The sequence below is a fragment of the Galleria mellonella genome, unplaced genomic scaffold (genome assembly GCF_026898425.1).
Source record: "Galleria mellonella isolate WM207_F2 unplaced genomic scaffold, CSIRO_AGI_GalMel_v1 utg223, whole genome shotgun sequence".
Taxonomy (NCBI): domain Eukaryota; kingdom Metazoa; phylum Arthropoda; class Insecta; order Lepidoptera; family Pyralidae; genus Galleria; species Galleria mellonella.
Window position 1 is genome coordinate 1,920,537 of NW_026442042.1, and position 144,179 is coordinate 2,064,715.

A 144,179-nucleotide genomic window follows, 5' to 3' on the forward strand; every position below is an offset into this window, starting at 1 on the left:
GATAAACATACATAGTACATAATTTGGTGTTAGATATTTATGTATAGTCAACACAACTATTATGATTTATATTAATTATTATATGGAAAGTTTTTTGAGTACATTATTACAATATATAAGATTGACAAATCACACTGGCACACTTTGGTAATGCCGCTCAGCGCAAGATGGCGCTAGGTGTACTTAGCCAGACTTGCATTGCGTCCCGGTTTGCGGCGGTAGTGGCGCGCGGCCGTGGCGTAATTGCACGCGGCTATTATCTGGGCGGCGCTCGCCGCGCATGGCGGCCGGTGCGAGCGGGATGCACTCGATAATACGTAAAACAAAACGAGGGAGTAATAATGGTAAAAAACGAGCAACACGCAAATTATAGTGAGAAATGAGGCAGCCGGTAGCGGTGGGGGCTTGCGTGGTGCGGTGGGGGCCGGCGCGCGGCAGTCGCGGTCGCTCGGCGCACGCAGACCGCCCGCGCCGCCTGCGCCGCGCCTCGCGAGTGTTGTGAGTGTGTGACATGCGCCACCACCGCCGGCGCCATGAGCGGCAACCGCACATCCTCACCGGACCTGCTCATGAATGTGAGTCCAGCCGAAAGCCAGCCCACATTACGCTTTGCTCCTATAACGATAACATTCCATTGTTTACATACTTTACATGGTTACTACTCGTAGGTGACACTTACCGAAATATTGGTATCTATATACTACTATAGATATCTCTAACCAGGTATGTCGACAAAATCGACAAAGTATTGGTTTTTAAAAAGTAACTAAAGTAGGTACTTAGGCATCAAAGCATTCCAATATCAACTTAGGTGCGGTACATTTCACATCAGTAAAGTTCTTTCACGGACTACCGTCTTCATTCAATATTAGTTCTAACTAATATTATATCTACAGCCAAACGTGTTGCAATTTGACACGGATAGATAATAATAAAAATCTTCCAAGAGTATATAAAATGAAAGGAAAAGGTCATGATTTTTCACGCTATAATAGACCTTAATTTTTAGAACAAACCGACCTAAATAAGGCCATAAAATGGTTCCGTGTCGAGAGCACCCCTGGGTATTGTCGATTTAGCACGCACCATAAGCGGCATATTAACCGCGATTGAGACTCTGGAGCCCTCCCTGGAGTCCTAACCTCTATTACTATTCATGGAGTCCGGGGTCGAGTGGACCCAAACTACCGTACCGTATACCCATCTAAGTATTATGTGAAAATTTTCTTCATATTTCCCTTTGAATACCAATTGAAGTCCTACACGCAGGGTAGTGAATATTTGATCAATTGGCTTCTCGTAAATGATTTGGTAATCAATATTTCAGTAACAAATTGCCTTTAGAATCTACTTAATCTAAGTAAGGAATAAGTAAGTAGTTACTTTAAATAAAAGATATTGTCTAACATAAAAGCCAACTTCAACCGTAAAAAAATTAGTATGGGACCACCCAATATGATCAAGTCAAGATGAGTTGATTCGTTTTGATTTATTTAATCAAAAGTAAATTCTGAATTATCAAAATCGTTTCAGAATCGTTGACTAATATACCATGTAACATATTTATGCAAAATGTATACCTATGTATAAAAATGTATGTAACCTAGTTGAATCTAAAATGTCTAACATACAAAAAGGATTTAGTAGGTACCGGTTAAAAAATTATGAAAATAATTAGAGCTGTACCTGCTCGTCTCATAATACTAATATATCATTATTATATTAACAAAGTTCATAAATATATTTAAAAAGCAATATCCGTCACATAAAGGTTATTGTTATTATCTAAAAATTGCCCATTAAACTTTGTTCCGAAAATTACTGACACATCATAAAAACGACCGAAATGCTAATTCAATTAAACGAAGTCAAATAAATAAAGGTAGGCCGGCGCTTTCGAGCGGCGTAACCAATCCTTAATGACACATAGGCCTCCGTCCATTTTCTAGTCAATTTCCTTTTCATATTAGTTTAATCTGAAGGTAGGACTACTGGCGCCAAAAATTATGCCGCGACGAGCGTGTCGGCGCGGGGAGGCTAATCTGTTCAGTGTTATATTGTGTAGAGCACGGCTCCTTTGTGCGGTGAAAAAGGTAGAAATTTATGCTTTTCGGCGTCGTGTGTGAGTTTTTTGTGAGAATGTAATTAATAATTCGGCGGCAAAACTAACAGTGTTTTCGTTGTTACGTCTGCTTGTGATTGATGTCCGCTGTGACTGCTTCAATTAGTTGCTAGTGAACATAGCGCTAGGTGCTCTATATTTACACTACGATTACTCTAACGCCTCATGTTCAGTCCACCTACCTATTTTTCTTTTATTTTACTATAGCTTTATTCTAATACGTGCAAAAGAAATGTATGATGATATATTGGACACTATTAATGTAATTTAATTTCTTATGTACTTTTAACTTTCATCTCAATTTTATCATGTTATGTATATTATAAAAATGTTACTTCTTACTTTCACTTTAAGATTTATATATATTATTTTTATTTTTCAATTTATGTATACAATTACTGTATGCAATTATTAATATTAAATTATTATCAATTTATTATCAATTAAAAACCTTATTTTCAATAGTTAATTACTTATGTGAATGAAAGTTACATGTTTGCTGTAAGAAATTTTCTCACCTGCAAATCCTATTTATATAATAATCCTATTAATATTAATAAAATAAATACGAAAGTTTATAAGGATATATGGATGGATGTTTATTACTCTTTCACAAAAATATTACTATTGAACGGATTTAAATTTAATTTGGTATTTTATATTCGTCATGTAGGCGAAACCGCGGGACGTAGCTGGCATGATAATATAAGGAAATTAAGTAAACTTTTAGGAAAGTTAGTTATTTTAAAAATTTAAAAATAATAAATTATATATTTAATGCAAATAGTATAATAATATAATATATAAATCATCAGTGGATGCGGGTGGATCCTTATGGCAGCATATGGGAGAGGCCTATGTTTAGCAGTGGATAGTTAATGGCTGATATGATAATGATATAAAATATGTTAATTTATTCTATTTTCTTTGTGATAAATACCTTTAAAATGATAGTTTTTTTCTTTTAACATATTTGTTATATGTTTGTGCTGCCTCCTGTTTTTCACATGGAATGCGTTGATATATAAAAAATACACTAATAGCGAATAAAAAGCAGCTCAAAAACAAAATGCGTGTGATGAAATAATATAGTAATTTTTAATCATGTAAGTTAAATTTGTAGTCAAGCATACCAAAACGTCCTTAATTGTTTTTCTAAAACTACCTTTACCGTCTGCTTATCATCAGGTGGACCGTATGCTTGTTTGCCACTTCAGTAGTATACAAAAAACAGACATTATGATAACTATAGCAAAAATTGCTACAATAATTAAATAATAAAATGTATATAAAAATACAAAACTGAAAAGGTTGATCAAGTTGCCAGCAACAGACGTACACGTTTCATATTTACCTTTAATATTCGACACTAGGTACTTTGCCGTGTAGTTCCGGCATAGAATGGGCCACCTCTACCTTTTCCGTGGGTGTCGTAATAGCCGACTCAGAAAACTTAATGCTCAAGAGATGGGCAGCAGCTTTTAAATATCACCAAATCATAACTGCTGTTGCCAACCCGCCTGCCAAGCGTGGTAACTACTGGTAAACCCCCCTAATACCAACCAACCTACTACCACTGCAACAACAAAGGTGTCGGGTATATGATCAACAGTGTTGCCAGATGCGATTTTTTATTTTTATCTAAATATTAAATAATTTTACTCCAAATCGATATGATTTATTTTACTTTTACTCAATATCATAAAGTTGAATTAATTTGCACTACGTTTGGCTATGTATCACAAGATGAACGACGAAATAAAAACACTCCGTATGTTTCTATTTCCACCTTCTTTGTCTACCTTCTTACCTTATTCCGTCTTGTTTTGTCAACTTTATTAATTAATTTTATTATATTTATGTACCGTTATGCGGTTTACAAGTACCAAAATTGTTAAAAAATCTGTTATCTCACACTTTTCTCCAAGAATTTCATGTTTTCAAAATTTTGCGATCAGAAAATTTTTTACTCAAAGTTGCGAAGATAACGCCTAATCTGGCAACATTACTGATATAAGATTTATACAGGGAAGGTCTAGAAGATTGCTATTGGGATAGATCATATGTAGTAAGAAATTTAACAGTGTCTTTATTTTTTTTAATTAACAATTTATAATAAATAATTTTATTTAACTTGTAACTATGCATTATATATATATAATTTTCCATACAGTGCCAAACTCGATTATAACTACATCATACTCTACCTCGAGGTGACATTTCTAAATAATAGACTAATAGTCTGCTATTACAGAGCGCATAAAGTACAATGCCCAACACAAACTCGCCTGCACCATTCATACTAGTACAATCGAGTATATTATATTTGAAACTAGTTCCACCGGAACCTACCGTGGGGTCTGCGTAGGCGCATGGGCTCCTTTTGACCGTGCAACCTACAAGTCACGGTGTTCAGGTGTAATGGAGCACAGAACGAATATTTGTTTTGTAATGGCGACGGCTACCAGGATGACTCGCTTAAACAATAGACAAGCAAATGAGTGCTGCTCCAGCTGTGTTCTTTTATATTTTATTTATAATTATGAAACTAATGTGCTTTAAGAACATTAGGTAGATATTAATTTATTTTTAGAACCTTTTATAATATTCTCGCAGCTCTTCTCATATTATAATGGATTTGACAATTATAATAGGCATTATTGGGCGTTATTTTAGGTTAAAAGTAAAAGAAAATACTTTTTTGATAATTCCATACACAGTAGACATATTTAATTAAAGAAATTATTATTAGAAATAGTGCGTATCAAAATTTGACTATTAGAAAAATAATTTATTTTTAACCTTTAATTACAAAAGCACTGGTCGTCAGCGTATGTTTTTGAAATTAACGTCTTGCGTGTTCTGTAAACGCTCTCAGCGGAAGCGTCATGTCCAGCCGAGGACCGCGCTGCCATCACAACCCTCGTCATTTTCTATTAGTGTATATTTAGATAAAAGGATGCAAGCAATTCAAAAACAAGTGATCCGTGTTATTTTACTAGTATACGCAAAAATACCGTTGGATGCGAGTTGTCCGTACCACGTAGTAGTTGCTTGACGCTCGGCAGCTTTTTAATTGACCACGCGATGTTGTGCCGCGTCTCGTCCGAGTTTTTCTCTTCTCAAATTGCTCTAAAGTGCTTAATGAGCGATGCGTGCAATCGCCGTTTCCCCGTACGAGAGCTTGCTCTTATTTTACATAAATAGTTCAGCTCGACGAACTAATGCCGATTCTCGGTACTGTAATTGCGCCTGTGACAGGCTTCCGTCGCCTTTCCAGAGGCTGACGGTTGAACGCCAAACACTGGCATCGCCCAAATTATAGTTATTTCGCATTAATAGCGTACACACTGGTGCGTGCGCATGCGGCTGCAGGCACCACTGTCGTTTGCAGTTCGCTTGTAATGTCTAGCATAATTTGTGTACACTAGTATATTGAATAATGGAAAATTGATCAAGATCCGAACTTGTCATCATGACAATGAATACTAGAATTTTTAATACTTACTTTATTTAGTAGAATGAGTATATTTAGGTCTTTAAATCGTGTAAAGAAATCTGCAACTAGGTATTATTCAATTTACTCATTTAAATTTCACAATTATATCAAGTAGCTAAGACTTATTGTGATCGAAATTCGTTTAAGTAATTTGAACTTTGTAATTTGGGGATAATATTGTTTACATGTAAATACCTAAAAAAGTATTAAATATAAATAATATATAGTGAGAATACGTGTAATTCGTGTTTCAACCGTGAAGCAGTTGTGTTTGTATGGCTGTGTTTCGGTTTGAAGGATGGGATATGGCGTGAATTTACTGGGTACAGAGGAATAACACCTGAGTCCTCAGGAATGGCAACGCATGGGGGGTATCATGGGTGAAACAGTATACTCTGTTATGTCCATGGTACTGCTCATGTCTATAGGCGACGGTTACCACTTTCCATCAGGTGGGCCGTCAGCTTGTTTACCATTCCAAGTTGTATAAAAAAAAATACGTGTAATAATAGATAAATATATTGTGTGCCGCGGTGGTCCCGGCATAGAATAGGCCACCCCTTCCTTTCCCGTAGGTGTCGTAAGAGTCGACTAAGAGAGGGCGATGGACGGGCAACAGCGTCCCTCCTAAAACACCTTCCAAGCCTAACTACGGTTGCCAATTCGCCTTCCTAGCGTGGCAACTACTGGCAAAACCGCCCCATGGGGCACCCCTTATGTTCAGCAGTGAACAGTTAAAGGCTAATATGATATGATGATATTGTGTATGACATCACTGACAAAGGGATATTACAATTGTCTCAATATGTCTAGGAAATGAGCGCATTATATATTCAATACTATTTTATTAATGTATTGGTGACTCCCCAGGTGTTATTGGTATCCACGGGATGCGGTAATCATTTATCATCAGGTAAACTGCATACGTGATTGTGACCCTTTTAGGTACATAAAAAAAAACTGTAATATTACGTCACTTATAAAATAGTGAATCTGTCCATCGCTGTGGTCAAGAACAAAAAAGATTGTTCGTCTTTTACTTTATATAACTATATATCACGTACTATTGAACTGGATTTTGAAGGGGTGATTGAAACAAATTATTTAGAGTTTATAAAAGTTCTTAATCTTGATTCAAAATATTCCGAATCGTTCCCCCGTCACTATCTCCCAAGATCGGAATAAAATGAGCAGTTCACAAAACCAGTTTCAGAAATTACATTCCAATAGCCGCTGTTCGCAAACCAATTAATTTGCTCATTAAATCCGTGATTCTAATACTAGATAATAGCTTTAAGTAATATTTTAACCTATAGTACTTAGTATAGAATACTTGCCTGTCTAAATTTACTGCATTTGGTATCGAACAACCCTGTATGGATTGTTATAAATATGTGTAAGGCCTACCGATATTTTAGTCTAAAGTGAGAATTATAAATTGATAAAAAAAATTTTTCTTATTTTTAAACAATGTTTTGTACTCAATCACATATGTATATAGGCAAATAACTTATGGAATTTATATAATATTGTCCTATAAATTGACCATGTTTTAGATTAGATAATTTAAAGATATTTCACTTTATTCTGGTAAATATGATTCCTGACAAAACACAAACTAAAAACCGATTATCATGGGGGTGTAGTAGTTTAACATATTACTTCCTCATACATTTAAGTTTGATCCTCGTACTAAATAAACATTAGTATTGTAAATATATATACATCTTTTTGTACTGACCTAGGTTTTTCCTATGTATTTAAAGTAAGTAGGTATATTTATCTAGACTTCATTGTATAAGTTCTAATTAGTTTACGATTAGATGTCACCGTGTACCTATAGTTACTAATCTTTATTGTTTCTTGTAATTTGAGCATATTATTATTTAATTTATTACATATTATTTAATCTAATTAATATATTAATTAACCTACAAACTAAATAAGTAGTAAATTATATTATAATATATATATATATATATATATATATATATATATATATATTCTTGTAGGCACATACTAATAATTCATTGTTTCAATGTAAAGCTTGTCTGTAAAAAAACGTTTCAATGTCATATCTGGCATCTACATTCCAACAGACAATGTCGGTTCCACAGCAAACAAAAAGATAAAAAAGTTATATCAGAGGCGGCCAATCGTATCCATTCGGCCCTCCATTGGTGAAGACGATGTCAACCCGTTGGACTGGTCCTGTGACGTCATTCGACTGGTGCATCCAGATACAGAGTGGGTACCATACTAAATAAAATTTTGTACCTTATCCGCCAATTAATTACATATTTTGTTATATTTTTCCCACGTCTAATAGATTATTTGTATATGGATAAAGATGGAATGGTGTACCCATCTATGTTAACAATATACGAGTACTTCGGAATGGTACAAGTGCAGGATGAAATAATATGAATGAAATCAGGTCAGTTAGCTCATTGTGTTGATTCAGTAGAACGTAATCACTATAGTTACCAGGAAGGATCGTGTGGAGATCGATCTGGCTAGGTATATTGCTAGCAATAGGGACTATGGTGTCCATTAGTAATAATTCTTTCCTTACCTCCAGTAGATTACTTGTATTACTTATATTATGACAGTTTATTATTTTTTTTTAATATATAACCTAGATTAACATCATAAAAGTATTGAATACATGTTAATCTAGAACACAGTTATTCCGTATATCAAGACTTCATTCAAGTCCATTCAGGCATTTGGATATTGAGTAAGAAACGTCTAAAGGTATTTAGTATTATTATAACATCTAATGGGATGATTGACAAATAACCTAGTAGTGTATTCAAGGGAAAATATTTATGCTTCAGACAAGAATTTAGGATTGTTTTTAGACTTCAGAGCAAAATAAGATAACATGTTCTGTCCAGTTAATTGGAAAAAATTTGACAACTACAAATAACGTGTTGCCATTTCAAAAACGAAGGAGAAAGTTACAACTATGCATTAGTCTTTCCGCTAAAAACGCGTGACTACTACTTTTTTCCTACGTAGCATTTTGACATGAAGAGAGATAAATCTACATACCCCTGCAAAGTTTCATTTCCGGGACAAGTCGCTTTGTCGAGCATATTTTCCCGGGTAAATGGCGTTATTTCCATAAAATAGCAGTTTGTTTTTTTTTTTCTTATAGCGCGAGTGGCAGGCACGTGCTAACTTAGCTGTGACATTTCCTTTTACGCAGATTTATACATTTTAAATAAATCTCGACGGAAGAAGAAAAATCATCATTAAATTACTTTTTAACAAAAATATTACCTTTTATACTTTCCCGTTGTATGTTTAATGGTTTATAAGTGTCATCTGTGTAACCGTGGAATGTTCACTCACTATAATAAAAAATACTCTATGCTCTTCTCCATCTCATATCGTACCTGTTTACAAAACTTCAGTGATTAAATAAGGCGTTAAGGCACTAAGAGGTAACAAATAAACTCATTTTTAAGACATCAAAGAGAAGGTGATTCTCAATTCGGTTGTGTTTTTTCTTTCTTTATGTTTGTTACCTCATAACTCCGTCATTTGTAAACCGATTTGAAAAATTATTTACCTGAAAGGATATATAGAATACATACAGATAGGTCCCATAAAAATTTTAACATAATCAGATCAGTAGTTTAGTTTTTGAATTAAAATAACTAGTTTTGTCACGATAGAAGTATTTTTTTTGTCGAAGACAATCTTAAATTATTAGGATTAATAAAGGAATTGTGCAGTAATCGTTTGCAAAGTTTTGACATCTTGTCTGTAAATGATTAACTCCATTAGTTTATAAGTTTGCACGTTGATTGTAAAGCCAACAAAGATTACTTCAAACTGTATTTTATAGTATTTTTGTAGCCAGATTATTAAGACTAAACTATATGCCCAATATCATGATTTTTTGGAATAACTTTTAGGAAACAATAAATAATATCGACATAGCAATCTCTTTAATACTGCTACTTTCTAGAAATTCTCTACTGGAAAATATTAATAATAATGTAAATCATATTTTAATATTAAAGAAAGAATAAAAAATATCAATAAATATCTTTGTTTACCCTATACGGGATTGTGATTATAAAGTAGTCGTGAACATATTTATTCATAATATTTATCGACTTTAGTTGTATAGTTATACTTAATAACACATGACAAAAGAGTAGTATTATAGAAATTAATTCGTAAGTGAAAATTTTAATTTATATAATATTCGCTGTACAGTACAGTTTGAAACCCAAACCAAAACCTTTTTAATGAAGTTAGTACCTTGTTTGTCACGAACGTATAGAGGTGTTCTGAAATTATCGACCACTTTACATTCTCGATGAACATTCTCTTGTTTACCATTCTCGAATTTCTTAAAAAAAATGTTAAATTGAAAAACCATTAACAGTAAATAAAAAGCTTTAAAGTATAATGTAAAAGCAAAACTTGATGGAAGTTCTATTAAAATCGTTTCTATAATATTTAAATACATAATATATTAAACTAACTGTAGCCGGTATGCGTTGCAATACTACAAAAATTGAAAACTTTTTGTTGTATGTATACAACACATGTATGTGTAGATTTTTTTAGCCATAAACCTTCGCTTCGCTTCTTATTTAGAACACCTTAACAAAATTTCTTCACAATCTGATAAATGGTTTAGGTACGCATAGAGGACAAACATATAAATATTAATTTATTGTATAGATATTAGGTAATTAATTGCTTTATAACGTGTCCAATAATTTAATTGATAAAGCGCATTTAATTTATTTAATTCGTCTAATTTTATGAAAATATTATTTGGTACAGAATGAGCTTTAAGACTGAGCGTGGTTACTGTCACCAAAACACGGGTATCCATATTCACCCCCATAGCCGGTTTCCAGATCATTAAACACCGCACATCGTCTCACTTGTACCTTCACTTTGACATTTATATTTGCGCTTTTTTGTGATAATTCCTGTTTATTATGCCTATTACTCAACACGATGTGATCGCGTGAGAATAGAAATGTTAATAGCTTTTTCCATATCATGTTGGAATAAGTACTTGAATCTATTTTACTCGGAAACTGTTTAGAAGGGCACGATTCGTTAGATTTGTTGAGCGATGTGTTTTTTTAGTTGTTCTATTTAAATTGTATATTTTCATACATTGTACAAAATACAGGTACATATTAATACATAGCAAAGAATATATATATTTGCCGTGTGGTCCCGGCTTAGAATAGGCCACCCCTTCCATTCCCGTGGGTGTCGTAATAGGCGACTAAGAGAGGGCGAGGGATGGGCAACAGCGTCCTTCTTAAAACATCTCCAAAGCCTATGTACAGCTGTCAATCCGCTTGCCAAGTGTGGCAATTACTGGAAAAACCTCCCAAGGGGCATTTTTTTAATGGATGATAATGAAATAGGTAATCCTGCCTGCACTAACGGTCTACGCTGGTGGAGCACCAGTAAGAGATGATAGGTGAGAAGGGAAAGGCCGGTCAGTTCACTCATCGTAATGAATACACCCGAATTTCAGCAGAATGGTTTCCAAGGACGACTACGTGGAGGTCCAACTAACAAAGTATATTGCTAGTAATAGTCCGCATTACTAACAATAACCCCCCCCCCCCCCAGGGGGAGGTTTATATTTAGCAATAGACACTTAAAGGTTGATATGCTGATGATGATAATAAAATAATATATATCTGATCTGCATTTGATATGTGTAATTGATTTGTAAAATAGTTGTAAAAAATTCATTTGACTTACCCACCTTATCTGTTATAAAGCAAAATAATTTTTACATCAATATATTGTGAATTTATATTAAGAACAATTACGAGTACTTATTTCATCGTACTGGGAATAAATATAGAATTAAAATGTCTTCTGTGCCTCCTGCAAAATTTTGTCATTATAAACTAATACGGACCATATCTTAATTAAGATATACTTGTGGTTAACCCAGTGGTATATATATATCAGTATATATAGTAGTAATAATATAGTATTAGCAGTTTTAAAGACGATGGATTATCTTAAAAGTACTGTTATACTGTAGGATATACTACGACAACGCGGTTCAGCTTACGCGGGTAGCCGCGTCACAGCACTCACGCGCCGTCGCGCCCCGAGCGCGACGATTATAATTTCGAGCTCCGATCAACATGAAAATGAAGGTCCATAAATTTATTAGACATAGTGTCGGCCGGTTCGCCTCGGGCTCGCATTATATAAAATATGTCAAGAATTAAGCATTATCATACTAAGAATATTTTACTCGGATAAAAATAATGTTACCATAATCGCAGTTCGTGAACTATGTCAAGATTGTGCCAACAAGTGAATTTCAATAAGTCGTGACTTATAAAGTCGATAAACATCAAAGTTTTTCATATAAAAAGAATAAGAGGAAAATCCAAACATATGATTTGATCAATTACGTAAATATTCAGTGCGTTCTGTTGCTGTTTGTGTGAAGTAAAATGTAATGGTCTAAAAAAATAAATAAGAACGCAAAAAAGAATTATACTTATATTTTGATAAAGTGCATCTTTTACTTTATATAGACTTTAAAATTTTATTATTGTAATTTTTATTTAAATGCAAGGTGCATTAAAATATTTAACATGTTAATAAAATTGTCGCTATAATGACAAATGTCTTTCACCGCATTGAGTCGAATCGAAGTTCTTATTGTCGTCAAGTGATTCCCCATTTGTTTTGCAATTTTACTAGAATTAAAAGATTTTGTATACACATATTGTTAATATAGTGAGCAGATACAAGCTTAGCAATATCCTATATCGACGAAATTGATTGGACAAGTCACCCCTAAGATCGATACTATAATTTGCAGATACGAGCTTCTGATCCTAAACAGAGATATTGCGCCCACGTCGGCCACGAGGGCAAAGTTATAAAATGTAAATTTATTAATTTATTGCGCGATATTTTACATAAATTCAAATTGGCCACTATATATCCTGGCCTTACATTACCTACATCACGTAATTATAGCGTGCACAATTATTATAATTTTCTTATAATCGCGCCCATAAGGACGTGCGAAAAAACAATTTTAAAACGCAATCCATACTGATTTATAGCCGTTGTTTATAATATCTGAATCGTACCATTGAAGGATATATAATAGATTTATGACTCATTTATTTAGATGGTTATTTAATCTGTTTGAGGGGTAATCATTAAGTATTTCAACCCCAATCATATATAGTAACCTGTTGATTAATTAATAAAGTTTATTTAATGCTTTTATGTAATAATAGATAATGTTGAAGCCACGTAGAAAGAAGTGTCAAAAACTAAGCACATCAGTAATAATTGATTCTTATATATAGGGAGGTATATAAAAAAAGTACTTAAAGCATTTATACAGTTTAAAATAGAAAGACGACTATTTAAAATAAATTAATTAGGCATTTGATATTTTTAATAACATATACAATCTAAGTGCCAAGTAAACACACAGCCTGCCTTCAAATAATCGAATACTTACCTGATATAAATGAATACTTCCATAGTACTTTACTTAGTGAAAAGATCATTAACAACAATAGTAATTATAACATAAACATCTGCATCCACAAGTGGTTGTGTCGATCCTCCACTGGCTCATCTAATCATCAGCGATTCATCTAACGAAACAAAAATTAATTATATACTTTGTGCTCTAAAATCTTACCTGAATTCGTGCTTTTAATTACAAGGTACTCTGTGATTTATTACCTACACGTGTGTTGATGATTTATGCCATCAGAAAATTTAGAAAAATAAAAATCTTAATAGGTATATAATTTTCTTTAATTGTTGTGGGAAAAGTTTGTGTTCATACATATTTTATATTTATAGTAAAGGCCCAGAGGATGTATCTACTTATATCGTACTCATGAGTAAAGATGATAAAATCCAAGTACGATGATTAATAATAATCTACGTTATTCTATTTTATTCCATATAAAAAATGACTTCAATATTTGCGAAATTATAGTACCTATTGTATAAACTAAGTTCATGAATCATGGATACTAGACAACACATAGATATGTATATTATACTTAAATAATTTTTAAATTAATTACATATCCTATTAATAAAATAAATGGGAAAGTTTGTGAGGATGGGATAGGTGGATGGATTTCAATAAAAATTGGTACATGGATAGGTAATTTAGCATATAGGAAATTTTATATACTGGTTTACGTGAACAAAAAAAAATTATTTTACGGAAATCGAATCCATTACTATCGGAAGATGAAGCGACGTATTAAACTATTGCACCACTAAAGTCATTAATTGTTGTTGATGTTAATCTACACTCAAAAATATCATGAAAATATTATATTTTCTTTTATATGCTTTAGGCTATAGATATATTAAACAATACTTCAAACGTCGCAAACTATAGTCATAACTCACAGTTTGTGTAACATTTACGTGTTATTTTCCAATCATTTTCTAGGGATGGTAAAATCAGACCGAAAGACTCTTTTGTAATTTTTGGATTTTGATACGTTTAGTAAAATAAAAAAAGAAGCACTATATTTACTACAACGACAATAGTCAACAGCCAACAGTTATTTATCGAAGCGGAAGTCGCCTTCTGTTCTACGTGAATATGCAAAGTAGGTACTATCTCATTCTATTAATAATGCAGAAGTATCCTGGCGAAACATGTTTGTAAGAAACAAATTCATGTAATTAAAACTTCTACAATTTGACGATTAAAATAATTATAAACTATCAGATGGCAAAGGGAGTTCTGTGTGCGTTTCTCGCGTTGTACGCGTGAAACAGAACACCTTTCTCATAAGTGATTTTAATTAAATTCACTGGCTTATAATTATGTCCTTTGCCGCGATTGTTCAGCTGAAATTATTCTACGTGATTATAGGCTAGAATGTCTTTAAAATCGACTTCACAGAATACTTGAACAACCAAATTATCCGTTCACTTGGGGAAAGTGGAAATTTAATTGTGGCAAGTTTGAATTTTTAATAAAATAACACCTGAAATAAGCTTCAGCAATACGTAGATTGAATATAATGGCCCAGTAATTAAAGGAGGTTATTATAAAATGGTATTAATGATAGTGTACTGAGAATCTTTGTAGTTACCTTACTTAATATGGCTTATTAATGTGGGAGCGAAATATTGTTAACTATCCAAGCACTGCGTGGTTTTATATACGTTATTACATATTTACCATTGTAGAAATTGTTTTCATTATTGACCTAATAAAATACACATTATATTGTACTACTTTTATATTTAATTATTCTGGGTTGGAGCTATCATTTTACCTATTTTTGCCACAAAGCACAAAGCATTTTTATTCAAATGGTATCGGATTGGGAATTAAGTCATGTTGTGCCAGTGATTGTACCAAGTTGAGTACAAAAATTGCTTAATAATATGTATTGCTATACTGGCCAAGGGATGTCTGCTGTGTTGGATTTCATTCTACAGGACCATAACAAATCATAAGAAACAATCTCAAGTCTCAGTTGCCCAATACACATAACACGAATAAATCGTATATATAGGAGAAAATATTTGAAATACTCTCTCTCATATTAGATATATTATTTCAGATTTATGATAATAACATCCATTTACAAGTTGACAATTTGAACAAATATAAGTACCACTTATTACAAAATTTGGGTATTTCATTAAATGTAAGTAGCTATAATTAAATGGAGAATGATTATAGTATCCATATTCGAATCAAATTATCAGGCGTAGTTGAAATATTTTTTAGGTAGGTATACCAATTATTGTAAACCTTATTGATGGCAAGTTGGTACTATTTAGATCATTGATGTAAATATTCAAATATTCTTTCTTATAATAAAGATAGAAAATGAGACGAGTACTATCCTAAAGAAAGTTCTTTGTTATTTATTTGAATATTTTTTTAGCACCATCTACTCTTAAGTTTAACAGAGCTTGTACTATATAAATTAGACAATTGAAAGGAATATTTAAATACATTATTTTTTGTCAATATATACATTGAAAATACCTAGACGAATACAACAGACATGAATACAAATTATTGTATCGTGCAGGGATCAAATCTACGACTATCGGTATGTAAGGAGGTATTTTAAACGAATACTACTTCCAAGTTCGTCATAATTTAATAAGCAATAAATAGATTATTGTTTTACAAAGAATTGTTATTAAAAATTCTAATCTTCAACATCCATCACTTTAGAATATACGTAAAATAAAAACCATCTCTATAGTTTTACTGAAGTAACGAAGGAACGGTATATCTTCGTCAGAATGTGTCGGTTAGATGCCTGTTCAAATTCTCGGCAGCTTCAATGCAGCTATTTAAGTAACAGTGTCGCTAAGGTCCCTGCTCTTGACTTAATGTGACTTTTATTGCATCCAACTTCCAGTTTCATTGTGTGCGCCCCTCTTTACAGCCTTCGATTTCAGTTAAGTTGTTTCTGAAATGGTACTGTTGAATACTCTGTAGTATTGTGAATGTGTTTAAATATATAATATCTAGTAAACTAGATGCAACTTTGTTTATAAGTGTACTATTAAATCATTACGTCACAGGTAATTTATTGTTCTATTACTCATACTTTAATTAAAAATATTATTGTATTTTTTTTATAAATTCTGAAATTATATTCATTCTTTCAAACTATTTATACTTTCTTTACGTACTAACTGCATATCATGATTTTATTTACGTAAAAGTTAAAATAATTACTCATACGTGTAGCCTTTCTATTAGTAATTCAATTATATTATTTGTTGGACTTCTAAACTGTAATACCCACAAATTAAGATAGAGATAAAGTCATCATAATCATCATTACTTGTATACCATCAAGCTATAGTAATCCAATAATAGCACAAGCCTTTCTCAAGAATGGTATCATTTATCAACTATGAAAGTTTTAATAAGATATTGCTGCTTACATGAAAGCTAGGTAGGTAGATATATCATAACAATAAATTGATTAAATATTATAAATAATTTAAATTGCTTTTCTTTTAAATTTCATCGGAGAGTCTTTAAAAGAAAGAAATTTATTTTGAAATTTTAATTGATTTAAAATCTTTGATGAAAATTGATATTAACGTGTTCTGATGTACTACTTTTGGCCAAACATAGGATGGAACGATCGATGCGATGATTTGCCCAAAACCGCTTGGGTGCGTAAAGTTCTATATACCTAGTAAATGTTTTTCTACGGTAAAGCTTGGAAAACCATATACCGTCTCATTTTAAAATGGACCTGTGTCTAATAGTGGTCTAAAAGTAAATTGTAATAGACTCGATAAATGGATTTAGAAATAATTTAATTTATTCAATATTTCCGACTCCAGATGTTCACTTTCTTCACAGTTTGTATATCTTTATCCCTTAATTAAGAAAGATCGAAATAAAGCTTCGGTTTATAAAATAATAACAGAAAAGAAAACCTTCACGTGGTTATAAAACAAACAATGCCTCTTCCCCTCGTATAGTAAGTAGTACAGGCAAATCAGCCATATGGTGTGACAAGTATAATGGAGGCCAACGGGCGGGAAATGACCACATCCATTCATCATATTGCCGCAAATAGCTCGAGCTGTTTTTCACTTGCCATTGCCTTTAACGTTTAAAAAATACGACCCTTATAACCTTGGAAATAAAGCTGTTAACGCTTTGACAGCGCTCATCTTGACTAGGGTTGTAATACAATTTCACAATCTGACTTCAATGTTTATTTAGAAAATATTAATAAAATATATATCCTGTAAATATATAATTATAAGAAATAATTACTTCCTTAAATTTCTTAAAAAAAAAAAAAATGATAATGTTAAAGTTAATTTCGGCATGGTGTTCAATACGAGTAACAACCCTATTTGAACATGTGAAATGCAATATTTTACAAAGGGGAACTTGTGGTGGCGGTAATGATGAGCGAGTAATATTCTTCTTCCGGCCAGCATTAGGTAATGAACCGTAATTGGTTTATTAAGACGACTCTCAAATTGTCTCAGGTGTGAAATGAAACACGCTAATGTATTTACTTCCATATTATATTTTAAATAAATGGTAAATAATTAGATTTGATATAGGGCCAAGACGGATGGCTTTGTTGAAATTTAAGTATAATAATAAACATTGAAGATGTGTGCATATTTGCGTTGATACTTGTAAGACCTAACTTCGTATAAGGGTCCATTACATTAGGTATAATGCACGTATTTTGTATAAAAATAGGTAGGTCTATTTTCCGTATGTATGACTTCCATTTTCCATTGCATTTGAAGAACAAATGAAAAAACCCATTCTACGAACGAATCAAATACAAATGTGACTAATTATACAATCTCTTAATGTATTTCCTATTTGTGACTTTAGCCGAATTTAACAGATTTGGACAAAATTATTTCAACTGTCCACTGCTGAACATAAGCCTCCCCCTTGAGGGATTTTGCCAGTAGTTGCCACGCTTGGGAGGCGGATTAAGGCTTTAGAGATGTTTTAAAAGCGACAACCGCACTAAGGCTTTAGAGATATTTTAAGAGGGACGCTGCTGCCCGTCCCTTGCCCTCCGTTAGTCGACTCTTATGACACCCACGGGATACAAAGGGGTGGCCTATTCTATGCCGGGACCACATGACTAAATTTGTTTGATATATATTTATTTTAATGATATAGTATGAATAGGTATTTATGCCATGTTTAGTAGGTAAAAATTACGTACTGTAATTATTAAATAGGTACTGTAGGTATTGTTCTTTGTTTATAATATTTATTATATTATATGCATTTTACAAATTAAGATCAAATAGTCGATGGGATCGCAATGCGTCTCGTCTGACGGAGAACGGGCGCGAATTAATTTTCGCCACAATTACGCGCTCGCGTTACTAATTGAGACATCAAAGAGTCGGCGACGCTCGGGCGCAGTTCCCTACGGTCTGTTTATTATGTCTCTTTGTATAGGAATATTTTGTACTAAGTAACAGAATGAAGCAGTCCGCGAGGTCATTAATTACCCCCCCCCCCCCCCCCCACCTCCTAATACTGCATAAGTAACAAACGAAACTGTCAGTGGATATATTTACGTTAGTGCACATGGGAAATGAGATGACAATATCAGTGTATCTGTCGTATACATTCGTTTACCACTTGTGTGTGGAGAGTTTTGCCAGTAGTTGCCACGCACGGCAATCAGGTTGGCGGCCGCAGTTAGGCTTTTAGAGATGTTTTAAGACGGACGCTTCTTCCAATCCCTCGCCCTCCTTTAGCCGCCTCTTACGACACATACGGGAAAGGATATTTTTGCCGAGACACACATGGTGTGCCATGACACCCATCATTTATTTATTTATTTATTACACACATTTTTTTTTCCTGTGGTGAATTTGACTGGAAAACGAGTCTACGTATTTTAATGTTTTGAAATTTCTGTATCAATAAATTGTGGCCTTTAATTTAAATATCACTATGCTTCTAAGTTATATTCGATAACCCCCGGCGCCGTTTGTCCTAATAGTCGCCTAACCACAATACGAGCCTGGCCGATAATGTTTGAATAATTATACCAATATTACAACAAATGCCGTACCTCTTGTTACAAGATGTAATGTCTTAGACGTGACTGAATAACAAGAGTTTTCTGGATTGATAGCAAATTAAGCTTATTGCACATGTAGGTTATTGTATATATTTACATCAATATTGTCACCTAATTAATTCTAAAGATGATGGTGAATTTGTTTCTTGCTACGGAATTACAATTGTCAATGTGTAAAAGTAATAAAATTGTTTTTTATTAATAATATTATTTTAGTCGTTAACTTTCCACTGTTGGACATAAACCTTTCCCTAAGGGGAGTATTGCCAGTAGCGGCCACGCTTGGCAGGCGGGTTGGCAACCGCAGTTAGAATTTTAGAGATGTTTTAAAAAGGACGCTGCAGTCCATCTCTGACCTCCCTTAGTGGAAAGGAAGGGGTGGCTCTTTCTATGCTGAGGCATACACGGTGAAAAAATAAATAACTTTATATTTAATTAAAAAATATTTTGCAAAACACAATAGATTTTGAAGAAGTTTAAAGGTATTTTCCATATTAAACGTACACCCATTCTATTAAAAAATAGCATTTCACAATTACCGATGATATTACATCAACATCATACTAATATATTATAATAAAATTAGAACTAGACAATGATATCCCCAATGTACATAACATGGGAGATATATAAGAAATAATTATATATATATATATATAATAAGATCAATATTTGTCTGTCTGTTTATTAGTTCCGGTATCACACAAAAACTATTGCACGAAATTAAGTCTAAGATCTGAAGGTCTAACTTAAAAACATATATGTTTATCTTGATATGCCATCTATAGCTGGTCTATTTCATTCTACTTCTGAAATCTACGTGTACGAAGTAACGGATGAGAAGTTAGTATGATTTAAAAAAGTTAGATTCCAGACTCTTTTTGAATTTTGTTAAAAATATTACAGCAGTGACAGTATTACCTAAATATTTGAATGTTTGCCAGTATTTGTTAAAATTGCTATATTCAGATTAACGCCTTACATTATCACGCATTATTTTCTTTTTTAATAACTTTTTTCGTGGAATAAATGATTATTTATAATGAATGTATCGATATAATAATATATTATATTAACATGTCATGCTAGGTGTATAACGATCTTTATTTAGACACGACTACTAGGCGCCTACACCGATTCAAGGCTGGAATGTTGGTTTAAAATATCACATATCGTAAGTACTCGTACTAAATAGGTAGTTATATGTATGTTGTACTTGAAAGCAGTTAATCGAAGAAAAATTATCGATTTCACCACATTATTTTAATGGATAGAAATGGAATGATAACGTAGTTCATTGTGGTGGGGTGCCGGTGAAAGATAATAGTTATGGCATCCCCATTAGTCAATTCTGCTTACCTATTGTGATGAATTAATTGATTATGGATCATGGTTTCAAGAAATTATCATGTGGAGATTTACCTAGCAGGTTATGGCTCTTTTTTATGGATGATATGGGAACGGTAACCTTGCCTGTGCTATCGGTATATGCCGGCAAAGTACCAGCGAGTAGGTATATTAATATTAATTAGGAATATAAATTATATAAAAATTTATTATTATATACTATAATTTTATAGAGGAGACCGATCGAAAGTTGAATTAATAGCGTATATTTAAGTAGTATTTTAGGACAAACCCTACTATACTATACCATCTCCCCCCATAGCGATTTATGCGTTTGTAATTCAACGCTGTAGGCAGGAAGGGATTGTTAGTAATGTTGATTATTGCTAACAATATACTCTATCAGGTCGATCTCCCCGTGGTCCCCCTGGAAACCATCGTACTGAATTCCAGGTGTATTCATCACGATGGGCTAACTGAGCTACCCTTTTTATTCTCACTTATCATCCCTCACTGGTGCTTCGTCACAGTATATCGTTGGAGTAGGAGGGTTTCATGTTCCATTATCATCCATTGACAAAAAACTTAACGCGGTCATCTTTTGATCATGATATCCTTAAAATATGCATGTTTCTACGTTGATAAAATCTACACTAGCAAACCACAATTTACGATACTAGCCATGCACAGATTACAGTACCTACCTGTACAGCAGCAAAACAAGTAGGTAAGTACTTAATAAAGCCAGTTAGTCTATCCGGCTTTAACGTTGTTGGGCCATCTCGAGATACGTCCAGAAACAATTGATCGCGGACTACTACAATTTGTAATGGAGCAGCATTGCAGCTCCGGCAGTAATTTACGTCGGTCGCCTTCGCCTGCCGTTACTCTGTAAATGCTACTGGAATATACTTCACCCTGTGGTTGTTTCCCCAGTTTTAAATGTACACTCGTACAATCCTCTTGGCCAGCGATACATGCTAATTATGGGTAATTTTCAAAATCGATCGTCGAGCTTTCGCACTGGTTGTGGCTTCCTGCGTTAGCTTGTTCTCGAGAAACTGTATGTAAACATCCTAAAATATTCTGTATCTCCTTGTGGTCGATGTTAATTGTAACTTTATTTATATTTTTATTATTTCGATGCTCGGATATTTTCAAACTTTAGAAGATAAAGTAGAAAATTTGTAGAGTAGAAGCATTGAGGTTTCTGTTGGCTACCATTTAATAAAGGTATCATCGTCCTATCCAAGCTTTGATCTGATGAATGGTTGTGCAATAGCGCGAGCGGTTAGATCGAATTATCAAGCGATTGATGGCTTCTAGACTGCATCTCAATAATCTTTGCTCAAGATATCGACCGAGATTGCGCGCCAGGCATGCGTCCAGCTACTATTCGCGCCTTCCGGTATATACTATATAAAATATTTTTATTAGAAACTACCTTCGATGAGTTACCTATCTGTTAGGCACACTATATAATTTTGATATTACATACCAATATAATAATTTTAACGAGAGAACTGGCTAATAGGAGGAATAGGAGTTAGCCAGTTACATGATTAGTTTATTGTAAAAAAAAAAAATTAATTAAATATATTTCAAATCATCAGTATATGTAAGCAATACCGATGGAGCTAGATTCGGTAATAGCAATCTAAAAATAGATGAGCATCAAGTTTAGAAAGGATATCAAGTATGCACTCGGCAGTCGATACAGGCAAGAGTGCACGCCGGTGACCGTCGGGACGCTATAATTGATGACGTCGCGGGCAAACGGTGTCCGCCCATTTTCCGTCAATTTTCGTCACTTGAGTGATGGTAAAGCGTCACGCCCACACCTCCTCACCCCCCTACACACCTCACATCCCCGAGACACCCGCGAACGGCACGCGCCGCGCTAAATTTAAATAGGATGAACTTGTAACGGGCTGCCGCCACCAAGGAATGCGAGCGGTGCGATGCGTTAATCATACATTTGTGACAGTTACACTGTGAGATGTCGGCGAATGGCTTGAAAAAATGGCCATGACTGTTTGTCTTGTCAAGTCTCAACTTTAAATTTTATTTGTCTGCCGTAAATAGTAGAAGGTGCATACCTACCGATCTTGCTTTCAGCTTTAACAACTTTTACATCCCTCTTGAGAAAATAAAATGACCTGTTTCCCCCTCACTGAGTGCGGAGTCAGCTATAGACAAAGCGCCAGTTAATATCCCCCGCAGTAACAATAGCCTGTGGGGATATAAATAAGGTGGGAGCACTTAATGAACACATAAACTGTGGAGAGGTAGCGACCCGAGACGACCTTGTTGCCATGACAACTTGTCACAACTGGTAATAAGTGAGCTGTCTTCAGGCAATATATATAATGTAGAGCAATTTAATTAAATTTAGTCTAAGCTTTAACTAATAAACCTATAGTCTAAAATGAAGGATATTTTTTTAATGTCTACCGCCATAGGTGAATGACGTTGGCGCAGTAGCGCAGGATAGTACCTACGTTATGACGCTGTAAAAAGCAGGTCTGTATTATAAGAATAAGATTATTTATTCTTATGCCCTTTCCTTAAATTTTATAGATAGAGTGTTAAATATTTAACTTATTTTGCGTGATAAATAGTTAACTTATTTTATTTATTAAATAATTAAATATAGATTTGTCGCGTACAATAAGAAGTGAATGATAGTAACATCGGATGGGCCTCAGGATTGATACGTCTACGTTACGAAAAGGGAACAAAAACTTGATGTATATGTCAACGGACAACTTTCAAAATTTCAAGTGGATCAACGCAACGGCTCTTTCGTCTAAATTTGTATTTTTATAACTATTCGCAATAAAATTAAATAATTCAAGCTTGTTTATATGAAATCGACCTTCTAACGATCTGTTGAAGACATCAGCACGTATCAAGATTCGTCATTATACATTGTGTGCGTAAGTACATAAAAAAATTATTAAAGAAAAACGATATTGTCAGCTAATTTGACAATTAGCTGACAAAAAGTGGCCCCTTTTTTGACGCTCGATACTCTATCTATATAATCTAAGGCCCACATTCAACTGTGGGTAGATGTGGATTGATATATTGATGATGATGAACTACTAAAAGTCGATGACTATATTCAGATTTAATTTTAAATAAGGCGAATTACAAGCAGGTTTTCAATTTTTCCTTTTGAAGTCTATTCATGGTTAGAGTGTTTAGTTTAATTAGACTATAACCATAGTTGTAGATAAATAGTTTCAAGTACCTATATGTAACTGTTTATATCCGGACTATCACTAAGTCCTGTGTTATCAGGACAAATATTTCAGAACAATTATTATTTCTGAAATATATTTTTGTATTACTAAACTACTGTACAAAATTAAATTCATTTTCCAGAAATGTGTTCTTGAAGATGGAACTTAAAATGTGGTTGGTGTATGTTTTATCTTAATACGTCATTTCAAAAGTAAATTAAAAAAAAAATTGGTTTTCTTCCTTCTAATATCCACGCACACAAATCGCAGGCGAATGCTTACTAATAACTTTGAAGTAATTCCAAATTCAAAACTTATTTGTGTATTTTATTTCTATCAAGTACCAACAGTTATCATCAATATCAAAATCTGTATCTTCATCGATACATACGTAATGTTACTTACATTAGGTACATACAATACCTATGTCTACTTTTGGTTTATCCATTATAATAATAAACAAACTGTTACAATTCGTGAAATGTATTATGATTTTAATTGCATAATTACACACACGTTAATCACAATGGCGAAGAGTGGCGGAGTCATGCGAGATGATGTTTTTTCCTGTCGTGAAACAATCAATGAGATAGTGAAGCGGGTCGAGGGCCTCTGATGAGCGCCATCATGCGATGCTGCGCGCACGTGTTGCTTTTTATTATACCTATTATGCTGTCATTTTGAAGAAAACATAAGTGCTTACGTTTAAGTGTAGCTATTGCTATTGTCCACTTAATTGCAACATAACTGTTTATTATTAAAGTTATTTACCTCGCTTAATATTTCGTGTAGATTACCTATGTGCCGTGACTATATAAATGTTCTCTTCCGAATTGATTTTTTATGTTTTTTAATGTGTTGTTTTGTAAAAGTATCTCGTTTTTAAAAACCAATTAAGTATGAGTGAGGCTGATTTAATATTACTTGCATAACGTTTAGAAAATGTAGTTTTTCTATTATTGATTTCAATTATGAAACCGTTATTATCTTTGAATTATTCAAAATAGATATGCTAGTAGGTATCGATAACTGACATTTAATAAAGAAAGTGTTTGTTCATATACATAGATATAAGTAATATGCAGTATCTATATAATTATGCAGTTACCATTTTATGTAACAACCGGCATTGATAGAATGATAACAGCTGAAACCAATTTATGTACATGTCATTGTGAATTCTATTTAGAAGTCCAATTTGAGGTTATAAATATTTTTACGATTTTAAAAAATAAACTCATGTTTATTGTGTGGAAAGTGTTATTATTACTATACCTAATATGTAATAATGTTATATACCCACATTTAGTCTCCATACACATATTTATAATAAAATGTGATAATTAGTTATGCCAAATGTATTGAGAAGAAAGGATAATGATAAGTTCCTTACCACTGACTTGTTATCTGATATAAAATTGTGAAGTTAAGTTTTACAAATTACAACTAACAACCAGAGGGAGACTTTGTACAAAAGTCGATTGCTTGGGCACCTCTGTCCCATTCGTGTTTCAACCGTGAAGCAGTTGTGTTTGCATGGCTGTGTTTCGGTTTGAAGGGTGGGATATGGCGTGAATTTACTGGGTACAGAGGAAAAACACCTGAGTCCTCAGGAATGGCAAAGCATGGGGGTATCATGGGCGAAACAGTATACTCTGTTATGTCCATGGTACTGCTCATATCTATAGGCGACGGTTACCACTTTCCATCAGGTGGGCCGTCAGCTTGTTTGCCATTCTAAGTTGTATAAAAAAAAAAAACAAATTTAATTGTAATTGATTTTATTGTTTTGAACAGATAAAGTTTTAGAAGGCTTTAGTAATCACAATAACATTATGTAACTATCTGCGAATCGAAATAGGTACCTAAGGCATAATAATTCAAGTAGTAAAATATGCGAATATATGATATAATTAATACTTGTACTGCACATTGTACCATGTAAAAACTTATTAACTCCAAAATGCAGTCGTTTATGATATAAAAAATGATGATGATAAATGCAAATTGATAAATTTATAGATGTTATCCGATAAAATGTAACAAGACGCGTTATGAGGTAACGTTTGACACGTTAAATACGTTAAAACATAGCCGATAGCTAAAATAAGTTGACGTTGATATCGGACGATCAATCGAGCGGTGGAACTGTCCGATTGCGTTGCTAATAGCCGCTGATAGGAGATTTCGTAAACTGTTGCGGAGCTGTGCTTCTACTTGGTAAAGTGGCAATTATAAATCAACAATTGCACGTTGTCACAGAATAATTCTAGGTATCATGATGTCTTTACATAAGTTCATTAATTCAGTATATGCGGCGCCTTGCTGTAGTCTTTATAAAGTGATTAATGTCGCGTGCATAGGTAGGTACCATGACTATCATGTGATTTATATGATTTTATGCATGTTGCTTTGCCTCAACAGATATTTTGAAAGTGTTCTTATAACTGAGTTCTTGATTGTATTGCTATTTATTACTAGGTCTTATTAACTCTATTATAGTAACATCATAAATTTTTATTCTTGAAGAAATATTCTCCAATTTTGTCCTTTTAAATTTTTTTTTTTTTGTATATTTATACATTTGAAAATGTTAGGTATATAGGATTTGTGTTCTATCTGTGGTTACATTATTAACTATGTCAATTCTTAGACACTTCTACCTTTATTGAATTAGTTTTATTTTCATTAGCTACAAATTTCCGATTTAATGGAAGGCAATTGCCACATATATTAAACATGGAGGTTGTAACTAAATACTTAGGACTGAAAAATAACACGATGGTAAATCTAGACGAGACACACAAGACTACCACTAGTAGGCGTTAAGTCTTTTATATCATCACTTAGTTTTATTTAAAGCAAATATATTCCTAAAAGTCCCTTATTAATACGCTGAAAAATGATAATATTCCAGTTAACGATTACCTATTCATATTTTACAACTTTAATAAACTGTAAAATATAATATGAATTTTGCAGCTGTCCCGTGACAAGTAGGTAGTGTTATTAATTTCGCTGAACAAGATAACTTATGATACAACATAGTTGTGTAAAAATTAATCAGAAATATAGACAGTGGTCAATCAATTTGTTTTTAAAAATTTACTAAAATTTGATATTACAACACTTTTAAGCTTCGATATGAACGCTATAGAATTTTATCTTTGTTAGTACTTTTTACGCATTGTTTACAGGTTAGTGAATATTATTTTTTTATGAGTGATAATGGAATGGTAACCTCGCCTACGCTATCGGTATACATTAGCGGGGCACCAGTGAGAAATGACAGAAGAGGATGAAAGCAGGTCACTTAGATCATCCTGACGAATGCAACTAGAATTAAACACGATGGTTTCCACGTGGAGTTCGACCTGTAAGGGTTTATTGCTAGTAATGGAGCTATTTGACCCTATTACTAACAATTCCTTTCCTCCTAAAGGTTTGTGAATATTTATAGGATACCTATTTGGTAAAGTACCGCGCCGCGCGGTCGCTGTCCGCGGTGCGGTGCGCTGCGGTGCGGTGCGGTGACGCAACCGCGGATCGCGTCGCGTGGGCGGGGCGAATCGATACGGCCGCGATAGCCGACGTGATTTACCCACTGAATAAAGAACGCACCGATACACGAATCGAATGCTGTTATCGATAATTAATTTTGTGATTTCCCATCGGTTGTTAATTAACTCCGTGAGAATATAAAAATAATGTATGCAAATTATATCTACTCAGGTACCTACTTAAATATATTATAATATATTTACGACTATATTATATCCGAACGTGTTTTATTATGTAGGATGTGTTCACTGAGTTATAATTGAACATATGTATCCATGTGATTGACCTAATATGTATTCATATAATATCCGGACAACCATGGATTTTAAAGTTTGAAGACGTTTGAAATCCGTGGCGCAATGGTATTGTGACACGTTGTTTCGTGTAGATAAGGGCATGGCTTCAATTTTTGATTGGGCCAATTTAGGAATGATATAAAATTCTAAATTAGTACAGTTCTCAGTATTCTGAGCTTAATTCGCAAATGTCCGGCTTCTTATAATATATGATATCCTAGTTTGAGACCCAGGCAGTTGGTGTAACCGTGAAAACACTGCAATGTCATACTGAGCCTTATTGTCATATGGGCATCTTTAAATATTGCATATTCAAATATCTTTATTGATCTAGTTCCAAAAAAATGCTGATGCTGTGCAACATATAACAGTTGTTACTTTTTAGAAAACTGTCGAACAATCGACGAGGGTCGCGCGGGAGCGACAGCGGCGGCGTCACGCTGCCTACACACCACGGAAACGCTCCGCTCATGCATTATTCAAAAGCGAACTCAAATACAAATAAATAGGCACGAAATAAATACAAACAGGCTGAATGGAGCCACGACGGTGGGCGGGGCCGCGCGACATAAATATCGTCCGCGCTGTCATAAGAGCGGGCTGAGCGCACTGAGCGGAGCGGCCGCGGCTATTTCTGAATTCGGACCGACTGCGGTACAATATTGGATTGTTTTGTATCCATCGAATATAGCTATATAGGTAATCGAAAAGATTAATTATAATTAGTATAGGTGAAATTAATTAAAAAATATGTAAGCAGAAACAAATTAAAAAAATGTTCTATGTGGTCATGTAGATTACTCATAATTGTTTTTTAATGGGTGATTTAATAATGGAATGGTATTCCTGTCCGTTCTAACGCTGGCGAAGAATCAGCGAAGGATGATAGATGAAGATGAAAAAGCAGGTTAGTTAGTCCATCGGAATGGAATTAACCACGATGGTTTCCAGGGGTAACCGACTGGAGGTCAATCTATTAGGATAGATTGCTAGCATGTTAGGCGAATAAGTTGATCTTGAAGAACTATACTATATACCTAGTAAGGACTATACTAATTAGTAATGAATTTAAATAGTTTTGATTAGGTATAAGTATCTACATATCTAATTATACTTTCTATGTGGTAGGTTATGAAACGATATCCTGAGGAACTAATGATGTTAAAAGATATTTTTACTAACTGTGAATGTTTAAATATATCCTTTGTAGATAAACATGAATTTTGGGACCCAAATAGGTTCCTTGGGGTACACCAATGGCAACCGAAGAAATTATTAATAGTTTATCCTTATTTAAATCTTAATAGGTTACATGTATTTCTTCTATTATAATAAATCTTATATTTATGATTATATTATATTCACCATTACACTACAACTACTTACGATGTTGTTAAATATGTTAGGTATGCATGAATTATGAGAACTGAAAACTTTTATTTCCAAATAAAATAATAATATCCACTTGTATTTAATTATGAAGATATATAACATATAATATATACAATATATACGAATAAGTATTTATGAGCTTGGATCATTTAACGAATAATGATTTTTAATTTTCCACTGTCCATCACTAATGATGCCATTTACTTAATTCTGTACTGGGACTTTACGTGTAATCACATTATTTTCACTGCGATGTACAAATTGTTTATTAGGTACTTATAACAGGTGCATATTGTCTTTAACATATAATAAACCTTGTGAAGGTGTATAATTAATTTATTTTTATATGTATTTTTTTGTTTTATTCATAAAAAAAATTAAATTAATGATCAGTCGTATTCATGATCCGTACTCGACCCAAAGGTCCCCATGACACTTGCGGCATTTCCGCGTTGGCTTACCAGAGATATCCTTTGAGTCAGATACGAACTGGAACAGCGATCATGGCCTCTATCCGCAATGCGCAGACTCAACTCTCTTATGGTTTTGCTTCCGCAGTACATTAAAAAAAAATCCCAATTTTTTTGTAATGTATGTATTCACTGAACTTATTTTTATAACGTTACAAAAAACTCAAATTTTGTACAATTAAAAATAAAAATATTGAAAACTAAAATTAGAAAAATTTTGAATATATTGAAATATAATCAATTAGGGCAAATTGGTAGGCACCAATTATCTAGTTTTTTATATAGTGCTATTATTAAGACTAAAATTAATCGGTTATACAAATACATTATCATTTCATAAATAATAGTTTTAGTGGCATTATTATATTAATCTATCAAACAAAATTTGATTGTAAATAAAAAATGTTTATTTACTTACTTTATTTTTAAAACATAAGTGAGATCGAAAAAATTTCTAAGGGAACAAAACATAACGTAATGCAATAAGCCAAGTCAATCTTAGCAATGTAACATTTGTAATAAATGCAACAAAATATTTTATAAAAGTGGTATAACTTTGAAGGCTATATTTATCTCTATGATAAACAATTTAGCGGTTAATTTATAATTTAATATCTACATACATACAAACTAAAAGACATGCGTACATTTAGTTATTATGAGTATGTAGAAGGTACGCAATATTTATCTTGGGTGTATGCGTGATCCGAGTCGATATCTCGATTGCGTCCTCTCCCGGTTAAATTACGTGCAATTTATGGCCGAGGGGCCACATTAAATTAACATATAATAATTTGCAAACAATTATTTCATCAAAACTATAAGTGGTGTCACAACTCCCAGCTGGCTTGAATCGATCACGTTTTTATGTTTTCATTAATTCAGTGCACTTGATATTTTGCGATGATAATAACCTTATTAATTTTATAAGTAACATCTAGAATACATAATAGTATTTTTTACTACTAAATTATAAACAAGCTGACGGCTTAACCGAAGTTAAGTTGTAACTTTTACATAAATAATGCAATAAAAATGTTTTTTTTTCTCTAATGAGTGTATATGCTCTTTATCACACTGGAACACTATAAGATTGAATTCATTGTTCGTAATACATAGTTTGGGTTATTAAGGACTGAATTTACTAAATTTTGTTATATTATGAAAAGATTTATTATAATTTAAACTGCGTAAAAACACATCATCATTTGCTGCTATAGGCAAATAGCTATGGTTGATTGATAGAGAACACTGTCCGGTGTTAAGCCCGCCAAATGTACATAGAATGTTACTGTACATTAAGGTTTAAATAGATAAATAAATATAAGTAACTTACGTAGGTATAATGAATGGAGTGGAGAGTTTGAGATCAATGTAAAAAAATTTGTTGAAAACTAAATATTCCATGCTTTACGTATATGTAATTATATGCAAAAACACTAATACAGGCAGGTATCTATTAAACAAATTTGTGTTATTATTACTGAAGTAGGTACTTGATTAAATAAAAATTAATTTTTAAGTTAGCTAATATTTTTTTACGAAGCTTAATGGAATATAATTGGCAGGTAATTTGTGGAGTATAAATTTTTAATTAAATCCCAGTATCCATTCTGGTCTCCGCTTGTGCCAGGAAAATCGGATCGTCGCCCACTTGTCCGCTGCTCGTAAATTGCGCATATCGCCATAAATTGCACAAAATCGCCAATTACAAGGATAATGTCGGGAGTGAAGACTGCGCTGGCGCACGTATCAGCCTCGAACACTGGTTTGCCAACTTATAACGTGCCAAAATCAACTCAATCTACCCCCTGTTTAAGCTCAAATAGTGACTCCCTGTTTACTATCACATAATTAGAGCATACTTGTTACGTTAGCAGAATTGATCTGCTTCTTTTTTAAATGCTTGGTGCAAGCAACGTAATCAAATCTTACGTAAAAATCTGAAAAACCTATTTTATAATCTGGACTTAAGTATTACATAGTTTAGAAAAATTTTAACACATTATTTTCGTCACATCATTTCCGTAAGACAATATTAAAATGCTCGAACCTTATGTTGTATATGTAGATAGACAAGTCTTTACAGAGGATATGCGTAGGTTCTTGGTATTTATATTATTTCTAAGACAGTACAATGTAATTTTTTTTTCTAGTTGATTATTTTTCACTGGAAAAAAGTAAATATAATGCGGTCACTGTTAAGAGTTTTACTATGGATAGTGAATCCTTATTAAAAGTGGTAAATAGCTGCAGAGATTTATGGAAGCGGAATATAAACATAGTCACTTATTCAAGATAATTTAAATTTTAATATCAATTTGAAGTAATATGATATGTCCATTTTGATATAAGATTCATTGAAATGAAAAGTTTAATGAAAACATTTATTTTAACAAAATGTATTAGGCACAGAAAAACATCTCATATTATCATGCCATTGTTGAAAATAGGTAAGTTTTCTTTTGCAGAACTCTCAATAGTTAATTATGGCTCAAATCAAATGTATACTCGAGGTAATTTAGAAGCTTCGTAGTTTGTCTAGGTACAACTTTAAGGCTCATTACACCCACTAAACAACTGTGGTTAAGACGAGATTAATTAATTATATGTCCTAAAATATCTAAAAATAATAATGGCATTAAAAGAATCTGTATATCAAATAAGTGATTCTTTTCAGAAGTGTAAAAAATTACAATGGTTGGTTGGTTAAGATTTTTGTGAGAATATTATATACGTACGAGTTCATTAAATCTTCTCATGATATATGTTCAATTTTGTACCAATTTTATGAATACTTATGACCTGTTTGACCGCGAGTCTTAATCCTCTGCGTTAAAGACATAATGACACCAATTTAGTCTTAAAATTTTAGCACGAAAATCTCATCAAGCTCGGAATAATATTGTCCTTTAAAACCCGGAGTCCTTGCAGACGGGATCGCTTGAATAAAAGGCGGTGTTATTATGTTGGTAAAACAAAATTCCCCATAATGGCCTCATTATGTGGCGAAAATTGCTCGAGAGCTTTTTTGTGTGGTTATATAAATGTATTTGTAATAGCTTTTAGAAATATTGCGAAGAAGCGGGTCAGGGATCGGGCGGCGTCTGATTACCGAAACTTAATTTATTTTCATGTTTAAAAAAAAATTAAAATTGTCCGCAGCGGCGTGGGAAACGACCCTGTCGCCGGCGGCCTCTATTACGTCATTATTTTCTATATTAGATAGTGTATTAAATTGAAGATTAATAGTAAATCGATACGGTTAATGATGCAGACGTATTTCGAGTTTATCGACCGCCGTCGATTACGGCGTGGTATGAGCTCGAAACGATAACAATTTACTCGGTAAACAACAACGCACGTCGTCCCCAATTACTCATTTATGTACATTTTTTCTTCTATCGTACTTTTTCTTCACTAAGCTTATAAAAATTAAGCACTATTTGCGTTGTCCAAAACATTGTCGTTCAGGTAATTTAATCGTCAGCTGTGTCTTATATGAAAGACTCAATGCTTTAAACTGTTATTTTTATGTACAATGAATGAATAATTTTGTCGTATCCATTACATGCAGATGCATAGAAGAAATGTTGCCCAATAATAATTATAATTAAATTTGCATGTAACATACTTGTGTCAATGTTAACAACTTGCCAATAATTTCATCTAAATGACGTTCCTCATTTGAAAACGGTCCCGAAATCAATGAATGATTGTGTGTGTCGTAAAACGGTTGCCATCAATTGCTGCTAATAAAGTCTGTGAATGTTAATGAATCGCTTTTCGGTTAGGAGATGTGTCATAAAACGAGCCACTGGTTCGGGTGTCGCGGGCGCTGCGCCGCGGGAGGCCGAGGGGAGCCCTAATTGATTTGTGCCCCAGGCCACAATCAAAACAGATCGTATTTTATAAGACGTATCTGAGGACAGGGAGAGGGTGCACATGAGTGCGTGTGTGCCTTCTGGATCAGTGGTAAAGTTGAGCTCAAATTGTGTATTGGGATTCGATTCTGTGGTGGTCAAATTTAATCTGATTTTGTTTTGTTTGTAATATTTTATTATAAGCACAAAAGATTACTAAACTGCTCTTTAGTTACAAGGAATGTCAAAACATGAGTGCAATCAATGCTGTTACAGTTTAATCAGTGATGTTCATATAGCCCTTTATGTTTATTAACATTGGTTAATATTTCTCATTAAGCGGATTCAAAAGCTGGTTTGGCATTTGTACTTTTACGTAGATACTATGTTATTTTATCAGTACTCTCTCTTTTTGTATAAATTGAAACCAACATAGATTGTTCGACATAAAAAATGTTCCAAATGCAATTTGTAGCTATTGTGAGTAAAAAACACTAAACAAAACTAAGTATAAAATTTATTCAAATATACTTTATTTTTTAAATAAGTAATACTTACAGTAATATATTTTATTTCTAAACCGATATGTAAAAAAAAAACATAATTTAGTTTTTTAAAAAATAAACACGTATGCGAATAAACAACCATAAAAAAGTAAAGCTACCAAATCTGCATCGTTGTTGCAAATTCTAATGTGTTCAATGATCAAACACAAGAAAATCAAATGATCATTTGATAAATAGTCCCCGGGGGTGCTTACGCTTTGTCCCTCGTAATGCGGTCAAATCGCGTACCCTAACCTACTCCTAATAGAGTACCTACCCCTCGTGGCTGACGCTATGAGAACCACTCGACGTCATGGGAAATTATTGCCACTTAATTCTGTTATGCTTAATTTTAATCTCGAAGTTGTTTTGTTGATTCTTTACACAGATGCATTATGTTAGATAAACTGTTTTATCTATTTGACTTTATATTCTTAGATTTTTTTGTTTAACCGATGGGTATGATTTTATTTTAAAGCAAATAGATTTTTTTTTATTTTAGCATATGTTTTTCCGACTTTTGATCATAGGTCAAAGTTTCGAAAAGTTTCGAAAATTTATAGTGGAAATAATAAGACAAGTACGCCAATTCTAAGCGATCATGGTCAAGAAAACTGAAAAGAATATGGTTTGACCCCCTAAATTGTCGATAGATATTGTTTCTACAACTCTGTTTAGGCTGTTTTAGTAAGTGTGACTGCAGTAATTTGTTACTCCATAGATTATGGTATGTGGGCAGTAAATAGATCAGGCAGACATTAATCACATCGTCTGATTCGCCGCGACGCGACGTGGCGAGGGAGAGCATTGTGACGCAATAAATCTTACTGGCAACAGCATTGCAGTGCGGCACTGAAAAATTGCCGATTGAAATAAACATGCCGATGTGAGAACGCCCACTGCGGCTTAACATACTTTACGGATTGTTCACGTGGATGTACGGTACATTTATATAAATAAATTTTTATCCGTAACTTCATCTGTATGATCGATAAGTAGTAGTCCATATATATATATATATATATATATATATATATATATATATATATATATATATATATATATATATATATATATATTTTTTTTTTTATACAACTATGGTGGCAAATAAGCATACGGCCCGTCTGATGGTAAACGAGATTACTGTAGCCTTTGGATGATTGTAACACAAGAGACGTCACGCGTGCATTGCCGATCTTTAAGAAACCTTAATACGCTCTTTTTGAAGGACCCCATGATGTATTCTCTAGGGAAAGTCTCGGAAGGAAGATCATTCCACAACTTGGGCGTTGGTTCTAAGATGTAAGAGTGGATTATCTGCCGATAGCGAGCGGTACTGTGGTGAAAGGTGGCTGTAGGCATCATATTGAAGAGTTCTTCAAAACACAATCCGTTATATAGGGCGGAAGAAGATGTAAAGCGAAGCAGTCTCGCCTTAAATTTAGGGGCTCGATAACTTGACAGTTGTTAACTTGAGATCAGGATATAGATATTTTATATTCTTCATTACAAATGCTAAGTGCATACTAAATTTCATAAGGATTGGTTGAGCCATTAAGAAGATAATGAATAAGGGTGAAATCAGGTTAGTTGGCTCATCGTGACAAATTCACTGAGTGTTAACCGCAATAGTTTCCAAAGGGAGCTCATCGTGTTTCGTATTAGTTAAGTTTCTTAACCGCATGATAATCAGCGGAGTATTAGTATAAAATTTCAATTATCAAAAACTTACATAAATTTTAGTATTTGGAAGTATTGGTATAACGAAAGTATTACAACAGTTAAATATTAAGTCAATTGTAAATAGAAAGAAAAAAGTGAAATAAAAATTTTCAAAATTAAACCTACCACGTGACCACGCGATTAACAACTGGAATAAATGAGGAATAGTAAATATACTTATTTTGAAACTTACACGACGCTTGAGCCGCTCGACATGAGCGCAAACGAAGAATGCGCGCGCGTCGCCCACGCGCCCACATTGTATGCAAATGGCGGGTCGCAGGTCGCTAGGCCCCCACGGCCGGTCCGTCTTTCGTTTTTATCCTATTTGGACCGATGTTTGTCACGTTTATATACATTGAAAATTAATACATACAAGTATAAATAATTCTATTGTAACTTAAATTTCTTTTTAGACCCCGACATTAACAGTGTAACAGTCTGTGACTGTGATTCAAGAAAATCTATTCAACTATTTGATAATCACTATCTTCTAGTTGATGAAGGATATTCTGCGGATATGTATGTATCTAGTATGTGCGAAGAGATAAGTTGCTTTATGAGCACCTAGGTATAGAATTCACAGTAATCTAATAAAAACTAGACGTAAGGAGTCCATGATTTCTATGTGATAGTTCATTACAAAGAATAGAAGTATATTCTCTTTCTAAAATTATCATAATAAAAATATTATTTAACAAAATTGCAATATTAGGTATTTTGACATATATAAGGTGCAATGGGAGGGGTACCTATAGTCCAAAACTTACCAGCAATAATACACGCGAAATTTTAATCAGTTTTCTTATTCTCAATATTGGTTCAAAAATATGAAAACAATTTTATTATAAAAATCATGCAATATGTAAAGACATAGTGTTATATTAACAAAGTTAGCAATTTACACCGCACTAATAGATACTTCCTCAACATACGAGTATTAATGCTTGTTAAAGATACCTACGAGCACACATATGGCGCAAAGAACATGAATGGCTCTGTATTCTGCTATGTCATGACGGGAATTCCATTGTGTCTCGAAATCACGACTAAACACGACACGAACTATGTCACGACACGACACGAGCCTAATTGTGAATGAATAGGGGTCAGAGATCGTCATATCTCAATATTAATACCTATTTCCTGTTATGAATATCATTTTCACGTTACATGACAAAATTGACAAGTTACACCTGCACGAAACGCAGTAAATTATAACGGAACGTAAATATCTCTTTATATCAATCTAAATACATAAAGTAGGAGACGTAGTTTCGTGTGTAATTATGATATTATTTATTATGAATATGAGATTTGAGTGTCCGGTCTAAAATATTTAAATAGGAAACTCAATTATGACGGTCGCAGCGCGATTTCAAACGCAGATAGCGTCCACATATATAATTAACTTGAGTTTTTTCTTCTACGCTTCCTTTATTTTAAGAGTCGCAAGTTTTCGACATTTTAACGGACACATTAGGCTAGTGGGGAGTCGCCTTTATTATTATTTTATCATTGATAACCGGAAAATTGACGTTAATATTACCAACTATTAGGTCTGTTATATTATAGGTAATAATGGTCACGTGCAATAATATTTTTCTAACTTTTTACAATGAATTCATTTAAAGATGTTTATTAATAATTAGTATTTTTTAATAGTTTTAATATTTTTACTTTTAATATTTTTGCAATTTTTGGCACTTAGGAGTCTTCTTTAGTTAATTTTTTTTTTGTAATAAATCAGAGAGAGCCTGATAAAGGTCTTATTACTTTATTTTAAAATATAATAAGTGCATGCATTTTGTGGCTGTATACTTTTTGGTTAATAGGACAAAGGTAGTATTCACATTGTTTATATGGCTTTGGTTTCCATTCAATGGGCATTTTCATGGTTGCGGTAGTGAAAACGCTCGTAACTAAACACCTACTCGTATACACTTATTTTATCTTTTCTTTACAACATTATTACAATTAATTACTGTGTTACGGTATAGTAATATTTAAGTTTGTGTACTGCAGTAAATGAGGGTCGATGGCCTATAGGTGGACTTTAATGATACATATAGTTTTTTGGCAAACCGCAAGTGCTTATAATAAGTTACATCATAAGTATAATCATATGCGAAAAGTACAGAATGAAAATAAAAAAAAAAAAAACTTTGAATCGTTGTAACAGTGAATTAATGTTTTAATATTTAATTATACTCGTAGTATGTTTTATTAAATAACCACTTTTAATGGGAAATGTTTAAACAGCCAATTGGAAAAACTTTTTTAAAACTTTTTTCACTGTTGATTGATACTATATACTATTGATTCATGTGTTCATGAAATTAGCAAATATTAAAAGCAACAGATAGTTACATACAAGTATCTATCTATATAGTGGTATCACATCCTTAAATAAGACAAAGAGGCCGAGGATCAAAAGATCGTCATCAGTGAGCTAATCCAAAATAAGCACAGATAGAACAATATATGGCCGGTCGTGGCCAGGGACGCGTCCAGAAATTTACTGTCCATAATTACAGGGTTGCTCAAGTTAATTGCAGGCGGCCGCTCGTCCCGCCGTCGCTCGCCGCTTTTTTTGGACTAAATAAAAATTGACTAATATTCATAATAAATAATGAACTCTCCATTCTCAGAGCTTTGGAGGGATTACTTCAGGCCGATTAATAATTTTACGAATCGAATGATCACGACCATGTATACTGATATGTATCTACCAACTTAGTTTCTAATTTAGTATATTATACTAGATTAGAAACTAAGCACTATTCATCATGTACACATATTGTTTTATTAGTAAGTATACATGACTTGTATGATTAATTTGGATGAATTCACTTAAAATTATGAGTAGACACGTAACAATACTAAGAAAATAACTTACAAGGCAATACTCGAAAGATACCGATAATCCTTAATTATTTTATCATTGATAACCGAACCATTGACGATCCTTAAATTAACGTACCATAAATAGTAATCATAATATTCTATATTAGTTAAGAATAAAAAAAAATTGTGTGCATGCATGAGACGAGTTAAAATGGGAAACTGACTTTCGACTAGTTTTTTCCTTTGCTTGTCCCGTAAGGCACTTTGCATGAATATGATAGAATGTAAGTTTAATGGTTGAGATGTATCACGGGACCAACGCAAGAACACAATCCCTTAAATCTTTCATAAATTAGGGAACGGAGCAAAAACCCGAGCACCTCGTTGCATGTTGCTTATAGTTGCTCGAGGCTCTCTTAATAATTGCAGGGTTTCACCCAAAAGCCTTCAATTATAAAATAATAGCAGATGTGGATCATAGTAATAACAATTATTATCACGCTCGCTTGCTATCATTATCGTTGAAATATGGCCGATGAACCGTGGCGCGTTGTATGCAAACTTTGGAATCTGCATCAATTTGTGCAGTTCTTTTCGCTCCTAGCTTTTCTATCTACATCAGATTCTCTATATATAATTCTAAGTAATGCTCGTTCTGATAATATTATAAATGTGAGAGTTTAAATATTTGGAGGTTTGTTCATCATATCAACATTTAACTGTCCACTACAAGACATAAACCTCTCTCTTGGGGAGTTTTGCCAGTAGTTGCCATGCTTGGCAGGCGGATTGGCAACCGTAGTTAGGCTTTACAGATGTTTTAAAAGGGACGCTGCTACCTATCTCTCGCTCTCCTTTAGTCGGCTCTTACGACACCCACGAGATAGAAAGAGGTTGCTTATTCTATGCCGGGACCACACGGCCACGGAGGTTTGTTAGTCAGCTTAAATAGCAATGAATTTGTATAAAAAAAATTATAATCATACATTTAATAGATGATACCTACTGGATTTAATAAATTATTGAAATAATTAATACCTAGGTGTCTACTAATTTTATATCTTACTTCTTTTTAATCCTTAATTCTTACAGTTTAATTTTATAGTGATATTTTTATAATACGCATAGGTGGAGCAAACTCTATACCTTTATAAGTAGATAGTTAAAGGTAATAGTGTATAGACGTTTGTTAATTTATAGGAACATAATAATGTTAACATGTAATGTGGTGATTATTCAAATCCCCGAACAAGTAGACTGTCCCGCCTCTTTGCAATCGCAATCTTAATAAAGACTTCCTAGATGAACTACAAACATTTTATTTTTATGAAATATCGTTCAGACCATGTAACTTTAATTAAAGGTAACGTTTAATTAAACTTAATCGCTGAAGCCTGGGAAGTTGCGTCGACTGCGTTGAATGTAAAACCACATAGCTTCTATAGATATGTGCTTCCATTTTAATTGTGGATTAATTTTTGTAATTTATAATATTTAACAATTTTTGTATACTTTTCTTTCTACCACTGAGGTGGCAAAAAATATATAGCCCACTTGATGGTAACTTGACTTTTTCCTTTGCCTAAATCTATAATTTACATTTAATAAATAGAGTACCAACTATTAAAGTCAATGCAGTTCTATATTAAAAATTAATTTTATATATTTCAAAAATGTATAGAGATAATTTAAAAGAATATTACAGTAGGTATCTAAATGTGCTATAATATTCTTTTAAATATTTTTATGCCTAAAAATTTCTTTTAAAATAAAAACAAGATTAAACGTATACATTTTTACCTCTTGATTGTTTTTCATTGTTCTTTATTGTGTAAGGTATAGTTCCTACGCCGACTATAGAACTGGTCGCGGTACATTGCCCATAATATCTAGATATTGCACAGATCAGTGGGTCCTCGAAGCATCTCGCTATCCCGCCGTCATTACATCGGCAGCTTTGCCGATTAATCATTGCTGTTCTACCGGATAATTCGGCGGTTGATTTAGTGAAAAGCAACATGTTATTACAGGATAAATCTCTATCTAGAAAAGCTAAGAAGGCCTAAGCGCGCCTCTGATTTATGGGCCCCGCGGCCATCGGCGAGTTGCGTTTGATTTGTGATTCCCGGAGAACTTTGTTTTCATCTTTAGTTGAATTTTAATGAATGGCTTTAAAATTATACACCTCAGTGTGTAATTATACATTGTAGCATCATTGATTATTACTTTTAAAATAGCACGTATTTAATTTATGTCGATGATTCCATGTGTACGACATAAAAACAGATAACATCAAAATATTATCTTTGATATCGACTGTAAATCTAGGTGTTTTATCTTTAGAGAATTCTAACATTCTTTTAATAAATTGAGATTTATATTTTCATATGTATAGAGAAGTGTTTACGTTTAATTTGGTCCCGTATAAACTAAACACGCGAGGTGGGTTCGTGTGGAGCAGACTTACCCTTTGATATGCGGCGTGGCCGTAATGCTCGCGCGCAGATAATATCTTGATTTATTGCGGCTATCGACCATCACCTCCCCACCATCTCTCACTCCCCGTTCCGACATATATTCTCCTTGAATACCTTCCAAACTTACCTTGATTCGAGAAACAAAGTTACGATGTCCACTTTTATTTATAACATTGTATAAAATCGTAAGAGATTGTAATAAAGACAAAATTTATATGATAACCTTCTTAATGTTTAATAACATGTACACGAATAAAGTATCTATAGTAATTTTAATAATTAATAAATCTATCGTTGGACCGTCGCGGCAATTTGGGGGCGTAGTCTATTGCGGCAAATTAATGAAGTCTTCCGCAGAGTGTTTCGCGGTTTAATAGCTGCCATTAATTTTATCTCAACAACGGGGCATCTTCACGCCACTACTCGCCTGCACCTCCGTATATTTTCACATAAAATATAAATATGCTAAGAATTAATAAAATGATACGGCCATTAACTTTACACACTTATAGTTTGGAACTATCTTTAACCATTCAAAATCAATCTATGTAATAACGTTTTGGTATAACGAATAGATACGTTATATTATGCATAATTTAGGTTTTCTTTTATAATTGAATTTAATAGAACTCGATTTACTTAATTGATTTTGAAGAAAAAATAAATTCATACGATATTATGCACCTACGCCGCGATTCAATGTGTACAGAATACAAATGTTCAATTTATATTTACCGCGGACAACTGCTATTATTTCTTTAATGGTTGCGGTTATCGCTTTATGTAATTGGAAAATTTATTCTCAGCATCAGATACCTACGCTCCATTGATCGGCATCGCGGGCCCTCTTATATGGAAATAGATGATTTGTCAATGTCTTACTGTACAGTCAGGTTATTTGTCAACTTTAAAGTTTATGTTCCAAATTTGATTCATACAGGAACGAAAAAATGGCATTAATTAGATCCATATCATAATAATCTGCACAAATACTGTAAAATTGAAAGCTGTTGTATAGATAGTATTACCTATCAATAAACCAGATTATATTTTTTTTACAATTTTGTAAACAGTCCCACGGTAATAGGTTCCTATTATTACGTATCTTTTGAGAATGTTGATCAGTCAATAACATAAATATTTTACAATGGATTTTGTGTTTCTGGTTGCGTATGTTCGTATATGTACATAATATTCTTATCTTCATTTTTTGTACACATATATTTTACATTTTTATAATAAATAGATTTAAAAATTTCTAATATTACTTTATTAGTTAAAGTATAGGAAAAAGTATCCTGTATAAATTCTGTTAAAGGATGATGCAATAATTACATTGTGTATGCACATGTTGCTTTATGTTGAAACATCTTTAAGAGAAAACAGATATCTCATTTGTCCAACAACTTATGATGAAGGCACAAAGTATTGTAAACGAATTTAAAGGTTCCTACATACAGAAACTTCGATCTTTAAACGCGGAGTAAGTATTCAATAAAATATTCCCAGTCGTAAAGCGAAGTGCGGTGCAACAAGCGGCATTCATCACAAAAAACGGCAAGTAGAAGCTTCGACGAGCTTACAAAAGCTCGTAAAAGCTCTCGACTATTATGTAGTTATTGTTACAGGGTGGAAACACCATTATTACACGGGTTCGTTGGTTTATTTTGTTGTTTGGCACGTCGGCGTCACGTCTGGTATGCTGTCATGAGGAGTGAGGTTGGTTGTGTAGCTCGCACCTCAGGCCTCATTCTTCGTACTTCACTGACATATCACGCTATTTTCACTTATATTTTTCGCACATTCATTTATGGTAAGTGTAGGATAGAGATAGGGTATAGATTAATATATAGAATAAGAGCGTTTTCTTTAAACATGGATTCCTTTTTTATATTACAACACTTATGATAAGACGCTCTATAAGAGAAGTTTATTTTCTCTCAGTGTACAAGAAGTATTGTTTGTTTACCAAATATTCAATTTTTCACGTGAAATAAGGCTATTTGGCATTTCATATATGTTGTTTCCTACAAGATTGATTCGTAGTGTAATTAGTAGTGTGATTCAAGTAATTGTTTATTTTTTCTATAGCTTGTTGTTATTTTATTATTTATATCATATTTTTAAATTATATTTTAATACAATTTATTTATATTATTTATTTGGATCGGTATTACAGTTTTAATATTTTTGTTGTAGTAAACATTTTATTATACTACATTTTATGTTTACAACATTTAAAATTCTCAAATTATAATGTAAACAATTTAAATTCCACTTTATTCACACTAGTTCAATTGAGTATTTCATAAAATCCATATCATAAACAAAATCTGCCGAGCATGTACGACAAAACGCTTCAAAATACAATTCGCACTTCATATTTAATCCTATTATGCTTGTAAACAGAGTCGAGGACTGACATCTAAATGATCCCGTCAAGTGAACATCTCATTGTAATCCGTGTTCCCAGCGGAAACATTCAAATGAAAGCCTTTATTCCGGGATTAAACGATTTTGCATAGGAAACGGGGAACGTTCATTGAAACCTCGACATGAATGGAGCTGTGTGTGACAACAATACGTCTTAAAGATCACACGTGTAACAGTTTGGACAATGTTTTGGGTATCTATATTAAAGATTATCTATGGTATTGTGTGAAATAGTAAAGAATCTTTCATAATATTTCATTATAGTAATATGGAATTACATTGTCTTATTTTACTAACATAATAAAATTGTAACTAGATTATATCTGTACATGGGAAGTATTTAAGGAAAAATAATATATAGGATCTTAATAAGAGCAACAGAAGCCTAAACAATATGTTATAGAAATTTTGTCTATCTGTCAGTCGGTATGTCTTTTCAGTATTACACAAAAACTACTGCACCAAATTGGATGTAGTTTTCACAGATATGTTCCTGGACGTCTAACTAAAAACCTGGTGTATATTTTATCTTGATACATCATATTTTTATTTAGGTTTATTTTATTAGTTTTATTACTTCTGATATCCTCACTTACGAAGTAGCCAACAAAAAGTTATATATATATATATATATATATATATATATATATATATATATATATATATATATATATATATATATATATATATATATATATATATATAATACAGTGTTTGCCAATTATATGTACATAAGCACCCTATTCATATTAGTCGACGTCAACTTAATCATCAACTGCTAGTCATATTATGAACAGAAGTGATAAATTTTATTTAACATATTGTATATAAATAAGCTATTTAAATTTTATAAATAGGTTCTACAACCAGATTGTATTTATGTACTTATAACAAGGACAGTATTCAAGGAAGAATGTACAGTACTACAATAACAATATGAGCAAAGTATAGAACTGGAGATGTTGTAAACGCAAACCGTTATATGCAGCGGAAGTCGGTGTAAGATTGCAACCGGATTCGACGCACCCTTCCTTACCAAGAGCAAGGGTTGTCACTTGTTAGTTATTGCCTTGTGTGTAATGGTGCGTGCAGTCTCCTTCTGGACACTGTCAAAATCAATTTTATTTATTGTATATACTGCCTTTGTTTTTATTATTTTTTTTTTAAGTTTCACGCATTTCTTTAATAGTAGCACAACTATGAGTGTACAAATTAAAAAAGGCACACATTCACGGTTTCGAAATTCGTTTAAAGATTTTATATTAAAATGAATAAGTGTTTTTAATCAAAAAATAACTTTTATGGTATTTCAGATTATACTTTTGATATAATGTGACAAGTATTTGTAAGCCAAACTCATATTTCTTTTTACTGTGCAACGACAATCCGTAAATTATTTAGTTTTGATCGCAAAGAATGCGAATTCTCATCAGTGCTGTCTGCCACAAAGGGAAGGCACCGTAATTATTTAGAATTATTAACGAATGAACCTTAAACAGAAGGATAGTATATTAATTATCAAATCTTTGTAGATTTGCAATTGGTAAGCAAAATTATAGGATTGTATTTGGGTTTTTTTCAAAAATGCAAAATTATTATAAGTATCCCCACAATAATGGTGTCAACCCTAACAATTTATTTAAATCAAGGGACGATGTATGCATGCATGTGGAACTGAAATCACTTTTTGCATGTGTAAATAAATATTTAAATATCAATTTTTATCCAGTTATGAAAAACTCGGGTAGTCTTTTGTTGCATATCTACGAGTAGGTATATACCGGTAAAGCTGTCTACCACAATACGATTACGTTTGGTAAAATCTACTGACAATCTGTATTCCTGCATAATGTTATAGATAAGTTGATTAATTGATATAATTAGGGTCTGCAAGATAAGTATATTGTATAGACTATTATATGTAGGTATAGACTATACTGATCGGCTCTACCTGACTACCGGTCGACAAGATTCAGTACTGAATCGTGTCGTTCACAGGCAGTTTTATTTGTGAAACTCGAAAAAAGACATTTGATTTATTTATTATAGTATAACATTTGGGTTCAATGTAATTACAGAAGTTCAATGTAGAAGTGTCGTTAGACTGTTTACCAACAAAATACTTAATAAAATAACGATGCAAATACTTTACAACAATACCTATACCACATGTTTAAATAATTATTTGCTTTGCTTTGTTTGACATTTGGATAATGATAAGTGTAGCATCAACATGTATTACATATATTTTAAAGATATAGTCCACTCTGTGTAACTGTTTATTAATTAATACGTTTGAGATTAAACTACCACTAAATATTTATTTTCACAATTCCTGTCTCTGTACTAAAATACTAAATTAAACTTAACTAATACATATATAAATAAATATGATATTTTTTTATAAAATATTTTTACTTTAGGTACCTACACTCCCTAAAAATCATCAACAACAATGAATCATTGCAATGGTTATAAGTATAAAGAAATCTCATTTGTTGTTTTTCATTTGCAATTTGGTGCTATGAATAGGGCAGAGGCAATGGGCGGCACCACCATATGCGCACGCGACGTAGACGTTAGTTCTACTACATTTTATATGTAACTAATGTATCCAATTAATTGGAAATAAACGTAATAATTACTTAGATATTATTACAGGACTTTAATGTGCAACCTTGATTTTTTTACTGGATAAACCTTATAATAACTCTATTTCTGTTAAGAATACTAATTAAGTACTTACTTACTTAAGAATAGATATAAGAAATAAAGGATGCCAAAGCTAGACTATTGATAAAATGTACGAGTATCTTACCTTTCATCAATCGAAACAGATTTGTATCTTATTAAGTTAAAAATAAAATATTACTATTGGTGTCTTTAAACATTAATTAGTTGCGACATATTTTCTCTCATCTGCACTTTTTTAAAGAGTGCATAGTGGATTTATTCGTAAGATAAAACCTTAAATCCTTTTAGCTTGGCTATACCGCTTCCGTTACTCATAGTACAGTGAGCCCAAACAGAGTCAGGTGTTGACCAGACTAACAATAGGAAATGTTAAGAAAGCCTAAACACAATCTCGTGAATGTGTTAATAGAAACAATAGAACAACAGTAAGTAAGGAGGCGCAGCGCTGCGGGTTAGTCGCCGGCGCAGCATGCGCATACGCAGATTACAATAATTACGCGCACACGCGCCGCGCCCAGTTCGCGTACTCGCCTTTAATCACTATCATTTCGCTCATGTTATTCTATGTTCTATACAAAACACGCCCTATCGCTGGCGACATCGACACGCTTTGTCGCGACACACGGCAACAAATTGTTAATAACGGCGTACAAATGCTACTGTGGCGCATAGTGTAGGGAAAACTCTGAATAGACTTATTGATTTGACTCCATTTCGTTCTTCAATAAATAAATGTTTAATGATAAAAATAAAGCATAGTATATTTCAAAGTTATAATTTAAATTTTTTACTCAATAATCCCACGTCTTGAATCAGGTAAGTATAATACTTATATATCTAAATTTAACAGGTCTTATCCTAATCTACTCGGATAAGTCCATGAAAAACAGATAGCTGCAAATATAAAAGTAACCAATACATATAATGGAACTACTTAAATAATTAGCTTGTTCAAGTTAATTTATTTCTTTATATCCATTAGGGCATAGCATTGCAACTAGACATAGATAAATTGACTGTAAAACTGTCGGAGAGCCGAGCAATAAATTGAATTAATTACTTGCCAATTAGGTAAACGAATATGTTGTTAAAGTATGGTTTGTTTATAAATTGATATATATAAGGCAATATGTATTCTATTACGAACTATTTACAACCTGCTTCTTTCGTTATCATATCCATTTTCTTTTTTACTAGTTACAGATATCAATGGAGCATTGTTCGAAATTTCAATTTTATCTTAAGTTTTTTGTTGGTATAGTATAAATTTTATTCTATCCATACTTAATATATTGGCATAAAAATAAGGATTTTTGTAGTACTGGATAAGATCTGCACATTACTAGAATAATGTTATTGTCTAGTTCCAAAGATTTGAGACGACATAAATAGTCATCAAGATATTTTGGCAACTTTGGATGTGAGATTTGATTCATGTGATAGATATTGCTCAAAATAAGGCTCCATTTAAAATTCTTCCATCAGTGCGATGGAATACTTTGTTAAACAGGTCATAGTTCATTAAGAGGGATGTACATATTTTTGCTAATACTTAACCTTGAAACACTTACTACCTTTATTTAAGGTAAATTCTCATTCATACGGAAACTTTTGGTAGTTAACATCTCCACTGTAAACCTATAATCAAAAACTTATGAGTAGCGTGAAGTCTATATTATATATGCCTAAAAAAAGTTGTCTTTACACATCCCTAATCAAGGATTAATGTATTTTCTAGAAGCATTTATATAAAAAAATTCAATCAAAAAACTGAGCAATGGCGCCGATACTGAGGGGGTACTTTTTTAAACCTACCTAATATTTAAATTTAGTAATATCGCAAAGTTAATGTTTTATGGATCATCATGAATTATAATAAATATATAATAAATTTGTTATTACATATTGGTCCTTATAACAAAGACCTCGGTGTGATTTCGAATAGAAATTTTAATCTTAAAGATAGGTTTGAAGAAATGGTAAAATAGAAGCGGCCCCAATATTTATATATATCTATAAAATATATAATAAAACTTTATTGGAACATCTGCTAAGGTATCACGTGACGAGATTTTGCGTGATATCAATAGTGAACGAAAGTGTATCCTGTCATACGAGCCGTATCCGCCCCCGCACAGATTGGAACTGTAAAAAATGGAGCAATTTTTATAATAGTCGCTGGGGTAACGATCTCAATGCTCTTTATTATGAACCGGAAACATTTATTACTGACGGCGGTGAAAAAATACCTATTTGTAACGAAATTCGTACTTAGTAACAGATTAGGGTGGGTGCCAGCTGGCGTTCTACGCTGGTCACTAGGTTAGCACTTTCACTGTGTTTTAAACAAAAAAATATATAAAATATGAAGGGTTTCCAAAGATTGACGTATGGTAAATGCTAGAATAGTGATTTTTATGTTTTTAAATAACTTAGAATGGCGAATGAGCTGATGGTCTAATTTTCATTAGATGGAAAGTGGCGATATAATACACTCTGTCATATCCATAACAGAGTATACTGTATCGCCCATGATACCTTTCATACATTGCCAATCCTGAGGATTAAGGTGTCTTAATTAAGATGCCTCTGTGTCCTATAATTTCATTGCCATATTCCACTGTTCAAACCGAATTGGATTAAATCTACATCCAAACTACTTTTCAAACTACGTGAACCATCTTACCTTTTTAATTAAATATTTAAGTGTAAAATACTTTTTTATATCTTATTGTGCATTTATTATTTAAATGAAATTACTCAAATAAATGCGTATCACTGATAACATTAAAGATCTTCAACAAATCTTTTTAGTCAGAGAGCCGATTACACGACAGTCATAGGATCATTTTATCCGTCTCTTAGATTATGCTGGAATTGTACTTGAAGAATATAGGTCACTCGAATTTTTATTTTATTTTGCTCTTTTATTTAATATTTAATACAAATCTTGTATTCTACGATTTCGTTAATCTTTTGTTTAGTTATATTTATAGTGAAAATAATAAAATATATGTACTTATATATACTATATGTACTTCATACATATATAAAAATCTATACAGTTTTTGATAATTTATTATCACTTAATTATAGATTATTAACTTATTATTATTTTTATTTATTATAAAATATTATTGTATGTAAATGATTTTATTCATAAATACGAAAAAGTCAAATTCATAAACCATTAAAGTGCTAAAAAATAAACATAGATAGACCCGACCACATAAACAGGTATCATTATATGTAGCAAGAACAAACAAAATAAAATCACAATTTACGTTTTATTAACCGCCCTAGGTATATTAGCATACCATCAATCAGTTGCTATCCTTATTTTTATGTAAATTTAACTGCCCCCAGACTTTGGACAAAGTTCATAGCTTAGATTACAGTAAAAAGTGCGTTATCGGACTATATTAGTTTTGCGTGTGCCATAAAAGTGCCCGCCTTTCGTGTCCGCCCAGCGCCCTCGCGCCGCCCCGCGCGTAAACAACGCACATAGGCGCCACCTAGCGGTGCGCGGCCGCGACACGCGCGCGCCGCTCGTGTGCGCGAGGAGAGAGGGACGCACTCGCACTCGCGTCGTCGCCGGCCGCCGCATCTCGTCTCGAACCCTGCAATTAGTAGGCGAGATTCGTTCGCCGCATCGATTCGTTACGATATAATTGCTCCGAGGAATTTTCACTCGGAAAATTTTGGACCGCGTGTGCTGAGGCTAAGTGAGTGGGTTTCCGTGGATGTATGGGCTGACATGAACTGCGCGTACTATCAACAGCACGGGGGCTCGCACCCCGTACCGCACAATGTCAACAATAATTATTTCAACGAGGTAAATTACTTTTTAAAATTGATTTTTTTTTATCAACTCCTGATTAATTATTTAACAAAGACAGGTTGTATCTATCTACTTAGATATATTTTTATTTCAATTAATTAAGTCAATTTTTTATAAAAACTGAATAATACGTACTGAAAAGTTTACCATTCCTGTTTATTATTCTATTTATAAATTCTTTATAAGTGCTGTGTTGTTATAATAGGTTCAATAGGTCAGGCAATATTTTATTTTATTCGTCTCTTTATTGCAATATTTAAATATTATTATGTACTAATTTGAACAAAACGATACTAGATAAAGGTATTATTGCGGTAAAGAAATTAATCTTTTAATTTGATAATTTTTATAACAATGTAAATAAATTTATAGTAATAACAATTTACTGTATTGGAAAACTGTGGACAGCAGTAAGACTTTAGTGAATTTATGAGAATAATGAAAAGATTCATATTTAATTTACTTAGGCTGAATTACATAATTTTATCTATGTATTATTTAAAAACATATAAATCGAAAAAAAATTATTAAAATAAGTAATAAAATTTTAATCCTATTAATATTATAAATACGAATATTTGTAATGATGGATGCTTAAATTATATAGATAAAGCATCGAGCCTTAAAAACGGTTCAACTTTTTGTCAGTTACTTGTCAAGTTAGCTAATTCGTTTTTTTTACCAGTGTTCTACGCATGCAATGCATCTTGACGTATTATTTAATAAATAAAATGAATGTTTACGCATTAAAAAAACACAGAAATTATAACACAAAATAAATACAGAAGTTATAAAGGAATCACTCATATCTATTTATCACGCAAAATTGTATGAAATTAAATATAAAATTTGGTATACAATATGGTTCTCTTGTAACTTAGCATATAGGATATTTTATGTACCTACTAATTCACGCGGGTGAAGCAGCGGGATACATTTAGTAATTCATAACTTTGTGAACTCTGATGTCTAAAGTTGATGCTAGTTATGTATTGTATTTACGTCTGCCTGTATGGGCTATAGGATGGTATATAGTTAGACGTAACATTAGGAAATAATATTTTTTATATCTTTCAAAAGAAATAAATTCCAAGACTGTAGAGTTATATGTGAAATATTTAAAAATTAAACTTAATACGAAAGGTTTTAAATATGTAAAAATAACATTTTATTTTTAAATACTATATATTGATCTATGTAAGCAAATTCGTAAACAATTTATAGTCTTCAACAATATTTCCGGAGCATTAAAAAACACAAGTTCACACCGACTTATAGTAGATCTCACGTATTCCAAATGAGATCAAATATCCGCAAAAAACGTTGCATGACAAACAAAAGACGCTCACGAAAATGAGCCAACAAAGGCACACCTCGGCACAACAAAGCAGAATGGGAATAAAAATATTTAATTGGTGCGATTACGTGGTGTGATTACGGTTCGAACACCTCCCGCTGCCTCGCTCGCCGACAATGACGCGACCTGCCTTTCTTCCTTTGTCGTCGGCTACTTCACAGTAAGACAAGTTTTTATGCAATAGAAAGCTAATTTGATTGTTGTTTGATTTTATGAGGCTCCAATGTTCACTTGATCGTATATAATTTAACATATTGTTATTTTACGTGTACATTTTCTATAGAGAATTAATGTAAATTAATGAAATTTATTATTAGGTAGATAGAGCTATTTATATAAGATTTTGTTGGATTTTCAAATAATTTTTTGTACTTGGAATAGTAAACGAGCTGACTACCCACCTGATGGAAAGAAGTAGTCGCCTATAAATATGAACATTACCATAGTTATCACAGAATGCATTGTCCATGGCATTGGTACCCGTCACGTGTTGCCATTTTTAATTTCATGTTTTACCTTCAAACTGTATATAATTTTCCAACATGCAGAACGCACCTCTTTAGAATATATTACTAAATTTTGTATTTTTCTTTGCTATGTCTGAAAATGACATTATTCTTGTTATTACAGTTTTCTCTACTACAAGCGACCGTCTTATTATTTTGTAAAAGAATTACTGTCCTTTCTTAAGTGTATATCTTTCATTAAAATACAATATTTAAAAAGCAAGATGATTTGCTTTTTAAAAAAAAATATTTCGTAGGCTTACTATCTACACTAACATATGTATTACATATGTACTTACATGTTTACACAAGAACGATATATTAATGCAAAGGTAGAATAATAAAAAATAAAAACTAGCTGTCGTAATTTTATGTGGGGTTCAGGTCATGTTTTTATTTATCTTTAGTACCATCTGAACATTGTACGTTTCCGTTTACATTTCAAATGTTCACAATGTTGCAACATCATCATATTAAATGTTATCAAATGGAAATGGTTTAATATCACTCGGGTCATTCTGACAACTAAGTATGTACTGCTTTTGGAATATATAAAAAAAAAATTGTCAGGACAAAATAAAGTGTTGCATTTAGGTATATTAAATACATTTTCAATTATTTTATAGAAGGTATTCAAGATATAATATTGTCTGCCTAAAATTACACTATAAACATATAATAAATCTTGGTAAATTTCAATGTAGTTTTTTAGGATTTAATTATATCAACATATATTATTACAACTTTATTTATTTTTTTAATAGTTTACAGTCATTAAAATATGCATTGTTTATACTTAAACGAAAAATAACTACTTGAATATTTACGACTATAATTGACTGACTGACTCATCAACGCTCAGCTGAAACTACTTAAGTAAGAATTGCTAAATTTTTACTATGAGTGCCTTTTATAACCTACATAAGTAATAAGAGAGGCTTTTCCAAAATTGAACCCTATAGAGTATAAATATAAGGTAAATATAAATTTATATGAAATTATTTAATCGATTTACTTGAAATTTACTGTAAATTCTCTTAAATAAAAGTAATATCATAACTTAATATCAGCATTTTTTAAAATTCAACCTCTAAGAGTATAAAAAAGATAAATACTTGACTAAGAAAGTATATTTTTTAAAAAAGAATAAATAAATAACATGCTTTGCCGCTGTATTAGGTTGAGTAGAAGAGATCTTTTTCAGAGATAAGCCCACCCTTGCTCACAATATTTATGAATGTATCATCTATGTAATTTACAAATGCAATAAAGAATACTTATCTATAAAAAATATACTCTCTCATACAAATTTCCATCCCTATTTGTTTATCCTTAGGTGCAGAATTTTGAAAATACTTTCTTATTACTTATATAGGTTATAAAAGGAACTTACTGTCTAAATTCCGTATTTTCAACTTTAATAGTTTTAAATTGTAAGTTGTTCTTTTTACAACGTGGTCATCTAGTATGAAATAATTTCTCTGTATTCCTACAAGAATAGTAGATACAGGGTATGTGCGAATAAAACATGCTACCTTTATAAATAATAATATTTAAGATTTAGTCTCTGCGTCTAGCTATATTATGTTCTTTGGAACGTAGTCAGGAGTCTAGCACTCCTAAGGTTTGCTGTGTTCTGATTAACCATAGATTATAAGATAATTGATTAAGAGGGGCAATACATTTTATTATATCCTTGGCTTATGTTTCTATACACGATGGTTACGGTTCTACGTACGTGAAGATCTAATAGAAACTTTGACGTGTCATCCCAGCATAGAATTGGCCATCCCGTCCGTTTTCCTGGGTATAGTAACAGATGATTAAAGGAACTTAATGGTCGAGGAATGGGAATGGGAAGCAACGTCTCTCTTAAAACATTACCAAAGCCTAAGTGTGGTTGTCAATCCGCTTGCCAAGCATGGCAACTACTGAAAAAAGCCGCCTTATGGGTGAGTCTATGTTCAGCAGTGAACAGTTAACAGCTGATAAATACATACATAAATTGTTGCCTCCGCTGTTTACCATTGTCAATAGTAGAAATTGAACAAAAATTTATAGTGCATTTGTCTTATGATAAACTTTTTGAATCACTTTTGAATCCTTTTGTTTGTTGGGCTTCTCCCAAAATTTAAACCATGGATATACCTTGGTAGTCTCCATTAAAAGTCAGATCTTCAAATTTAAGGTAGTTATGCCAACATGTCTTCTATTTGTAATTTAATCAATTTAGGAGCTTTATTGTTAATCAGCTAATTGAGTTATCTGATATATTTAATTAAATTTTCGCATAAATATTATTATATATTTAATAAATACTGCCATGTAAAGTGACAACAAATAGTAGCCTAATTAGAGAGTGCATTTACAGTCTTAGATCGAACGTATAATTATTTTAATGTACTCTTAAAATACATTTCGATTCACAGTCAAGCCATAAGCCAGTCATCATAATTAAATACAATCCTTTTGAACTGATAGAAAGCTGAGGTTCGACGAATGCGCTACCTACTATTTGAAAGTATAATTACGATGTATTAGAAGTGCTAATTATGTGATCATACCTAATAATGTGTTTATTTTACCTGTGATAATAGAATAAGAGTACAATTTGATATCACTTTGTACATTAGGTATAAGAAGTCGTGATATGTAAGAGAATAAAATCAATAAACGAATGTATAAAAGCAAAACTCGTTCCTACTCTGGACTAAACTATAGAAGCAAAATCAATATTAGCCTATATACTTCTCTAACGGGAAAGATTTATGTCCATTAGTGGGGTTTTATAAAATGTTAATGAGTAAAACTTTTCCAATAAGGGTTTAGACCGTAATAAAAATGTCATGTCTCCACTGGGGTTGATCATTGTTATTACTATTAGACAGTTATGGTTTAAATATTTTTTACCTACTTTCAGGCCAGCTGTCATTAGCACATATTATCTCTTGTTTCATCCATTCTCTTAACTCGATTACATTACATGTTTACATCGATTCCAAAGACACTTCACTTCATCCTCAGATAATATACAGTTTATCTTCTAATTATAACTGGTTAGTCTAAATCTCCCATATTGCTTCTATTCTTTCACTTTCGCTTTGTAGTTTGTTCAAATTATTACTTCATTAACTTACTTAATTATAAATTAATTAATGATATTTTTATACTAAATAATGCATTAATGTTGAGACTGGAAATAAAGCATTTAAAAAAGACTTGGCTATCGCTTCGTCCTTTTAATTAACACAAGAGATTTTTTAATTAAAAGAGGCTATAATTACAATCCAGCAAACATTGTATACCGTACTTTTCTTCAATTTACTAAAAAAAAAATATTAACTCGAAATAATAAAGTTCAATTAACATTAAAAAAGTTACATTGTTATTTGTACAACAGGTATAATTAAGCAATTCAATTGAACAGTTCTTTATACAATGATCTACAAATTTTTATTAAACGAAATTAAATTGTGCAACAATAAATTCACACACAATACAGAAAGTTCATGCTCGACCATCATACACAAGGTAGAAGTATAGATGTAAGCCTTGTCTTTAAATTTTTGAAAAATAATGCGCATTCCGCGTTTATATTAATTAGTAGGTACTTAAAACATAATATATTTTATTTTCGTGACGTAAGGATACGCGCAGGCGAAACTGTTGGAAATAGGTACTAGGTAATAAAATAAATTAGGGGTTCCAATTCATGAAACTAGACTGGGTGAATCCTACAAAAGCGAGTTTTCTAATTTCAATACTATTTACTACACTTTGCTAGCGTGCGGGTGAGGGGGTATGGTGCGGGGTGCACTCTGTTGGGTCTCGCAATTACGGGCCCCATAATTACAGGGCTAGCGGCCGCGCGGCGCCCAAACCGACCGCTCCGAACGAATCTCCTGCCGTAATTAAAAACGTTCCAAATTAAATTCGCTCGTGTGTACATCGTCCGACTTATGATATTAACTTTTTAGGGACTTTCTAATTAGTTTTCGTTTTTTAGTATCAACCTATGGGAAATAGGAGCAGGGATCACACCGGTCTAAATTATTCTTCCCAGAAGATTCTTGTGTACTGGTTTTATTTTAATATTCGGAGCTTGATGACTGTTTAATGGATTTTTCTTTTGTGTTAGTATATTTTCTTAGAAATTAACATATTTTTGGGGAGAATATAATTATTAATAGAGTTTGTGTAAAGATTGTCGCTACTCAACACTTTATGGGACCTGGCATGAAAATAGAGATAAATTTTTAATAATGCCTGCATTCATTCACCTAAGTAGTTATTTTTAAAGAAGGAAAATGGGAGAATTGTTATCCCACCTGCCTAATATTAATTTACGTTGATGGAGTACAAGGAAGGGATAGTTGAGGCTTGACCCATCATGACAAATTTATCTCGATTTAATCATGATGATAAAGGTTTTTTTTAATGGATAATAATGGTATGGTAATCTCGCTTGTGTTATCGGTATACACTGGCAGGGCACTAGTGTGAAATGATAGATGAGGATGAAAGCAAGTTAGTCCATCCTGACGAATTGAACTAGAATTAACCACGATGGTTGGATGGAGGGGGGACCACGTGAAGGCCAACCTGACTTATATACCCTATATTGCTAGCAATTGAACTGGTAGTTCGCATTACTGACAATCTTCCCCCCAACTGAGGTATAACTTTTTTAGTTTTGGATGTGAAGAATAATTCAGAATTATTTTTTTCAGGTTAGTATCGACCCCGTGTCCGCGGATCACAAGGACATGAAGATATTAGTAAGTAGTGCTTTTGTTATTAAATATATTTATATATTTGTAACTTTAGTACTAATAACGTAGTCTAAGGTTACAGTCATATACTCGTATTTATATGGTAACTTAATGTTTTCTTTATAAAGAGATAATTCACAAATGTACTTATAGAACCTGAGACTAGTTAGTGTACTATATATTATATAATCTATCATTTATATTAAATGAATATTAAAATTTAACGTATTTTTCCTTTGCATTTTGCAATAGGTATTTAAACAAAAAAAGAAATTCCTGATTCAAAATTTACAACACAAAGTCAAACATGGTATTTAATCAATGTAAATTTAATTAATATTGTTTGCGAATATAAAGTATAAAAAATGCTAAATAACTGTTAAATACATAAGATTAACAGATTGTATTGCTTTTCTTTAGAAAGTTATATTCGTAGGTTATTAAATTTATTAAAATTAGACGATAATATTTTGGATGGTTACATTTTATTTTATAATTTATGCCAATCATTTACATATTTTTCCACAGAGTTTCTTTCTTTATTTTTTTTTTTTTACATTTACGTCATTCAAAGCGTGAAGTAACAAAAGAAAAAAAACACTGAAATTTTTTTTGTATGTAGTGCTGTTAATCTTTGTATTTATCTACATTTATTTAAAATACTTATTAAAACATTTTAAAATAAAATATTTCCTTTTTGTAAATGTTAATTTACATTGTTTTTGTACAAATAAAATCTTGAGAGATGTGGTAATACTTAATGTACCTACTTATATTAAGTATAAAGTTATAAGACATTACAAATTTTAATTATAAACTATTATTTATTATCTAATTTATGCTTAGTACTTATTATTTAGATAGTCATAATATATTCTACTAAATTCATTGAATCGAATTTATTTACAAGTTTTTATTCTGTAGCTTATAACAATATATTCCTTATTCATAGAAAAGTCTACTGCATTTATTTTAGCTTTTTTGTGTTTAGTCTTTTGACTAATTTCTCAATTTGAAAGAAAACACTGTAATAGTTAAAACAGTAATTTATAAAAAGTTTTGTTTTTATGAATAAAAAAGTTGGTCCATGTAAATCATTAGATATACAACTTATTTCCTATAATTCGATCGATGAAACAAGTGAGTTAATATTACATTCTCAGCGCGAAAGGCATATTAAACTCGAGTGAGTAAACGAAATGAATCGTAATATGATTTACGTAAATTTGCTATTTTAACCAACCAGAGTAGTAATTCCAACAATCGCCATACTCTTCATTGTGCACGAACTTAGAAAATTATATCGGAACGAATATCGAATAACGAAATCGGCAATTTATTTTGATTTGTCGTCATCGATTCGATGGACACTACACTGTGAAATGGGCAAATGGGCATTGTGCGAGCGATGAGAGGCGAATAATGCATTCGATACGCGGTTCGCTTGCGCGTGCGCACCGTGATGCCATGTGATGACAGTTAACCGTGCCTAGATACTCATACCGTAATGGACCGAGGAATCTTCAGGCGATTTCGTACAAAGTTTTGGAATTAAGGATTTATTATTATAATATATTCTTCGACTTTGCCTGCGTGAATCATTAGGTATATATATTTTAAGTTAGGATATAGCCTACCCAGTGGATAATCTGTTTCAATAGAATTTATATTAATTAAAATGTTGATCCAATTGACCCAACGATAATGATATGAAAATTCCTTGAATGAGAAAGATTCAAAAATAATATAAACAAATATAGATTAATTGATTTAATGTTTTGATTTCTTACTAATTTTATTATAATTTTATTTAGTAATTCTATGATAATTAAAAAAATAAATTTATTTTAATTTATAACCTATGGTATACCACCGCCAGGCAAAGGTCGTTTATGAATTAAATTAGGTACCTTTACCAAAAACTAATAATGAGTAAGGTTAGGCATTGAGAAAGAGAGAGAACATAAAAGCTAAGATTAGGTTCTTTGGGAGGTATGTATTTATAGAAAAATTATATTTATTAAATCATTTAGACATTTGTTTATATTTATAACAATCGTCGATTGAAGTACAGAGAAAGCGCAATTGAAAGGCACATTGAATAATGGCGGTACACAATATGCATTGAGCGGTGCACTGTGCCGTAGGCTGCTTCCAGCCTGACCGCGTGTGGCCGAATTGTATGAAAATATACGGATATTGCAAGATATATTCTTGCAAAATAGATAATTCATATTGAAAATAATTGCAAGAATATAAACGGTGATCAGATAATTCGTGTTGGAAATAATTATAAAACATCTGATATTTTCGCGTTTCTCTTTAGTCTTAATGTGGACAATTGACAGGTTTTTATTACGGTGATTTATTTATTTGGGCACCTCAATATTTTAACCTTACCATTTTATTTTCAATCCGAATTCTAATCACGACGTAACAGATAAAACGATATGAATTAAAAAGAATAACATAACATTTATGAAATAAATTTTACTATTATACAATAAAAAAAAATACATAGGAATATAATTCATATACTTAATTTATTTTTGGTACCATCATTTTAATTAATTTTATCAACTGCCAAACGTATTAAAAAAGTTCCAAAAGTTTTTAAAAATAGTCAGCTTGGTGCAAGTAGATACTTACTTTTCAATCCTGACACATATAAAATGCAGTTGGGTTACTTCACAATTGCAACCCGAATCGGTAGATAGTAGGGTTGGCAACTCGAAAATTACTTGATTTTTATAAGATTGGATACTTTTTTGTTTATTCATAGATAGGTATTATAATAAATATCGAAGTGCCACTATGAAGTCCATGGTAAATATGTCATTAATATCTACCATTAATATCTATATATATATATTGATAGAGGAACGGTATTACAATTTATTGATAATCTCACAGGCAACGCAATATCAAATCATTTTAAACTATTTTTATTTTATTTAAAAATTTCAAGATGATTATGATGGGCTAGTTTATTTATATCTATAGTAACTTATTATATTGATTTTTTTAATTGCATTGTAGTATAAAACAAATATGACAAAAGATTACTACGTACCAAAGTAAATAGGCCCCATAAAAATGTATCAAATACTATAATTAACAATTCAATAATTAATATAGAAATCAAATATTATCTAACTTCAAGAACTAGTATCAATTATTTACAAATAATTCAGATAATTTAAGAAATGTACAACCCTAATAAAAAGCTGTGAGTAGATATATTCATATAGGTAAGTATGTGAGGAAAACAGTGAATGTAAGCGGAGTCGAAGGGGTGGAAACAGGGGGATAGATGAAAGTACTATCGAACGACTAAAGGTGTGCGGATAATGTAACTGGAAAATGTACAGGACAATAAGATAAGATTCTGGGAAACTTAACTATAATTTCTGATCCACAACACTACAAAATCTAAACATAAGTGATGCGTAATTTTATGGCGTTATTTATTAATTATCAGAAAAAAAAATTTACGACCCACTACTGGGCATAGATCTCCGCCCATAGAAATAGTATATTCTTAGAAAAAAAAAATAGCCTATTATTATTATTATTGCCTATATTGATCAAGAAAGAGTATTGGTATACATACTAATATTGTTTGATTTCTAGCAAGTATATCTTTTTTTAAAATGAGAACGAATGGATTCATAATACAATAATAGGGATTGTGCCTTTGAAGCCCATTTATTAATAGAAATGGGTTCACCTGAACACCCTCCTGAAAATTATCATAAATTTTTGGCGAATACATTTCTATGGGCTAAATAGTTTGACTTTATCCTTATTTGCTATCCCTCACTCGCATATAAGTTAATAGCGGAGGGGAGAGAGGGGTTTTTAGCATCCGAGACTAGTGTCCCCATTGTTATTATACTTTATCAGTCTTAGAACTCATCGACATCTAACCCTCTCCCCCCTACCCTTTGATCATTATGCTTAATTCTCGATGTATTCATCAGTATGGATCAATTGACCTGTTTTTATTCTCATCTATCATTACTTACTGGTGCTCCACCAGCACTTATATCAGTTGCGTGGACAGGGTTTTCATTGTCATCCATTAAAAAACTGAAAGAGTAGGAAAGAGCTACCTCTAAATAGCTACCTCATTTTCATCCATTTAGAAAAGTTTATCATGCAGTAGTATGTGTTTTAATTCTTTACAGTAGACATCTAGAAGGTGAAAAATGATCTATTTTCGATCTAAATTATACATAAGTTAAGTACAGTAGTTATTATATTAAGGTGTAAAACAGTTGCATCGAATGTAACTATTTAATTATTTAATAAATACTCAACCTAAACTTACCAATTATTCTGTAGGTTCTTTGCACAACCAAAACAACTTTATGAAGGCTATAATTGTCGCCTTTTTGTTGCTGTAACTATTGTTTACAATAGGCGGAGTCTAATTTTATTTCAGTATTTCTAATGGATGGGTAGACTGTAATTTCATTAACTTTAGGTTTAGCTGGTTGGCAATTAAAAAATTGTTCAAATATTGACCGAGTAAGATCTATAAACATACAAACAGTAGTTTATTTAGAATAGGTAACACACATTCGTCTTTTTTTATAGCCTTTTGTATAGAGTTGGAAATTTAAGTACAACCGGAAAAATAACCGTAATAAATCTAAATATAATATGAATATATAGGTATCTATGATTAGAATAGAATATTTTGCATCATATAAATTTTATTTTAAGAATTTTTGAATAATATTTTTTTTTATGCACCAACTAATGCGGATATTTTTATTTTTATATAACGTTTGGAGCACAACGAACATATAGCTCACTTAACGATAAGTGATTATCGCAGCCCATAAGCACTCTCAATATTAGAGAAATTGAATGCTTTATTGTAAATGAAAATTTCAGAAAGGAATATGATCTTTTTTTGAAGGTTTCAATGTTGTATTTGTTTTATAGTCTGGTTCAATAAAATTGAAGTGCAAAATACAGAATTGCCATTATTTGTGTTTCAGCTCAGAGTGTGTGAGAAAATAATATTCACAGATATTTCATTTGACTCTCCATGACACACCTTAAAAGAGCAAAGAAACGCAATGCTTCTACGCAATGCTAGTAGGTTTATATAATTATTAGCGATGAAATACCGTCTCACTTTATTGAGAGCACCTAACTTTTCCTCCAATAACCGCAAAACTGGTGGCCGCTGGATATATTAACGTTAACGATACCTCGACTTGGCTTAGTATCAAGGGAAGTGCTCTCAAATTGAGGACATACCTATAACAAATGATGGCTTTTGCGCTAAATACAAAATCACTTGAGAAGAATGGCTAGAAAAATGTTTTTTAAACAAAAGTAGAATTTAAAAGTTCATGAATTTATACGAATACTCCAAATGGCATAAAATAATTAAAAATAAAATATTAAACTTATATCTAGACTATCCAGATGACAGATAGAGCACGTAATCGGCAGTGATACGTTCCGGCGCCTCTAACATCCGCCGATTTCCGCCGGTCATGCGCCCAGCGACATCCATCAATCTTTACATGTAGTCCGCACCTATAGGTATATACCCATGCCTACGAACGATATTCGCAGGTCCTATAGATGTATAGATATATGTGCTGTCTTAAGTAGTAGGTACTTATAAACATCATAGTATCTTCATACTCTAAGATTCACGTCCATAATAGCGGTTACCGCTTTTTCGTCAGCTGCTCCCCTCTATATTAGATTGTCATTTTAAGTTATATTTATAGAGTAGTAAGATTGTTTTCTTAGGAAACAATGAGAGTTATCTAGTTCTTAATTTTATAAAATCTGCAAATAGTAATCTATATTTATAATAAATCTGTAGAGAGGTCAATTTTGTACATGAAATATATTTCCAAAGTAACTATCAGGGGCGATTAGTGATCGATACTGATGCCAAAAATGCAATCAGTAAAATTTTTGTCTGTCTGACTATCTGTCTGTATGTTCGTTATAGAAACAAAAACTACTTGACGGATTTTAACGAAACTTAGTACAATTGTTATTCATACTCCAGGCCAGGTTATAGTATACTTTTCATCTCGTTACAATCAATAGGAGCAGAGTAGTGAAGGGAAATGTGTCTGTTACATCTAAACCACTGAACCATGAGGAAGGACATAGGCTAATTATTTTACGAAAAACTACGAAAATGCAGACGAAGTCGGGGACAACAGCTAGTAGAAAATATAAATACAGTTTGCACTTAGTATTATATTTTCTATCGTAAAAGGTAAATAATTATTGATATAGATTGTATACAGATTGTTTAAACTATACCTAAGTAGGTATGTAGTTTACACAAAACTTTGTCCAAAGAAAATAGATCGAAATATACCTAATAATATAATAGGTATTCAAACTTTTATATGAATTATTAGTCACGTGACTGACTAACGTCACCACGAATGTACATAGATACTTTAATTAATCTGTTTTTCCAATTTATCAAGTAAATGGTGAATACTGATTTCCCTCTGATACCGCCCTATATTCTACCCCTAAAAAATGCTGCCTCTCATGAAAATTTCCTCTTAATTTGATTTCTTCGCACATGCCGCCCTCTCATGCTGTAATTTTACATCTCAGCGTGAATTTCGTGTTCAAATTAAAATGTTTATTGCGTTAAGCGGAGTTCGCACGGTCGTTCGTGAGCGGCCCCGAGCATTTTTATTTCGTTATCCCGACACGCCCACCACTCCCCGTCCCCCGGCCGCTCACACCCCCTCACAATTTCACTATTTTATGAACCCGATGGCTCCCTGTCTAATGTCGCTATAATGCTTCGCGTCTGTCATTTCCGTTAGGAAGTGAGCGCGATGTTACACCTTGGCACAACACTGCAAGGCATAATATCCAATGCCATTAATAGGATTATTTCACTCGTGTTATGCGTGTCATAAAACTATTAGCCGCTTAGGCTATTCTTTAAGGCGACGTTCTCAGCGAAGTTTAGCGGTTCGGGAACACGGGTGCGGAAGGGCGCCATCGTATTTTTTTCACAGGGTGTTTTATACCTTTATGGTGTTTTTATGTTCCATTACGAATTATTTGGTGGTGTTTATAATGTTTTTTTTTGCGGCGAGCATTATATTTCATTATCTTTAACACCTTGTTGGGGAGTTGCCGTTATAAATAAAGCATCGCTGTCTATAATATACCGTCTTACTTACCTATATTTATATTTAGGTGTTTGTAATGACATTAGAATATAAATGTATGATGGGTAATTGCTTATTAGAACCATCTTGATGAGAACAAATAAGTAAATACCTAAATAGTTCCTATCATTGTAGGTCATTACTTGTGACTTGTTAGTTTATTCAAAATTATAGAAGAAAAAAAAGGTGTTTAGAATAGAAAATATTTATTGCCACAAAAACACAATTACAACAGAAAATACAAAAAATAAGTAGATACAATACATAGCACTAAAAAATAAGTGTCTCATATTATTTTTTGATGGGTGAAAATGGTATGGTAACCCTGCCTGCGCTAACGGGATACGCTGGTGGAGCACCAGTGAAGGGTGATAGATGAGAATGAAAACAGGCCAGTTAGCTCAACATGATGAATTTACAGGAATTAACCATGACAGTTTCCAGGAAGAACCGCGAGGAGGTCGACCTGGTTAAGTATATTGCTAGCAATGGGATTCTCCATCTTCATTACTAACAATCCCTTTCCCCCCCAGTGTCTCATATTAGGGAAAAGGAACTGGCTCAGCTGATGCTGTGAGTGTTCCAGTGCAATGTGTAGGTACAGCTGCACAGCGCTGGTTTTCAGTCAGTCCCTCTCTTAACAAAATACCACAAAATGCAAGTGGGTACAACTGCAATTGATTCTTATTGTTTTTTTTTTTTTTTTTTTACAACACAAGGGCAAACGAGCATGCGGCTCACTAAAGGCATTGCAGGTGTGCTGCCGGCCTTTTAAAAAGGAATATGCTCTTTCCTTGAAGGTTATGTTGTCGTATCGGTTCGAAAATACTGCTACACATTTCATGACTATCTGTAGATCTTGAGCAGTTAAAACAATAAGAAGTAACAAAGAATAAACAAACGTGCTGCAAACAAACCTCTGTATTTTTATTGATAAAACTCTTACTTGGAGACTTCAAATACAATTAGTTAGTAAGAAAGTATTTGCTTCATTGACCTCATTGCGAAGGCTACGTAATTTCCTATCGAATTGTCACTAAAATGGTGCTATCTCAGTCTCTTCTTCGCCCCATATTTGATTACGCTAATACTTGTTATTCTAATCTCACAGAAGACGAACTTAATAAACTTAAGCAACTTCAATATGTTTTTATTATATTTATTTTCAATCGTCGAAAATATGATCAAATTTCTGATTTCTGTACTAAGCTCAAGTGGCTTCCCATTCATTTTCGCCAGAATCTTCTCTCTTCTTCATTATATTCTCTGTGATTTTTCAACGCCTCACTATATGAAGGAACGATTTGATTTCCTTCATATCTCTAATAGCGCCAATCTTAGATCGTCTGAGAGCCTCCATTTAAAGACACTAGTACATCGCACTAGATTTTATGACAAGTCGTTCACCGTATTGGCTGTCCGCCAATCTTCTGTGAGCAAAATAAAATCATTGCCGAATTTTAAGTTACAAGTAAAAAATTACTAAAAAAATCATCTCTGTCGTAATATCTAATAGAGTATATTAGCATACTTGTACTAGAGGGAGACTTTGTACAAAAGTTGATTACATGGGTATCTCTGCCCCATTCGTGTTTCTACTGTGAAGCAATTGTGTTTGCATAGCTGTGTTTCGGTTTAAAGGGTGGGATATGGCATGAATTTATAGGGTACAGAGGAATAACATCTGAGTCCTCAGGAATGGCAACGCATGGGCGTATCATGGGCGAAACAGTATACTCTGTTATGTCCATGGTACTGCTCATGTCTATAGGCGACGGTTACCACTTTCCATTAAGCGGGCCATCAGCTTGTTTGCCATTACGTAAGTATATAATAAGTATTTTTTAATTATTATATGTAAACATATTTTTATTTATATTGTTTATACTGCGTTTAAATTTATCTTTAGCCCTTTTTTCTCCCTTTTTTAGTTTTATTGTACCTATTTCTGTTAGGCCTTGACTTGACACAATTTTAATTAGTCCTCTCCATCTTAAGGTTGTCTGGAAGGGATCACTATTTAACAATAAAGCCGTCTATTGTTGCCTCTTAATCTTGCTTTTATGTAATTAAATTTATGTAATTTTTGTACATTTTACTAATCTGTATTCTTCTTTGAAGGGGACAATAGTATTCATTCATTCATACAAACTTAATCTAATTTTGGCAGTTAATTACAGTACCTAATCCAAATCTATTGGAGAGATAGGTCTTGTTAGTTATGGGGTCTAACAGTCCTATTGGTAGCAATACACCCTATCAGGGTGACCTCCACGCGGTTCCCCCTGGAAATCATCGTGGTTAACTCATGTGGAATTCGTCACAATGGGCTAACTGATCTGCTTTCCTGATCTGCTCCTCAACTATCACGACTCATTGGAGCACCGTCAGCATATACCAACAGCGTAAACGGGGTTAACATTTCATTCTTACTCATTAAATAAGGAACCTATACATATTTTTCTATCTATTAATAAATAAGTGGGTAGATAAAAAATATTATTTTACCTATTTATAAAGATAATTATTAAGATACCTACTTAAAAAAAGCAAGTTTTAAATCAATTTAATATTATTCATTATTTAAGCGATCCGCCGGCCACGTATGTTTTTTTTTATAAATGTCCATGTTATTCGTTAAAGAATTTTTAAAATCGAAAATAATGTACCTATTCTTAAGTTTATTCATTGTAAATTAAAAATCAAATCTTTTCTCTATATAATATATATTTAGAGATTCTTTAATTCAGAGTGACTCTACCTTAGGAAAAGTCACAGTATCTGTAATAATAGTAGGTATATAGATACATTTTACTTCCACACATATTCTTTCTGAAAGTGAAATAAAAACATACGTTAATGAAAGAAGAACAATACCAGCAAAAGTGCGCGAACTAAGCAACAATTCGAAACGAAGTTTATGCAAATCGAGGGAGCCGAAATAAAATGGAGTCTCTTAGAAGCGCGTGCGATCGATACGCCCGCTCGGCGACCTTGCGGGCGGGACGCGGCGTGGGCGGGGCGCCGTAAGAGGCTGGGATTGGCGCGCCCCGCCCACTCCCGCGGGCCCCGCGTGCTCACAGCTCGCTCACCCGCGAGCCGCACGCGCCACACGGCCCCACGGCCCCACTGACACAACAAAACGTCAGGCATGTGGACACCCCGCCGCGGCCGCGCTGCTAGTGATGCGCTCTAGTCGCGTTTTGTTTTTCGAACGATTTTAATTGTTTTCTAACGCGATGTTCAGTGTTTGTTATTAGTGGACAATGATAACCGATATGTACGCGCCGCTGCCCGCGGTGCCGTCCAACAAGGCCATTGTAAGTTTATTCATTTTATACGAATACATAATCAGCTTCCTATTTAGATACATATGAACACTTTAGATTTTAAACCTGCATAAGGTTTTGTGAATTAGATGAATCAATCATCTACAAGATATTTGAAACGTTTTAGAACATTACCTATATGGGTTAAGTTTTAGGCTACCTACCATACCTCTACCTATAAGTATATCTAGACCTACTGTTGTTTTAGGCTTTATTTTGTCAATTCCATATTTATTTCACATTTAACAGCAATGGCACTGTCAGTGATGCGCTCTATTAATCGGGTTTTGTTTTCGAATGAATTTAATTTTTTTCTGTTGCTATGATCAGCGTTTGTTTTTAGTGGACAATGAAAACCGATTAGTGGGTATGTATGATTCTATTCAACAAGGCTGTTGTATTTTTTTTTTTATATAAAATACACCTAGCTAGTTTCCTGATATAAGAAACTTTAAACAATTAAACTTATCTATCTATGGTTTTATGATTACGATTTATAATAACACAAGTACCTATTAGTTAAGACTTATTTTAGACATACAGTTATGTAAATATTCTGGTAAAATCTTATTTTATTATTGTGTCTATTAAAATGTACTGGTTAATTAGGTGTACCTAGTAGGTACCATTTACCTATCTAGGCATCTTACCACCGAACACAGGTCGGTAGGTATCTAATAACAAACTTAGAGACATACTAGGACCTACCTAACTTCTTTATGTGGCTTAACTCTAATTTGATTACTAATTTCTTTTGTTTTTAATTTAATTTTTCTTCGATTCTTAATTCGCCTGTGTTTTTGCTATAGATAGCTATTGCGAAATATGTCTGTCAATTCTAAACTGATTTTAAGGATTCCTTTAATCGGTATATAAGTTTATCATTTCACATTAATTTTGTTATAATGTTTGTTTTTTGTTGCAGTTAATTATTTTAAATTTGAATAGGCAGCAACTTTAGTTTTATGTTAAAAAAATCAGATATAGATTGTCTATATTAACATGGCACGGCTCTAACTTTTTATTTAAATGTATTAATCATATACAAACGTGGCGCTCTGCTTGGGTTTGTAAGAAAATGTCTTCAGTAGCGGTCTAGCCAGAGAGTATTATATTTCTTGGTCGAAGCCTTGTAAACATTTTTAATCAAATGTATTTCATTCTTTATATTTTGGAAGAGCATACAATGTTATTGTAGATAATCTATAGATAGGTACGTATTGAGCTAATTTAGGTATCTAATATTACGCCTAACATAAATCTTTGATAAGTATCTATAGACGTATTTCTGTATGATTATTTATAGTGTATATATATCTATGCTTGAAAATTGACATGAATATTTTTAATTTTTTTCAAAGAACTGGTATCAAATAGGTACCAAATATGCCATCTAAAATCTACAGAACAAAGTATACGGAAATATAACATAGGCCCATTATTTATCGAGTAGCACTATCTTAAGGTTGACTGATAGAGAATACCTATAACATTAAATCCATATTTTGTATCACATCTTATTAATCAATAAAATTTAAATAAATAAATTATTATAAAAAGTAACATCATAGTTCAGCAACAACATTCAATCACATAGATACAACCCAATCGACGTCGATGAACAATTGAATACCGTTCGATTTCCGTGTCCCGCGGAACGTTTGCTGCGATTCATCTTCCTGCTCCATACACTGTCATCGAGCGTAAATTTGAGAATTGTGAACAAATTGAAAATAGAATGATCCATCCTTATTTGATTTGTTGTTAGGCTACTTACACACTGGGACCATCGTGTGATAATGAGAAATCTCTCTCTCTCTCTTTCTTGCAGGTCATATAGGCTCCAATGTATAATATCATTCTTCTCGATATTAGATTACTTTTGACTAAGCTTATCTATGACTGGGTATTATTGTCGCTCTAACTGTACTGTTTTCCTCTTCTTTTACATATTCTTCTTGTTTGGGGGTTTTCTTTTTAATGGGTAGGTAATAATGAAATTGTAATCCCGCCCGCGTTATCCGTATAAGCTGGCGAGGCACCAGTGAGGGATGATAGGTGACGATGTAAGCAAGTTAATTAGCCCATCGTGACGAATTCTACTAGAATTAACCACAATGGTTTCTAAGGGGAACCGAGTGGAGCTCGACATGATAGAGTGTATTGTTAGCAATGGGACAGTTAGACCGCATTACTAACAATTCCTTTCCCCCAAAACTTGTTTTGGGGTTGGCCCGTTAGTACTTATAAGTATTACAAAGAGAGAGGTACCTACTGATAGGCACACAAACAAAAACTATAAAATTGTAAAAGCCCTATTTTTTCATAGGGAGTTAAAAATTGTGAATAAATATTAAAATGTTTGTATTTTTAAATAGTTTTATATGTATCTATATAAACCTAATAGGTATAAAGATAGTAGAATATTATCTAGTTTATGTATTCTATATTTTAATAGATTAGATAGACAAATAAAAATAAACCAAGTCACAATCAATATAAAACCACTACACAATTATCAAGATTCACTTACGAGAAATGGCGAAGTGTGCCCTAAGCCTTAGGTTACGATACTTCGGAAGAGAACAATAAGGTATTGTTCCACGGTATCAATTCAAACTGCATGATCTTTTTTTACACACAACATACTTATAGATAATGTTATTTAGTAATTTTAATATCGAACAATAGATACGTACAACATATTACTGAATATTGATGATATTGATCTCTTATTTTGAACGTGAGCTTGTGACTCCAAGAAACATTGTATTAATGTACTCATAGATGTAAGTAGATACCTATCTAATAATATTGGAGTTTTTCCTCTTCTTTTAATTTTATGACATCGACGTTAAAAAGCCTTGTATAGATAGTCAATGATTTAAAAGAAGCAACCTTTTCATAATTTACTTAGACAAGTGGCAAGCGAATTTATCGATCATCGATAGCAAATGCATGAGATAGAATGAGATAGGATATTTCATTCCAACTCATGGAAGTGGGAAGCGAATATATCGATGGAATTGTTATTGCTAGCAAGATCGCGAGATAGAATGAAATAGCATGGTTTGGATCTTCATAGTTTATCCACTTTGGGTTTGCCAAAAGAGAACTCTTTTAGAGTTAAGTTCCTCTTTGTACATTAGATTAACTCTGTCATATTTTTATGTATGATTAGTGTGTACAATAAAGTATTAAATAAATATATGAAATATAATTAATAGATTTATTTGCCACTTATCTAGGAAGCCTGTTTAGATTAGTCGTGGCTTATATCAATTACTGCGATTCGACTGGTAATGATGAGATAGAGTTTTCGTTGTTTATAATTATTATTTGCTGTTCAATGTCTACTGCTAAACATAGACCATAGATAAAATTTTTCTTTACTTCTTTTTCTTTTTAATGCTTCTATTGTGAAAGGAGAATCATTCTCTACTAATCTAAGACTGCTCATAATTAACATAGTAGGTGCCTACAATGTTTGTTGTATTTAGATTAAATGTTATATTTCTTACGGCAGTAGAGTTTAATTTTTTGTTTTCTTTTTATGGCTTTAACATTAAATAGATAATCATTCTCTGCCATTTTAGACTAGATATCATTTCACTTAAAAGTTAACTTAGTAACATACTTTCCTACTAGACTGTTAGAGAATTCTAAATAGGTATCTATTGGTTGCTGCCCTTAGATATAGATTTGATTGTTGCGTTTTATTTCCAATGCAATGAGGTTTGTTATAATAATTAAAGTTAATTGTTAATTAATTGTTAAGTGATAAGTTAAATGACAGAACTTAACATTAGGACAACTTAGTTTTTTATGGATGACAATGGAATGGTAGCCCCGCTCGCACTAACGGGATACGCTGACGAATAAGCGATGATAGGTGAGAATGAAAAGAGGTTAGTTAACCCATCGTGAAAAGTATATATATATATATATATATATATATATATATATATATATATATATATATATATATATATATATATATATATATATATATATATATTATGTGTTCCATATATTAATTTGTCGTTCGCAAATTCGCATAATGTTAACAGTATCTACTCATATGCCATTATTCACCAAAGGTTTAGATAAAGGTTTAATATGCCATTATTTCAACTAGCTTTAACTCCACTCTGTGCCAATGCAACCTAAACCACAACTCTCTTAAAAATTCATATATCACACAGCTTTCCAATATCAGTGTGAACAGACATTCTTTTCACCCTATACGTGTGTCAATCACGAGGACAACACTTCAATACATCGAAAGCATTATGCGTGTCTAATAGATTTTTTCCGACCGCCCATTCAAGTGCCCAGCGTGAGTCGACCTGAATGACTATTGTGCCTTGCGTCCACCGACAAACTTTTATGTGTAACATCCCTAAATGGCTGCAGTGAGGATTAAGGTGCTTTGTCACGGGACGAAATGGACAAATTTGACAATACGGGACATATAACAACACCGGCGAAATGGTATTAGCCTAATACCCACAATAGGCTCTCGAGATATGTCACTTTTGATAGCTATTTTTGCAAGAATTTACACGGAGGATTAAACACTTTAGAAGGTTCGGCCACTTATGGGTGGATTTGTTTGGTTTAAAATGCTCTTGACGTGAAACTAGATTAAATAGTTTTTTTTTAACTGATTTTTAAAAGAAGGTTTTCAATTTGGTAGTACTTTTTTATGTTTGTTACCTCGTTACTCTGTAAATTGTAAATCTATTTAGAAAATTATATTTTATCTGAAAGGTATATCCTTTACACATTGGTTGCTTAAAAATTTTATCAAAATTGGATCAATAGTAAACTACTGACACAATTTTGATAAAATTCTAATTATTAATAATTCTCTATACATAGAAATCATTTAAATAATTACACCAATAATAAATAAAATACCTATTTCTAAATTTTCATACTTATCATAATTTATACTTACTAGATATTACCTTTATAGTAATAGGTAGGTAACTGTATCTATCAGGTACTGATGACAATTGAAGTTGTATACGGGATTCGAGCTGTATCAGTGCAGTTTAGTTACTTCTTTTATAATACTTAGCCACATGAACATGATTTTAATTTGTTTGCATTTTGTATTTTTGGAATATACTTAAGCATATTAACTTCTGTTCTATTAACACTTGTATTTGTAAATATATTAAACCACATTGCAAATACTTCTGACTAGTTCTCGAATAAAAGCCATGAGCGTATTATTATTATTCATCCAGATACGTCTACGAGAAATTGATATTTATTTATGAACAAGTACGAGGCAATAAATTATTGAGTCTTCTCTGTTAACACAAAATTCTCTGTTACAAAAAGTATTGTAATTAAAATATTTGTCACATGAACCAATTAGAAAAATAAAATCTGTCGGCAGCGACAGCAGCCGCCATAATTCTTTTTTATCACTCGGTACAGTCGTGTTTAACCCGTTCATTGACAAAAGGTATTTAAATGAAGCTGTCGGGAAGCGATATTTACTGCGTACGCGCAACGAAATTCTTGTCAACCATTAAACGATGTGCAAGTTGCCTGTGACACATTTTTTGACTTAATTTTAATATGAGTTCTTAAGTAAGTATATATTTGCTGTTATATTGCAATAATTTTATAGTATTTTTATTTAGATTTTTTAATACCCATAGATATTTAAATTTTAAGAAGGCCGTTTTTAATTCAGTATGCAATTGTATTTATTAAATATTTTTTACATTTAGTTTAGAAACGTTGTGTAAATACCTGTATTTGTAGTGTAAATATTTGTATTTGATATAATTAAATAGGTAAATAGGTTTCATCCATGATATAAAAAAAAAGAAAATATATGTATTGTCATTAAGGTACAAATACAACATAATAAACCTAATTTCTTGCTTAATACTTACAAAAAAACGACTTGTTCTACTTCTAATTAAAAGTACTTATATTATATTTAAAATTTAAGTAGGAACCTCATTACTCATTACGCATCTATAGTTAGGTACTTAATAAATTACTTATTTAGAAGTGAGCTTTTGTGAGTGTTCGTTAAAGTTATTTATGCGGTCATCCATCAACGCATTGGTGTCTCGCGACAAATTTAACAATGCTCTTCGTCCAGTCGTCGCTTCTCGGCATGCGGCTCGTTTTAACACAAAAACGTAATTAATGGTGTGCAAATCTGTCAGTGAACGTGTTACCTTAAATTTATTTGTGTCGCAGGTCGAAATGCTTCAGGGATATTTTGTTCTTTTGTTCTGTATTGACATTTTAAGGTTCATTTAAAATTAATCGGATGAACAATTGTAAAATTGTTTAAAAAGCACTTGTACTACTTTTTTTTTTATTGTAATTTACAAAGGATGTTTATTATAGTGGTCCAGCTGTGAAGGATGTTGTGAAAGCTTTAATAAAAAAACCTATAATCTCGGAGTCTTATATACCTATCTGGACAGATAGCATGAATTTTTCATACCATGATAATGGAAGAAAATATGCTATTTTCAATTTTTTTTCTTTTTAATACATCAAATTACTTTAGTCTGTTTTAATAGAACTTAATGAACTAAGTTTTGCTATAAATAGTAGGTACACGAGCAAAATCATGGATTAAAGGTAATTTTTAACAAGTACCAACATTATGTGACCATTGTTTTTTAATCCTAGAACTATTTATTGTTATTAAAAGTAATTGTTGTTAGTATAATATACCTAATAATATAATAATTATTACTCAAGTGTGTATGTAATTTGTTTCAAGTGTAAATATGAAAATTATCGTTTACCAGTTAATACGTTGCCAGCTCTAGTTCTCCCTGTACTTTAAGCATACACATATCGTAATAATATACAGCTTGTATTACTTTTTGTTGTCTGCTATTTATAATTAATAGGGTTCTATAGACATTGTAGTAAAACATTTGTAGGTATCTGTTATGTTTAGTGGTGCTAATGATATTGATTAAAATTATTCTAGAAATTGTCTATATATTAAATTGTTATTAAAGGTCCTATAAGAGATACTCTGAGCATTGTATAGAACTAAATATATGCCGAAATGCTCTATCTAACTATGTAATATGATTGTTTTTTCTTTTTTTTTTTACTCTTTATGATATTTTTAAATCTGCCTGTTTAATGTAATTAAGATTTGGTTACATAAACCGAAAAATATGACAAGTGATTTCTCATGTAAAGCTTGATATACATTCTTAGTATATCCACAGATAGAAATAAATATTAATTTGAACAATCCTCCCCAATAGAGTGCCACAAAGAACGGTGACAGTGACTTCCTAAAATGCAGTCGTCGCTCCATCTAGTGGAAGCCATCCTACACTGCGTTTTCCCTAACGGGGTCGCCACTCACGAACTTTTCTTCCCCATCGGTTGTCGGTTCTTCGAGCTATGTGACCAGCCCATTGCCACTTCAGCTTACTCATCCTTCGGGCTATATCAGTTTCACTAGTTCTTTTATCGATATCCTCGTTTCGGATTCTGTCACGCAAAGAAACTCCGAGCATAGCCCTTTCCATAGCTCGCTCAGTAATTTGAAGCTTTTGCATACGGGCGACTGTGTAGGACCAATTTGAACAATGTTGTATTTAAATGTAAATGATGTAGGTAATTAAAGATTGTACTCCTAAAAGAAACCGACTTTAATTGTGACAAAACCAGTTATTTTGATTTAAAAACTAAATTACTAAACCGATTTTGATAAAACTTTAATGGAACCAATCTGTAAGTATATTCCTTCAGATAAAAAATGATTTTACTAAATCGATTTAGAGCTGACGGAATTATTAGGCAACAAACATAAAAAATACAACCAAATTGAAAAATTACTTTTTTTTTAAGTCGGTTGAAAATAATTATGATGACTAATATGAATGGGCATTAAGATTATTTATGCGTGAAATATATGTTTAATATCATTTTAGATGTTAATAGAATATTAAAAAAAAAACATGGTATCTATGACCAGACCAGGTTTACCAGAGGGAGACTTTGTACAAAAGTCGATTGCTTGGGTACCTCTGTCCCACTCGTGTTTCAACCGTGAAGCAGTTGTGTTTGCATGGCTGTGTTTCGGTTTGAAGGGTGGGATATGGCGTGAATTTACTGGGTACAGAGGAATGACACCTGAGTCCTCAGGAATGGCAACGCATGGGCGAAACAATATACTCTGTTATGTCCATGGTACTGCTCATGTCTATAGGCGACGGTTACCACTTTCCATCTGGTGGGCCGTCAGCTTGTTTGCCATTTTAAGTTGTATAAAAAAAAATGAACAATGGTAGCAACAAATATGTATTTTTATATTATATTTATAAACCTGTAGGCGTGAATAACCTCATGAACCAGTATTTATCTAGACATACATACACACAGTCACCACAGTCACCGCAATATTATCCGTCACACGGTCCACAGATCGACCAATTATATGGCCAATTTTTTTTTAGCTTTGCATTCAAAGCACATCCTAGCAAAAACCATTTTACTGCGATATCCAGCACCACAATTCTAAAATGGTTTCCTCTCGCGACCACAAAACGGTCTTTTAATACAGCGTGTTACCAATGTTAATTTGAAACCGTTACTAAGAGTGGATAATTATTAGATGTTGCGTGTTTTGCTCGACGACGTGTTTTGAATACGAGAAGCCTATTTATACAGTGGTTCTCGATACTGAAATGAACTGAGAGAAATCGTTGCATGAGTTTATGCATAGTTATAATATTGCAGATGTCTTAGTTTTTTTACTTTAAAAATTGTTAGTAGTAGTTACCATAATTGCAACTCGTTTGTTAATATTATTATTATTATAAAAATAAACTAAGTGGTAGATATTATCTGGAACTTTCATCTTGTTGCCACGATTTATACCATAACTATGTCACAATAACGTTTATCAATCTATGAGTACTTATCTAGCAATAAATATGTCGAATATTTTGAAGTCTTAACTAACAAAAATACATACAGGAATAGACAATAATAGATTAATTTTATAAAAAAAATAATAAGTAGGTACAAAGATATTATTATCAATGTATTTAAATTAATTTATCTTCTATACCCCATAACTATAGCGAACTCTATCAACCTCGATGGTTATGTCCAAATAACCTTGCTTATCAACTCCTTTGTTGTTACCGCCAGTTAATACAAACTCCTGTCGGCATCATCATCAAGCATCTATCGAGCTCTAAAAATCACCAATTTACTAGTCATTAATGTCATCAGAATCTTTCTAATCGGCTCCTGGAATATCTAGATATAATTGTTCGATAAGATAGATCTTATTGAGAGGACAAAGAGGTCGTTACTGCTTGACGATAGAGTGAAGTCGATGATGGCAGGGATTTTGCAACTCATTGCATTAGCCGACCGTGGCTGGCCGGCTTGTTAGTGTGGAGAGCGAAGCGCGAGCGGCTCGCCACGTAATGAAGTCGAGATGCAAGTCACGGGGGCAGAGGCGCCGCCGCCGTCCGTCAGCGCCGTCATCGCGCGCCCTGTCAATATGTGATGGCCCGACAACGGAGAAGGTTATTTTCGAAGACACCGCACCACTAATTAATGCCTTAGACGAAAAGTTTCAAGAAGCGGTAACTCTTTTGTTCCATTGTCAACTTGAGCACGTTAATTGTTCGCACATAGTGGTCGAATGGGTGCTGAGTGTTTTCGAAATAATGGTAGCAAAACTAGATACATCTTAAGGGTTAGACATCTGTTTTTTAAATTCACGCTCCCTGATTATTTGTTATCTACACACATCGATTAGGTATTCATTGAAAAGGCTATTGTATATCTCCAGATATTTATCGTTTCGTATGTAAATCTACCAAAATTATTTTTTGTCAATAGCTACATCATATCATTTCCAACGTAAACTTCAAAGTTTTAGTAGTTTCGGTTGTCATTTTTATATTACTACCAGCTGACTCGGTAAACGTTGTTTTACCATATACATTATTTCTAGAATTATACATGCAAATATATCGTACTACAATTATTATATTCGATTGTCATCTTGCAAAACTATTGCGGCATATAAAAATTGCGATTAAACAGGGGTTGATCGTAAAAGCGTGAAAATTTTAATTTGTATGTATTTTTCAATGCTAAATCAAAATAAAATAAAAATAAAAAAAATTATCAAAAAAAAAATTTAAAAAAATATTCAGAAGTGGGTCACCCCTATCATTGAGTGGTATGAAAAATAGATGTTGGCCGATTCTCAGACCTACCCAATATACACACAAAATTTCATAAAAATCGGTATAGCCGTTTCGGAGGAGTTTGGTAACAAACACCGTGACACGAGAATTTTATATATTAGATTATTGGGAAATTTGATAGAAATATACTAAAAAGACGTGGATACTTTCTTCCTTGCTTTCCTTATAAGTAACAGAGGCTTATGTTCAGCAGTGGACAGTTAAAGGCTGATATGATGATGATTAATATAGAAATGACTGTATGCCCAGGTGAATCTACCATCCACAGACTAGGTAGGTATTTATGTTTTACTTTTAACACAGATTATACGCACCTAATGTTTGATGTGCTGACATCTAAAGTTCACATTGACTAGCCTTTCATTTTTTGCCTAAATTTTACTATTGTCGGAACATTTTTTAACAATAGGTTATTTCAGTGACTATTAAACTTTAAAGCAAAATATACTCAATATGTTTGTGTTATAGTTTAGTTTCTGATAAAGAAAGTTAAAAACCACGTGATGACAAAGTAAAAATGACACTATCGTAGATTAATGTTAACTCTCTCTTGTGTCTGTCGCAGAGCGGTGTGTGGGCAACAATTAATTTAACACTTAACTAGACGTACAAAAGGAGATAGGTATTTGTGGTGACTCCCTGGTGGGCACCCTGTCGAGCTTCTCCGCCCCCCGTAGCGAGCTAGCGCCCCGACATGATAACACCATAGTGTAAGATATACAAACAGTGGTCCAATGATTTAGCCACGCTCCGAACGATTACACTACCATTTAGGACAAGTAGATATATGTAGATATGCACGTTGTACAACTGGAAAGAAAGAGTTTTTTAAACTGTAATAGCACCATTCATGTTGTGGCTTGTGGACCGCATCTGACTCGCTTATCACATCACCGTAACAACGAATTGTTTAGCTTTCATCTAACAGTGACTGTCACTTCTTCGCTTCGAATATACCTTAATGACTAATAAAATATAATAAAAATATAAAATCATGAAGCAACCAGCACAGACCCGTCAGTCCCAGTATGTTAATTGACAATAATCGTTAGTTAAGGTTGTTGTTCTTGATAACAATGTCTTATATTCTACGTTTGTTGGCACAGGCATGTACGACTTATATTTATTAAATTAATTGCGTTTGCACTGATCATATAAAGTTTATTATACCTACTTATATTTATAGGATAGTTGAATAAGTTTCCTTTTGGATGGTGTTAAGGATGGGATATGGCAATAAAATTGTAGGATATAGAGGCATAATATAAAGGTTTATAGAGACGACGGTAACCACTTTCTTTCAGGTAGGCCGACAGATTATTTTCCATTCTAAGATGAATAAAAAAGTTATATCTGTTGTATTTTTTTCAATCAATTAAAATAAAATATGTTAGTCTCTCCTGTACCTATTGATTTATGCATGCAGATTGCCAATAAGTGAGAGATGAGAATAAAGTCAAGTCAGTTATTTTATCGTAACTAATTCATCAGAAACTAGCCACAATAATATCAAGTGGGGACTTAAACTAACAGTACATATAATGTTCTGCCAGTTTACCTATATTATACTATACAATATCCTAATATTATTAGCAACAGAGATTCGTCGTGTGGTCCCGAAATAGAATGGGCCATCCCTTCCTTTCTTGTGGGTATCGTAAGATTAAGAGAACGTAATGGTCGAGAAGTGAAAAGCACTGTCCCTCTTAAAGCATGACCAACGCCTAACTGCGGTTACTAATCTACCTGACAAGCATGGCAACTACTGGCAAAACACCAAAGGGAGAGGCATACGTTCAGTAGTAAACCCTTAACGGTTGATATTATGATGATGATAATTAGCAACAGGTACATACTAATAGCCCCATTGCCGGCCATATTGCTAGTAATGAGGCCTCTAGACTTTTTATTCTCAAACTGTAGTACTTATTGTGTCAGAATGCTTACGTATATGTGACGGCACAATAAGACATACATATATAAATATTTATTTGGACAGAAGAGCTGTACAAACAAATTTTTAGGTACCGGCAATATAAACTTCATAACATAATCATTGTTAGAAGGACAGATCATAAATCTCAATGCATTACGACCAGTAAAGCCAGTGCACGCGTCCCATTACATATATTATAGAAACTATCGGAAATTGCAACTATTATCAACGGCATCCGGCTTTTAAGTGTAAATTTTCCGTTTGCAATTTGTCGCCCTGTACCTACGGGTCAGGCCGCGCTCCTTGTATTGTAGTGGCCATTAAACGCACTCGCGCTTGACTTTCTATAAAGTGAAATCTTACATTCATACAATGTAGGTTTTAAGAAAATCACTACTGACTTAGCAGTCTTGGAAACAAAGATGTATCTAGAAAATGTAAGGAAAAAATATTAACAATTATTGTTGAATAACAATAGAGTTAATTAGGATAGGAACTTACAACATGGAAATTTACGATACGGAAAAAATAGGGAAAAATTTATTCTTGATATTTTTGCATAGCCATGTGATCGATTTTATGTCTATAAAATGTTTAACTAATTATTTTCAATTTAGTATTACCTAACTTGTAGGTAACTTACCTATTGTTTTAGGGATACTTTGATAAATTTCGGATTATAATATCAGTCTTATCTAAATATCTATGGTATATGTTTTGGTAGCAAATTATCTATCGTCAGCTACTGGTCAGTGAACTCACTGACTGACTACGCATGCGTAAAAAATAATGTAGAAAAAATTATATTACAGTGAAAAAGAATAAATGTCGGTACCTAGATTAATTCAGTTTAAATATCCAATACCTACTATTTAACTCAGTATAAGTAAATAAGTATATCTAGTTGTATAATAATAATTTTATATTTATGTAATTATAAATAAATTTAAATTTAATAATATATTAGACATAATACACTACCTAAATCGGTATGTCCAAATGTATGAATTTTGCTCAAGTATTTCCTGTAATTGTAAATAACGTTGGTTAGCACTAATATGGGAATTCCCAATATTTCCATTGGTATATGTGAGTATGGCCGTGTGGTCTCGGCATAGAATAGGCCAACACCTTCCTTTCCCGTGGGTGTCGTTAAAGCCGACTAAGGGAGGGCGAGGGATGGGCAGCAGCGTCCCTCTTAAAACATCTTTAAAGCCTTGACTGCGGTTGCCAATCCGCCTGCTAAGCGTGGCAACTACTGGCAATACCCCCCAAGGGGAGGCTTATGTTCAGCAGTGGACTGTTAAAGGCTGATATGATGATGTGAGTATGGATTCGTACAGAAGAAATTACGAAAACAGCTAGTCATTAAATAATTATAAAATTAATAAAATACACGGACACAGTCAAAATAATATCATTTAAATGAATGTTTGTTTAAAACAATGATATATTTATTTAATTTAAGAATTTTTAAAATTTTTATTTTTTATTTAAATTACTTTCATTTGAAAAATGAAATATTTATATAAAAATATAGTTTCTAAGTTATATTTATGGATTTTTAGACTAAATACAAAATATTTCAGAATGATGAATTTCTTTCATATATAGAATTGTTGATGTTTTTTACCAGTAACAAGAATTCAAGCAACCAACAATTTTTTAATGGTTATGTGAGGTATCGATCGAACTATGGAAGGATAGAAGTAAGGCCTTTCAATATTACGAGTATGCCAACTAAAAAAAAAAACATTTTATACCACTAGATTTCATACTGCTACATGCATGCACTGTGCTATATTTTCCCCAAATACTTCTACTTTCAAAATAAAGCGTATGAACCGGCAAGTATCTATTAGCGTCCTCTTAAGCTGGCTACTAAGAGGGTCGCACACCATTAGCTCCCTCCGAGTGCCATATTTCACGTCGCCGCGTCGATGCGAATCTCCATGAATACGAGCAGTGGAGGGTTTAAACCGCGTCTGTCGTTGATGGCCTAGCTAATGTCACATTGTTGATCCTTGGGGGGACTGTTGATATGTAAACATTTGTCACATTCACTGTTTTACTGTTTTGTTTCACATAAAAGCATCGTTAAACTGATGGACACATCAGCTTTTACCTGTATCAAAAGATCGAAAAGAATAACAGTTTTAAACACAATAAATAAATATTTTTATATGGGTACTTATTAGAAATTATATCTATTTAAATTTAAACATATCTCTCTTATTCATAAATGTAATAGTTAAATCCATATCTTATTATTTATAATATTTTTATACAGCATACTACAAAAAGTATAGACAGGCAGTTCAAAATTTTGAAGAGATGTTAAAGTTCTATTTAATTATATTTAAATAATTAAAATACTATTTTTAATCTATGGTATTAAAATTGAACTACATTTCTAGTACAAACACTAGACAGATAGCAATTATTTTAACTGTACTAAAACATTTATTGGCAGATGTTATGCCTGTTTAATAGATAGGTACATGAAACTCGCAGCTGACAAGCGCGCTGCGGTGGTTGCGGTCTCTCATTCAACACGGCCAGCAGCCGGTGCTCCTCATTCATAACTCCAATACACCGCAACTAACGGACGTGTGGAAACGTTTAGGACAATTTGCGTACAGTCTAGTATCCACTATTGGATATTCTGTGGTACAGTTGCGTACAGTTATATACTGTGACATCTATACAGTCCTATTGCTCAATCGGAAACTGTATTCATAGCGTTTTGTTGACGCGATGTGTCAAAATTTTGAAATGCTTTGAATTAATTTAACTACATAATTATATTTATATCGTTGGGATTACATAACACTTAATAAGTTTCATCTATATATAGTAAAGTAGTTGCTATATCTGTTTTTATGTAGTGTTCAAAGCTACACCTATATCAAATATGTATTTTCGCAAATTATTAGTATTTCGTAATTCACGATGAATAGAATTAACTAATTGAAAATTACTGTAAACTGAACTTATTAATCTTATAACATATTCTTTAGTGACTAGGTGCAAGGTGTTAAATATCTTTATATTGATAAATCTACTCACTTAGTACATTTAATTGCCTGTCAATATTATAAAAGCATTGATGTCGATTGAATTACGTGTACGAACACTTCCATCACACTTTCAATGATCGATACCTAAGATATCAAACGTAACGGTTGATATTCTAAAATGGAATCAAAGATGAGGACACATTGGTGGTCGCGTGGCGGACCGCCCGCCGAGGCCGACATTGCGCTATGCTAATTCAATTGTATTACGAGAGCGGATAGCTCGCGATACCATCGGTACCGCCCGCATTATCATAATAATGCGCGAGTCACCTAGCGGACGCCTCGCGCCTGTCGACACGCATCCAACCGATATCCGATACATAACCGACGCTGTTTTTTATCGATATATCTACTCTATAGCACTATTAGTCAGCAAACAAATACCTAATTATATAAAGTAAAGGGGCATGCTGAGTATTACGTTCTCGTAAGGAATAGTCGACAAGTACCTACCTCTAATAACACTATTTCGGATTTCAGTCGTGAGTATATTCAATTATTTTTATGTATAACGTAAATACTTTATGAGGCTGGTATATATGTATTTATTTGTGCCAATTATTTTATTTTATTAGATATTGTAATAATAAAAACTGCGACCATTGCAGTTATTCTAAATAATACCGCCATATTCTATATCAATCTACCTAAATATATCTACACTACCTTTGAGAAGTATAAACACTTTTTCTTTTATTATAAAAATATATTAATCAATTACAATTTCATTCTAAAAATTTGTGTAGTATCTATTTCTTACGTCTTCAGTGGATACTATTTTAAATCCAAAAGTACTATATTAAGTACAGCAATAACCACGCCATAAACATCATTATGAGCAATAGAACCTACGCTAAATCGAGAAAAGAAACAGCACTAATCGATTCACAGAAGTGTTGAAAAGTGGCGAAAGCCGTTCTCAGGCACTACCGCCCGCGGCCCGCAACCATACCCACACTTCTTGCCGACGTCGATTACATTCATCTAGCGGGATGCAAATTGAATTATGGGACTTTTTGTGGCCGTTCAATTGTTCGATACGAGCGCTTTGTTCTTCCGCCGCGCCAACTACGTGACGATCGAACACTCAGCGCCTATAATCGTCTTCAACCTTAGTGATGTGCAATTGTTCTAAAACAACCATTTATTGCGTCGCCAAATTATAGTATTTTGATCTATTATCTAATTGTTGCTATTGTTACGAGGCTTATTTTTGTAATACTCGTATCTCAATCTCTATCGGATTCTGTGGGCTGTGGCCTGTATGACCGTTCCGTATCAAGAGACATAATTATAGGAAGAGAAGAACGCAGTTATGAATACAAAATATTGTAGAAACGTTAGTCTCTGGTAGGTGTAATTGGAAAGAAATACATGAGTGCATAATAATTGTTCGTTTTTTCTGAGTGAGTGAGTGCATTGGGCCGTGGCCAAGGCTTTGTGGTTTAGGCCCTCGGGGCCAGTGCGTCAGTAATTTTCTCAGCAATTAATATCATACGTTCGTCAATTAGTTAAACGTAAAAAAATGTGAAACAAGAGTGGAAGAAATTACAATGGTGCTTCTACTGAAAATATTTCCACGTTATTACCGCAGGCGTGTATAGACACCGGATGAAATGTCAACTAATTGCTCTGGTAGTATTATTCTGACATGTGTCAATGTGGTTTTATTGAATGTAACTGTTTATAATATTCAGTCATTTCAGCTACTTTGAATTATTACCATAGGTAAGGGTGGGGCTAGATAGGCCGTGTCCACTCCAGTATTATCTGGTGCCCACTTCAGCTAAAAGCTCCGTTCCTAATCATGAAGTCTAAAATAGCATGTCAAAAAATACGTCTTTTTTAAGAAGAAAGGTTCCCCCTAGGATTTAATTTTAAATACACCAGTTATTATTACTATGTTGCAAATAATTTTGTTTAAGTTGTGAAGGCGATACCAACTAGCGTGTTGTTACCGGATAAAATGTCAACCAATTTGTCCCATATAATTTTTCTGACATACGCCAATAAGGTTTCAATGAATGTAACTGTTTACAATAGTAATTATAATACAAGCACACTGCATTATTACTGTTTTATAATTAATTCTGGATATGATATCTATTAAGAAGGTTTCATTTCCATTATGGCATTAATATTGTATAGATAAGAGAAATTATTCTGATATTGTATATTGATATTCTCAATAGATATAGAAATATAGAATATTTATGGAAGTCTTTCACTAAATAAGGTCTATATTCAGCAACAGATAACGAGTGATGGTAATGAATATAATTAAAAAGTTATATACTTATCTGAACTTATTACCACGTAATATTTTAATAATCATCTAAATTAAAGCTGAAATGAATTAGATAGATGCCTTTTATCATGTATTAGACAATCGATTAAACTAGGTATCCGCATGCTGAAATTATACGTAAACGATAAGGAAACACAGGTAAAGCGATTGAATTGCAATCTCTTCGAGATATATGTTTCAACGGTTTCATTTGTTTGTTACTATAGTATAAATACAGCTAATTATTATAATTTCAATGAAAATTACTGGCATTAAGTCGCTACCAAAAATACTTGAGTTTAACGATGTATTCTTGGAAGTGTCGGCGGAGAGACGCGGGCCCGTCGGCGGCGCACCAGAGACGCGCACGCAACGTCACGTCACTCAGCCGCGCTCATTCGCACTTTGACCTTGAATTGTTACCAATTAGATATGGTAAATTTTATATAATAAAAAATAGTAGAGGCGGATATTAAAACACCTAACTACGTCCTAATTATCTAATTAATAAAGAAGCTATTTTAAATTTTGTACTGATGATGGAAAATGTATGATGTACTAAGCTGATGGAAAACACTGATAATAAACCAAATCAATTCGTGTGATGTCGATAAGCTCACCCTATATCACGTTGAATTCTAATATGCGCGGCCAAATGTGGACATTTCAATTGTTAGGCTTATCATAATGGCGAAAGCCTACAAATAAATGTCTCTGACTAATTATAGTCGTGAGCATGTTTACTTTTTCGTTTTAAACCGACTTCATAAAGGTAATCAATTCCACTAACATATAGGTATGTTTTTTGTTTGTAAGTCACGCAATATACCTATTTACCAATTTCTGAACCTGAATTTTTCTATCATGTATTTGACCAAAAGAATATGCGTTACTAAGTTCAGGTTATTAAGTGATACTCACGTTGAGTATCACTTATTAAATTAGATATACATAGGTATGTATCTGTTTAAATTTATAACAAAAGATAAACAAATAAGCTTTTATACAATGAAACAAAAGTCAAATACATACAATAATGTGTAGCATTATAAAGAGAGAACAAAGGATGAAGAGAAGGGGGTCCTTTGCTCCATTCGACGGTCGCTTGTTTTTTATCGTTGTGGAACTGGTTTCTCAAATCGGTGCACCTATTATCTGGTCCCAGCGGTGAAGGTCGCCTTAACATTTTGGAGCAAATTCCGTCACGCAAAATATTGGTACATTATTTATGAAGACTGACAAATTCTGACACTCGAACCGTGTAATTCAAAGTCGTTATTATTATGATTGATGAAGATTTCTATAGACACTAGCTATAGGTATATTAATAACAGTGTACTACGTTTGAATATTTAAATGATTATACGGTATAAACGAAAAAAATGAATTATTAATGGAAATCATTGATACATCTATTCTTTTAAGAACTAGACTAAGTAAAATCTTTACGTTGTTACCCTATTAACGTATTGTTATTATTAAAAATGAATTTCTTTTTATTTTCCGGAAATATTAACTTACTAGGTACATTTCTGTCTTGTTTGTTTATTTCTCGTGCATTGGTTGCTCTGTTTTCCTCTTGTACACTTTTCACGACATCCTGGGTATGGATAAATCATACATGTCCTTACTTCATCAAAACCCTAATTATTATTAGTAGATATAATTCACATGTATTTACCTATAACTACTTACTGTACGTACGTACTTATGTTCATATTCTGAGCATAATCTTTGTTCCAATAGCGGTTTAGTGAAGCCGTCAAGCCCTCGGGCTAAATATGTATATTGTGGAGAGCGAGCGCTGAGCGCTGGGCGCCGCGCGACCACGGCCGACACATTACCACACAATTTCATCGGTTTAACAAATTTGAACTCAACACATTACCAGCGAGGTTTAGAAGACTGCTCATTAAACACCTATTTGTATTGATAATGCTTCTACACGTCGTGTAACTTTACAAAAAAATTGTTATATCTAGTTATGGGATTGGTCAGAAAACCTTTATAGCAATACTATTGTATTAACTTGTATAGAAATTCTAATAGAACTTGTATAGTTTTTTTTCCGCATCTTTTGCGTGGCCAGAATACCTTGTTTACAAATTAGCTTATATAATATCATTCTCCATCCCAAATAGGTAACTACTACTAAAAAACCAAATATAATGACAATTGGGTGGGCCACTAAGAACGAAGAGTTTCAAGAGAAAACATTTTACATTTATAATGTTAGTAAATATAAGGATTATTAAAATATGAAAAATTGTTTAATACCAAAAAGCTCTTATAACTAAACAAAGAAACAATTCCTAACGTCGCTTTACCCGTTGTTATAAAAATTAACATCAATAGAATCATATTAATTTGAATCTAGACAAAAAGTTGCCAGCGCCACATATGCTAGGCATTTTTGAGTGTCTATGAACATGAACATTAAGTGTAATATATAAGCCTGGATTCAAAACTAATAAAATTTTATAGAATAACATGAATAGTTATTAAATTCAATAAAAAATAAATTTTGACAACTACAGAACGAGCAGATTTTGACGTCACTTGACTAAGCTGTTATAAAAATTCAACGTCAATAGAGCATAGTAATTTGAATCTAGACAAAAAGTCTCTAACGCCGCATATGTCGAGTCGGTCGAATTAAACGCACATGCGCGTCAACGCCGGACGGCGTCAGGTCACAAGGCAATTTCCATTTAAATAAATAATTTGTTTCGGCTCAATTTGAGGAGCCATGTGGCGGCGTGAAGCGTAATGACCACAGCTAACTAGCGCGGTTTCACGCCTTGACAAACCGAAAATGTTCCCCAAAATCAACGTTAGAACCTCGTTATAACTACGAGTTTATATTTGAATTATGTCTTATTTCTTTAAATGTATATATTCAAGTGGACTTCCAACTTCGTTAAGTAGGTACAAACAGTTTAAGACTTTCTTATTGTAATAATAAAAATGTTTATGTAATTTTAATATTTAATAAAAAAAACGTGAATGAAACGTGAAAAAACGTGAACCTTTTGTGTACAGACTGCACGTTGTTACCAAGTTGGTAAGAATCTTCTAGATAAATCGAATCTTTTTAAATAGAGTAGGTACACTAATAAAACGATTATGTACAATCGACAACCTCATATTTATATTATATTTATACCTAATACTGGGCGCATCAAAATCATTAGTCATTTAAGTGTAATGAAGGTAATGTTCTACAGTGAAACTGAACATTTTACACTACGAAACATAACTAAAAGACAATTTTATGGAACACGTCCGAACAACAATACAAACTGCCATCACCAGAAAGATGGCGGCACGGCCGAGCACAATCTTGCCATATTAAAAAAACTTAAAGTTATAAACAGATGTACTAACTTGGCAGCTGGATGGACCATGTTAGTATGGTGTAAAAGTAATTCTGTATATTGTGGTGTTAGTGTGGGGGTGCAACATTATTTGTTATTTTTCTGGCTTATTTTACGTTTCACTGGTAGAACATTACTACAACATACTTATAAGAATACTAATAATTTCCATTTGACCCTGTAAAAGCCCATACTAAAATAGAAAAACCGATTTAAAAATTAACTTATCTATTTTCTAAATAGATAAGAGTAGTGCTGGCGGTTGCAGCAGACATGGTGCACCACGTCCTCCAGTTTACTGGAGGGCGTTCCCCACCACGTCTGAATGCACCGCTGCTCTAGGGCGATACACACCACTAAGCTCGCCTGCGGTCACCACGCTACGACACGTCAATCATCATATCATTCGAGTAATTCGTTTTAAGGTGTATATAGGACTTCTGTGGTTTATTTTCTTGTGGTAATGATATACATTCAACAAATATATGAAAAAGGTACTGATATACAATAGATAGATAAGATTCTATATAGTTTTTTTTTTCTATATTTAGGAATAATCTTGTAACTACTACTCACTATTTTTTATTTCCATCATTTATTTACTCAAAATTTTAGAATTCAGAACAATTTATTAAATGTCTTGTTGTTTATAAGTGTGTTTCTTTACTATTGAATCGATATATTTGCGGAACAATATAATTTTTTTTGTAAGAAACAGAATATCAGATAGCATATCGATAATACCAAATTATCAAAAGAAGAATACACAATTATATTGATGATACTTAATTGATACAATATTACCATTTTTATCTACAACTATTTCAAAAAAATATGAATCGATTATGTTGTTTATTTATTTATTTAAACTTTAATACACAGTAAATTCTATGTAGGTACATTAAGGCGGACTTAACGCCAGACGGTGTTCTCTACCTGTCAATCATATTGTTTTTATATATTTACTTATTTTTGAAACTATAAATAAAATCGATTAACTTATAGCCTTAGTCAATGATTATCGATTAATTGTTAAAATCTATTATTTAGTATCATCGATTATTAGATTAGGTATTAATCACAATAATAGTCCATTCGATCTGTAATAATCAATCCTCAACGATTATCAGACAACACTAACTTGCACATTTTATACCTAAATAAGATTCATAAATACAACAACCAATCAATATTCCCCTTTGACAGAGTCAAATGTCAAGAGACTGTACCCTTGGTGATAATTAGTCACAAAGGAGACGTCGAGCGTCGCGAATTATTTCGTAACCTAACGCTTTAACCTTAATTGGATATATTAATTAGATATATACATGTTTTATTAAATTAAATATACACTAAATAAACATAGTTGTATGTGTAAGTATCCTTAATAACAACAAGAAAATTAAAAGCTAATTTTATACGCAACGACATAGGTAATGACCTTCATAATAATTTATTATTTAATATTAAAAATATAGTCCTTTTTCTATCTAATTGTATATTAATAACTTATAGTACCTTATTTTGTAAAAATCTTACAGATACTCGATCCATATCATTTTAATGACATTCAATATTGCATATAAGCAACTATAGGTAAATGAAACTCTATACTTACGATTGAAATAACCAGAATTGTATGTAAATATGGTTATTAAATTAGACATATTCTTAACATGCAGATTATAATGTAAGGTTTTAATGGCAACTGCTAACAGCATCAATTACCGCCCCTATTATACAAAATTAACTATTTAAATTTAAAAAATTGTGAATGTAATTGTTTTACGACTCATGCGATGAAACCCTAAGGACTTATCTGAGGTAGTGTTTCAATATAAACACTTTGCCGGAAACAGGCCAACTTTTTCATTCATATATATGCATGAATATTAATACTCAATTGCATTGTTATTTTTTAATAAGTGAATAAATATTTATTGTAAAGTCAAACTGAAAAATAAAAACAATACAAAATATTATTTTGTATGGAATATACATGTATATTATTATTATTTATAATAATATACATGTATATATTAATATTATTATAATTATTTATATGACTTAAGAAAAAATTGGTTTCAACTTATATTGAAAAAGTTCACTTAATCATTATACTTGGACTTTTACTCTTTGGCCCCTACCTTTCTACGCTTTATAGAACTTTACTTCTACAGTAGTGAATTTAAACTCGGCTACATATTTATATGCAATACCTAGTACAGTGATTCTCAACAGTCTCATTCTCACAGTGCCGCGCACTTTTGTGTGCCGCCAAATTTTAAAAGTGTGCCGCTAAATTTTGCAAATATTTAAAATTTTTGTCATAAACTATTTATGCAGTGTGTTGTAGTAAGTAAATAATTTTTATCTTTTTCTTTGTGTGCCGCCAAATTTTGAAATCGTTAAATATGTGCCGCAACAAAAAAAAAGGTTGAGAATCACTGACCTAGTATAAAGAGAAAAATCCTGACTGACCAACTCATCAACGCACAGCTGAAATTATTAAAGTTGTAATTACTAAATTTTGAGAGACGATTCCTTTTATACTCTTTACAATTAATAGGAAAGGGTTTTTAGAAATTTGACCCATATGGGTGTTTGTGGAGTACACAGATAATAATTATAGTTTTTATATTATTGTTCACTAAATTCGAAATTGACACATTTTTCTATTGTTCCTGTGTATGACTTCCCTTCACAGCTATACTCTTCTGTGTAAATTTGTATGAGAAAGTATATTTTTCACGCCCTTCGTAGAATCTTAACGATTTCGATTTCAGTTTGTATATAAAAAATAAAAAGACGACACTGCAATAGCTAAAACAGATTTATTACATGTTTAAGGTTTCATAAATAAGGGGGTTAAATGGTATTAAATAGTAATGGACGTAGTTTTACTTCATCCTACGAGTGCTACTATTATAAATATAAAAGTTTGAAAGGATTTATTTTCTTAATCATGTTTAAATGGCTAAACGAATTTTCATTTAATGAAATTTTAGTATACGGGTAGGTTATATCCCAACTGAACACATAGGATAATTTGTACAAAGCTGCCTTCGTGAAAAACTGACCTATCTAATATTTTCAATTATATATACATTATTTTAACAATAATAATCATATTCTCGTGTCTACTTTATAAGACATCAAACACAACAATGTGTAATAAATTGTGGATGCGGTATTAGTTTGCATCACAATGTAGTGGGGTCGCAGTAACGACGCGCGACGCCAGCAACACGACAGAGTTGGCTTAGCGGCATTTGGTTTCACCCGGAATTAACTCGATAATGCCCTAATTGTGGCAATTAGACGCCGCCAATTTGCTTTTGGCTTATCGGATCGAACTTGACCGCAGTGCAATAGGTTGTTGGCAATTTATAAAGTTTTTAAAATTTTTAATACGAGTACATAGTGAGTTGAAACTTATAAGTTTCCATTTCAACCAATTTCGAAAAGAAAGAGATTCTCAATTCCGTCGTATTTTTTTTCTTTGTTATCTTGCTATAACTTTGTCAGTTCTAAACCGAATTAGAAAATATATTTTTTCAACTGAAAGTATATACTTATATGTAGATGGGTCTCATAGAAAATTTATCAGAATCAATTTAGTAGTTCAGTTTTTAGATCAAAATAACTGGGTTTGTTCCAATTGAAGTCAGTTCTTTTTTGTGGGTCACAAACATTAATTATTCATAATAATCTGGAAGTAGATCAAATTATGTCTTTAATATATTTATATTTATTGGATTAATCAATCAATAATCACCATATCACAAACTTGTAATTTGAATTTGAAATTATCAATGTGTATAATTAATCGGTAATTAAAATTATTTTTAAATTTTTAATAACAGATCTACTTATTTTACATTTTTTAATTCATTTATAGCAATGGAATATTAATGGCGATTAAAGTGGTACTATGAAGTGCTCTAAAAATGTCTTGGAACACAATTAGTTCAGGCGGATGATCGAGGTAATCTCTCTTCATATTCACTACACCTAGCTAAATAATTTGCTATTCACATTTAATTTTTATAAACCCTACCGATCAAATTTAGGGATCGACAAACTTGAATGACGACAGAATGAAAATTACTTGAGTTTAAAATATAACGTTCGGTTGTTTTAACTCTTACTTCCACTTAATACAACATTGTAAGTCAATTCATAACAAGATTCTTTGTTGTTACAAGGTCACAAAACAATTTAACAGATAATTTATAATAAATATTAATGGCCTTTGATTTACGCATAATTACTTTAAATTATAAAGTACAAATAAATATGTAATTACAACTTTGAAATAACTCATACCTACCTCTCAGTTATTGGGAAGTTTTCATATAAACTTTAAAGTATAAACATAATAAGAAAGTTTAAGACAGAAGTTTCTTAGCTTTTCATGACTTGATATAATATACATAGAAATTAAAATTAATTATCTTCTGTATTAAAATCTTTATTAAAAATAAATAAAAAAAAAAACAAAATTAAGTAATCGGATTAAAAGTATGAAACTTATATTTCCAACTGACTACCAAAAATTTTTTTATATTTGTTTTATCATAACTCAGTCAGTTGTAAACCGACTTGGAAAAATTTTCTTTTATCTAAAACTATATTATAGATTGGATCCATAGAAATTTTATCAAAATCGATTAAGTAGTTTTTATGACGATATAAATTTAGCACCTAAAATATCTACAAATAATAACTATACAAAATTTTAATGTGGAACAATATTACCAACTAGCCTCATTATATTCAATAATGATGTGTTGTCGAAAAATATTAACTCATAAGTATAGTTATGAATTTTATGAAATACAATTTGGCCAGTAACGACTTCACGATCATCTTAATAACACGTCGAGGGCTAAACGTTTCGCTTGAATATTCATCTCAGCTCGTCATAATTTCGGTAGATAATTTAAAATTATTCAATCTTGCGAAGCCGCGCCAAGTTAGCTTTGCTCTGTGAACATAGCGTACATGTACCATATCCAATTACAACGATTTATTGCTTCACACGTTTATTTCGTTTCTTTTTACGACATAATATGTATCTATAGTTATATTGTGGTACAGTAATATTTATTATTAAAAATACACACAACAATACACATAAACACTATCATATTACGGATAATACATATACTGACATTTCTATGATATATTAAGTCTAATGCAATTCAGAAAGACTATAGTGTTATATTATACATCTTATATTACTAATTATATAGTCATAGACACAATCCCTTTCATTCTTTTATTTGTCCCCTGAATGGGGGGTGGCCTATGTTCAGCAGTGGATAGTTATCAGCTGATACGATGATGATGATGATGGTATGGTATTATAAATATGTTTTGATAGATAAAACTTGATAATTACTTGGATAAAATTAAACACTTTACAGATTTCTTTACAGCTGACTTTTAATAAACCTGGAATATTTTAGGTATACAGACTTATTATTTCTTAAAAGTTTGTACAGTTAGTATGTAATTATATTAACATTATCTCAAGTCTATACAAAGTTTATATCAATAAGTACTGTTATCGTCGAATGTAATGATAACTAAGTTAGATTCTATTAATTTTATTGCAACTTCAAACATAAGAGCGAATGTTTTGGACAATCTTGTGCAATCTTAGTATGGATTGCATCGAATAAATTGGTGGTTTGTTCGCTGACCTACTAAACTAATAAATGGTTGTCTATAATTAAGTAATCCGATACACTTGGCCACTGATATATCCGGTCGCCTTTCAAATTCTTGTTGAAGCAATTTTATCTCGTTAGTTGTTTAAAGAAATGCAATTTTATTGCAACTGCTAATTCATATGTACATTTAAGTATCTGTCGATAAGTATGTAATCCCTGAAATTCGACACAAAATTCCAAATTCACTAGTAATTAGGCACTCAGTTAAAAATCACAATATTCTAAATAAAGTAAATATGTTACAAACACACTTAGGTAATTATTAATTCTACGTATCGAAATACAACTTGTACACACTAGGTAGGTACCTAAGAAAATAATTATACCACCTGGTGGAATCATTCCCGAAAGCCAGCCGCTACCTGACCTGACTGATATTACAATTTTGTGCTCGCATTAGGTAATCTCGTTTTATTTCATCTCGTATTTTTTACGAGAAAAGATCTTCGTCATTTTTGACAAGGAAAAGGCCATCAACATTGTAATGCTTGGACGGCGCCGGCGTGGCGGCATGAACCGTCATCTACACTTTGATCCACTCCGAACGTTGACCAATTACCCGATATCACTCGTTTCGGGCACCCAAATGGAACATAATACCTAGGGTAATTATGACTTTAGCGGGCCACGGCGGAGCGTCTGTCTGCACGTCTCTTCGCATTCACTATATCACTTCTAATACACAATTATCTACAAATTACATTGAAATAGCCTTTGTAAAAGTGTTAGGTTTGATTTTATGTTATTGTTAAGTTATATTACGATGCCAATAAATTTTATCTATATATCTACCTATATAGCATGTAGGTAATGGAATGTATTATTAGTAATCAATTGTCGTAAAAAGCTTATGTAAAACTCCATGGTAGATTTAATATGATATTTTTTTTAACTTTGCGTCCATATCGCGCGTCATAATACGATAATAATAATACCCATAATCCATTGTTTGTCTCATTGCTTAGCGTGGGTTTCTTCCTAAAATCTTTCACGTTGACCGTAAAATTTTATTTAAAAATTTCTTACTCTTGTACTACTGTAGGTACTACAGTTTCTTTGTTATCCTTACTAGTATTATAAATGTGAAAGTGAGTTTCTATGCTTGTTACCTTATAGCGCCTTAACAACTTAACCAATCACTATGTAATATAGTGAACACGTACTAATGTGGTAAGTAATGTGGGATGGAGAAGGTTGTAAGCCACTTTTTATCCCAGTCAGTAAACATATCCTAGTCACGCGGTAGAAGTCGCTGGTAAAAGCTATATATAAATAAATATACTACTGGATTTCGGTTTGTTACCCTTTTGTACTACTATACGCTATATCTGGCAGCGTACAAACGACTACTAGGCCTACAACATTTATACAGAGGTTTCTAAAATAAATATTTTATTAAGAAATTATTTTAGGATAAAAAGGTTCACAGAGATGATATCACAGAATTCATAAAGTTAATATTACAACTACCTAATTAATATCTACGAACATAATAAAAAATTGCTCTGTTTGACAGGTTATATCTGGTCATGAGGTTAGGTATGTACTTTGTTTAAGAAATATGCCATGCATATTTCTGTTTAACGTAGTTAGAATTAGATATTTAAAAAAAAAAACAGTGAATAGGTAGTTTACTTTTATAATTTATAAATTTCCATTCTATGCAAATCAAATAGTTTTTCAAATTAAAGCATAACATACACGAACGACGCGACGTCAGCGCCTCCGTGGCAGTTTAACGGAGTTTTATTATTTTTTTATGTTAATCGTAATTGTCGTGGTTAATTGAGAGCGCAGCCATATTTACAACTCGGCAGATGCCGACTCTGATAGCGCACTGGGCCCGGCCCCATTATTTCTATTTGCTGGAATACGGCTTAATATGATGCTTTTATTTAAATGCCTTTAATTTCCCCAGAAGAAAAATAAATTCTATAATTAAATTTTGAAGGTGTGCGGTATGAACGAAAAATTATTATGACCCTGTAACGTCTCACTGTTGGATTTTAGTATCTTCTTTTAAGAGGATGTAAACTATTACCATGTTGGCTTGATATACCTAGTGTTTTATTTCGAGTTTTCCTTCTTAAGCACTGATGTATTCCGCTTCATTTCCACAGACGCCTCATTCTTTTCTAGACATTAAAACAAAAAGTTAATACCTACTTAAATATAAAATTTTAAATAGGAAAAGATCCCAGTATATGATAGTAACAATTCTGTTTACTCTGCCAGTGCCTACATAAAATAAGTAGATGCGTTATCGTAGTATATCATATAAATTTTTATATGAACCGAAACATATAAAGCCAATGAACATAAAAAACTCGGAGACCGGCTCCAATCGTCCAAAATAACATTTTGAAGAATATTGACTTGTATTTAAGTATATAAACAGATTTTTTACATTGACCAAGTTAGTTCATACATAATCTCTGTTTCGATTCGAAGTATCTATAAACCTATTAACAGTCCTAAGGGTTGGTGCACACCGTTCCATGACAGCTGCGCCAATCACAATGTACAGGGGCGTGGTCGTACCCCGCGCCCGTCTACCGGCCCCGTGTCGTTGATCCCCGGATTACATTATTGCAGACAATGGGACTTTTTTACTGAGGCATTGTGTCATATTGGGGTGAAATATCCGGCGACCGGATGTTCTCTTGTACTCACCTTTATACCCCCAAAAATGAACAACGTTGAAAGGATTATTCAATTTTTTAACCATTTATTTCTGTTTATATGTAACACTAGCTGTAATCCGCGGACTTGTTTACGTGTACATATTACGATAAAATTAGCTTTTAACTTATTTTAGAAATCATGGCCAAATTATCGAACAGTATAAAATTCATTTACGTTTTTACCGTTCTTTAATAATAAATATTTAGATATTACCTGTACAAACTATTGTAATTATATCTACTATCAGTAAGGTAATGCAACAAAGGTAATGCAACAAAGGTAATGCCTGATATAATCGGATTTTAAATATGTATTGAACTTGAGGGCGAGACAAAAATTATATCGATTGTTCTTGGTTAACATTGTGATGTAGATAACAGAATTCCTATGAAGAATTTGTAATTAGGGAAGACAAAAAGTTTATTATATGTAAAATATTCTGAAATAAATATCTTCAAACTTATTATTTAAATTAGATAACCTTTTCGAATTAGACAACCAATCTAGAATAGATCATAATTTTGATTACTTTCCAACAAATTTTACTATTTGCTTACACAATTGTAGTAAAGATTTCATAATTAATTCGAAACGCAGGCAACATTTATTAATTACGACATTCTGCGGCTTCTGAATGGTAGCCACCAGGAGCTGTCACTGTGCTACTAATTGTAAATACACTGCGTATAAACCCCTCATAATTTATTTATATTATATCCGAACGCCTCGGGCACGAGTCGAATGCCGCAGCATCAGTTCACATATAAATTAGACTATAAATCTGACTCGACAGTCAGACCGATTCTCACGGTTTCAACAAGATCCGTTAATTAAAACCGAATATAGAATAGTCTTTTTTTTATCAAAAATAATTAACTATCCATTGTCTGTCTTTCCAGGAACATCCGAGCTTACGCGGCACGCCTCTGGCAATGCTGGCCGCGCAGTGCAACAAATTATCCAGCAAATCACCCCCTCCTCTGGCAGACGCTGCAGTAGGAAAAGGATTTCATCCTTGGAAGAAAAGTCCCGGTGCCCACTCCCCACCTGGAGGAGGCAGCACACCTCGTTCACAACCTCCAGCATGCACACCGTATGCTCGAGCGCCGACCTCCTGTGCTGCGGCGCCTACAGCTTATGGCAATGACCTTTACTTCCCATCGTCTGGAGACCAACTTCTTGGCAAAAGTGAATCTAGTGCGAGTCTCGGTTCTATGTATTCACGGCATCCGTACGAATCGTGGCCATTTAACGTTGGAGGTGGTGGTAGCAGCGGTGCTCTTAAAGCTGCCGAAATGAGTGGTGTCGGTGCTGTAGGTAGTACATGGTGGGATGTGCATAGTGGCTGGTTAGACGTTGGTGGACAAATGGCTAACTACGCCGGTCAGGATTATTCTCAACTCACACATTCACTTTCTGGTGGAGCTCATTTACTACCTCCTGCTCCACACCTTCTACAAGATGCTTACAAATCTGTTTTACCAACTCAAGGCTCTTTTGGATTACATGCGCCCGGATCCCCTGCACCACCGGCGCAAGCACCTTCACCTCGATCACAAAGGCGCTACGCGGGTAGAGCTACCTGCGACTGTCCTAATTGCCAAGAAGCTGAACGACTCGGCCCTGCAGGAGCACACCTTAGGAAGAAAAATATACATAGTTGTCATATACCCGGTTGCGGCAAAGTGTACGGAAAGACATCCCACCTGAAAGCCCACTTACGCTGGCATACCGGCGAGCGGCCGTTTGTTTGCAATTGGCTATTTTGTGGAAAGCGGTTTACGCGCTCCGATGAGCTGCAGCGACATTTACGCACGCATACCGGCGAGAAGAGGTTTGCGTGTCCGGTTTGCAATAAGAGATTTATGCGATCTGATCACCTCGCTAAGCATGTGAAAACACATAATGGAGGCAAGAAGGGTAGTTCAGAGTCATGTTCAGATTCAGAAGAGAACAGTCAGGGCGAGGGCGGTGCTGGAAGCCGGTCGCCGGAGCACCCTCTGGACGTGAAGCCGAGCGCGTTGGTGTGACGGGGGCGTGCGGCGGCGGCGCTTGCTGTGCCGCACCCGCATCACGCACCGCCGCTCCTGTGATACTAGCGCCGCCGCCGCCGCCGCCACCGCCTCAGCCGCAGCTACATGTACATAGCACATATCAAACATTGTAAATTAATGTGGACCTTGATTATATAGACGATATGATGCTGCGCGCAGTCGCAGCCATCGTGTACGTATTTGTTGTGAGACTTAAAGTGTTGTACAGTATAGATAATGTTAAATAATAATTATCTCATATTATTATAGTAATAAATTGTATGGTAAATACTAATTAGATATAAGTAGAATGACACTTTAGTCCGAAATTGCAGTATATAATTTATTCAAAACTTGTTAACATCAATTGTGACATCAGTGACTATCTATATAGTTATTTATTTTTATTTTCTGTCATCACCAAATTATGTGTTTTTTAAATTTTTATATATTACAAGTGTAATTACCTAAATGCATTTAGTCCATTTACTATATTTAATAAAATAATGTGAAATAAGTAAATACAACTAACAGAATCGAAATTGTTTGAAGCCATAAATATTCCAAAATTATTATTAGTTGTATCTTCTTAAAAATATTATATGAATAAATAATAATTTGTTAAAAATAGTGTCTGTATCAGAAATTGCCAGCATAAGGCGAACACCTATAGCCGTCTTATGTTTCTACACAAGTTGAAGAGAAGTACTACAAGTTTTAAACAGGCTACTGTTTAAAACTTCTTTGAAAATAATACATTGTCCTATATGTTGTTTAATAACTCAAAAGATTTTTATGTCAAATGAAGTGCTAATAGTTAAATAGCTGTAAACTATAACACAAAGTCAATGTATCGTTTCAGAGATCGAAATGATCGTAGACGAATTGACTTAATAAATATAGAGTATATTCATATCTGCTAGATTATTATGTACGAGCATTTCTTTATTTTATTTATACCTTTATGTAACCCTAATGAAGTTAACCTATAAAAATTCGTATATGCACCTAATTTTCAATTGACTCAAAAAAGATGGAAATTCCCAATTTGACAATTTTATGTAATATGCTGCGATATCTTTGATAATTCTGAACCAATTTTAAATTTTTCCTTCATCTTAAGAGTTTAGTCCATGTTGGCATCATAGTAATTTTGTCAAGACTGAAGTTGGTTTACTTTTTATAAAAAGAAAAAAAAAACTAAAATTATATATATTTAAAGACCATGATTATATATAAAAAAAAAATTGTTTCGTTAAAGAAATGTCAAAATAATGCAATCATATGGAAGCCTATCATTCTTAAAGTTTTGTTGGCTTAAATTATAAGTAGGTATAAAATTACTCCTATAATGTATATTGTACAAAATTGTGCGAATTAAAAATGCCTGATATTGATTTTATAAAAATGAATATATTTTTTCCGAGTGGATATTTGTATTATTATTTATTTACTTAAACCCAAGTATAAACCAAGCAAGTATTAAAAAACAGTAGTGGTGATGCTATAGCCAACTAGACATTGGATGATGTCAACTGATGCTGTTCTTAGAATGGCGGGATACCAGTGAGTGTTGGATAAGTGAGGATAAAAACAAGGTCCATTAGCCCATTGTGGTGAATTCAATGAAAATTCAAAGAATTAATCACGATGGTTTCTGGGGGGAATCGCGTGAATGTCACCCTATGATATATTATAAAAAATTGATGACTAAGGTTAGGTAAGTACAGACACTAGCAGTCGTCTATCACATTATGTCACGACATATTATAAATAGCTATTAAGTTCCATATTACAAAAAAAAAACACTAAAGTTCTGTTGGCAATAGGAGATCAGTATTTTTGCTAGAATATAGAAACTAACGACGGTTATTCATAAAATTAATCCTAGATAAAACAGCCTGAAAGCGCATTGACTGCTCTGGAAATGGAAAACAAGCTGATTTTTTATATTCATTGATATTGTATGGAATAAGTAAATAGACCTAGAGTCATAAGAACTATCTTATACCAAACAAAACAAAGCATTGTACTATGAGTAATTATTACATAAGTATTATTACTAAAAATATTTTTGATTTAATTTAATACTTTATTGTACACACCAATTATTCATAAAAATATGACAGAAGTAATCAAATATACAAAGGCGAACTTAGAAGAGTTCTCTTCCAGCAAACCCAAAGTGTAAAGAAACATTATTAACTTTTATTAATACATATATATAATAGGTATAAATAAAAACGCTCACAAATAATACCAAATAAGGTAATCTGCGACATTCGTCTACTGTTACTGTTTTAGTGCATATAATGCTCTACAGTCCCACATTTTAACATTATATATTGGTAAGTACTAAATTCCTATGTACAAGAAAGGAATTACATTTATAAATATACAGAAAATGCCCAGATCAATTAAATAATTAGTAAATTATCGCAAAATCACAGTCACAGTACCAGCTATCTAATGAATGAGTAGTTATAAAATCATTGGAGTCTTATACAGTTGTCCCATATTATTATGATGAACTTACTAATATTAAAAATACAAAAGTTTGTAAAGATGTTTGAATATAGTAACTAAAATGGGAATTAATTTGGTACACACATACACAATATTTTAAATTAATATAATAATTTCAATTTAATTTGACCCGGGCAAAGCTGCGTGTTATGGCGGCTTAATAAGATTTGACGTTAATGTTCATATCTAATGACGTCCATCAAGTTCCAAGTCCTAACTAATGCAGTAATAGGTATATCTGGGGCCTACTTTCCTTGCGGTAATTACTGACAGATCGCTTCAACTGATAAACAACGACGACTTTTTACCAACACTGCTCATTCGACAAATGAATTTTGATACAGACGCTTGCGTAAGCCAGGCAAATGTCATCAGATTTCTTGGTCAAAAACCAAATGACAATTTTATTACGTACAGAGAGAGTCGCGTTTCGTGCGGCAGGAGAAGCCAATTACATCATTTTCGACCGCGTACAATTTACAGGAGCAGCCACAATGAGGGCGACGTTCGTCGTAAAAAGCGAATTGAAACCACAAATAATGAGGGGAAGTAAGTGTCGCCGCGGCGGGTGGGCGCTCAGTCAGAGCTCGTGCCGTAAAAACCGAGCTCATCTGCGACACTGGTCCGTAATCACGACGTGGTCTAGCTTAATCTTCTGTTTATTAATGGCACTCTATGGTGGTCCCGACAGTCTACGGTGCTTGATGTCTGTGTACTGGTAATACTGGGCGGTGCCCCGCTTCGCTTATTCAAAGCTACTGTGAATACATCGCGTAGTTAAGTAAAACCTGAGAAAATATTTTTTAATAATATTCAATTTGTGGCGTGATTGCAGCTGTAAAGTTTTCTTATGCATTGAATATGTCAAACTATTATCGGCCCGCCTGATGACAAGCGATTGTCGCAGCCTATTGTGATCTACAGGGGCATCACTCCGACGTCATTGACCTCTATGATATGTAGGTACTTGTATGAATTTTACAGAAGGCACACAGTAATTTCATTATTTTATCTCTGTTTAAAAAAATCTAATAGAAATAAATAGAACCATAAGAAATGTAGGTATATTTTTCCCTTTCTCCGTCTGCATACCTATTAAGGTATTCACGAATACCAGAAGAAAAATTAATATAAAGTAACCATCTGATGCTGTAAATAGAAAGAACCGAGTAGGTACTAATGGTCTCCATATCTTACTTCTTTGTAACGCTTCAATTCAGTATCTACTTATATATCTAAGTAATTTCGAGGAATAAAGTTATATTAACTTTATGAATTAATGATGATAAGTACAACATATCTTAAATATTGGCATAAATACATGAAAAGATGACATTTCAAAACCGGTCACTTGTATGGATAATAAAAACATTTTACAATAAATACAGTTAATGTTACTGAATGTCAGCAGTTCTACTTTTTAATGTTTTTTCTTATAAAACAAATAATGGCATAATGTGGTACAAATAATTACATAAGGGCGTGTACAAATTTAATGGTATCATAGTAATTCAATTATCTTGTAATAAAGTCTTGGTAACTGCGTCATAAATTTTACAATTTAATCATGCATGTTGACCTCTATAATCACATAAACTAGTCGTTATCAGACTCAACCTTCCTAATCAAGTTAAGTCCCATTCCCTAAACAGTGATTTATCACCCCTAAGCGAATTACGAGTAACACGATTGAGCGGAGATGAGGGGTCTTGTTATTTTATATTCCGCTCATGAAGCCTCCCCGTCTGCAAGCTCGACGGATTCAGAATTTTTCGGATAGAGTAGTAAGTATTGATATTGTAAAAGAATTCCTTTGAAAAGTTGAATACGGTAAGTATCTGCCAAGTTTAATATTACATGTGTGGTAAAAGTTTAGTTCTACAGGCGATTTTATCAGTAGAATATATAACCACGCTTTTTCATGTTAAGAAGATAAAATGTCGTAAGAGGCGACAAAAAAGAACTAAAAGAACAATATAATACAAGAAGTTGAAAGAAGGAAAAATTAATATCAAAGTCATATAAAATCATAATAAATATTGCATTAATGAAAAAATCAAGTGGATAGGGTTTGAAATCGTATAATCTGCTGCTGCACCACGGCCAGGACCTCTAGACAAGTAACAAACGAATCCGTCAGTGGAATCGTCATCACTAGATAACAATTTCATTTTATTTCAACTAGATAGAATGAAGTAGCAACATCCGATGTCTCGTTCCAGCTCATATACTAGCTTGTAATAACCATTCCATCGATAGATTCGTTTACCATCTGTGTAGGGAGGCTGTGCTCTCACCGCTGAGATACTGTTTCTTTAGATACATCTTTCATTTCTTTAGTCATCACGTTGACATTTTATGTAACTAAATACAGAAAGAAGGGGCTTGGATCTCTTTTTTAATTATTGTATTGCCTTGCATTATATTTATTGGACCGAATGAACTTAGTTTTATAATAAGGTAAACTAACTTAGCCACCTATATTAGGATATCTTTCGACACAGTTTAATGGCGCGTTACAATGACACAAACTAGCACTTTCACATCTTACGGATGTATAATTTATGTTTCCTTCGCCCAGGTGGGTTCAGTCGTTCAATAACAGTGACCGTTTAGGTTTCCTTGAGCCTTTGACGTTTAGAGTTGATGAGCCGAAACAGTTTGCCACTGTTCGCCGCTTTTACTCTCCCGTATTTGCCACATCAAAGACATATTTCATACGTTGTTTGAAACATGTTGTTGGTCTTGTGCCACCTACCATGTAACATGCCTTATCTTTACTAATATTATAAATGTGAAAGTAAGTTTGTTTGTTTGTTGCTCCTTTACATTTTTGTAATAGTTGAAGCAATTGTCATGTTTGACATATACGTTTTATTTGGTATAGTGATATGATGACACAGGTAGGTACTTTTTATTCATACAGTATGTTAATAAAGCTAAAGAAAACTATATTTTTAGCAGTAAAGATGCCTTATTGTGTTTATATAGATATATTAAATATACAATGCCAAAAAGTCGTAGCAATGTGTAATATATAGCAACATATATTTTAGTTGATATATAGATATCGTTATATATTGTATTATTTAATAAATATATACAATATTTTAGTTAAAACATCTATATTATAGTATTCTTTAAGTCGATTGCTTGGGTACCTCTGTCCCATTCGTGTTTCAACCGTGAAGCAGTTGTGTTTGCATAACTGTGTTTCGGTTTGAAGGGTGGGATATGGCGTGAATTTACTGGGTACAGAGGAATAACACCTGAGTCCTCAGGAATGGCAACGCATGGGGGTATCATGGGCGAAACAGCATATTCTGTTATGTCCATGGTACTGCTCATGTCTATAGGCGACGGTTACCACTTTCCATCAGGTGGGCCGTCAGCTTGTTTGCCATTCTAAGTTTTATAAAAAAAAAAAAAAAAAAAAAAATTTTAATAACGAAAATAGGTATCCGACTGAAATGAGCAATATCGAAATGGGTGATAATTTTTTTTTCGCCATCAATGTCCAAAGGAACCCAATATATAGATATAAAATTGGTATCCATATTACCTACGCTTAATAAGTCAACTTATCAAAGTAAATTTAAGGGTACTAGTTTTCGTTACTATAATTTTATCGCCCTGTACAGGATTAGTCGTAATGGTCATACCGAATTGAAACTTTGTATTCGTCATTCAACTTCATTTAATGACAATATTCATGAAACTGTCATGTGGTCCCGGCATAGAATGAGCTATCTCTTCCATTCTGACGGGTGTCGTAAGAGGCGATTAAGGGAACTTAATAGTTGAGAGATAGGCAGTAGCGACCCTCTTAAAACATCACTAAAACCTAACAGGGCTTGCCAACACCCTGCCAAGCGTGGCAACTACTGGCAAAACCCTCCTTACGGGGGAGGCCTATGTTGAGCAGTAAACAGTTAATGGCTGATATGAAGATGATTCATGAAATTGAATGACCTGCCTCAGAAAAAATGAATGAAGATGTGAAAATAATCTGTGAGTTATTCGCGGAATACACGCGGTCACATGGCCCGTTTAATGTTTCAGTATATATTCGTATGTTTTCATACGATGACTTAAAATTTTCGTCGGTAAAAATGTTTAAGCTTTTAGCACAGAGTTATTAAATATGATGGAACAGCCAAACAAGTTCTGAAAACAGTGCTCATTAAACGTTATGATTAATAAACGCTCATAAATCGTGACATCGTCGCAGCGGGTCAAAGGCGGCGCGGGCGCACGTGGTGAGGACACGACCACCTTCCGAGAAATGCCGACAATCTGCCACAAATTAAGTAGGCAACAATTAATTAGACAAGTCTAAATTTCATTTAAATTATTATTAGTCCCTTACATTGTGTCCGATTAGCAAATAAATCCAGTGGTTTACCCTGATTTCTTAAGATAACGATAAAAATTACTATTGTTATTCTTATATAATATTACATTAAAATTTAGATAGATAATTTATTTGCATCACTTACAGCACACAAATAATAATACAAACATACAAATAATACAGACCTTCACAGTAAAAAGAGATAAAAGAATGAAAAACAAAAAAGCAACACAAAAAAAAAACAAAATATATAAAAAGTTATTCATTCCTTACACAGTTCTTCCACATGAAGTATCTAATTTTATTAGACATCTTTTACAATAATTTTTAACAACTTTCTAAGTATCGTGGTGCACACATTACCCCGCATAAAAGAGGACTTTATTTAGATTTTTTATGTCAATTTAAGAGACCATCTACTGTATGATAGAGTAACAAGAACTGGACATGTTTTCCCATAACACAGATCATCTAGTTCCAAGTCAATATAAACTTAAATGGCCACCGAGGAAGTAATCAATTTTATGAAGATAAACTTTATTACGTATTTTAATCTTTTTATTAAATATATATATATATATTTATATAACTTGGAATGGCAAACAAGCTGCAGCCTTACTTGACAGATATTAATAACTGCTATAGGTATTTAAATATGAATAAAATGTATTTCAATCTAAAATATGACTTTAGAATACAAAAAAAATATATAAAACTATTTTAGGTACCCAATAGGTATGTGTAGACGAAACCTTAAGACAATGTTGCAAAGTACGACGGAAACACAGGCAGTTTACAACTTTTTAACAACACTGCCCGGCCGCAGTAAATCACAAAGTTTAGACCCCTTCAGAAGTAATATCGACTTCTTCGAACTCACATTAATCTGCTATACTTCAATACGAGAAAGGAAACGTTGAAGCACAAAGCGAACATTAATTTGGGGAATACAAACATAAGAAATATGCGCATGTAGTATGTAAATACAAATTTTGTTATATGAAATATGTACTCTCTCTCTAAATTTCTAATTTCACCCATCATAGCATAAGTCATTGCGTTTCTTTGATACTTTTTATGAAAAGGATACACGACTATTGAAACTGTCAACGAGCTTTATAAAACAGTCGCATGATGATCATTTTAAGTCGGTGAGATATTGCTGTGGAGGAATACAAATGCTATAGAGTAGTTATTAGTGTTAGAGTCATAAATAACAATCGACGAAATGGCTCGCAGTCATAATCATTTTTATAATAGACCCAGATGATGAAAATAAATGAATAGAATAAATTTTAATCTTACTAATATTATAAATGTGAAAGTGAGTTTGTCCGTTTGTTCGTTATGTTGTAGTGCCTTAACGGCTTAACCAATCATTTTAAAATTTAGTATACTCCTACTACATGGGATGCAGAACATGGCTACTATTTACCCCAATAAATAAACATATATAAGTTATAATTAAAAGTTAGTAAATAACACTTTCTGTATGTGCATAATTATTTGATGTGTCAACAGATAAACAAATACATTATTAATCTGTTTCGAAATTAATTATAAATTTATTTTATTTATTTATATTGATATTGTAATAATTAAAAGTCACGATATATTTTTAATAAATATTCCAATGACTTCTATATTCAAGATACAAATACCCGTTAAAACGTACTCAATACAACCGTGACCGAAACTGTCAAGTTAAAATGTTTTAATTTAGTGGCGCAGTTCGTCACACGCGGTATATCCGCCATCCGCCATCCGCTGCGTCATTTGACACTCGTGGTAGTGTTGCCAGATGTTTTGATATTCGCGAGACTTTCTCGTAATAATCAGAGAATAAAATCACAACTCTTATAAATAATAAATAGATATTAATTCATTCGTTTTATTAAATATTACAAATTGCAATTTTTAAACATGAGTACTTCAGTATATAATACTGAACTACTAATATATTTTTTAAATATTTACAAATATTTATGTATCTCTATATGTATTACTGGCTTAATGTTAACTACCTAAATTAACTTCAACGAACTACTTGTCACAATTCATTTGGAATAATTTTTATTGTGTTATATTTGTTATTTATGCTATAGCTCATGGCTCTCATCTTGCAATCATCGTCTTCCCTCATGATGTAATAGAATAGGAAATACCTAAAAATAATACTATTAACAAGTAGCGCTTACTGATAGTAGTAGCATATAATAGTGTCGATAAAAGCTATATGATATTATATATTTTATTAATAAATCCCAGGATTACTTAAAATAAATACGGCAATCCTACTTGCCGCAGCGGTGATAAATCTCCACCGAACTCGGCGGCACTAATCACGGAAATGAAAACAACCCTTCACTTGCTCGTTTGTGTTTAATGTTCCGCTCAAACAAGGATGTCTCGACCGACAGATATTATTGCCAAGCTATAAAAAGATTTGTCTCATTTAACTCATTTTACTTAAGTCACAGAGCACTAAAATTAAATCAATTTTACCTGGAATCTTGTGCGCTTTCAGTTCTTTCACTCGTCGTTTTTCTTTTTGAACAGATCTTTAAGTACGAGTGTAATTTCTATTTCAAAATGTCTATAGATATAGAAATCTCTTGATATTCAAATCTTTTAAACATAATTAGAAACTTCAGCTCTAACTTTGCACAGAGGCGACGAGGTTGGAAAACAAACAATTTATCTATTTCCTCGAAGATCAAACAGTAGTTAATAATGCACTGGCGACGCGCGACGACGCCAATATAGAGAAGGGGCGTAAAGCATTCGAGCATTCAATTCACAGTAGTGATGCAACCTTAGGATGCAACTTAATTTACTTTTCATCAAATTCAATATATCGTTATAAATAATTAAATTTATATTAAAACATAATGTAAGTGTTTTATTGTTTCTGCCTACCCTAATGGGAGAAAGGCGTGACAGATATGTAAGTATATATGTAAGTGTTCATACATTATTTACGAATATAAATTCAGTTATCATCTACTCAATATTTTACGAAACAACTCTACGTTTTACGTACCAGTAAAAAATGTACTCTACTTATAAAATAACTAGATATTAAAGTACCTACTTCAGTAACAGTGATCGACGCATAGTATATAATAACTATTTATTAGTTACTTCATATTACATCTACGATATTTACTAATTAATCAAAGTAACATTTTAGTTAACATTAACAATAAATCTTTTCACAAAGTTATATATTACTTTAATAACCCTCAACTCGTTATATGGTCAATATAATAAATATATAAAAAATACTACACATAAAAGCAAAGTAGAGATATGGAGGAAGTATCGAATCTCTGACTTTATTTGTTCCAATCCCATCACTAGACCCCACACACGGTCGAGGGAATTTAAAATTTGCTAATCTCCGTCTTTTTGTGACGTGATAAAATAATGATGGCAAATTGCCGCTGTGGCTCAGTTGTCATGAACCCTCCCCTCTTGCAAAGGATAACTGTACTTTGACAGCTGTATTCTTAAACAAACTTTTTACAGTAAACATAAAGTAGTAATCTACCTTAGTAAAAAAGTATGCAATAATGATTACAAGCGTTTAAAATGACTATTATATAATATATTGATTGACAGATCAAGTTACAGTTGAAACTGCTGTGTTTAGAAACATAAAATTTTGCATAGGAATTGCTTAAGTAAACATTTCAAAAAGTACCATGGGAATTGACAATGCGGTTAAATAAATAAGAATAAAGCTACGAAAAAGAGTTGCTAATTATGTTTATAAATTAAAATTAGTTTTAATATAAATTACGAACGGAATGAGTTGTTTAGGATTTTGTTGATATTAGAAAATAAAAAACAACAATAAAAAGCGTATTATTCACTAACCCCCTTATTCATAAAAACTAAAACTGTCTTTCAAATTGTGAAATTCGTGCAAAAGAAAAATACAAAATACTTCAATAGTTACAATAGGTTTATGAGGGAGGAGGGATTGTTAGTAATGCGGACTAGTAGTCTCATTGCTAACAGTATACCCTATTAGCTCGACCTCCACGTGGTCCTCCCTGGAAACCATTATGCTGAACTCCAGGTTCATCACGATGGGCCAATTGACCCGCTTTTTCGGGTAACTATTAACCCATTTTTTTGTATTAAAATATATATATATATAGATAATGTAACTATGTATGAGAAAAAGAATGTTTTAAATTAATAAGTATTTTTTTTTATTTTTATATATATTATAAATAAGAGATTAAAAATTTCCTCTTTATAAGTTTAGATTTAAGTTAATAATACATTACGCAAAATATTATTATGCGTTTTGTTTTCAATAGGTAGGTACTGCAATATCTGCAAATTGATAATAGCAAAAGATGATGCAAATTAACGAATCTATTCACCAAAATGAAAACTCGACTCTGTCATTTGAGGTCTTTTTAGGGGAGCGTTTCAATCAACCCTCGTTTGGGGACTTTAAACATTAAAGCAATCTTCAATGGCGTCACTTTATTAGTTCCTACTTTATTTCGTCCTTTTGATGTTTGAAAGTAATCGAGCTAGCTACTTTGTGTGCGTTTTTTGTTTGTTGTTTAATGATAGCTGTATTTAATTGCTTTTATAATCTAAGTAGATACATTTATAATATAATCATGTCCAATGTCATCAAATAAAAACGCCAGTCAACATCTTATTAAAAGCTAATTTATTTTGACAAATTTTATCTAAGGTTTAGATCTAAAACTATACGACCAAGATTTTTTTATCTAATTGGTTGAACGAGATTATTAAATTACATGTAAGTATTATAATTTTAATTTAGAATCATATGATTTGAAAAAAAAAACTATTTATTTATGTGCATATGTCATAATAGATTTGGTTTCTTAGGTCAGGCATTGTAATATTTGTAATACACGTATGAAGCCACACAATAGCTGTATTGTTATTTATTATATATACATTTATTCTTATTATATTTTTCTTATGTCAAATGTAGTTATTTTATGCAAATTTAAGGTTATATAAACAAGAGGGCGTGTTTAAATTTAAATACCTATACAAAAATTATACTTATACTTATTGCATGTATAAACAAACAGATTTACGTAAAAGTATATAAAGAATTAGGTATATTTTTATAAATAGAGGGGAAGCTTAATATAACTTATAATATTATAACGAATTTATTTAAGTTATTCTATTTTTGATAATTTAGAAATAAAATGAGGAGCACAAAAAAATAAAAGCATTATCTTAAAATATTTAATCATTATATTAATGCTTATGCAAGCACTTCAAATGGCATAAATTATTTATAGCTACTCGTATATAATAGTCCTTGCATCTGTGAGTGGCTTCTAGGTACTATGGATTAATTTCATTAACCTATTTAATTCGTTCTTACTTGATTTTATTTAGTAGGTAAAACAATATAGGAGAACAGAAAACAATTATTACATTTTTTTATAACACATGGAGTAAACTAGCAAATATCTCCCTTGATGATAAATGACTACTGCTGCCCATAAGCACCCGCAGTACCGAAAGAACTAAAGAATATGCTCTTTTTGAGGCTAGGATGTCGTATCAGTTCGAAAATACTACTGCTTGAAGATGATTCCAAAGCGCGGTTATACTACGAAGAAAATGTTTTGGAAATCGCACAGTGGAAGTCCGCCACCCACCCAAATAGTTATGATTCAACGTCTATACGCAGTTTCAGTATACTATATACTATTATACTTTTTTTTTTTTAATGGGTGTTAATTTACCCCGCCTGCGCTAACTAAACTATTATACATCGTAAAACATCTATATATAAATAATCAAAAATAAAAATACTATTATAATGATTACTGTATAAATAATAAAATAAAAATATATAACGATTACAATTTTAAATATTTGATTTTTATAGTCAGTAATCATAATTGATATGTCGGGATTTGATCGTCTGCAATCTAGCATGTGGTCACCGTTTGATGCCGGCATAGAATGAGCCATCCCTTCCTTTCCCATGGGTGTCGTTAGATGCGACTAAATAAACTTAATGGAGGGACGCTGCTGCTCATCGAGGGATGGGCAACAGAGTCCCTCTTAGAAAGTCTCCAAAGCCTAACTGCGGTTACATGTGTGGCAACTACAGGCAAAACAAATAGAGGGAAGTCTGGACAGTTAACAGCTGACATGGTAATCTAGTGTGCTTGATATCTGAATAGAAAAAATATTCACTAAAACAATTATTTACACAGTTATTATTTATGACATACTGAGCAATTTTCAGAAGTCACTTTCAGTAACTTTACATTGAATTGCGTACATAAAAGGAAACGTATTACGTACATGAAGCACACATCATTAAGTTATAAAGAAAGTCGGAAACGAATCTCATTACCATAGCCCTACATACTGCGGGTGGCATAACAGAATAGAAATGAGCTCCAGGGTACGACATGAATGACAAAGTGGATGCAAATAGCAGCTTTGTCGGCTCCGAGTTGACTGTCGCCAATCAAAGAACCGTGTGTACATACCTAACATGTAATATATTCGAAACTTTTTTTAATATTGACGTTTTAGATGTAAATCTTGTATATGTATTTATATCTATATCCCTATAGAAACAACAAGATGGAATTATTCGTAAAGCATAAAAGCTTCTTTGCATTGAATGGAGTGATGCTGATTAGAATTAAAATATATAAAAAGGAGTAGAAGGAAAATAATATTCTAAAGCATATTGTTTTTTTTTCTACCTTGAGCTGAAAAGAACATGGCTCGTCACGAATAATTTGCATGTCCTAGTACCTATAAAGTACCTATATGTATTATATTAACTCGTAGTACTATAATTTCTTATACTAAACTATAGTATAAATAATTATACTAAGTAATTTTTAAATATATCATCATACACTGGGAATATATGTATAACACACTGCCAATAATAAATGAAAGCTGTTATTATATAGTCTGTGACATTTGTCTTATCTATATATTATATTTGGTTTAGAAATTCTCTCTTTTTCTCTCTCTGATTTGGTAAAATATTAAGTGCACACGTGTATCATTACAATTGGCGATTATTAAAAGAATAAAGATTTATGTGATGTTTATTATAACAAACCTACTGCGCAAAACTCAATCATTACAAATTCTATCAAAAACTTTACCTTTACCGATAATTGTTTTTATTAACGTACTTTTAGAATTTTTTTAGAAAGATCGCTATTTGAAATAATTGAGAATAGGATAAACAATGTAACGCTTTATATGAACCCTTAACTTCATAAAAAAACAACTTAGAAGGAAAGGTACAAGAGATAAGAGGAACGTAAAGACTAACATAGGTATATAAATAAAATAAAAAGTGTATGTCATGTCATATAAAATAATGTAGTTAAGGATCCGATGCTCTAACAAAAGAAAACTTTTGAATTATGAAGAAGAAGAAACTTATTTATTACTAGCTTTATTCTACATGACCGACATATTATCACTTTATATTGAAATTTACTATATTTATTATTTTTATAAATTATCCAATAAATTAAAAGTAAACAAAAAATATATTCTCTGATCGGAATAAAAAATTGCTTATGTCCTTTTCCATCGCATATAATACGTGTATACTAAACATAATATTTCTTTAAGCCGTTAAGGCGCTTAGAGTTAGTAAACAAGCAACCAAACAAATCACATAGTACAGAATTAAGACAGAAGCACAGTAATGTTGCTAGACAAATCACATTTTTTTCATATCAGCTACCGTTATATTTCGAACTTGTTAATTTTAATTACTAGCGTAATACGCTAATTAACGAAGGAGAAATATTTTTTTCACTCAACATGTTAGTGGCTAATGAATGTCGTGTGTCGAAGCAAAAACACAGATTCCTACCCATAATATAACTCTTGCAATATGGTGTCGACACTGATATAATTAATAATAATGAATTCTACAATCTCTGCTCCATAAGTTACTTTATCGTAATTTATCGTTATGTCTGTGCTTTATTAAATTAGTACAATAAATAAACACATATATTTACTAATTTTCAAATTGTAGATTATATTAATAGAAATACTGAAGTCGACCTAAAATAGGGACAACACAAACACTATGTACCTGCAACTACTAGTTGTAGATATGTATTTACCTTTACAGTTGCTTTAAACTTCTACCAGGTGTAAAATATGTGTGCCATGTTACTCAACAGGATATTAATAATTTATACCAATACTGTCCTGGGTAGTCGAAAATGTCCAATTTCGAAAAATGTAGTGGGCGTATTTGGCGACGCATGCGCACGCGCCGGATGCGGAACTGCGTAATTATGGCGCTATTTCGCAAAAATGTCTCAATCGATCCCCAGCAGATGGCGTGCGACTTGAATAGTTTAAATGCCCTAAATAGTTCAGCTGTTTGTGTGGTTTCACGCCGCCCATTTTATTTTTCGTACAGCTGACGACAATACCTACAATACAATTTATACGATATATAACAACTCCGCCCATTTAGCTGATAGTAAATTAACAATGATGTATAACTACATGTTACACTAGTAATAATTATTTAACACTGAATAATTTTCATTTTGTTTGACTCCGTAAAAAATATTTCTATTTATAATGTTGTACTTATAGCTGTAGGTACTATACAACATACCGATATCGGTTCAGTTAAAAATGATATGACAGGTAAGTACAGATGATAAATATAAAATATTAAAAAGAATTTAAATTTTTAAATAATTCAGTATTAAAATATATGTAAATCATTTAAGTAGGTTAAATATACTTATTCATCTACGAATAGTAGGTGCATATCATACTTCACCGGCCGTGCTGTTATTGAACACTTTTGTTTGAAATTGATTCGGTGCGAATAAAATATGAATAAAATAAATTATTGAATGTCTTTTTAATAAAGAGCTTATTGTTTTATCAGCATAATGGTCGGGCCCATTGTGCCAGCGGCGCCGCCCAGCCGGGACACAATGCGCAAAATAATAAATAGTCGTATTTTGTTCGCTTTCCATGCTCCGTTTCGCTGTTGTTTCGCTAATTGGTAGCCAAAATAAATTAATCAAATTAGACCGCTCGAGCAGAGCCAACACGTCCGTTGGTAAAATGTTTGGACATCTCGTAAATTAAGATGCTTTACATGTGAACTCGTATGCGTTGATTTAATAAGCGTCTCCTTTGTTTTCTCAATATGAGAGTTGGTTTGTAAAACCGAAGTATTAGGTACTATGAGTATTGACGTTAAAGCAATGATAATGGTAATTATTTATTAAACTGCTTATAAATGAATCTTCTGAATCTCATTACAACGTAACATTGGTTATTTTTTTACATTGGAGTGTATATATACATATGAAATGCTGAAGATGGAATTTGAAGTAATTATTTTCATTTGTATAAAATACAACACCGTATCTTATGTTTAATATATTGTTTAATGTTTCTTAAAGACAAAGTTGAGTTTGTCCTTTGTGGGCGATGTATGTATAATCTGTATTCATTAACCTTCCATAACTATGAAAACAACATAAATATAGTTCCTCTCGTTGACCACCAGATGGAGTCGTTATTTATGCATAGAATGGATCACTCCTTCCTTTCCTGTGGTTGTCGTAAGACGCAACTAAGAGAATTTATGGTGGAGGAATTGGCAGCAGTGTCCCTCTTAAAACATCTGTAAGAGCCTAACTGCGGTTGCCAATCCACCTGCCAAACATAGCAACTACTGACAAAACTCCTCTTATGGGGAAGGTTTATATTCAACAGTGAACGGTTAACAACTGAAATATTAATAATATGCTAGAGGGCGATGTTAAGATTTTCTAACATGTGTATATAAGATATATTGAATAAAAAAGGTTTTAAATACACAGTCTGTACTTAACGCGATGTAATAGCTTTTACAGGTAAATAGTACCTACATATCTGCTTCCTTATTGCCGACGTTTCAACTTGGATTGCACCACATCGTGGTCACGACAGGACGTAGGAGTCGGCAATAAAGAAGCAAGTATGTACGTACTATTTTCCTATAAGAGCTTTTACATCGCGTTCTGTTCCGTCTGTGTATTTGAAAAATGTGAAAAAAATGCGAAAATTAAAATTAACTAAAAAAAAGTTTTATCTGGTACAGTTCAAATATTGTATTTATTTATTAAAACCTAAGTTAAAACATAATCATAATAAGAGTTTGTTAACTGATATATAACAAGTACCGTATGACCTGACCTGCTATTTCGTGTGAAAAATATGGTTATAATATATTCAAAATTACAAAGGTCGTAAAATATAAAAAAAAGCTTTTCAACGAACACGAAACATGATCTTTCCGTATTTTCATTGAATTTTATTGTGTAGTACCTATATACATGAATATGTCATAGCTTATAGAAAATCAGATAAACTTGCTGAATGGACGATACCATAGAACGTCATATACTTGAGAATTTATATATATCATAAATAAATACTTATAAAAGCATATTTGAATAATTATCCACAATATCTAATACAATTCTGTAGTAATGTTTAATCTAGAACGGTCTCGAGAAAGGCTTCTCTATAGATGTTCCGCCGACAGAGGATTGGATTATGTGCGTCATCTGTAAACTCTGGGCAAAGTACTTGTAAGTTTAAACATAAGATTTTTTTATGTAATTTAGAATGACAAACAAGCTGACGTTCCACCTGATGGAAAGTGGTAACCGTTGCCTATATACATGAGTAATACCATGGACATAACAGAGTATAGTGTTTCGCCCATAATACCCCTCATGCGTTGCCATTCTTGAGGACTCAAGTGCTATTCCTCTATACCCTATACATTCACTGCCATATCCCACCCTTCAAACCGAAACACAGCAATTTAATAATGTTATAAACAAGCATTGACATAGATAATATAATGTATTGTTTTTAAACAGGATCAAATAGACGTTCGATAAAACAATGCACGTGTTATCTATGTAGGGTATCATTTTTATTAAAGTTGTAATCATTTATGAAGTTGTTTATTCTTGCACACCCTCTATTATATCGGCACGCACTTAAATCGAAGGTCACCGTTATATGAGTAAGCTTGAAGTAGCCGTAGCAGTACGCTGACTCACGTCTTCGGTTAAACTGAGTCATTAATTTAGATTAATACTATGATTTACTTGTGTTATGTCATCCCAATCAAACAATTTTTATATACCTAGTACTGTAACTAATAGCTTAATAACAGCTATATTAAATGCGAATATGATTTAAATGTCATGGTCTTCAAACTAAAATAGACAATAAACCTAGGGTTATAAGTTAAATCGATGCTCAATCATCCTTTATCATCATATCAGCCGTCTATTGTCCATTGCTGAACATAGGCATCTCTCAAAAGAGGAGTTCTGCCAGCTTTGCAGGCGTATTGGCACATACATACTTATGTGGTGACCATTTTAAGAAGGAATACACCAATGCACGTTTATTATTCGATCATTAATTTACTTTCAAAACTAATTGTTCAAATCAGCTTATAACTGACGTAATTATGAAATAACAAATATATATAAAATACAACCGAATTTAGAATCTTCCTTCTAATCGAAGTCAGTTTAAAAGGAATAAATTCTCAATTTTATTCATAATTCGCTTGTAACTATTTTCGTCTCCAATTTTGAACCGATTTTAATAATTCCATTTACAACCAATAAAGATTACTCCTTTATAGAACGTATATCATTATTGTAACAATAAAAGCCTCCTTTGCAGAGCAAAATCTTAAATTATACGAAGACCCAAGATTCAATTAAATAAAACTATAATAGAAGAACTATTGTTTTAATTATGAGTTCAATTTAAGAAAGATATCTCTCGCAAAAATATAGTATAATTTTATGTGTAGTAAATATCTATGTGAACTATATATTAATAATGTTTTAAATTAAAATACCATTCTCGTGTGTGATTTATATGCTCATTAAATTCACGGGTTAGTGAATGTTCATTCGCTTAATTAATCTCCAGCATGAAAGCCCCGCCTTTGTGTATAAAACAATTTATACACCAGTCATACCCACGATGTCTTTTAAAGGAGTTGTAAGTCTTTTGAAAGGTATTTATTTTTTTATTGAACTTCTAACACCTAGGCTGTGCAAAAAGTGGACTTCAGCCCACATGATGTTATGTACCAGTCAACCGTAGACAGAAGTAACAGAAAATATAATTGACGCTGCATCGTACTTAACAATTAAATAAATAGAACAAAAAGAAAAAGATGTATATACCTATCATATAAATGTATTTATATACATATATTATCATCGTCATATCAGCCGTTCTTTGTCTATTGTTGAACATAAGCTTCCTCATAGACTGTAATAAGGAACGAGGCCATACCTAATGGCAGTTTACCATTGGGGGATTTTGCTAGTATTTACCACGCTTGACAGATCAATTGGCAACCGCAGTTTGGCTTTTGTGATATTTTAACAGTAACACTTCTGCTCACCTCTCGACCATTAAGTTCCCTTAGTCGAGTGTCAATTTTAAAACTATTTTATAACTATTTGTTGGACTTATTCAAAGAATTTCATAATATATACAAGTTTTATAGAAAATATTCACATCAAGTTAAATTGATATTAATAATTGTGAAGTTCAGTTGTTGCGTACGTCGAAGGAAAAAATATACCCACAAAATATATTGTAAGTAATTTTATGTTTTATATTAATGTAATTTGAAGGAAAGGAGCACAATCTAATTCCATTTACTTAATCTTGTAAAATATAGGTCGTATAAATATACCTAACAAAAATTATTCTAAATTTTAACACATAAAATAAGTAAGGTTCAGTTGCTGTTCTCGTTGTGATACTTTTTTTTAGAAATAACTCACTTCACTCTCCCTAGTAACTATTCATATATTCAATAATGTCACTATCTACACGTTCCACAACTGCACGGCAGACAGAGATGAAGCTTAAAGTGGCCCTACAAGAACTTCAGGCATCCAAAGATCTCAGTGACAAGTTGATCAGGGAGAGAGAAGAGAGTGAAGATGAAATTTTAAAAATTATAAATAAAAATACCCAATTAAAATCAGAATTGTCAGAACTTCATAATAGCCATCAGGAAGTTATTGAGCAGCGGGATCAGCTTCAAGAACTAATAAGTAGCTTTCATCAATGTAGTGACACTCATGAGCAAGCCTTGAGGCGTATCACTGAATTGGAACTTGAGTTAAAGCAGGCATATTCTAAAATCAATGATCTAGACACAAGATTGGAATCTCGACAAAGTAATGAGATTAGTAATTTATATGAGGAACTTATTAGTGTTGACTGTGTGCCTCCTTCTACTACAGTTCCATGCACCCATCCTGTTGTAATTGACCTTACTAGTGATACATCACCTAAATTAGGCAACTATAACAGTAATATTTGTATGTTGAGTAATAATAAATTTAAAAAATATTTAAAACTAAAAAAGTTTATAATTAAGAATCGGAATATATTAAATAAGCGTTGCAAAAAGGGACAATTATTGAAAAAAACCACTTTGAATAATTTAAAATTGCATGATTACATTAATAAGTGTAATAATAAGTTAGTGGAAAGCCAAAAGTTATATGACATTGATACAGACTACCTAACTTCAAAAATCAATAGTTTAGAATCTTCGCTTCATGATTTAAATACAAAGTATATTATCTCTCAGAAACAAATCCAGGAGCATATTTTAGCAATGGATGATCTGATTGATGTCAGTAAATACAATGCTGACCGTTTTGAGTCGTTGACTAAGCATTGTACATGTAATCACACAAATATATCAAATAATAATTCAGTTGTAACTGTGCTGGAAAATGAAGTTCAGGGTGTTTGTGCCAGTGACTGTAACCCTAAGAGTAGCACAATGGTGTTCTCTGACAGAATAGGCTGTAACTTTGGGTCTATATTGAAGTATCATCTTAAGGGTGATTTATTAAACTACTGCATGCCAGAAGCATCATTTACACAAATAATAAATAAAATTAAGTCTACGAAAATGAACAATATGACCACAATTGTGTTATTTTTTGGTAATAGTATTCAATTAAATAGGCAGGATGTAATTAGAGGAATTGAATATTTATTACAATTAAATGTGTATAAGATTGTATTGTGCGCTTTTCCTTACACAAATAGACATCTTCATAAAAAAATTAACAGTAAGGTACATTACCTGAATAACTTATTACATACATTGACATGTCGTCATAGTGACATTTTGACATTTTTTGATACTAATAGTTTTATTAGTGATTTTTATTTGACAAAAGATACAATGTATCTTTCTAAATCATCTAAAAATAAAATAGCCACTTTAGTGGCTTATAATATTGACTACATGAACAGTTTACATGGTAAACTTAAACATAAAAATGCTGACATAACAGATAATTCTATTAATATTTGTGACATAAGTACTATGACTGCAGATTTAAACTGCTCACAAAGACAAAGGGAAAGCAATCAGAATTAATAATTGTTCATCAGAACATACAAAGTTTTCCCGGCAGCGAGTTAATTATACAATTATTTTTAGAAAAGTATAATATTGATATTGTCTGTTTCACAGAACATTGGCTTAAAGAAAGCAATATGATGTTCAATTTAAATAATTATAACGTTGTCAGCTGCTTCAATAGAAAGTCAGTTAACAGAGGCGGGTCTATGATAATTGCAAGAAATAATATTAAAGTAAAGGAACGTGCTGACATTGTTAGACTTTCTATTGAGTGTTGTATAGAATTATCTTGTATAGAACTAGAAAATTATATCCTTATATGTGTGTACAGGCCTCCTAATAGTGATTACAATGTTTTTGAAGGGGTGATGGAGGATATTTTAAAAAAAGTATTTAATAGTATTAAAAAAATTATTGTATGTGGAGATTTTAACGTTGATATTCTTTGTAACACACCCACATGTACAAAAATTATTAGTTTATTTCAGTCATTTGATTTATGTCATGTCTTTCATGAACCCACTCGTGTAACTGCCACGTCTGCTACTTGTCTTGACAATGTTTTTTGTAACTGCGAGTATACAGAAAAATTCATAATAAATAAACTTCCTTCAGATCACTGTGGTCAAGTTGTTAAGTTTAGCAGTCAAATCAATAAAGTCAACAATAATAAAAAATCAAAAAGACAAATAAACGTTTACAATATTAATAAATACAAAAGCGCGATTAAAAATAAATTGGATTTGCTGTTACAATCTAGTAATAATCCTGATTATCTTTACACCAAGCTAATTAATATTTTATCCGGAGAATATGAACAATTTTTCAAGAAAAAAGAAGTTCATGTTAAATCTAAATTCACGGAATGGGCAACAGTAGGAATACTTAAAAGTAGAAATATTTTGTTTGATTTATACGATCAAAAAAAATATCGATTTGATGACAAATTCACCACTTATGTAAAAAATTATTCTAAAATTTTTAAAAAAGTTTGTATTATGGCTAAGTCTAATTATTTTAATAAACAAATTAAGCAGTCTTCTGACAAAATTAAAACCATCTGGAGCATTATAAATAAAGAAACTGGAAGATCTAAAATAGCCTGTAATCAATTTACATTAAATTATGATAATAAATTAATAACAACAACAAAAGATGTAGTTAATATTTTTGAAGATTTTTTTGCTAATATTCCGATTGATATTACATCTTCTCTGGACTCATCTCAATCTCGAGCAAAAAAATTACTAGAGACTAATATCGGTTGTTGTTCTTTAAGATTTAAATTTTCACATGTTAGCCCCTTTCATATCATAAAAATATTCAAACAGCTAAATTTAAAAAATACGGAAGACCTTTGGGGCATGTCTGTAAAAGTAGTTAGTTCTTTCATAGATATTTTTGCTCCATATCTAGCCACTATTTTTAATAAATGTATTGATAATGGCGTTTTTCCACATTTAATGAAATTTAGCAAATTAATCCCACTATTTAAATCAGGAGATAAATTTGAGCCAGGGAACTATAGACCTATATCTATTTTGCCAGTTCTAAGTAAGGTGTTTGAAAAGATAATGTTAAATCAAATGTTACATCACTTCAGGGTTAACGGACTGCTTCACAGTCAGCAATATGGTTTCACCGCCGGCAAGTCTACCACTGACGCAGGTGTTGCGCTAATGACACATATTTTCGAATCTTGGGAGAGGTCACAGGATGCACTCGGAGTTTTTTGTGACCTATCAAAGGCATTTGATTGTGTGGATCATAAAACGCTTTTGTACAAGCTCGAACATTATGGTATAAGAGATAATGATCTAAAATTAATGAGAACTTATTTAGAGGATAGGGTTCAAACTGTAGATATTGACGGTGTAAAATCTAAGGGAGCTAATATTAAGATGGGCGTTCCACAAGGGTCAATCTTAGGCCCCTTTCTCTTTTTAATCTACATAAATGACCTTCCCTTTATGGTAGAGAAAATTGCAGATATAGTGCTGTTTGCGGATGATACTTCGTTAGTGTTTAAAATTGGACGTCAAAGTAATCAATTAGACGATGTTAATTGTGCTATGTCTGCAATATTAAATTGGTTTACATGTAATAACCTATTATTAAATTCCAGCAAAACAAAGTGTATAAAATTTACACTTCCTAATGTAAGACTAATAAATACACAGTTATTGCTTAATGACGAAATAGTAAATTTTGTTAATGATACAGTTTTTTTAGGTATAACAGTGGACTCGAAATTACAATGGGGGCCCCATATTTCAAAATTGGCCAGTAGACTCAGTTCTGCTGCATATGCAATTAGAAGAATTAGGCAATTAACAGACGTGGCGACGGCTAAACTTGTATATTTTAGTTATTTCCATAGCATAATGTCTTATGGCATACTGCTGTGGGGTAAAGCAGCCGATATAAATACTATATTTGTTTTACAAAAGAGAGCCATACGTTCTATTTATGGTATGGGTTCAAGAGAGTCATTACGTCAGTGCTTTAAAGACTCAAATATCCTCACAGTTACTTCACAATACATTTATGAAAATATTATGTATACACGGAAGAACTTAGCGAGTTTTAAAAAACTCAAAGACTGTACAAGTAGAAACTTACGCAATATAAATAAGCTTATTTTACCTAAATGCCGTCTGCACAAAATCAGTAATTCATTCTATGGTAATTGCATAAGATTTTATAATAAACTGCCGGAATCTGCATTAAATCTGACAGAGAGGCAATTCAAATCTTATATTAAACAATTTTTATGTAAGAAAGCCTATTACAGGATAGACGAATTCATAGATGACAACATATCAAGTAAATAATTAGTTTATTAGCATACAACGTTATAATTTTATTTTCTCATTGCTTTCTTGATTTAATTGATTAATTTTAGAAATATGAAAGCGTAGCGGTTTTTTGTATTAATTGCCGCATGCATTCATATGTAAAATGTGAATACTATAACTATCAGATGGCAATTGTGAGTAGCTTTGACGTGGTCTAGTGTTTTGAGTAGTCATGCTCACTAAAATGTCCAGACTTGTGGCGGCGTGGTGGGCCGGGTCATTGGGCTCCCTAAAATATGGTCGAGCGCAGTGATGGCTGGCTCATCCGTCATACTCGTGAACGGGTGCTGCTTGTAGGGACTGGTCTGCTCTAATCACTATGACTGATTTCCTCTTATTAATTGTTTAACCAGTTGGTTATGTATTCAATTTTTTTTTTCTTTTTGAGTATTTAATTGAATTAGTGCTAATTGGTGGTTTGTATTCACACAATTAAACTTAAAAATGTAAAATAATAATAAAATTATTTAAAAGAGCATCACGCAAGTTTCTTGCTCGTTCTTCTTGTGATGAGACATTTCCGAACGAGCGGTAAATTAAAAAAAATGTAATGACTTTTCAAAAGTGCTTCAATGTAAGTTTATTTGAATAAATGATTTCTATTCTATTCTATTCTATTCTAGTGTCATACCCACGGAAAATGAAGGAGTAGCCAATTCTATGGCGGGAACATATGGCAGTAATGTACATACCTATATAATAGTAATAAATAATTTATAAATAAAATAACACAGAATAATACCTAATACATACTTATATAAAAGGGGAAAGAGATTATTAGTAATAGGGTCTAACAGCCCCATTGGTAGCAATATACCTTATTAGGTCGACCTCCACGTGGTTCCTCCTGGAAACCATCGTGAATAATTCTGTAGACTCTTAGCAACAGTGAGAAAACATTTTTAGTTTTTCTTTTTAGAAAATTTACATTTAATTGCTTTATAAGATCACGCAAGTAGCATAAAACGAAATAATTGTACTGAATTACATTCACGTTGTTTGTAATTGTTGATGAATTATATACCTACAATCATCTGAGTATATTTATTGCACTACACTACACGATAATTAAAAAAACAAAAAACATTATTTTTTGTGCGATTACCAGATCATGAAAGTTGTGAGTAGTAATTTTATATTTAAAATTTAGATTTTTTGTTTTAATCACTTAGATTACGATATCTTGATTAAATTTTAGCTAGGCGACTTAGTGCGCCATCTAGCGGTGAGTAGTGCCAACATGAAACATTGAACATTATTTTCCATATTTCATTGCAGTTAATATCATAATGGTTTTACAGTGTGCTAAATAATATTGATAATATTAATAATATACTAATATTACATTTTTTATTAATAGGTAGAATTTTGAATAGGTTTAATCTCGACATACCTATATTTTTTTTATTCCACAAAAGTGACAAACAAGCATACAGCCCGTCTGACGGTAAACGGACACTGCATATGGACGCTTGCAACACTAGGGGTTTGCACATGGACGTTTTCAACCCTATTAATATATTTATTTTTTAAATTAATTGAATCCCTACTAATATTATAAATGTAAAGCTATTTTTTAATGGATGATAATGGAATGGTAACCGCGCCTGCGCTATCGGTACCGGGCATCAGTGAGGGATGATAGGTGAGAATGAAAAGATAGCTCAGTTAGGCCATCGTGATGAATACACCTGGAATTCAGCACGATGGTTTCCAGGAGGGGCTCACGCGGAGGTCGACCTGACAGAGTATATTGCTAACAATGGGATTGGTCCCTTCCCTCCAAATGTGAAAGTTTGTACAGATGTTTGCACGTATGGATATCTGTTAAACATATTTCAATGGCTGAATGGATTTGAATGAAATTTTAGTAAACGGGTAGAAGTAAGATATTTAATATACTTATACACGCGTGACAAAGCTAGCGGAAGCAGCTAGTTTTGGTATATATACGTTGTACTAAAACATAGTAGGTATTTGGGACAAAAAAATAACATATAAGATACTTTTTATCCCTACTAATTAATATTCTAATCATACAAACAAAGTCGCAAGTAAAAACTGGTAATAAATATACCGCCATATAGAAATTTAATTACAAGATACGTAGAAAATAGCAATTATTGTGCATGTACCAGACATTAATTGAAACTGTAATTTAATAGCTACATATAAATAAATTTTTAAAGTTAGATAAATATAATATTATATGCAATAATGCATATAATATTATATACAATCGTATATAAATATTAAGGTAAGTATTTTGTTGTCGACAAAAATAAGTTGCGGTTAGACGCAAACTATCAATTTCACGGTATTTTGAAAAGTGGCATCGCGAATTGCAATGGGGTGACTTTCTATCTGAACCCTCTCGCTTTGTTGGCGTGCCTACTTTCTTATGACATAATTACATTTCAAAAACACATTAAGTACTTAAATACAACAAAAGCGGTAGCGGTGTACTCACAGAGATAAAAGGCATCGGAAGTAAAAAATGAAAAATATCGGATAAATAGCCTATACAAAGAGTGGAGGCATGTCAGGGAAGTCATTACGCTTTGCCAGATGGCGCGCGGGTCTCTTATACTAACCGCAAATGCGGCAATTTTTGACGTTATTTGGTTTCTACTTTGGAAGTAAATATTTTAACCAAATAAGTAAAAGGTTGTGTTTAAATTTTTATTATCGATAAAGTGATTGTAAAGAGAAACAACCAATAATTGTGTTAATACATAGATACCTGTTTAGGTATTCTAACGAGGAAGAAGATGGAATCTTATATTGTATCATTTTATGTCATATAAATTTATAAATTCTTATTTTTTAGGTGGTATCTCCTCAAGTCAAATTTTAGTCACGAAAATGAACAAGAACGAAAGCTTTCTTCTATGAATCACTTGTTTGCATTTGTATGCATAACATACGAGTAATACTTTTACATAGTGCCAACATAATAGATACTTGGCTATTAGGTCGAAAGATGCATTTGAATAATAAGATTATGTTCCACAGAAAAAAAAAAAACGAATTTACATCTTGCAAAATAAATTAATTTGGTTTAAAAACTAAACTACTAAATTCTAGTGCACTTATCTGTAAGTATATCCGTTTAAATAAAAAAAAAAAATTAAAATCGGTTTACAACTGACGGAGTTATGAGATAACAAATATTAAAAAAAAACATACAACCGAATTGAATACTCCTTCTTTTTGAAGTTGGTTGAAAAAACCCTATGATGTGTTAGTCTATAGTTAACAGGGGTGGCCAACCGGTCAATCGTGGCTATAAGTCTAGTCGATCGTGGCAAGGCAAAAAATAAAATATTTTGCTAATTTAGTGGCAGATATAGCAGATGGGATAGAGCTGGCTGGAAGAAGATGCATGAATTAGTTGCACCGACAAGAGGAAATGAAAAATTATGATTATCCTTTTATATATTTTCCTTTTGTTTTTTCTTTAGTATATGTATTTTTTTATTTCTTTTTTGCGTATGTATTTATATCTGTTGTTATTTGTGTGCTGTAAGTAATTCTAATAAATAAAATATATCTATCTATTTATCACCTATCATATAAAAACGAATTTAATAGGTTAGCTTTAGTATGTTTATTTTTATTTGTCTACTTCTATTGCTGCAAAAGTGAAACTAAATCAACATTTTGGTGTTCTATAGCCGAAGCAAACACTGCCAACAAAGGATTACTGACACGTGTCCCGCTGGGGCTTCACAAACATTTGCGAACTATTGACAAATAGTATTTATCCATCAATAACGTCAATATTGTGCGACCAGTTACAAAAGTTTTTATTTTACCTTTCTTTTTAATTTTAACATTTTATCAAATTAATAAAATAAAACTTTTCTAAATACTTCTGGTCGGACTAGGAATTGAAAAGTAGATTATTGTTATTTATTTGATAGAAAATAGTAAGGTATTGGAATTATTTATTGATTATTTATTTATATACGAGTCCTTATAAATATATAATTAACAATAACTTGATTTTTTATAGAACATTGTTGAATAAAATTTAAACAAATAATAAAATTATTACAATATAATCTATTTATAATATTTAAAATAATATACTCGTATTTATAATTTTGTAATAATTTTAAATTTAATTCACCTGGTAGATACTTAATATAGAAGTCATCTGCAGTAGTAATTCTATCCCATTCGTATTTTTCACGTCAAGCAGTTTTGTTTTTGTCGCAGAAGTACTGACATAGTATATATATACGTTAATGGTTTCTGATACGTAAAAAACAATAATTTCTGCTCTTTCCTGTGGTTTCCATTTGACAATTCGGATATGTAGTGGTCACTCTTGTATTCTATAATCTGGTGTAAGTACAGAGGCACAACTACTTTGTCCTCAGGAATAGCAACGCCACGCTATAAAGAATATTACCATATCTAAGCATTTACAATGTACTCTGAGCTCCGCGATGCTGTAAGTACGTACGTTTGTATAAGCGACGGTCACCGGTTCAAGTTGCTTAAAAAATTCATATTGTATATATTTATGCTTGAGACCGAATTTTTTTTTAAATACGCAATTCATTGTTGTCGTAGTAGATTTGTTGTCCACTGTTTCTCAAATGTTTCTGTCAAATGTCAAACGAATCAAACAAGACTCTAACACCAGCAGGTAACTATTTCTGCTAATACCTATCTACATGAGAATTTTGACGTAAAAATGCAGTTTCATTTTTACACAATCGCACTAATTGCCTAACCCAGAACAATGTTTGGACGCTTGATACTCAATTTCACTGAAACCGCTCTACTTTGAGTAACATTTCGTAATAGGTATTATATAATATTTATATAATAATACTATAAATTCTATGTATGTACATAGAACTTTTTTTATATCGAAGCCGTAATGTAAATAATATTACTATTATTATAATAAGTACGAATAAACTTAGGTAGATATATTGTAATTCATGTAGACAAAATCGCGGGTTACAGCTAGTTTCTAATAAAATTAATTGTGTTCTTTATACAAAGTAAGTATTACATTGATAAACTAAAATATCAGATTTAAATTACAAATAATGATCAACAAAAATACAGTTAATTCAAACAACAATAGTTCAATATATGTCGCTAATGTGACAAAATGCCCGAAATTACCCTCATTATTGATGGGAGCTGGGAACAAAGCACTGTCGCAGTCAGAGGCAACTCGGCCCGCGCACACCAGCTGGTGACAAATACCCGCGACCGCCGCTTTGCCCATTCTCTATGCCTTTTTGACTTTGATTTATGTGTTTTTTATGCCCTATTCACCCGTCACGCTTACTTTAGACTGTTACACTATACTGAACTATCATCAATAACATAATACAGACTCTTTTATTAAATTCACAGAGTTCGTTTTCAAACTGACAGACTGGACGAACAAAATGTAGCATGCCGAGAAACATTCGCAGTTTGCGCTTGCGCAGAGTATCGCTACATCATCGCTTAATAGTAGGGGATGAAGAGAAGGTTTTTATTTCATTTTCACAGTAATTTGCTTTTGTTAGGATACAATAATGTTATTGTGCAGTTCGATTTTAAAGCAAATATGTATGAGATTTAGGGAGTGCCAGGGATACGGTTCACACCCTATTTGGTTGTACTAAATAAGCAAATAATAATAGGTAATAGTGTAGGACGCAAAAATGTTCAATCAGTACAAATCAAATTATTCAAAATATCTATTAATTATAATTATTTTAATTTATAGATACTCAGATTTACGAATTACACCTGATTCCTATTTTAATTAGGTGTCACCTACATTTAATTAAAATAGGATTTATTCATTAGATACATACCACGGAACATCGTAAAACTCTTGCTTAGTTTTTCATCGTTGTGATATATATATATATATATATATATATATATATATATATATATATATATATATATATATATATGTGTGTGTGTGTGTGTGTGTGTGTGTATGTATATATGCATATGTATGTATATGGCGCGTCAAATTAATCAATCAGTGAGTGGAGACTTTTCATTTTGCTTTTTATATGCATTTATATGCATTTTTATAAAATATAAAAAAATTACCAATGTTTAAGTCATTAATCTAACCACAGGATGGGTGTCGCGATATTTCACTCTGGCAATGATTTTAAATCTTCATTAAAGCTTTCATACGAAAAATGTAACACCCCAACCTTTAGGAATCCATATTCTGTTTTAAGTTCATTTATATATGTAGACGACAATTATAACTGATATTATCAGAAAAATACTTGTTCTCTGCCACAAAGTAGGTGTTATAATAAATACTTGACTGGTTTCGTCGTTTAAGGTAATTTTACAGATTATTAAATAATCGAATATATTCGATTTACTCGTGCAATCAATAGAAAATTCTGAAAGGAATGATTAAGAATTGTTTAATCAGTGTAAATGTTTATTTATAATTTTATATGTTAATGTATAGATTTTATAATAAAATGTATTCTTTTAAACACTTTTTATTTTGAATAAAATAGACTTTCGTTTAGACATAAACAGATGTTGCATACGCTTTTGTAGTAAATTGTCTAAACATATATTAAACACCTGTCTATTACAAGTTTATCTTTTTTAAGGTAAGATGTTTTATGTCTAAAAATTAAAATTGACCCGAATAAAGGCACAATAATAATGACAGACTTTATAATTTAAAATATTCATAATTTATCGGGAGTATACAAATACAAAGTTACAAACTATGCCTTCTCGGCCTATACAAAACATCAAGCTAAGCTATTATAGTAAATTGTGTTTGCTTTATACTTCTACAAAATGATATTTTGAGTTTTTACATACAAAAAAAACAATCAATTTTTCTATTATCATCTTTAAAAGCATGTATAACACAATACAAAAAAGAATTCCAATTTATCAAACAAACTTTAAAGCTGAGGACGTATTCGCGACCCGCAAAATGTAATAAAACCGATCGACATTTCTTCAAAGCGCAGAAGTGAAAATGATAGCCGACAAAAGTTGTTCGGTAAATTCGTAAGGCATTGTACTGCGGGGATGACAATAGAGTATCTCTGGTTCGGTAGCCGACAATGCGGCGGCGAGCGAGAGGGGCAATTTGTCACCATCGACAATACTGCTCGACATATTGACCATTATTTATGGTGCGCTGTAAAATACGTCGGTTTTATTGCGGGAACGATTCAACATCATGTAGTACACGTGATGACGACGTGTCGACTTTGTTGCATCGACTTACGACCGATTGTCTGTGCATGCAATGCAACAAATAGATAAAACTATAAACTAGTTTGTTAAAATACTTCTTATTCTGTAATAGTCGGTGACAATACAATTAAATTATTGTAGCTTAAGATTTGAAAGTCTGGGCTATGTGTGGCAACCATTATGTCTTCCAGTAATCGAGATATCTGAATTTATCATTATATATATGTTGGTTTCGTTACGGTGAACTTTAATCAAAAATGCCTCCATATTTAAACCTATTTCATATATAAGTTTATAACACCACCGCAGAATTATGCAGCTCATTATATTTTACACGACACATTTTGGAGAGTGTGCTCAAGAACCGGATGACACAGTTCTTCCATCGCACTTTTGGTATCGAACGACCAGACGAAGTGGAACTCCACCCTTATGTTGTAGATATATTATTTATACACAAGAAGCGTTTTACGTCTTCCTTCATCATGCGTACTGCCATGGAGTGAACTCTCTCTTTGCTTATGTTTTTCCAACCACATATAATCTAGACCAATTTAAAGCAAATGTGAATAGGCTATTCTTGGGCTCGCGAGTTCATTTTAGACTACGTCATCACATTCTATCGGGTGAGATCGTGATCAATCGCGGGACCCTTCGACAGGAGAACTCAGAAAGTGAACCAAAGGGACCCAAAAGTATTAACTTCTCACGTCACATGCGATGCCTTCCTGATTAATATAGTTGCATTTTAATAAAATTAAACGAAATTATATTTTAACAGCATGCGCACTATTGAAAGCAACGATAAAATTGTCAAGGCGTGTGAGTGGGATGCCCCGACCGCCCTAGGATCGGCCTACCGTAGAACGCATTTTGACATCAAACACGTGCTGTTACTAACTTTGAAAAACGTTGTTTGAAAATATTTTTAACGCATTTGAAAATCCGAATGTAGGCAAGAGTTTTTCAATCTATTAATAATTTAATGAATTTGTATGGAAATAATACAAAAAAATTAAATTAAATTAAGATTAAATATGAATATATACTTATACGTTTTAATACTTCTAATTGGATAATATTCTCAATTGGCCTGAATTTTTTAGAATTTTTACCAACTGACAAATCGTAAACAAAATTGATTTTGATAATTCACTCTGCAATCGATAGAGTTTATTTCCATGTTAGTTCGAACTTGTTTTACGAGGAGCAAAATCCAGTTTTTATTTTAAAGCTATTTTCAAATGGAGGAGTTTTTTAATTCATCTGTATATTTTTATGTGTATGTAGGTATGTTACATAATTACGTCGATTACGTCGATTTTTGATAAATTATAATTAGTTTCAGTCATTAATTCCTAAACAACATCGAAAAAGAGATATTACATAAGTCGCAAAAATACACCTGCCTCTAAACTACATCGCACGAAAAGTATTATAAAACAAAAGCAGTAAGCGTACATACCGTGTCTAATGGTGCTTTACTTCCATTGATATGGTACATAACTTCAGTGGCTACACATAGCAAAGTATAGAGAGCGTGCATGTAATTAATAGCGGAAAATTCAAACAAAGCAACAGAAAAATAGATCAAACCGTAATAAACATTTCAGATAAATAATTAATTACCTAATGTCGTAATTGCATGACGTTGCCCACATGGGGAGTTTACTTTTCTTTACTGCGGTTGATAAATAAAAACAACTTTATCTATTTTACACGTAAACCGACAATTTGAGCATTCTGAGTAAAACCAAAGTTTGTTATACAGATATTACTCGTAATAAAAATTTATTTTATTAAATTAATTATTAATTACTAATTTGGTTCAAATTTTTTTTAAGGTTTTGTATCAAAATCTCATTAAATTATGTATGTACTATATAGTATGAAACTAACATACTTTGGTAAAAAAGAATTCGTATATTTTAGACAAATCATAAAAAAAAATATTTCACACACAATCAAATTAGAATCATAAAAAATTACCTAACTACATATATAATATATTATGTTTAATTCATTAAAAATAAATTAATAATAATAGTCGTCTAGATCCTGACAGAATAGGCTACCCCTTCCTTTCCCGTGGGTATTGTAAGGGGCGACTAAGGGTACTTAACAGTCCAGAAATGGGCACTAGCGTCCCTCTTAAAACATCTCCAAAAGCCAAACTACAGTTGCGAACCCGGCTGCTAAGCATAGCAACTACTGGCAAATCCCCCCTTATAGGGAGGGGAGGCTATGCCCAGAAGTTGCCAGTTTACAACTGGCAACTTCTGGGCGTAGCCCATACAGATACAATCAGTTATATCTGTGGTATTGTTTATGTCTATAGGCGGCGGTTACCACTTTTCATAATGTGGGCTGTCAACTAGTTAGCTATTCTAAGTTGCATAAAAAAAATTAGAGACAATAAACTCGATTCTGTAGCATCATTCTCTAAATCTGTCTGAAAATTAAAATATTCAATTTTTAAACTTTCGCACTGCATGTTTTACGTTTTGTAAGAGACGATAATTAACGCGATCATTTAAGTAAACTATAATAATTTATCTGAATTATCTAGACTTTTCAACCAGATTACATAATGCAGAAACTCACAGTATAGTGACACAATTAGCGCGATAGAGAATAATGAGTGGGTAGAAGAAAATACTTCTGCCTCAGAAGCAGAGACATGACAACGCTACATCAGTATAATCGTGACCACGGTCGATGTAATCGGATCGAAACGTCGATTTAATTAAACTATCTCGTTCATTCCTGTCTGTTATAAAATTTCAATTTGCTATCACAATATAATGTTTATTGTAAGGATCAATATTAAATAAATTAAAGTAAAAATTATTATAAATTTTGATTTATTTAAATATTAGGCACAAAGATAAGTTTAGAGAATGATGCCTTAGAATTGATCCCAATTAGTCATTTATCAAAGTAATTTATTAAAGTTAAACTTATTTAAAAAAAAGGACAGTCAGAAGAGTTCAGAGTCTCTTAAATTATTCTAAATCTATTCTTCGACATTGCGTGTCCTCTTATGTCATTAAAAAATTTAATAAAAAAAATGTGATATTTCAATTATGTACACCATAGAAAACCTCTTTAACGGCATCTCTATTCTATTGATATTTGTTTTTTTATTGATTTATTATTTTTTATTAAATATTTTAGTTTCTAATATATTTAATTTATTAAATTATTTGTTTTTAAATAATAATGAAAGTATTAAGATCAGCTTTTTTTTTGATGCAACGATACGACGATACAACTTCATAGACGTTGTATAAAAAGAACTATAAGGACTGAAGTTAAAATATTATATCCAAACGAAAAACGCCATCTTGTGGCGGGTAGAACACGTACATTTCTCTTAACGATAGTATTGAGGTGTGATAATAATTGTAACTTACAATTAGTAATATTAACATGAGACTATCTTAGTGGCTTAGCAGTTTAATACACTACCACACTTTCCAAAAATCGCGGGTGCGATTCCCGCGCAATACAAACATTTATATTTGTGAGTATGTCTGATTGTTTTCTTTGTACTTACAATATTTATGTATAAACAAAAAAAAAAATTAACTTTGTTTATCAGTTTTCTAGAACACAAGCTATGCTTGGTATGTAGAAGTAAAATTCTTTTTATATTTTTTCACTACGTGATATTCTTAAAAAAATGTCTTCAATAAACTATCTAACCTTCTTCTATCTTAGTACCTGTATAATTATGTATAAGTACTATATAATTTATACTAACATTATAAAGCTGGAAGAGGAAAATTAGATTATTTGTTTGTTTGTAGTGGATATACTCAAAGACTACCCAACCGATTTTTAAAATTCTTTTACCTACATTATCAGCGAATAATACAAGCTACATATTATTTTCGTAAACTCTATCTACTAAACCAGACCGGATCACTAGTTATAGATATAGATGAGTTAACCCAGCGCATTTAATTTCGCCGTCTACCATCGCCTACTTATGTAGGTCTGTATTTTTTTTTACTTATCGAGTTAAAAACTATCCTCTCTCAAATTAAAGCAAACATATGCATTCACAAAATTTCATTAAAATCGGATCGGAAAACAAATTTTGTGACACGAGGAATTTTACATATTAAGACATTGATTAATTACAATAGCAAAATCAACAAATTAATAAAATATAATTTACACAGAATATTAATACTCGTACTTCAAATAAATGTAATGGGAATAATAAATTAGAAATGATTTACTAAGAATAAAAATAATATAGCTTACAATAGTTGGTTGTTAATAATTCCTAATTCATCATTGCATAATTATGTAATTACCTTACTATGTTTACTATAAAATTGTTTTAAAAAAATATAACCAATTGACGATTATTAGCATTTGATAACAACCTACTATCTGCTTCGATATGGTAGTAATACAGAATAATTAGTTATACTTCTGCTGCTCAATAAAATAGAACAACCGGCCCTTAAAAAAAATATGTTGATTGCGATGCAATCTTTGTCAATTTGAGTCAATTTGTAGTAATAAAATAAAGTTTTATGTCGCATTTACTTTGATTCGGTCTCCTCTAAGGTATAATTATGCTACAAAGGGTCTCCTTGGGTTATAAGACCCACACTTATGTTTACCTATGACGACATCTGTGTCCCACTTTATGTCATTTTAATATTGTGATTACTTAGCTGTTAATCCCCTAAAAAGGATAATAAATTATTCTGATATTAATATATTTTTCCGTAATAGTTATTATTAGATACTTTTGTATTATATATATAATGAGAATTATAATGGTTATTAAACACTCTGTGATCTAGATATGTGAGATTTCTATGAAGAGTTCGAATCTAGCTATCACTAAAAACTTTGTGTTAATTAAAGTTTTCAACTATAAGCCTCTAGTGGGATATAAAGTGATAATAAAACAATAGTAATTCTAGATGTAGAGGTAAACTTGGCCTTCTGTTGCATTTGACTATTATAATATATACAAATTGGCAAAATGCTGTCAAATACCTACGCAATTTGTTTTTATCACAACTACTAACCCCCTATCCCTCTATGGTATTTACAAGCGCGAACCTCTTTTAGCTATTTCTATTTTATATAAATTATGGTACCTAAGATACCTTAACTTATGTAACAAAATAACCTCATTTGAATGCAAATACTTTTTTTTTATACAACTTAGAATGGCAAACAAGCTGACGGTCCACCTGATGGAAAGTGGTAACCGCCGCCTATAGACATGAGCAGTAGCATGGACATAACAGAGTATACTGTTTCGCCCATGATACCCCCCCCCCCCCATACGTTGCCATTCCTGAGGACTCGGGTGTTATTCCTCTGTACCCAGTAAATTCACGCCATATCTCACCCTTCAAACCGAAACACAGTCATGCAAACAACTGCTTCACGGTAGAAACACAAATGGGACAGAGGTACCCAAGCAATCGACTTTTGTACAAAGTCTCCCTCTGGTAAAATATATATATCTGGTATATTTGCCATCAAATGAGGTGCATATTTGTTTACCAAGTACAATATACAAAATATAACATTAAGAACAAAAGTTACATAATATTACGTACAAAAGTGTCACCACCTGTGAATACTCGTAAAAATTATCAAAGCAGGTACCTAAAGTATTGTTCTTTGTCGTTTTCTACTTGGAAAATAGCAGGTCTGACATCACAATCAAATGGCGTCCTTTGTTAATGCACTGCCGTTTCTAGTCCCACGGCAACACGGTATCATTCCACATAGACTCTATAATCTTGTACGATTCGCCCATTATGCATAGAAAACACCGGTTCGGACAATAAAAAATTGCGAGGAAAATTCAAAAGCCGTTATTTTCTATTATTTCAATGTAAACTCTATGTACCTACGCTTGTAGTAAATGCAGTGTCACATCATTGCATTTTTTATGCAGAAACAACACAGTTGCGATACTTTTATCAACGCTTGAATATTAATGGAAAATATTGCTTTGGGATGTTTGTTTGAATTTTTATTTTTATTTGTAAAAGAAAGCAAATACTATTATAATTTTATACCTATAAAATATGATCCCGAGATTATTTACAGTTAAATTAGGAAATATTTTCAAGCTCTTGAACCGAAAAGGTTATGCTATATATTAACATCAACGGTAAATATCTCACTCAACTTTGATTACTTAATCCTGTACCCAAAAATTATTTTTATAACAATGTTACCTATTGTAAATAAAAAACAAATATCTATAGAGTACAAAAACATCGTAATGAATGTCATTAGAGCATCCTAAAAATTAGAACACAAAATCAAGATGGACAAAACAAAAGTCTTTTAAAAATTTATCAGAGAGAGATTTTGTATAAAAGTCATCTGTTTGAGTACCTCTGTCTCATTCATGTTTCTATCGTAACGCAGTTGTGTTTGCATGGCTGTGTTTCGGTTTGAAGGTTGAGATATGGCAAAGAAATTAAAAGATACAGAGGCATAACAACTTAGTCTTCAGGAATGCGCATGAAGGGTGTCATGGGCGACGTAGTGTACTCTGTTTGTTCATGTCTATAGGTGAGAATTGCCATTTTCCATCAGGTAGGACTTATAGTTTGTTTGCCATTTAAAGTTGCATAAGAAACCTACGTCACACCTAAACCAGCAGTAAGTACGAACTTATTGGTATGCAGAAATGTGCCTAACTGGAACAAACTTATCAGACTGAGCACTAAATTTGTCTTAAAGGTCAATCAATGTATTCAAATCTTTACCAATACATATTACTAGTGACATTAAGAATGATGATAATACCTAATAATCCCATCCTAATAAAAATCCCAAAATAAGGCTATCAGCGAAACTACCGTTCAGCGAGAATCAGCAAAAAATGGAATGGTAACCCTGCCTGTGCTATCAGGCACCTGTATACACGTACATTAGAGAGGCAACAATAAAGGGTGACAAATGTTATGAGATGAACGCATCTCTAATGTAAAATATTAGCGAACGCATTTGTAGTCTGTCCTTTCCCGCTAAAACAGATGGCATGTCACGTACCTACCTAATATGTCCGTCACTCAGCCTTTGTATCTTATTATATTAAAATAAAGTCTTAAATACTAATAGTTTAATCTAAATATTTACTCGACACCCCACGTAATAGTAACGAGAGATATGCTCTTAAAAAAGGACTGTATATTTTTACGAAATAATAAGACGGTCGCTGCTAGTGGTAGAGAAAAATATAATAACTGAATGATGACATTGTCAGATATGGAACAATAAAATGAAAATATAAAATTTATAAATATACTCTGCAAAGATGCGTTCTGCACAAGTGGCATCCCTATTTTTTTATACCATAAAGGTGACAAACAAGCATACAGCCCGTCTAATGGTAAACGGTCACTGTATCTACATACACGTGTAACACTAGAGGTGTCACGTGCGCGTTGCCGACCCTGAAGAAACTGTTATTAAAAATCCCTCTCTCCCTGCAAATGTAATTAGGGTACAAATATTACTTAAATGTGTTTTAGGAAATCGAAGAAACTTTATTGAGGTAGACCATTTCATTTGATAGTTTCATGGGGAACACTAAATTCAGCATTGGGTAGTAAATAAAGGCAACCATGATTTTTTTAAACCACTGAGATGGCAAACAAGCGTACGGCCCATCTGATGGTAAACGGTTACCGTAGCCTGTGAACGCCTGCAATACCAGAGGTATTACCTGCACGTTGCTGACCCTGAAGAAACCTCTTTACCCCCCCTTCTGAAGAATCTCATACTGTAGCCTCTTGAGAAAACTTCGGCAGGGAGATCATCACATAACCTGTATGTTCGTAGGAGAAAATATCTCTGAAACCGCGTTGTATGCGACCATATAGGCTGTAGGGTATAAGGGTGAACTCCATGCCGATGGCGAGCAGTACGATGGTCGTCTGATACTATTTTTTTATATAGGTACTTTCTATAGCAATATTTCTAAATAAAAACTATTTAATTATAGTGAGTTTTTACACGTAGTAACTACAGGTATCAATATATCTACATATCTCATAGAAAAATGTTATTATTTTTAAAGCAGAATTATTCTAAAAAAATTTGTTCGTAGAAAATAACTCGCTCCTCCTATACCGAAAACAACAAGCAATATTATGTCAACATTTTAATATTATTTATCAACTCCTTGTTAAACCTAACTAATTATAACCTAAATCATCATCCTGAAATTATGAAACCGATAAAATAGTGGTTGCATAGATGGCATAGCGGTCAGGTGCACTTGCATAGCCGAGTGCCGCTAGCTATGAATCAATTTGCAGCAGCGCTCGTCCAACGCCCGCCTCGCTCACCGCTCCGCTCGCCGCTATCGCGTAATCACTGTTATCAATCCGCGACTGATCCGGCGTGATGCCTCAAGCTACGATTATGTCATTAAGCCCAACTCTCGGAATGTCCCGGATATCGAGCCGTTGAAAAGCTCAATCGAAACATAGCCGATAGCGATCGTCCTCGATTGTCCCCAATGATACGTTTACAGCTTGATTTCTAAGTTATTGAGTTTATTATGGTTGATGCGGAGCTAATCCACATCGGGAATCTAATCATTCAGATGACAAAAGATATTTTCATGAAGAAATTAACACTACATGCAAAAAGATTCCATCAGGAGGCACCGTAACATCGGTATTGAATTCAGAAAACCACGTAACACCAGCCACAAATAATAAATTGAATAAGAGGATATTATACATTCCCAAGTATAATAACCTCATAATATATCCCAGTAAAAATGATAATTAACTAGATTTTTTAATCACTACTGTGACTTACAAACATGTAGCTTATCTGATAGTAAATAACCAGTATACCACCAGTATAAATATAATTTAGGTTTAGTTATTTAATTTTAAATAGCAGTAGACACCTATGTGCATATGTTCGATTAAAGTAGGATTAAAAAATATTATTAAAACTTTATTTCATTCGTGGAACCTACTATATAATATCTAATTAGTTGTATTAAAACAGGTTAATGCCCATCAAGCATAAACTTGTCCATAATAAATTGCGAACCTACTTTTATGTACTTAATAACTAATCATCTAAGAATACTTAACATAACTTAGTACGCAGTATCTAGGTGGTAATAACGTAACGCTAGTTTTAATAAAAAGAGTGTAAATAAATACTAACTATTAATGAAACCGCGAATTACAATTAACTGATAGGATGTTAGACATAATTAGCAGCATTAATTTTCATTAACAGGGTAAATTTTATTCACAGTATAATTAATTCGAGCTATGTAGTCGATCCATTACTACATCATCACCATCTTCAACTATATATCGTTTACTTGTTCCCGATCTTTTCCCAATATCCGCATGCCGGATTCTTCGACGACAGATAAGAAAGGTTAACGTTTAATTCTGTATAGACTATTATATTATATATAACATATACCTAGTGTATTAGTAAATATAATTTCCATATTCCTTCCAAAAATATCTTCATCACACCTGCAGTTTATTTATTAAGTTATAATATTTACAATCAGGTGTGTCGCATGTTTGTTTATCATCTGTGTTATACAATAAAAGATTATCGTCATGATAACCATCTTAACTTGTATTTTTTTATTGCTAGACATAGGTTTTTCAATTTCTTTCAAACGGATGGAGGATTGTTAGTAAAACGTTAATGCTTATTTTTAACAATATTTTCCTTCAAATCGAATCGAACCTTTACGCGATTCCCTTTGGAAATCACGGTGATTAGTTCTTATTGAATTCGTCATAATGAGCTAACTAACCTGATTTCATCCTCACCTATAACTACTCATTCCATAAGCGTATGCCGACAGAACAGGCGAGGCTACTATTCATCATCCATTTATAATAGATCATAATTTGTAATAATTAACTCCGCCAATTAATAGACCATTAAATACATTGTTTCAACCATGTGCAATTCTCTGCTTCTAGTATCCATCCATTTTCAGCTGTTTTTTCTGATATCATTGATCTATCTGAAAGAACTACACCCCACATTCTATCATCGTATACACGATCTTCAGTCTCTTGGACTGGTTCTTCCTAACTCACATGTCATCGCTGACTTAAAAAATATGATCGATCTGCTGCCACCTTAGCTGAGAGACTTTTTGACTAGAATAAGTGTAGATATTATACAAACACAAATAACACAAATAAAGTACTTAAATAATTTGCTCAATTATAATACATGATGATCTAAGTTTCACTTCAAAACAGACAGTGTAGAGTCGTTAGTACAGTTATTTATAGAAGCTGCAAACATAGAAATATTATGTTGGTACCTGATATGTGACACTGAAGTAAAAAAGAAAAAACAAAATTTGTAATCACCTCAATTACCTAATCTTCTAAACTCAATCTATGATATCTACATCTCTTTTCTATAGAAAAAGGACAATGTAATATAGCTAACAGTTATTTCATTGTAGGTATATTATTATTACAAATGTTATTATTACCGCACATTATCCCACATTAATGCATACAATAATTTTAGTTTCCTTTCATAATCTAACCTACCATGACATTACATTTAAATATTTTTCGAAACACATTCCCGTATCATATAAGTGGATATCTCCACAAAAACAGTAATTAAAGCAAACGGTAGCAAACTCGTTCCTCAATGCTTGTAAGAATTCTTATTTGGGTACTCACTACACATAACTATAACCAGTAGGTACTTAAGTGTAAATACTTTAAGTGTGACCGAAATTATGCACTTCATCACATATGCAGAAATAAAGTCGCATATTACCTTAGTACTAAATACTAGCCTGACCTTGTTTTCTAAATAAATATGGAACTGGGATTTTAAACATGAAATTTTCTTCATAAAAACCGCATAAGCTTAAGTAAATTTTATAAATAGAATGAGTTATTTAGGTTTACACGATTTTAGTCGACAGCTAATGTTATATAGATTTTTTTTATGCAACTTAGAATGGCAAACAAGCTGACGGTCCACCTGATAGAAAGTTGTAACCGTCGGCTATAGACATGAGCAGTACCATGGACATAGGTAACAGAATTTACTGCCCATGCATTGTCATTCCTAAGGACTCAGGTATTATTCCTCTGTACCCTGTAAATTCACTGCCATATCCCGTCTTTCAAACCGTAACAGTCATGCTAACACAACTGTTTCACGCAAACGACTTTTGTACAAAATCTATATCTGGTAAAACCAGTAGACTTCTCTATTCTTAATTTATATAAGGAAGAAAGAAATTAAAATCTTTTGCTACTTTGTATAAAATTTAACTTGAACAACCAATACAGTAAATGTCTATAGGGCACATAGGCACACACAACTCAGACTTTAAGAATGACAGCCCATGCAGAGTATCATGAACGACACAAAATACTCTGTTATCTCCATGGTACTGTTCATGTTTATAGGCGACAGTTACAATTTTTTATCAGGTGGGTAGTCAACTTATTTGACATTCTAAGTTACATTAAAAAAAATCTACGATATTATTAACAAATAAATGTTACAAATTAGATTACAGTAATAAGATATAATTTAAAATCGATGACAGTAAACTAAAATTAATCAATCACATTTATAAGAAGCTACGTGTCATACTGAACACTCAACACTGAAATGCAAAGTTTATTTTATTGCTATGAGTTAATATTATATTTATTATCTGTAATAACATTGTTAAAATAATCTATGATGATGTTAGCTTAATTTAGATTCGAGTACATATCCAAATTTCAAATAGTAGGTGCATTGTAAGAGGCACAGTGCTCGATTATCATTGAGCTTTATTCAAGTAGTTTTCTTTAAATTTTGCTCGTTTCATGATCTCATCAGCATCCGCATACTTCGCATGATCACGGTGTATGACTCGCCGGCGTAGGCGTGGCGGCCGTCGCCGATTGGAGCACCCAGCTCCAATGCGCGTGCGCCGCACAGTAGCACAGCATTTCACACATTTTCTTTATACACGCACACTGTACATTATATTAAAAAATTATATATTCTTTGTGTTAAATATATTTAAATTGAATGTTTTAAATGTGCAAATTCATCGTTAATTATATATATAAGTAACGTTAATCTGTCATATAAATTAGGTATAGGGACACCTTAATTACATAGCGGTATGAAATATACTTTATGACTTATTGTCATAACTATCAAATATAAAAAACTTCATAAATAAAGGTCGAATCGTTTGAAAGGAGTCCGACTACAAACACCACAAAACGAGATTTATATATGTATATAAATTTTATAATATCCGTAAATAGGTTCAAATTATTTATAAGTAGACCAGAGCTACAAGTTTTCTCTTGGATACCTACATTAAAAGTAATTCTAGCATTTTGCCTACTTAAGTGACCTTAGATCAAATGAGTGGTTCACAACCCACCAAACCCGCCAGTCGGCTCCCTATGAACGTTTAAAACTCCGATATTACCAATAATTGAAGACATCGCATTATTAAACCTGCCGGGGCAGGTTCTATGTTGATTGCTCGTAGTTATCAAGAATTTGAGCATCATCTGACCCATTACGGAGGTAGAGGATTACAAGCGCTTCTTCGTAATAATCATGATGATGCCTGAAATTATATGATTTGTGAGGAATTTTGTTGAAAATGGCGAAAACATTACAGAAAAGTAGAGGGGTCGTTACGACGCCGGGCGGTGCGCCCCCGGGCCTGGGCTCCAGCCGTATGCAAATTAAACGTAATCAAAATAATAATTTGGTACGAAGCGAGTGGGATACCGCGTGACTGTTCACTGCCGCCGCGCCGCCTCTCGCTCTAGCCACACCACGAAAGCCTCGAAAGAAAGGAAAAACACCATTTACATTGCCGTTCCGAATGCAAATGACCTACGCCCGATTCGCTTTTATTATTTCGCATTGTTTAATTTAAACTATACGTAGGTAGGTACCTAATTATATACACGATGGTGCCTTAATGCGCGAAATTACTATAAGTGGACTGAAACATTTCAGTAGTGATTATATGGTTAGCCACGTTATTCAACTTGATAAAGTCCGCAATACGAATAATAAAACGAATGGCTTTTAATACCAACTGCTCACCAGTAGCTAAATGTGTTGGTAGTTGATACTTAGACGTGGTGTAAACACTAATTGCCTAAATGACTTATGTTACAAATGTCCACTTATATCGATAATTAAGTTGATATAAGTTACCAACTTATATTTAACAAATGATAATTAGCGGTTATGTATTTAATGATGTACCTATGTATTAAATAGTTGTAGGCCCTTCTTAAATTAGGTTCATTTTAAATTTGTAAATTAAGTATTAAAACTTCAGGTTATACCGACCTAGCTGTTGCGACTTCTTTGACTGGTTTTCTCGTTGCCTGTTAAGATCTTCAACAGACAAAAAAAAAGCTAATTACCTTTGACAAGATAAATAAATACTACCAAGACAGAGGAATAAGACGGACACAGTTTACGATAAGAAATTTTCTTCTTATTTTTATCTTGACGAAGTGCATATTCCGATCTTTCCGATATTTCAAGTGGTTATGCCTCCATTAAAAGTGTACATAATATTAATTTACCTATCTACTCTATTGTATTTTGTTTTTTACTATGGAAACCAACTAATAAGCAAGTGCTTATTAGTTGGTTACAATCCTAAAACATCTAATTATAAAACTTCGATTTTTAAACAGACAACACTATGTATTTTTTCTTAATAAAAATGGAATGATAACCTCATCTTTCTTCACCGAATCTTTTCAGGGTGTGATTTCAACCGTGTGAAGTATGTCCTATAGTCATAGATATGGGCCCGCAAGACTCCGTTAATAATAATCCTCTCCCTCGGTAACATCATATTGCTAATATACTATCTATATATAATGTAGGAGTATCAATAAATGTAATAAGTATTTCTATTTTCAAAAATGTGATGAAAGATTAAATTATAATTTATGTATCTAACATCTGTGATTGGAGGAAAAAGGATTGTAGGTAGATAATGGAACCTAACATCGCAATTAGCAATATATCCCATCAGGTCGACCTTCACATGTTTTTCCCTGAAAACTATCGTGATTAATTCTGAAATTCGTTACGATGAG

General features: G+C 32.4%; 1 protein-coding gene across 4 annotated transcripts; it reads left to right on the forward strand.

Annotated features, from left to right (window-relative positions):
- Positions 1-417: 417 nt before the first annotated feature.
- On the forward strand, positions 418-99,971 carry LOC113517488 (transcription factor Sp9). 4 transcript variants are annotated; one of them, XM_026902165.3, is made up of 3 exons: positions 419-575; positions 56,576-56,623; positions 97,407-99,971. In XM_026902165.3, exons 1-3 carry the CDS (start codon positions 534-536, stop codon positions 98,535-98,537), a joined length of 1,221 nt encoding a protein of 406 aa, XP_026757966.1. In that variant the 5' UTR covers positions 419-533; the 3' UTR covers positions 98,538-99,971. The 4 variants fall into 4 exon arrangements, with proteins under 4 accessions (XP_026757968.1, XP_026757966.1, XP_031768360.1 ...); XM_026902167.3 differs by lacking the exon at positions 56,576-56,623 and having other exon boundaries at positions 418-575; XM_031912500.2 differs by lacking the exons at positions 419-575; positions 56,576-56,623 and adding an exon at positions 49,708-49,976.
- Positions 99,972-144,179: the final 44,208 nt, after the last annotated feature.

What these genes read in the sequence shown, in the direction of transcription:
- LOC113517488 (XM_026902165.3), top strand. Translation starts at nt 534, where the DNA reads ATGAGCGGCAACCGCACATCCTCACCGGACCTGCTCATGAAT. An exon ending in CACCGGACCTGCTCATGAAT is followed by an intron (nt 576 to 56,575) that starts GTGAGTCCAGCC and finishes TATTTTTTTCAG; the next exon opens with GTTAGTATCGACCCCGTGTC. An exon ending in ACAAGGACATGAAGATATTA is followed by an intron (nt 56,624 to 97,406) that starts GTAAGTAGTGCT and finishes CTGTCTTTCCAG; the next exon opens with GAACATCCGAGCTTACGCGG.